The sequence below is a fragment of the Mercenaria mercenaria genome, chromosome 10 (assembly GCF_021730395.1).
Source record: "Mercenaria mercenaria strain notata chromosome 10, MADL_Memer_1, whole genome shotgun sequence".
NCBI classification, from domain to species: Eukaryota; Metazoa; Mollusca; class Bivalvia; order Venerida; family Veneridae; genus Mercenaria; species Mercenaria mercenaria.
Genome location: NC_069370.1, coordinates 22,106,770 through 22,234,139, shown reverse-complemented (window position 1 = coordinate 22,234,139; position 127,370 = coordinate 22,106,770). Strand labels below are relative to the sequence as shown.

Genomic DNA, 127,370 nt, shown 5'->3' with positions numbered 1-127,370 from the left:
GATAAATTACCAAAGGTTGTTGGGTTTTGCATTTTACCTTTTTCATGAAGGTAATTCTTGCAAATAATGTAGAAATAACCGAACGTGAGAGTATTTTTAATATTGTTAAAAGAATTTTAAAGAAATTGAGCATGTTCAAACAGAGTGTACCAGGTATATTTTCATGAGGAATCTAAAGCCAAAACTAAGACTTAAAGAGTCAACACTTTAAATTTAATATTAACTTTACTATTGCATGAATATCACGGATTTGACATCTCAACGTTACATTTATGTCTTTTCACAAAATTATACCAGTTAAAAGCTTTTTTGAAAAAATGTTTTATATAACAGAATTTTGAGTTCTCAAATTCGAACATAGATTGATTGATTTTACGTTCAGTCTTAAAAATTGACCAGTCAAAAGGTTGCTTTCATAACCTAGGACCTGCATGAGATAATGATGAACGGAACATCAACTTAAATTTTTTTCCACCCAAACAACATATCACAATAATGTTTAAAACAAACAAAATTACCCCTTGTGGAATTAAGAAGTGTCCATTTTCCATTCAGGTAATATATTCACTGTATGAAAGGGGAGAAAAACATCAAAGCAATAGATGCAACATATTCCAGAGCTTGTCGTAAATGGATTAGATCAAACGAAAACAGCTGAGATGTGTAAGACTTAATAAACATAACCAATCGGTTGTTTGCTTACAAAAACAGAATAGAATAATCTTACTTGAAACTTGTTATACCATAATGTGCTAAATGTTATTTTTTAGTGTAATCATTTACAAGTGCACGTGTACAGTTGATTGATTGTCTTGTTTTCTGAAGAGTAGACCTTTACCCTGCCCAATTTCTAGACAAGAATGGTCCATCATTCTTTTTGGGCAGCACGACTTATTATTCAAAGGGGTGTTCACGGGAAAGCATGCCAGGGCCGACGTGCAGTCTGGTCTTGGTCTGCACTGGTCGCAACGACAATCATTTGCCGCCTGTAGTCTAAAGGTTAATGTGATTCTATTTTGTTGTCTTTCACCCAATACAAAGACTAGCTTTCATCCACTACATAGAAACAGGCATTGAGCAGAAACGCTAATCCGATCTATGCTAATCCCCGTTAAAAGAAACATGACAAGATAAACCCTGAAGTAAAATTTCGGGGTCAACCTGCAAAAAAAAACTTAAAGATATTGGTGAAAAGAATGAAGCATTTGCAAGTTACAAGTAAAAACAAACAAAGGGAAAAAAACATGTAGAAACAAAGGTTTAAATGCAGAAAGAAATTTGTAATCATTATATGATTTTTATTCATACGTATATATCGATTGTTTAAATGATGATATTGAGAATAACTTGTATTATCAATTATACCGGTAATACATTAATTCTGAGCAACTTGCTAGTTCTTTACGTAAGATTAAATTACCAAGTTGAGATTTGGCTGTTTGATTCAGAAACGTTTATTACAACATGTATGTACCGATCATTAATGCCGCGATCATGTTCGTCTTTAAAATATGTAGTAAGTTGCGTGTTTAAGAAAGTATTGCAATAACTAAAGGAAACGTCAGTCTCATCAGTACTTGTTCAAAAAACACGCCTTCGAATTCAATTTGTTATGTTTTCACGTGTTTTGTAAAGGTTGCTGAAATGTCAAAAAATTCGTGTGTGGGAATGCTGCATCATGTATTAACTGAAGCCATTGCAAAGTGCCTTAAGCAATGTGAGCCTTTGTTCACCTTTACTATTAATGATAAGTTTAAATCTAGTCATGATAGTACTGTATCTATTTTTATTTACTGACAATACTGTGTCAATGCCGTATCCTACAGATGGGCTTAACCAAAAAATTGTATACATGATTAAATTCACTTAATAGTAATATATCTGTAGTTTACACTAGGTACCTTGACAATTGTTATAGGAGTTACTGGTATACAGCAAAACGTAGCATTTTATGACATTTCATGGTTGGATAGACTGGCATCAGTCGTTAGAGTCATTAAATGGAAATCACTTGGCCATATATCAATCCTCTCTGATAGCACTTTCTGAAAAAAATACAATATCTCTTGCCCCTGTCTAAGATAAGCCACAGCAAAGGAGGTAGGGGACAGCAAGAGAACTGGCCCGTTGACATTTAAAAAAATGTAGAATGTGAAATGTTTAATCTCAACAGACTGTGTAAGTCTACTGGTAGGATGAACACTACCTTTGCGATGGTGTCCCTATCTGCCATACGTCTGGAACAGGGTGTAACATTTAATTTTTGACTCCGCTGAAAATTGATCCATTGATCAAAATTTAATGTTGAAATGTTGGTCGGGGTTAATTCAACTTTGAAAAGGATTTTTAACGAGGTCGGTCAGTATTTTAAAGTTACACCCGGGCCCCGTGTGATATGTTCGCGACCTCGACCAAACATTCCGCGAGCTTCTGCAGACGTTAATACACACTGAAAACGTATATAACCCCTATATTATTTCTTAAATAAACGCGTTTACCTCTCCATATAAAATGTATAGTGAATGTAAATATAAATGCATGGTCAATACAATACAATACAGTACAATACAATACAAATTTAAAGTCGGTGCATAATATATAAACAGGAAAACATTATGTATAGCTATTTACCGACATATATAACAAAACAAATCACATGCAAATCAACATATTTTTTTTTTATTTAACGTCGCACCGACACATGATAGGTCATATGGCGACTTTCCAGCTTTAATGGTGGATGGTGGAGGGTGGAGGAAGACCACAGATGCCCCTCCGTGCATTATTTCTCCACGTGCGGGCACCTGGGTAGAACGACCGACCTTCCGTAAGCCAGCTGGATGGCTTCCTCACATGAAGAATTCAACACCCCGAGTGAGGCTCGAACCCCCATCGATGAGGGGAAAGTGATTGAAGTCAGCGACCTTAACCCACGGCCACGGAAAGGGCCCCTTCGAATCAACATATAAGTTATTACAAATATATATGTATTAATCATAAAATGGGCATATACCTTAAATAAATAGATACATATTAAGATCTGTGAGAATTGCGCTGATCTTGACCAAGGACCAGGGCCTAAATACTTCTCTAAAGAGTAACAACATAAAACCTGCTAGGAGAAAAAGACACAAACTGTGTGTATTTAAGATTTAAAAAAAATCAACTATTACCTCAAATCAGATTTGAGATAAACTGATTAGCACTACTCTCCCAGCTAGGGATCCATAAATCTGGCTACTCGGTTATTCGTAGAGACCGTAACAGACAAAACAGGCGGTGTGTGTGTGCTTAATACAAGAGAACTTTGCTTTCAACACCAGAGCTGATTTACACATAGATGATGCAGAATTTTTGTTTATTGAACTTTTATTACCAAGGAATAAACCAATCTACATTGGGACAATTTATAGACCACCAAATCAAACTGATTTTATTGATAAACTGTTAGGATCAGATTTGCTAACAATCATCTTAGGTAACACAAATATATACTTCTCAGAAAAGAACTCTCTTTTTAAAAAGATAATAGGTAAGGGTAGATTTCTCGGAAGCACAGAGCACCAAAAACACAGCCCCAGAGCCACGCATTTGCCAACAACAAAAAGAAGCTGTGATGGAAAAATATTTCAGACGGGTTGCTGCAAACATCCAACAAGTACATATTAATTCATGCTAAATATTGATGGAGGGGAAGGAAATAGTAAAGGGCGAAATTGGGTCGTGGGGGAACCCAAAGGGGAAAGTTGAACAAGGGCGAATATACAAGGGAATGCCATGTTCTTTAGAAACAGTCGCACTACAACATAAACCACAATAGCGCAGACACTCATGTACCAAAGATAAACATACAACTATGATCAACTGAATAACATAGAAAAACGAACAAGCAACACATAAGAAAACAGTAGAGCACCGTTATAGACTCACAAGCATACAAACGCACCCACACATGTAGGAAAAAAACAATCAAGTAACGTCTAAGGATTCGGCTGCCCAAACAAAGGGGAGCCACGGAAACTTACTAAAAGTAAAGGGGAAGGGGATGCAAAAAGTAGCGTAAATGCAAGGGAAAGGAGCGGGCAATAAGGGGAGTGAGGCGGAGGAAAAACGCTTACAACAAACAAGAAAACATACGTAACAGGCAATACAAGACAGACAAAACAACCTGTTGAAAATAGGGGCACCGCCTTGGAACGGTCAGTAACCTATATAAAGGAAACTGGGGGTTTAAACGCGTTTAGGGCATGCCAACCTCGCACTTACCCTATTTTCAACATGTTAAACAACACAATGTAAATAAATTCCCCGCTGAGAAAGGCTCTAACATTAGTGCAAAAATAACAGAAAAATAAAGCAAAACATAAAATTAAGATAAATTTAAGGTATATTTACACCAATTTACTCAACAACTTGTCTGAAGTCAGAGCAACAAGAGCCTAACTTTTAAGGGCACGACTAAGAAAACTGTAAGACAAAAACCAACTCCCTCCGTCCGTTGTATGTAGAATTTAGGAGAAAAGCATCATGGAGTCTTGCACTTTATTAGTCATCGCACCATCAAATAGGAAAGCGTAGCAATTAACTGTAGAGGGGTCAATCACTAAACATGCACTGTGCTTCACGATTTTCGCATCGTATCCTCTTTTGATAAACTTTTTAACCAATTTTACAAATACAATGTATTTGATTAAAATAAGGGGTATGTTTAATTTTCCGAATTTTATAAACTACATCTCCATAGTATTCCGGGTGTGTAAGTCCAAGTTTTAAAAGTGTTTTAAGGGGCGTATTGTATTTTTTCTAACAGTTCCGACGGTCTGTAGTAAAATTTACTAAAAGCTTTCTGTAGCTTATGATAACGATAAACCTATTGTAACAATTTCTTGGTGATATGAAGATTTCTGTCATTAAAATCATCTATCTTTGAGCAAGCTCTTGCAAAACGAATAAGCTTTGAAATATAGACACCGTATGATATTGCTCGAGGGACATTTCCATCAAGATGGGGAAAGTTCACAATTTCAAAATTAAAATCGTCCCTTTAATAATATATTTTCGTTTCTATATTATTATTCACAGTTCTTAAATTTAAATCCAGAAATGACGCTTCTAAATCTGAAGTATTAGCCTTGTTAAGCTGTAACTCTTTAGGGTAAAGATATTTCACCATTTCTGAAAAATATTGGTAGTCCATATTTAAAATATAATCAAGATACCTTGAGGTTTCATTAAAAGCTTCAATAATTTCAATTGTGTCTCAGTAGATAAACTAAGCATGAAATCTCGTTCATAACAGTATTAAAGAATAAATCAGCAATGAGGGGGGCGCAGTTGGTTCCCATCGGGATACCAATTACTTGCCTGTAAGTTTTATTGCCAAATTTGATAAATACAAAAAACAATGTATATTAAATGTGGTAAATTAGTAAAAAGAGTAGAAAAATCATAAGTACTTATCTTCGTACATTTAAAGTGTTTGTTTTTTAGCTTTTTTTATAAAATCTCCAGAGTTCTTGATGGACCAAAACAGATTAACACCAGATTTCTCATAAATCTTGGAGCAGTAATTCTGTACGTGGTCTTTAATTGTAGTAAGACAAGAATTTAAAAGTACAGAAATGTTTTTTGTAGTGCATAAGGTTGAATTTGCAATGAATCGAGCTTTATATGGAGTTTTGTGAAGTTTAGGGATCCAATAAATATATAAAATAAAGACAAGAATGGTATATTGAAACTGTTTGACCTTGATCAGATAATCACTGAACCAACCAGAACCGGTCTCACATGTTTTAGTATCATTGACCATGCATAGATTATGTAACAATAAATAAAAGATTCCTCAGTCTGGTGTAATACCTGTTAGTCTTACCGATCACTCACTTATTTTTATTGTACTAGAAAAATGGCAAAAGTTAGACATTTTTCTCATACATATAATACTTTAAAAATAAGGTCTTTGAAAAACTACAGTAAAGATCTCCTATTACAGAAGTTACTTCTAACAGACTTTAATTCTTGTTTCTCATCAGACAATATAAATTCCGCATGGAAATCTTTCATGAATGCATTTTTAAATATTTTAGATATTGTAGCACTTGTTAAAGAAGTTCGTTTAAAATCTAAGTCTGAACCCAGGCTAAATACAAAAATTCTAGAAATATATATCAAGGTACGGGATAGTTTCCTGCATAGTTTTAGAAAACATGGTAATAGGGATGACTATACGCATTTTTTAAAACACAGAAATATTGTGCAACGAAGTATAAAGGCAGCCAAATATGAATAGTTTTCTGATAAAATAGAAGAGAACAAATTAAATCCTAAAAAAAACTATGGCAGAGCCTGAAAACTCTTGGTTATAAGTAAGAAAGACTGTCAAAATGTTGTTCTTTCAATAGACAGTGAAATTTGTCATGATTCTTTTAAAGTTTGCAGTCATTTTAATATTTGTTACTAGTATTGCTTCAGATTTAGTTAAAAAAACTACCGAACGCAAAGCATAAATTCAATGTTGAATCAGAAAATTCTATATAGAAAAGCACTCTGAGAACAGGAAACTTCAGTTGAAACATCTTTCAGAAGATTTTGTTCTTAAGCAGTTGCGTTCTTTGAATGCAAGTAAAAATACAGGATTAGATGGCATACCTGCTAGGTTTTTAAGAGATGGCGCTGATGTTTTGAAATTCTCATTCACTTTTACTGTAAACAGGTCTATCTCTGAAGGAGTTGTTCCTTCTGATTAAACAAGCTAGAGTCAAACCTTTACACAAGACAGTACATTGGACGTAGGTAATTATAGACCAGTCAGCATCTTAAGTATTTTCTCAGAAGTGTTAGAAAGGGCTGTCTACACTCAGTTTGAGTCTTTTTTTTCGACAAAGCACAATATTATTTATAATTACCAGTCTAGATTTAGAAAGTCTTATTCTACAGATCTATAGTTGTTTGATTCATCTGTTCGATACTATTAAGTGGAATATTTCAATCATTATACAGATATGATAATGTTAGACCTTCAGAAAGCTTTCTATACAGTTAATCATGATATCTTGTTTAAAAAATTAGAGCTGATTGGGGGGTAAGGTCAATTCCATGGTTAAAGGCCTATCTATCAGGTAGAAGTCAGGTCGTTAGTCTAGGTAAGTCTCTGTTAAATGCTAACCAGGTTACTTGTGGCGTGCCTCAGGGCAGCATATCAGGGCCTCTCCTGTTTCTCTGCTATGACAATGATTACTAGCATAGATGAAGACTGTAGACTTATATGCTGATGACAGCACAACCTTGTTTAGACATAAAGATTCAGATTTTGTATCCGTCAAACTTGCTCAAGTACTGGAAAGTTGCTCAGACTGGTTAGTAGACAGTAAGTTATCCCTGCACCTAGGTAAAACAGAATACATTCTCTTTGGTCCAAAACGCAAGCTAAGCAAGATTGGATCGGCGTCTGAAAACTGCAATGGCCATAACTAGTATGAATAGTTACAGACAGGTTAAATACCTAGGTTTATCTATAGATAAGTTTTTTTATCAGGTGACTCGATCATTTGTTCACAATATTATGTCAAATGTCAATGAAAAACTTAAATTCTTATACAGACATAATAGATATCTGGATTTTAACACAAGGAAACTTTTATGTTCTGCACTTTTACAATGTCATTTTGATTATTCTTGTTCGTCCTGGTATGAAGGTCTAAATGAAGGTTTAAAACACAAATTACAGGTGATGCAAAACAAAATAATTAGATTTATCAAGGGTTTAACTCTCCTAGGGATTCTGTTACTTGGCAAGATTATGTGCACCTTAATATGTTTAATGTAGATTATAGTGTGAGTCAACTATATATATAGGACGTAATCATATGCAAAGAGTGTTTTATGGCGCTTGTCCTTCATACTTGGGTGATAATTTTGTTAAAAGTACTAGATCTACTCAGAAGAATTTTATGTTACCTAGTATTAATAATAACACTAGTAAACAGACATTTTGTTTTACCAGATCTAAACAATGGAATTTTCTTCCTGAAAACATAAAAAAATGTTAAGAATATTAAACCTTTCAAAAGGTTAGTAAAGAAATTTCTTTTGGATAAACAAACTACAGAAAGTAGAAGTGATTTTGTATACTAATATTAACCTCCTGATCTGTAAGTGATATATGTGTTAACAAGATAGTGTATTTAATAAATTTTATGTAGTGTGTTATGCATATACAGTCGAAACTCGGTATCTCAAACTCGCTTACCTCGAAAGTCCGCTTAAAGGGAATTCCTATAGTTTTTTATGCGCATCTTTCTGCGCAGCCGACACTTTCTATGGAAAACAGAAGTGAAGTCAACGTTTGTTGAAACATGTGACAGACAATCTTAAATATGAGGAATCTTGAATGAAATAACATTTTTGATAAGTTTTATCAGTAATCAAATGTTGATACTGGTTTATGTTGTATTGACAAGTATCATGCATGACAGGTATCTTGCCATTGTGTGTGGTTGTGTTTCCACGTCGCATTTTAGTACAAAGACAGTGTTTGTCATATAATGTAAGACAATTGACTTAGTATTGATAAGACAATATCACCTTTCAGATTATTTAGTATTCAGTTATAGAAAGAATTAAGAATTTTTAAAACCATTTTTGACTTCTAGCAGATATACATGTAGTCAATTCGGCCAGGTTCGCGCCATTTTTCGTCTGAACAGGTATTGTATTCAAGCGGTCTTAACATAAAATTTAGCCTGGTGACCCATATATTTTAAGCCATTTTTATGCTCACAATACAATTATTTATACACAGGAAAAACAGGAAAAAATTTCATGAAAGAGTTTTTTTCAAAATTTAAAAATAGATTCTTCTTTCTGTGTATTTTTCATTGAAAAAAGTTCACAAAAGTGAATATGAAACAATATTATTTTTTCATTTGTACCCATTATTGTGAGGATACAGTATTACAAATATGACTATGATATCAAATAAGTATATAATAAAATCTGTAATAAGAATAAACCTTATCGTGCTGTCCTGATGTATATTTTGGTCGGTATTTATAAAAAAGCAGAAAATTATGAAAATGTTGAAAAATCGCTGGCAGTTTCAGCAATAGTTGGTGTGTTCAAAACAATTTTTCACAAAAACAAACCTGGTGACCCATTGTTTTTATTTGTTCATTGTTTTCAGCACAAACTTTCCTATCATATATGTGAATTCGAAAAAAATCTATGAAAGGAAAAAAATTATAGGAATTCTCTTTAAGTCGAAGAAATTTACCAGTCCCGTCAAATTCCCTTCTTTATTATATATGTAATTCAACTCCGGTTACGTCAAAATTTGACTAACCGAGACTCCGGGTGTCTCGAAAGGGATTTTTAGTCCCGTCAATAAAATTCAAGTGCATTGTAAACTCGGTAAGTCGAAGTGAGAAAAATATGCGATAAAATTTCACACATCTCATTGTGAATGTGGTAGGTTTTTAATACATGTCCATGTTTATCGCCTAACCAAAAAGACGTGATGCCGAAATATCAAAGATGCGTCGATTATCAAAGTGAGATGTTATACTTATTTGCACGTGTCAAATTGATAATTGTTTGAAGTAAACAAATCTTTAATTAGCGGTCATTTGGTTTTGAGACGTTATGAAAGTTGCATTTAATCATTTAATTTAAACTAATGAATTAATTAGTTTGAACAGTTGGGATCTTTAATAAAGATTAATTAGATGTAATCGCGATGAGACTGTATAAAAACTTAACTTCTTGGGGGAAAGCAACATTTGTTCAAAATGTCAGATCGAAATGCTATTAATCCTCAGGGAGTACAAAAAGGAAACTTGACCAATTTGAGGTTTGTATCATTTTGTTCTTCGAAAAACTGAAAACTTTGATACACATAAACTTTACGGAATCGTGTGCGCGTAAAGAACCGACAGCGTATACACGGCATCGAGGACACAGTTTGTATGTTTTATTAAATCTTTTCGTATCTTAACCAATTTCTTTTCATCATTTTGTCCATGTATGTTTCTCCTCACAACTCGAATTTCGGTTGTCTCGAAAAAAAAAGCACGGTCCCTTGAAATTCGAGATACTGAGTTTCGACTGTACTTATAGTAATCCCGTGTTGTACCAAAATCTTGGTAATTCTTATATTACAGTTTCCTTTCTTAAACTGCATCTTTTAGTAGATTAGCATGGACCCCATTGTGTTGTGTTTTATGCTATTGATCTTAAATTTCAATAAATAAATAAATAAATAAATAAATAGGGGTACAAGAAAAACTGTTCCAATACAATAATTGTAATATTAGAAACTACAGATTGCTAGCTATACATAAATAAAAAGTGCATGTATACATGGTAAGGCATGTATACATGGTAAGGCTAACACAGAGCAAAGCTGGGAATAATGATACGAATCAGTAATGTATGAAAATATTGAGAACGAAACTGTAAGAGAACTCCCATTTCAACCAATCAGAAAATATCACGTCACCTAACTTCGGAAAACACCGCATCGCACACGGAATCTGTCGATAAATTGTGACGTTTACTTGTTATCTAACCATATTAAAGCCACGTAAACGTGGTATAAATTATCGCATATGGTTGTTGACCCAAAAAACGATATCAGTAGTTTAGATACTGGATTGGACGCCGACGTTGTACGAGAAAAACAAGGGGATTCCGTAAGCATGTTAGCCGGCCAGGGACGAAACAAATTCCTTTTATGTGCAGCTGGGGTGTTTGTCTCTTATTTCTATTATGGAATTCTTCAGGAGTCGATGTAAGAAACCAGAATCTTTAAATTTATGATTACGTACATTTATTAATTACCAAATACAACAAAAATCTCTTTTTGTTTATTGGAAGTTTTGGTTGTTTCGGATGAGTATGGAAATCGGATAAACATATGTTTGCACGATACAGTCATGCCAGTATGGAGTTTGTACAAATAACTTAGCAACTAATAAGTACTTTGTTGAATGAGAAGTATAATACAAGTGCTCCCAAATGAGACTTCTCTTTCAATGAGGGATATTCTCTCTATCTAATGTTTGAACTTAACATTGTCTCCTTACCTTAGCATGAACCACTTTAAATGACACAGAGAATCATAAAAAATTAGGAACACTTGCACTTTAGCAGTCCCAACAATAGTAGTAGCTTAAAAATGTCTTAAAATTAAAAATTATATAAGCTGTAGCTTTATTTTAGATGAATATGTTTGGGGGCTGCTGCCCCCACACCCCCACTTTTCCCGCACATCCTAACTTGCTGCGCATGCACTTTATAAACTTCTGGGACCGCTCAAGTGCATACTACCCAAAAATTAATTAAAACAGTGACCAATGATCTCATTGTCTGCTTTAAACGAGACACAAATTAAACCAGTGATCTCATTAATTAATCAATAATAATATGAAGATATCATCTTCTATATACATGTAGTAGATCAGTTCTGTCTTTTGTAGCAATGACCATCTCTTGCTGAAGTGTTTTCATTTATAGAGCTTTACCAAGAGCAATTTTATATATTTTATGTCATTTCATCCAAAATTTGGTTTTCATATCACCTACTACTAAATATTTTGTATATATCTGTAGTACTTGAGACCAAAGAACTATAAAATAAATAGATTGTTAACTGTAAAGGCATATAGAGCAAATCTCGCCAACGTCACATGGGCACTGAATGAGAAGAAGGATAAAAATATGTTTCGTGAAAAAACTTTCTATCAAGTCAATTCTTTTTAAATTTATTAGTATTTTCTACACCGGGAAGGAATGAATTTTTGAATGGAAGTCTGAGAAATCAACAGTTGTCATTTGAAAATTAGACTCGATTCACTTTATTACTTGCCAGCTGTATCGCCAGTGTAATGCGTCTGGTGATTTGATGACAAGTGATCAAGTCTGCAAACGCTTCAACAAGTTAATGCACTGACACAAGCTTAAATGCGAGATTATCTCGTGTTGCAATTCTGTGTATTTTATAGTTCTTTGGTGAGACAGATGACGGGAGAGGCGATTCTTGTTTAAAGATAATATTATAATTTTTAATATTAAAAAAGTTTAGATGAATTTACAAGTTTGTAAGGTAAAACTTTAGAAAACAGCTGCAATAGCAGTTAACATGTCAAGATCCAGAAATATTTGATGCGTGTGAGCACCTGGTTAAAATGAAGGCGTCATGGACAAGGCTCATAGTGCAAAGTGGTGGTAGGTACGGGAGAGGGAATCCCGCTGGAACTTTTTGAAATAGGTATGAAATTGTGGCCTCTGGTTATTTTTGGATCAAAATTTTGAGTGCAATTTTGATGAGTATTGCTCACTTCTCATTCAACTTGGGGAGGGCATGGACCCTCATGGATCTGGTCGCATAAATTGCCATTAATAATAATATGGGGGCCCGGGGTAGGGGGGCACTTAGAGTTGCCAATCTTTCCCAATTTGTGTTGTTCATATTTCAAAAAGTATTCAACCAGAAGAGTCACAAAACCACATTCAGCACAGGAATTTTTACACCAGGGTTTTTATTTTGGATCTCCTACTGCCAGACCAGAGCTATGGCCCTTGTCATTGTCAAAAATATGCATTAAGCGGGCCTAAGTTTGTGGTATATCTCAAAATGTATTTGACCAAGTATTATGAAATAGTACAGGAATATTATTCAGCATGATTGTGATTTTGTGCATGTGGAGTTTCGTTAGAGATATCACTCAGCCAGACCAGAGTTATGGCCGTTGGCTCTGTCAAAATTTGCATACAAAGCCTTGAAAGAAGTGTTGCACATATTTCAAGAAGAAGAATTATTTGACCCAGGGTCATGAAACATAATAGGAATGTTATACAGCATGTGAAGTTATGCACCTGGTTATTTTGTTCCGGATTTCTCTCAGTTAGACCAGTGTTATGGCCATTGACTTAGTGAAAAAATAAAAGTTTGTGCCACAGTGTACCTCAAAATGTACTTGACCTAGAGTCATAAAACGAAGGGTTGTTTTATTCATGTAGCATGTGAAATTATGCACCTTGTGAGCTCTTTGAGATTTCACTCAGCAAGGCCAGAGTGGTCCTTCACTTTGGTGTGCTAGAATTTTTTGGTTAAAATTTTTGTTCAGGTCCTTTTTCCTTGAATACTGGGAGAGTAATAGATTTGTATCTTTGTTAACATGTATATCATCATTTTAATAGCTGAGTATGTTGACAAAGAATTGTTGCTGTAACTTGCCTTTTATAAGAATTATGGACCTCTAATACTATGAATATTGATATTTCTTGGTTTATAGTTATGTTAAGGTACAGTTTATATGACAAATATTAAAAAAAATTACCACATTAGCTTAGTATGTTAATCAAGTACCATAACTCTTTTTACAATTTGTCGGAATCAGGGTTGGTGACTACCCGCCCAGGTTTTGCGCGGGTTGGGCAATACTCCTAAAAATGAATGAAGTGGGCAATACTGGGCAATAAGAAGTTTTTCTAATTTTTTTACCAAACAATCAAGTTTCTATGTTATAAAACGAAACTTTGAAAAATTGGTGAAGTGATTACTAAGTAAGGTAGCTGTCAGAACAGCTTCATTAACAAAATTATAGTTTATCTACACAACAAAATAATTTTTATGGGAAAGTAAACACCTTTCAACATTTATAGTTAGATCTCTCTAGGTCACAACTATATTTTGCTTAATATATGATTGTCTACCAGTCTAGTTCTTCTTTATCACGAAGCATTCTGTAACTGAACACAAGTTTTGCAGTTTTTTCGATCCCTGGCAGTATGTTTCTGAGTTTCTTCTGAATAATACCAAAATTTGAAACACCCTTTCAATTGACTAACAGTTATACACAGTGTAACATTTCAGACTATGATCTTTCAGACTCTCAATTTTGGCACTACCCACAGTGCCACAGTCTTTACATTTTGCAGTCTTTTTAATCATCCACAGTAACATTAAAACAATTCCACATGGGGTCCTTAGGTTTTATGGTTATATGCTAGAAATGACAATGTGATCTACTAAACTAATTTTCATGAGTAAAATGGCCAGATTTAAGGTGTTCACACTTCAGACTTTAATCCCCCAATCTTGCTCAATAATTGTTCAAACATCATCATAATAATGTCTATTCAATAGATTTTTAGCTTGACTATTCGAAGAATAGTCTAGCTATTCTACTCAACCTGGCGTTGGCGTCACACCTTGGTTAAAGTTTTGCATGCAAGTACATACAGCTATCATTTAAAGGCATATAGCTTTGAAACTTTTTTCTTTTTCTACGTCAATTACCAACCTCAATGGGTCAAGTTCCTTAACACTGACTTGTATTTTGAGCAAATTATGCCTCCTTTTGGACTTAGAAAATCCTGGTTAAGTTTTACATGCAAGTTACTATCTCCAGAACTAATGCAGATATTGAAATGAAACTTAACATGAGTCTTCGGCTTATAAAACTAGTTGATAGCATCAAGTCCCATAACTCTTACATGCATTTTGGTCAAATTATGCCCCCTTTTGGACTTAGAAAATCTTGGTTAAAGTTTTGCGTGCAAGTACATACAGCTATTACTAAAAGGCATATAGATTTGAATAAAAAATGATCTTGGGTAATATTTTCCTGCTTTTGGGACAATATTTCGAATAGTCGAGCATTGGCTGTCTTACGAACAGCTCTTGTTATAGATATTATAGCACTAGGCATGCAGGTGTCACTGCTATCACTATATGGGTTGTTAGTCAACTTAAGTGTTGAAATATGTATTGAAAATTGAATTGAAATATTATATTGCCAGGTAATTGACCACTATTGCCCAGTAAAACCTGGGTTTTCTCAGTATTACCCACTGGACTGGGCAGTATGCTTAAAACCCGGGTTTTTGTCAACCCTGGTCAGAATGCTGGCCCTTTTTGTATTAAGAACTTTGGAATTTCTCAGTTAAGTATTTGCTAAGGTGCACAAAGTGACTTGATAAGTATAAGTATAGTTTTGAAATTTTTGTACACTTATTTATCATCATTAGACAAATATCATGTAGACCAAGAACATTAGCTTGAAGTTGGTATCCCTTCAACACCATTACACCCCCACTCCAAACAACCACCCACAGCCGCAATACCCCCCCCCCCCCCCCCCCCCCCCCCCCACACACACTCCACACACACACATACACACTTCGTCTTCTGATCTGAAACTTAAAACTTTGTATATTGCTCTTGCAAAAAGTACAGAGAAAATCGAATTTAGATCATCAAAAATGAGAAACTGGTTTTAACTAGTTAGTGTAATTGTGCTGGAGTCATGAATATTAGGGGTAGCATCTTTAATATGTGGTGGATAACTGTAAATTTTCTTAGTGTGGACAAAAATGGTGCTAAAGTTCCAAAGCCGAGGATTTAATTCATCATCACATGATACTCGGAAAAATAATTGTCCCTAGCTGACACATCAAGCTAGTAGTGTCTGTTTAATCCAGAGTTCTTTCCACTGATTTTGGACTATGCAGCTAAGAAAAATGCGTGTAAGACATCCAATTCAAGACTTTTTAACTTTGGCAATTTCTTCTTTAAAAATGGGAAAAAATACAACATTGGGGTTCGGGCTGGATGTTTTCAGACAGCTCATAAATGTACATAAATTAGTAATTTCTGTTGTGTCTCTATCAAATATGTTAAAATTAGGTCCTGTGGTTAAATTAATTTATTCAAAAGTTTAAACATGCGCATCCGTGCAGTCTGGTCAGGATCCATGCTGTTCGCTTTCAAAGCCTATTGCAGTTAGAGAAACTGTTAGCGAACAGCATGGATCCATGCTGGTCGCAAAGCCACTATGTTGGTTTTCCCATGGCACGGCTCAATTATCTTTATGGGTAGCAATATGTTGTGATTTTCTCCTACTTTGAAGAACTTTTTAAGAAATTCTCATGATAGATATTTACCAGTCATGGTCAGAAATATCGTCCTTACAATGTACATTGGATGTTACTCAAGCTTGTCAAATCCGGTGAGAGACTCACTCACTTAGAGCCGTAAACTTCTTGATTTTTTAGCTCGACAATTGGAAGAATAAGTAGAGCTATCCTACTTGCCACGGAAATTGTTACAGTTTTCATACAGGTCCATGTTTTGTTAAAACTACCCGGTTTTTAGCTCGACTATTCGAAGAATAGTCTAGCTATTCTACTCACCCTGGCGTCGGCGTCGGCGTCGGCGTCACACCTTGGTTAAGTTTTTGCATGCAAGTACATACAGCCATCAATTAAAGGCATATAGCTTTGAAACTTATTTTTTCTTTTTCTAGGTCAATTACCAACCTCTCTGGGTCAAGTCCCATAACTCTGACATGTATTTTGAGCAAATTATGCCCCCTTTTGGACTTAGAAAATTTTGGTTAAAGTTTTACATGCAAGTTACTATCTCTAAAACTAATGCAGATATTGATTTGAAACTTCACGTGTCTTCGGGGTTATAAAACTAGTTGATAGCAGCAAGTCCCATAACTCTGACTTTCATTTTTGCTAAATTATGCCCCCTTTTGGACTTAGCAAATTCTGGTTAAAGTTTTGCGTGGAAGTACATATAGCTATTACTAAAAGGCATATAGATTTGAAACTTATTTTTTCTTTTTCTAGAACAATTACTAACCTCAATGGATCAAGTCCCATAACTCTTACATGTATTTTGAGCAAATTATTCCCCTTTTTGGACTTAGAAAATCCTGGTTAAAGTTTTGCGTGCAAGTACATACAGCAATTACTAAAAGGCATATAGATTTGAAACTTATTTTTTCTTTTTCTAGATCAATTACCAACCTCACTGGGTCAAGTCCCATAACTCTGGCATGTATTTTGGGCAAATTATGCCCCCTTTTGGACTTTGAAAATTCTGGTTAAAGTTTTACATGCGAGTTTCTATCTCTAAAACTAATGCAGATATTGAATTGAAGCTTCACATGTGCCTTCGGGGTTATAAAATAGTTGATAGCAGCAAGTCCCATAACTGATATGCATTTTGGTCAAATTATGCCCCCTTTTGAACTTAAAACTCTTTTGATATTTAACCTTTTTGGGTAATATTTTCCTGCTTCTGGGACAATATTTCGAATAGTCGAGCTTGGCTGTCTTACGGACAGCTCTTGTTGATATACATGTGGCTTTGAAACTTTGAACACTTGTTTATCATCCTGATTATCATCTGTAGGCAAGAGTACATAACTCTGTGCTGTCAACTATTTTGGCTGAATTCTGGCTTTATTTTTTTACTTTGGAATTGGTTCAGTTTTCATACAAGTTCATGTTTTGTCAGAACTATTTATTAGATAGATAGATTTGGCTGAATTATGGCTCTTTTTGGACTTGGAAATTTGCTTTGAAACTTTGAACACTTGCTTATCTTCATGATTTCCATCTGTAGGCAAGAGTACATAACTCTGTCAACTGTTTTGGCTGAATTTTGGTCCTTTTTAGACTTGGAATTCAGTTTTTTTCATACCAGTCCATATTTTGCCTAAACATGTTTGTCATATAGCTTTGAAACTTTGACCACTTCTTTACCATCATAGTCTACATAATAGTCTACATATGTAGGCAAGACTGCATAACTAGGACAGGACTTTACATTTTGTAGCTCAGTGATGGCCTTTTTTGACATAGAAATTAGTTAATTTTCACATACCATTTCATATTTGTCTAAACTGTTTGAAACTCTGAACACTTGCTTACCATCGTGGTCATACTTTGCCATATACTGATATAATGCAAGACATATCCAAATCCACAAATACAGGTACATTGTCTTATCTATTTTGTTTTTTTGTCTGAAAATCTCCGGTAATATTTTGACCCCATACTTCCACCTCTTCGAATAGTCGAGCGTGCTGTCAACAAACAGCTCTTGTTTTAATTCAAATACTGGTATACAAAGCATTTTAAATTCAATCCTCACCATTCTGTTGTTAACAAAGCTGTTCTTGTTAGGGAAAATTACACCTTATACTTTAGTCTAAATGTTTAACAATGGATTACCTCCCTTGGACAAACCCATTTCTCTATTGAATATATTCCCTATACAAGTCTTGTTTTTACATTGTGTATTATTTACAACTGTATTATAGTAGAAAGCCGGTAACCATATGGTGTCTTCTTTGAGAAGTGCAAAATGTTTTCTGAATTATATTGCTGATGTGGAAGTTTACTTGAGTGTTTTTGTTTGGGAAAAATCAGTGTTTTGTTTGGAAAAAAAATTATTCCTAATATTGTGTTGTGTGGAGTTACAGCTTGTTCAAATAAGAGTACAATTTTTTTTAACTAAATTGTTAATGTGAAATATGTTACTCAATTACTTTGATTATGTTTGATTGTTTTGGCTATGTAAGTCTATAATATGTAATACATTTTTGATGTATTATACCTAGTTAAATGTTCTTTAACAAAGTATGTATATAAACAGAATATCAAATCTGTAACGAATAGGTATAAATTCTGCTTTTCATTCTCAAGTTTTCTTGGTTTATGCTTTGTATCATGGTACGTGACTTGTGATCTGCTTTTCGTTGGCTTTTCTCCCCACTGAAACCAACTAAGGGAGTTTCTAGTGGCATTAAATTTTATTCAACTTTTTACAGTGAATTTTGAGTTGTTTGATATATATATTCAAGTTAACATGATCTTTCAACTGAATTTCATTCACGTAATTGGCAGTCAGTGACACTTACAAGTTTTCATGGACTGATGTACTATATGTTCATGTAACTTAGTCAAATTTCCCTACGTCCTACATGTACATTTGATATTGAAAATTTATTGACTGAATGCGAACAAAGCAGACCATGATCAGCCTACATGGATGTGCAGGCAGATCTTGGTCTGTACTCAGTACAGTCTGTACTTGTAGCAAAGGCTGAATCACTTGCCGCCAGCAGGCTTAAGGTTGAACTTGCATGCTTTAAGCTGACATAAACAGAAAATTTAAGTAACTGTCTTTATTTACTGTGATTTACACATATAATGATACAGGCACATGAAGTGAGCACTTGAAAAAAGCTCTTACAGCAGAATAATTGGTACATGTATTTATTTAAGGAAAAACATTCTGCATGAAAAATGTACCTTTATTTTATAAAATATTATTCATATTTTTTTTAAACATTTGGAAACAGTTGATCATTAGACTGGTCACTTTGGTTAGGACTGATATTAATTACAGAAAACTCCGTGATTAAATATACTACTGTAAAATCATTTAATTTCGTGAGCATGACATTTCGTGGTTTTGGTTAAAACAGCAATTTCATGGGGATATGAATTCGTGGATTTCAACCTTTGAACATAAGATGAATGGGAATTTTGCTTGTTTGTTGGGATTTAATTTCGTGGATTGACTAAACCACGAAATCCACGAAAATTAATCCCCAACGAAAATTAATGATTTCACAGTATTTTAAAATAATGAATGTATTAGTCACTAGGATAATTTGTCAGCTGATCAAGTCGATAGAAAAACATTTTCTATATGCTTGAATATATTTCTTTTACTGAAGAATATTTGTGTCCAAACAGTAGCTGTTTACATCCATTGTAGACATAATAAGATAAAATGTGTCATTAGCTCAGCTGACACATTATCCCAAATTACTAGTAGATTAGGTATTTTTTTTGCATCACTTAGATTTTATTGAAAGGGTGTATAGCCATCTTCATGTTGTTGAGAGTTTATAGTGGTTCCTAGCTTTCTATTCTGTTAAATAATGTTGCTTGTTATTGACAAGCACTGTTAAATAGTGTTGCTTGTTATTGGCAAGCACTGTTAAACAGTGTTGCTTGTTATTGACAGGCACTGTTAAATAGTGTTGCCTGTTATTGACAAGCACCTTTAAATAGTGCTGCTTGTTATTGGCAAACATTGTTAAATACAAATGTAATGTTTCTTGTTATTGACAAGCACTGTTATATAGTGTTCTTTTTACTGACAGGCACTGTTAAATAATTTTGCTCGTTATTGACAAGCATTGTTATTATGTTAAATAATGTTGCTTGTTATTGACAAGCATTGTTAAATTAATAAAGTTGCTTGTTTTTGACAAGCATTTGCTCTGTTTGTGAACATTATTCAGTGAAAATAAAATCCCGGTGATATCAAATCAGTTTACACTACTGTAAAGAGTTTGTTGAACGCTTCAGTTGCATAGACCTATTCTGTAAGGATCAGTCATTGTAACATAAGGTGTAAAACACCAATACCTTGATCAAAAGCCATTGTCTTTAGCAATTGTGGATAATCAATACATCTCTACCAGATGTTGAAACAGTCAGTTGAGGATCATCAGTGAACATTTTCCTTTTTGATCAGGTCAATGTTATAATAAATTCTATTATAGTATTTTTAGCTTGTCTGATTTTTAAATAAAAAATGTATGAGGTATTGCCATCACATGATCGTCGGCATCTGCATTGGTTAGAATTTTTTGTTTAGGTCCACTTTTTCTCAAAAACTGTAAGAGCTACAGCTTTGAAACTTTGCACACATGTTTATCATCATTAGGGAACTATGTAGTTCAAAACCATATCTCTAACCTGCATTTTGTCAGCACTATGGCCCTTTTTGTACTTTTCAAATCAAAGAGCCCCCTGTGTTTGCATCATAAAAGTTTTGCATGTGATAGGCAGTGGAATTGAAAATACAATAAAACCTGTCTTAAGCAGCCAGCCAAGGGAGTGGAAAAAAGTAGCTGCTTACAGCAGGTGACTGCTTAATGCAGGTAATTTATAGAACGAATGACCATATGGGGGAATGAGACACTGGCTGCTTAATACAGGTTGGCTGCTCAACAGATTTGATCGCTAAAGCAGGTTTTACTGTACAATCTTTAAGTAGGCACAGCATATTTTTATGCCCCCGAAGGGAGGCATATAGTTTTTGAACCGTCTGTCAGTCTGTCCGCAATTTTCGTGTCCGGTCCATATCTTTGTCATCGATGGATGGATTTTCAAATAACTTGGCATGAATGTGTACCACAGTAAGACGACGTGTCGCGCGTAAGACCCAGGTCAGTAGCTCAAAGGTCAAGGTCACACTTAGACGTTAAAGGTCATTTTTCATGATAGTGCATTCGTGTCCGGTCCATATCTTTGTCATCCATGGATGGATTTTCAAATAACTTGGCATGAATGTGAACCACAGTAAGATGACGTGTCTCGCGCAAGACCCAGGTCAGTAGCTCAAAGGTCAAGGTCACACTTAGACGTTAAAGGTCATTTTTCATGATAGAGCATTCGTGTCCGGTCCATATCTTTGTCATCCATGGATGGATTTTCAAATAACTTGGCATGATTGTGTACCACAGTAAGACAACATGTCACGCGCAAGACCCAGGTCCGTAGCTCAAAGGTCAAGGTCACACTTAGACGTTAAAGGTCATATTTCATGATAGTGCATTGATGGGCGTGTCCGGTCCATATCTTTGTCATTCATGCATGGATTTTAAAATTATTGGGCATGAATGTGTACCACAGTAAGACGACGTGTCGCGCGCAAGACCCAGGTCCGTAGGTCAAAGGTCCTAAACTCTAACATCGGCCATAACTATTCATTCAAAGTGCCATCGGGGGCATGTGTCATCCTATGGAGACAGCTCTTGTTAGATATATTTTTAGCTTAGACTGCATCAAAGTGCACTGGCTGAAAAAACAATCAGAATTAATCATTTTCTGAATAAGAGTTATTTGAGCTGATAAAAAATGATCTTGGGTAAAATATTTGGAAAAAATGGAGACAATTCATGCTTAGGTGACTATTAACCTTGTGCAAACCACTCACTTATTACCTCTAGGCATAACAAAGGGATGCATAATTACTTCAGCCACTCAGTAAATCTGATAGGAGAACTGTGTAAAGATCAAATCAGTAAATGCCCTGATGAAATTGTGACATTTTTTGTTGTGAAGTTTATAAACGAAGAGACGATTTATTAATTTTTGATATCTCTGACTTCCAGTGTACAGTGTACAAAAGTATGCTTATTCTCAAAATTAGAAAAAAAGAAGGTGTAATTTAGCTTTGTATGTAAGCATCCCCTTCCAAAAAATGCAATAAAATTAACCTATTTTGTTCATGCTTTCACTTATGACTTTTCACACCCAGTTTCTGGTCAGATCTGTCTATTCAGACACATTATCGACTGGCATTGTACCACTGTCACAATGTTATTGGAGACAGATGTTCACAGCTGCACGTTGACACAAAATCATCAGTGATCAGTTTCAAATCACCAGTGATTCCTCCTGTTACATAATAACCTTTTCATCATCAACTTGTCAACATTATATATTATGTATGATCAAAATTTAACTAAATGCACTGATTAGTGCATATTGCTACATAACTTCAATAACCTGTGAAGACATTAAACACATAGTCTTGGCCTAATACATGTTACTGTCAGTTTGTACCTAAATACTTGTATGTCTCAATTTTTTCATGCAAATCATGTATGAGTACCACCATGGAAATACAAAATAATACAGTTATTCTGTGGGCGTCTTTAAATAGATTATACATGTACATATATTTATCAATAAAGCTCATAAAGCTCAATACTTGACGCATTCTTATAGATGTTTTTAAATTATTACATTATGTGACACGTGTCCTGTCTGCAGTCAGAAGTTCTAGTAGTTTGGGTCATTACATAAGTGGTTTAAGAAGTTACTGGAGAGCGACTTGGAATTTTCAGCTGTTACATGTAGTTCAATGAAAGTTTTCAAAATTATGTATTTAGGAATTGTTTGTATTATGCGGTGTAGGGGCGTATAACCTTTAGCCTGCTGGCGGCAAGTGATTCTGCCTTCGAAACCAACGCAGACCAAAATCAGCCTGCACATGCATGCAGGGTGGTCATAGTATGCTACTGTTTGCTATTGACAGTCAGTAAATTTTCAATCAACATCCCTTCGAATATTAAATGGTACTGCCCCAATTGAATGATGGGCAAGTCCATTTTAGAAATTTAGCAGGGTAATGGTTTATATAAAATTTTATTGAAATATTCAACTTTGCAGTTAGTGTCAAAACCTGTCAAATTAATTATTTCCCAGGAGAGGATGATATATAATTAGTGTTCCATAATTTATAGATCTGAAGTTCATGTATACATATAGATCACTTTCCTATGATGTGGTCTTAAACTTAATAAGATGCAATTTCATGCGTGCAGAAACTTGGAATGTTTTTTTTAATTAGCTGAAATAGTAAGCTGAATTGAACTTCAAAACTGCATATTTATTACACAGGAATACTGTTCATAGGAAAGAAGTCATATAAAGAACACAAACTAGGTATTGTTTTGTAATAAGTACTACATGAACGTTCGATGGCTGATGTGAAAATTAGTGTAGATGAAGACGGTCTTGTGTCACAAGTTACAGAAAGTGTTGAAAAAGAACAAGAAAAAAAGGATTTTAGGAAATTTGTAGTTTGTGCACTTGGAATATTTGTTTGCCATTTTATACTTGGAATTTTACAGGAAACAATGTAAGTTTATAAGATATTTATTACATAACTAATATTTCAAAAGTGTCTTAATTGTCAGACTTTAATGAAATACAATACCCTACAGGGGTGTTTAATGATTAAAAAAGTAGAAAGTGGAAGTTGCAAAGTATAGAGGTGGTTCAGGGGTTCTCACATTTAGAAATCTATTAGCTGCTAAAAAGTAGCAAGGGGCTTCAGACTACTTTATCAGGGGGAATTCTCTGATCTCCACCCGCTGGCCCTTAATTAAACTCCTGCTCTGGTTAATGATTTTGAAACAAAGTATAAAATTGAATAGATGGCTATTGAAGTTGTATTGACTAACTCTTCATTTGAAAATGAGATGATAGTTCATGTGTCTACATATGAGCCGCACCATGAGAAAACCAACATAGTGCGTTTGCGACCAGCATGGATCCAGACCAGCCGTCGCATCCGCGTAGTCTGGTCAGGATCCATGCTGTTTGTTTTCAAAGCTTATTGAAATTAGAGAAACCGTTTAAGTGAACAGCATGGATCTGAACAGACTGCGCAAATGTGCAGGCTGGTCTTGGTCCATGCTGGTTGCAAATGCACTATGTTGGTTTTCTAGTGGCGCGGCTCAGGCACTGACCTCCAGATCCTACAACAACAAAGAAAATGTTAAGATGTCATCAGTTCTTTAATTCTTAAGAAGGTTTTGGAACCTTAAGTTACTGACATTATATGTCATCGAAACACATGAGAATTAGTTGTTTTTTACTAATTTTCCATCGCTTGTAATGCAGTACTGAAGGTATAAACTGCCTTAAATTAAAGCTTTATATTACCCTGTATTATTTAAGTGCTAGCAATTATGAGTTAAAATTTGTTAAAAGATAAATTAACATAGTTACATATATATAAACTCAGATATTTCAGTTTGAGTATTTAGATAGAAATTTATGTGGCTATGTAACATGAAACCAAGCACATAAAACCAAGCCTCTGTTTACAAGCATTTGATACTTGATAAATAATTGAGGTTACGGCAGTCATAAATATGCAACCAACATTTTATGTAAAGACATGAAATATTCACTACCCAGCTGTAAAACACAAAACATTCAATCAGTTGAATAGCAAACAAAGTAGAAATTTGTGTTTTACCTGGCTAGTGATTTTGTGATAAAAAAAAAACAAAACTAAATGTAACTGAGAGTGATTTTATCACTTAATAATTTTCTTATGATTTAGAATGCACCTATGTTGCTAAATACTGCAATTTTCTATCAGTATTTTGGGTCAAAAGATTCTGTTTTGAAAAGCTTTTACCAATTTTGGCCAAAAAAAGCATTATTAATTTTGCTTTTCTAAAGTTTGATAGAAAATACCTTTTTAACATTCCTGTTTCAATGGTAGAAGCAAAAGGAAAAGAAAGCCATATGAACTCACTGCTAAATTTTGGGGACCAATTTTTGGTTCTTTTCAATGCAAAAACATAAAGGAACAATTTAACCTTTAGCCTGCTGACGGCAAGTGATTCTGCCTTTGCAACCAGTACAGACCAAGATCAGCCTGCGAATCCATGCAGGCTGATCATGGTCTGCATTGTTTTCAGTGAACACCCCTTTGAATAACAAGACGTGCTGCCTATTTTGAATGATGGACCATGTCCATCGTGGTCCATCCTAGAAATTTAACAGGCTAAAGGTCAAAAGAAAAGGAGTCCAACAAACAGCATGCCCACATAGATCAATAGGGAGAATATAGATATACATGTATTGTCCATGAGTTTGATCCTCTACAAGGTATATGTTCTCCATGATGATTTGATAGAAGACGATTTTGTCTGAAATCATTTGTCCTTCACCTCTGATTCATGTGGAGATATTGACACTTAATTGTGGAGAACAGTTAAGTACTGGTACAGAATCCAGAAACAGTACTTAATTATGTCTCCCCCAGGAGACTTATTGTTTTTGCCCTGTCTGTCCGTCCATCCGTACGTCACACTTCATTTCCGAGCAATAACTGGAGAACCATTTGACCTAGAACCTTCAAACTTCATAGGGTTGTAGGGCTGCTGGAGTAGACGACCCCTATTGTTTTTAGGGTCACTCCGTCAAAGGTCAAGGTCACAGGGGCCTGAACATTGAAAACCATTTCCGATCAATAACTAGAGAACCACTTGACCTGGAATGTTGAAACTTCATAGGATGATTGGTCATGAAGAGTAGATGACCTCTATTGATTTTGGGGTCACTCCGTCAAAAGTCAAGGTCACAGGGGCCTGAACATTGAAAACCATTTCCGATCAATAACTAGAGAACCACTTGACCCAGAATGTTGAAACTTCATAGGATGATTAGTCATAAAGAGTAGATGACCCCTATTGATTTTGGGGTCACTCCATCAAAGGTCAAGGTCACAGGGGCTTGAACATGGAAAACCATTTCCGATCAATAACTAGAGAACCACTTGACCCAGAATGTTGAAACTTCATAGGATGATTGTACATGCAAAGTAGATGACCCCTATCTATTTTGGGGTCACTCCATTAAAGGTCAAGGTCACAGGGGCCTGAACTTTGAAAACCATTTCCGGTCAGTAACTTGAGAACCACTTGACCCAGAATGTTGAAACTTAATAGGATGATTGGTCATGCAGAGTAGATGACCCCTAACGATTTTGGGGTCACTCTGTGAAAGGTCAAGGTCACAGGGGCCTGAACATTGAAAACCATTTCCGGTCAGTAACTTGAGAACCACTTGACCCAGAATGATGAAACTTCATAGGATGATTGGTCATGCAGAGTAGATGACCCCTAACGATTTTAGGGTCACTCTGTTAAAGGTCAAGGCCACAGGGGCCTGAACATGGAAAACCATTTCCAATCAATAACTTGAGAACCTCTCGACCCAGAATGTTGAAACTTCATAGGATGATTGTTCATGCAGAGTAAATGACGCCTATTGTTTTTGGGGTCACTCCGTTAAAGGTCAAGGTTACAGGGGCCTGAACATTGATTACCAGTTCCGATCAATAGCTTGAGAACCACTTGACCCAGAATGTTGAAACTTCATAGGATGATTGAACATGCAGGGTAGATGACCCCTATTGATTTTGGGGTCAGTCTATTAAAGGTCAAGGTCACAGTGGCCTGTTCATGTAAAATCATTTTTTTGGAAATAACTTGAGAACCACTTGACCTACAATGTTGAAACTTAATAGGATGATTGGACATGCAGAGTAGATGACCCCTATTTATTTTGAGGTCACTTGATCCAAGGTCAAGGTCACAGGAGCCTGAACAGTGACTTGAGAACCACTAGACCAAGAGTGTTGAAATTTAGCGGGATGACTGGACATGCCAAGTAGATGATCCCTATTGCAGCCAACCATCAGTGTCTCTATGACTTTCGCTCCTGACCCCTATTGACTTCTTGCCTATAGGACTTTGCATTGGGGGAGACATGCGCTTTTTTACAAAAGCATTTTCTAGTTAGGTTACCTGCCTGTCATTAATAAAATTACATTTATATTGAAATATTCTTAACCAAAAACAAAAGAAGTCCTTACACTAGTAACCACAAAGTAGCTAGCCATTTTGGTTGACACTGAAATTTCTTGCGGATATTGTTATAAATCAAGTAATTTACAACCTGTTAGTTCTATATTTTTCTTCAAAAGATTTATTTTCAGTGACCTTTTCATTTTTTTTTCAGAACTAAGGGTAAATATGGCTCAGGAGAAAAACAAGAGAAATTTACATACACCTTGGCCCTGGTGTTTGTACAGTGCATTATCAATGCTTTATGCGCTAAAGCAGGTAAGAATTGAGATATAGAAGAAATTTACATGCACCCTGGTAATAGTAGTGTATTATCAATGCTAAAATTTAATGCACTAAATCAGGTAAGAATTGAGTTACATTCTGGTACGGGTCTTTGCACAGTGTATTATCAATGCTAGATGTACTAAATCAGGTAAGAATTGAGTTACATTCTGGAACGGGTCTTGTAAAGTGTACTATCAATGCGAGATATACTAAATCAGGTAAGAATTGAGTTACATTCTGGAATGGATCTTTGTTGAGTGTATTATCTGTGCTATATGCACTTAAATCAGGTAAGAATTGAGTAACATTCTGGAATAGGTCTTTGTACAGTGTATTACCAATGCTAGATGTACTAAATCAGGTAAGAATTGGGTTACATTCTGGTACGGTCTTTGTACAGTGTATTATCAATGCTATATGCACTAAATCGGGTAAGAATTGAGTTACATTCTAGTACGGTCTTTGTACAGTGTATTATCAATACTATTTGCACTAAATCAGGTAAGAATTGAGTTACATTCTTGAAAGGGTCTTTGTACAGTGTATTATCATGGCACTGATCTTAGAACAGCATCTCATAAATGCTGCATGCATATGATACAATGTTAAAGCAGGTAAGAATTCACTTACATCCTGGCATGGGTCTTTGTGCAAGGTATCTAAATAATCTTCAGTTCTATATGTCCTTTAGCAGGTTGAATTTAAAGAAATTAAATGAATGGCACTATAGTTTTACGTCATTCTTGGAATACACATTTTTGTCTCGAAATGTGAAAATGAATTATTGTGCAAATTAAAAAGTGTAAAATAAAACTGATAACAAGTAATTAAAAAATCTCCGCTTGACTTTTACTTCAAAAATGGTGTGAACAAGAGTTCATTTTCAACTCTTTCATTGTGGCAAATAACATACATATAGAAACAATTTCTATTTTGTAGTAAATGCAACTTGAACAAGGCAGTGGTATAGTGTTTGATATAAGATTTTATATTTCAGCAATGACAGTGTTTTCAAGGGATGCTGATACTACACCAATGAAGATGTTTGCAGCATGTTCCTTGACTTACCTTGGAGCTATGTTGGCCAGTAACCAGTCGTTACAATACATTTCCTACCCCACACAGGTATATACGTACCACTTTTCCTTTAACAGTACAGTCCAACCTAGCTCACAGGAACTTAAGATTGCTTGAATTCATTGCTCAAATTCTACATCTGGTCCCAGCAAAATCCCTATATGATACTTATAGCTCTACCTTGGATTGTTCGAAGATGTCTGGCTGGAATATCAGACTGTAACTCTCTGGTTCTGGCAATTATTTTATAGTGTAGATAACACCTTAGTTTTGCTGTATCTCCAGTAGGTATCAACTATCTGATTCCATACTTCCTATGAGCCCCACCATGAGAAATACCAACATTGTGGCTTTGCGACCAGCATGGATCCAGACCAGCCTACAGGTCAGGATCCATGCTTTTCACTTTCAAAGCCTGTTGTAATTTGAGAAACTGTTAGCGAACAGCATGGATCCTGACCAGACTGCGCGGATGCGCAGGCTGGTTTGGAACCATGTTGGTCGCAAAGCCACTATGTTAGTTTTCTCATGGCGTGGCTCATATTTCTATTTCGATGTAAATTAAATGTGAAACCCAAAATTTTTAGTCCATTTCTGTACCATATAACCTGTAATGTGTTGGTGCATTGTAAAATCAAAATTGCATCAAATGTTTTATATTGAAACAGAACATTTTCTAATGTCATTTCAGGTTCTCGGAAAATCAGTGAAGCCTATTCCGGTTATGGTCCTTGGCATATTGTTTGCTGGAAAACGGTACCCACATGCAAAGTTCCTGTTTATATTGATGATATGTATCGGTGTAGCCATGTTTATGTACAAAGATAGGAAGCCTACTGAAACTGAGGCCAGTCATACATTTGGTTTTGGTGAAGTTTTGTTGGTAAGGAATTTTTTTTTGTCTTTTCTGCTTTTTACTGATAATTAAATAATATTTTTAGATGCTTTGACTTCCTGGTAAGTGTCTCTTGGAGTTGTCATCATTAGAAATGATAATTGTGTTTGATATTTTGCTTAACACAATGACTGACTATGTAGCAAATATAAATCTGGTGTTAGAACAGTGTATATGTACCTTATATAACATGTAGATTGACTGGGGTTAATGCCATTTTCAACAGTATTTCAGTAAACAATGCTACACCAGTTTACCTAACCAGTCTTCCTGGGTTTTGTACTAGTACTTGACCTATTGTCTGCAAGTAACTTTTGTGTTTCTCTACATGACTGAGAGGTGGAAGATAAAGGATTTCACATACGCACTGTATTATATCAAATTATAGTGGAGAACATACACCAAAAACAGGGATCAAACTCTCCACCTGTGTTATAGCCTCGCTCTCAAACTTTTAGTATAGTTTTCTAGATGGGCTAAAAATTTAACTTATTCCATAAACTAAATTTGCTGGTATTTGCAATGGTTGATCTAGGCATAGTTAGCCACAGATGTAGCAGGCAGAAGCCAGGGTATAGCATTGTTCCTGTGATACATTAACATGTTTGTCTTTCAGATTGTGTCCTTGACCTTTGATGGATTGACAGGGGCCACTCAGGATAGAATGAGATCTAATCATAAAACAGGAGCATATCACATGATGTTGTTTGTCAACTTGTGGTCCATACTTTGGCTAGCTATAGGTAAGTTTGAAATGTAAAATTATTTTGTCTTATCTGTTCTTTTGTTTTCAATTTGTATTTACAGAAACACCTTTGCAACTGAGGTCAAGCTATTAAGGTTGTTTAAATGGAATCATTTGCCACTTACTTGGATTGGTTCAAAATCTTGTTTTGAATATAGAATTTTATCTTGCTAGAAAGCTAACCAGCTTGTTTACAGAAAGTTGTAGGTTCTACTCAGGTGCCACTGTAGGTCTTAAATAACATCTGGAGGGGCACTTGCCATTTGACCTAAATTGTGTTGATGTGTCAAAAACCACGACAATCCAAAGTCAAATTTGATGATGACTTCAGTTATCAGTCCTCTAGATGTTTATGTTTAATAGTCATTTGTCAGAGTTTTACAGAAAGCAGGTGCCAGCCCTTTGGATCAAACTAATAAGCACTGTTTTGGCTGTCTTGTTATCTTTCTGCTAAGGTTTAACAGTGGGCAGCAGAAAATCAGTCTTACATAGGAACATGTTGATAAATTATATTTACTTTAGCATTTACCTCCCTTGAATCAAGTGTTATTCTGTAAATCTCCTTCACAAAAAGCTTAAAATGTGTAAGCTTTGCTAGCCACAGGTTTACAGTCATCTGGGCTTATCTGATTTTGCATTTAAGATTTAAATGAATTTCATTATATAGACAGCAGTCATTCAATATTAAAGAACATGAATAGCATACCTCTGAAATATTTGAAAAAAAAAAGGTATTTTAGGTCTGTCTTTATTTGGCAATCGAATGTTCTTCACAGAAAAAAAGCAGTTTTTATTTGCTCAGGATTTTTTTTTCTCTAAATAACTGTTTGTAGATAAACTGGAAAAGAATATACATTATACAATATGGAATAGTTCTTTCCTCTCTGTGGTGGAAAATGCACTAGTGATAAACACCAGAAAAGTATTAAAATGTTGTTATACAGGTTTAAGGTTTATCATATTATTATTTTTTTTCAGGTTTGGTATTATCAGGAGAAGGCATAGCATTCCTAGGTTTTGTACAAAGATTTCCTTCTGTATTGCCAAAAATGGTAACGTTTGGTATAGCCAGTGCCATAGGACAGGTCAGTTTCTTGTTGTTGTTTTTTTTTCTTATATAAATCAGCCTGTTTTTTTAGCTCACCTGAACTTTGTTTCAGTAGGTGGATGGTCCGGCATAAGTCATGCTGTCCCGGGTTCATCATCATGGACTTCTTGTCAAATACCAGGTGATGGGTCTTCACCAAACTTGGTCTGTAGCGTCTTCGTATGGTCTTCTTTCAAATTTTTGCAAATAGTTCCAGTAAAAATAGGAAAGCATTTAAATGACTTCTTCTCATGAATCACTTGAATTGATCTTCAAAAAATTTGGTCTGTAGATCCTTGTACGGAATTTTCACCAAACTTAGTAAGAAGCAAGGTAAAAATGTCAAGTTCTTCTTAGGGCCATATAGGCCTCTTGTACAAATTTAAGATGTATTAATAAGTTGGTCAATACGACAAAAACCTTATGCAACAGGTTTCCTATTCTAAACCATTTTGACTAACTTTTTGCCTTTAGTAGGTGTAGCATGCTATTAAAGTACAAGGGAGATCATCCTTGTCAGAATAATGAAATTTGCCTTTTAATGCTCCTACTACAGTGAAGCACTTCTCACTCTAGTGTTGATGGCGTAAACGATTCATATGAGTCGTTATCCTCATCTATCTTCTGATCGCTCAGAACTCCGGACAACTTGAGAGTTCTGCTCATCTCATTAAGACTTTGAGTGAGCAGCCTGTGTTTTATTGTAGTTTGTTTTCAAAACTTAAAGATAAAATGGATATATATTTGTTTTGAGTATGAATCTCCTTTGCATCACTGATGCAGATGCTTCTCTGAGTTTATTTACTGAAAAGAAACCTTTAGCACTTGTTTAATTAAGTGAATTACCTTTTAGTATATAACTCAGCAGATAAGATATTTTTGCTTTGAGCAAAATGTCACTGTTGTGAACTGGTGAAGTAGTACACCACAGAATAGAGTTATAAAGGTGTAATTATTTTGATTTTTAGAACTATGCATGAATTGAAGCAATTTACTGGCCTGTACTTGTAGGAAGATAGCTGGATCTTATTTAGAACAAATTCAATATTTTGACCAGCTGTTTAGAGGAAATTTTCACTTGATTTAGAAACTCAGTGCAAAACAGTTGGGTTCATATTTGATTGGAATACGATATTTTTCTATTTCCAGGTTTTTATTTTCATCACTGTGACATCATTTGGACCACTGCCTTGTTCGATCATCACCACCACTAGAAAATTTTTCACCATCTTAGGATCTGTTATTCTATTCTCAAACCCCATGAATTCTCGGCAGTGGTTAGGCACTGTACTAGTATTCATGGGTCTTGGGCTTGACAGTGCTTATGGCAAAGAGAAAAAGGATGCCAAGACAGAAAGATAATGATAATTGTTTTTTTAGGTTTAACTTTATTTGATTTTATATTTATTGGGGAAAAGATTGAGCTGAGATTCGGCAGGAGTTACGATAACAAAGATGGCTGAACTAAAGAAATGTTCTCGTGTCTTGTGTTGTCTTAGTGAGTATTCTGTTGTGTAACAGATATGTTATAATAGGATTATGATAACAGTACCTGGATCTGTAGTGTTGTATTTGGCTTGAAATTATTTTGCTAAGCCTGGATCCAATGAGGGGGTCGCACCAAGTGTTATCCAGTCTGGCAAAATCCATGAGTCAGAGTCAGATACATCCTTACAGGTCAAGGTGCTGCTTTAATGGCCCTTTTATTATATACATGTACCTATTTGTACTGTAAATCAGCCAAAATGAGGCTGAAAATTCCTTTGAACCAGTGAACTTTCTGATGCATAGATCATTGCACATAAAACAATTATTAGTTCCCTACCCACCACACCCCACATTCAAAAATTTCCATATACGATGGGAATTAACCTTTAGCCTGCTGTCCGCAAGTGATTCTGCCTTTGCGACCAGCACAGACCAAAACCAGCCTGCACATCCATATACGTTAATCATGGTCTGCACTGTTTGCTATGCAGTCAGTAAATTTTCAGTGAACATCCCTTAAAATAATAAATGGTACTGAGGAAATTGAATGATGGACAAGTCTATTTTAGAAATTTAGGGTAAATGTAAGATACAGGGATTTGAATTAATTAGTGAATTTCAGATTTTCTGACACAAAATTTGTACGTATATGTTAAAAATTGATATTAGATAATATAATTATGAAAAACTGTATATGTCGAAAGTGATTCATATAGAAATAATGAACTGTTGTTAAACAGTGACGGCTTATAAAAAGGGGTGCATTTATCTGTTTTGAATATTTCAGTCATGAATTTTATCAGTACAGTTTCTGCTACTTGTACACGATTTTGTCATAAAGACTGTATCTCTTACATTGATGACTGATTAACAGTATTAACATTTTATGGAGGGGCCTCTGTGGTCGAGTTGAGGTCGCAGACTTTGAATCATATGCAGGTTTTGAGTTTTTAGGGTTGCCATGTGAGGAAGCAATCCAGTTGGAGTGTGAAATGTCAGTTCTGCTCATATGTTCGTCTGGGTCTGAAATTATGATGGAAGGGAGTGCAAATACATATGGGCAGATCCATGAGAAAACCTGTTTTAGTGATACGATGTCTTTATTGCACAGTAAATAGATTAAAATACTGAAAAATCACTGTTTTCCTTATGGTCATGTAGAAACTAGTGTATTGTGCTTGGGTTATATATTGGAAAACAAATTCTACCATATTTTACAAATAAATGTTATTTGTGTTGTCTTGGCAACCGAAATTCCAAACCATCCATGTACCATAAGAATTCGGAAGTGTATATATAATAGGCCTGTGATGAAACCAAAAATACATTTAGTTATTTTTAAGTAAAATCATTTAAACTGTTTCTCAGTGTATTATGTTGCATAATTTGTTGCATAAATGACATGAAAAATACACGCCAAGCACAATGACATCATACTGAAATAGTGAAGATTTTGTTATCTCAGTTTTGACTTTTTTGTCACTAATACAGGTTTTGTCATGGAGCGGCCCACATTATTATTAATGAAATGCTTTTATCTGGGTAGCGGGTGGGGGGAGGGGGGTCAGGTATGATACAGTTCCAGAATATGACACAACAAGCAAACAGTAGCCTTGTATATTCATATGGGACTCAAAATATCCCATTTTCAAATATAATTTATTTTATTTTGCTGGGTTTAAAGTCGCACCGACACAATTATAGGTCATTGGCGACTTTCCAGCTTTGATGGTGGAGGAAGACCCCAGATACCCTTCTGTGCATTATTTCATCATGATCGGGCACCTGGGTAGAACCACCAATCTTACATAAGCCAGCTGGATGGCTTCCTCACATGAAAAATTGAACGCCCTGAGTGAGGCTCGAACCCACATCGATGAGGGGCAATTGATTTGAAGTCGGCGACCTGAACCACTTGGCCATGGAGGCCCCTATTTTCAAATATAAAGGTGACCTTTATGTAGTATGAAATGTATGAAATGTAAAACTGATACATGTTTAACAAAGTGTTGTATGATATTATACCTCACCTAAATCTTGGTAAGGGTGAGCTATTAGTATAGTGGGATGGTCTGGTTTCCATTTTCCTGCATCAACATTTTAACATCTTTTGTGAAACCACTGGTCAGATTTACACTTAACTTGGTCTATGAAATGGTGGCGTGGACCTGTCTCAGATTTATTCCAATGGTTTTGCTTGAAGGGACAGCAAGAGCTAAAAAAAAGAAGAAAAAAAAACAACTTCTTTTCAGTTTACTAGATCTGTAGCATTCTTGTTTGTTCCCCTCTCAGGTTTGTTCATTGGTTTTGCTTGGTCCTTTTTGTAGGTCACCAAAGCTAAAAATAGAATTTTTTTTTTTTTAAACTTCTTCTTATTAACTGGTTATTAGATCTTAACCAAACTTGGTCTGTAGCATCATTGTATGAACATCTCCTATTTTGTTTTTCAGTTATTTCAGTTTGGCCTGAATAGAAAGACCTGTAAACAATTCCTTTGATTGAAAAATGTCTCATTAACTTGTTGCTGGCTCTGCATCAGACTCGGTCTGTAACATCCATGTATGAACCCATCTCAGGTTTAATTGAATGATCGGGCTTGGCTCCTTTTATTGGCCTGGCCACAGAAGCTAAAAATAGAAAGAAAAAAAAACAACATGTCTAATCCTCGTTAAACAAAATTTTTGCATTTACTGTAAGACGTGACATGTAGTTAAGATCAAAAGGTCAAGGTCAAGTGGGCGTCTTTGGGGTCATAATGACCTTTTACCCGTAATGCTGTTGGAAACTTTCTGTCTCAGACAGTGTGATTATGAAAAATAATTTCACTGGAATGGAACTATGCTCTATCATGACAGACTAGGAATTATGAACAATAAAATGATAAAACTAAAAAATTTATTGCTTTTAGGCATTTTCTGCCATAAAGAAGCCTAACCGTTTGTTTTGTCAATGATGTTCTAATTTTCTAAAGAAGCCTAACCTTTTGTTTTGTCAATGATGTTCTAATTTTCTAAAGAAGCCTAACCTTTTGTTTTGTCAATGATGTTCTAATTTTCTAACAACTATATTTGTATATTAGTAGATATAATTTTGTCATTATTTGGGCAACCCTGCAGGGTACTAAAATCACTTGCAGATAAATATATATAAATCATTAATATGTAGGAAATTTATGTTGTTTTTAGTGAAAGATTACTTCTGAATACTTATGTTTTCCCCCTGTGCCATTATGAAAATATTTCATTTGATGACAACCATCATATGTATCTTGAAGCATATGCACAAATGAATCTCACAAGTGACATCTTCCTGATAAACTAAACAGGAAGTTTTAAGTTATTGTGAGCTCGTATATTTTCACTGTTTGAAAACTGAAAAATACATGATAGAACAATTGTTTATGTTGCAGTTGGTATTTCTGCTGCTAAATGTTTGACATGAATGAAATATAGAACTAACTAGATATAAGTAGTACATGTATTTAGTTGATTTAAAAGATTTACACTACTGGTAGTATGTAAAAATGTGAAATGTAAGAATATTGTAAAACTTGGAAAAAGGTTAAAAAGTATTGTAAAATGCAAGGAAAAGTGCAGAAAAATTGCAAAAATATTGTAAAGTTAAAGTGCAGAAAAATGTAAAGGTGCAGCAAAAAGTGCAAGAATGTTATTGAAGTGCTAGAAAGAAGTGTGAAGGTATTGTAAAAAGCAAGAAAATTATATTGATGAAAGAACAGCTCTTAATTTATGTCACATCATCATATAACTGCTGAAGTTAAACATTTATCAAATAATCAAGGCCTTCAAGTGGTTTGTCATCTAATTTATCATAAATCAAGAGTTTCGATTAGCAGGAACTGATCAACAAGTGCGTTAGTCCGAGTGGTTTAATATCTGAGCATCTAAATGATGAACTTAAAGTAATGTTAAAATTAGAAGATAAACCTCAAGAAGACTTGACTTTTCATTCTTACATGTTCATTTAAATATTTTGATAAATATTATGCTGGACTTTAATTATGCCCGAAATGTCACATGACAATTTTAACTCTTAATATGCTCTGTCATACAACCATGTGTCAGCCTTTGTTTATCACAGAAAATACAGATCTTGGCATTCTTCTTTGTGTAACAAACAGTCAAATCAAGCCACGATAGTGAGTGGATTTGAGCACCATTACGGCATTGACTGCATGCCTGTTCATATAACACCAGGTTCTAAGTTTATAAATTTGAGATTGGAGACCAATCTCAGAATCGTGCTTTGTCATTGGTCACATTCAAGAGCCCAGCTCAAAATCAACCAGTCAGATGCTAAAGATTCTGGGCTGGTTTCCGTTCTCAGTATAACCTTGGATCATGCTCTGGACAGAGTTGAGAGTGGCTTAAAGAAGCTGAAAGATTTTGTCTCAGTCAAGTTCGGTGTAAGCTTAAATGAACCAAAAGAATTTACAAACTTGTTTTGCTGGAATGTAGATGAAAGCACACTTTAATGTGGTAATTAATTGATTAATATCTTAAGCCCAGCAGCATGTTGATCCTTTATATTGATTAGTGTGTTACAAACAGATGTCATTAATGTAAACCTATATAAAACTGCTAGCTTTAGAAAAAGTTTTATTTATGAATCAGTTTTTATTGGCCATTATCTGGCCATATTGCATAAAAGTTATAAAACTGTGTAACAGCCTTTACGCAAAAATAACTGGCATTGTTTTGTTTTGTTGAGGAACAACATTTACTTATATTGATCTTGAATCATACTTTTACAAAATTTGCCATAAAATGTTGCATTAAAGTATTTGTATTGCATTGTATATGAAATATGTTATTTGAATTTTATTTGTGTGATTATTGTCTAGTGGGGGCCAAGGAGTATTTTAGAATTTTATTGTTGTTATTTGAGATCAAATCTGTTTATTTGCATTGAATGTTTTTGATGATTGCAAAATGTTGTTAACCTTTAGCCTGCTGGCTTCATGTGAATCTGCCTTTGCGGCCAGTGCAAACCAAGATCAGCCTGTACATCCATGCAGGCTAAACTTGGTCTGCACTGTGGGCTACTCAGTCAGTAATTTTTTAGTGAATACCCCTTTAAATGATTAATGGTACTGCCAAATAGAATGATGAACCAGTCCAATTTTTAGAAATTTTAGAAAGGGTAAAGGTTAAAAAGTTTAGTCAGACCACTCATAAACAGCGAGCACCTGGCTGAAATTACCTCTCGTTTTTAAATAAAAAACCAACTGCTTTTCCCAAATGTGGTCATTATAATTTCTTATCAGGTTATATTGGTAATGCAGACAAAACTTTATTAAAATATTACCATAGGTTCTTCCCTTACATTTTGTTGTTAAAAAAACACATTTTATTTCATTATTGAAGGCAGTGTACAAATTTTTGTGAACAATAAAAATCTATTTTATGGTAACCACCTTGTTTATTATTGTTCTTGTAGCAAATAGTGTTACCTCTGTGTAAGTAGCGTGTGTGTGTGTTAACTTTTTAATCCCCCAGTCACGAGTGGTGGGGAGTAATAGGAATGGTCTCTGTCTGTCCGTCTGTTCGTAACAATTGAGTCCACTCCATATAATTTAAACCCCTTGAAAGATATTCATGAAACTTGGGTCACCTCAAGACAAAGTGCAGAGCTCATAAGTCAGCCATGTTGGCTGAAGGTCATGGTCACAGCTCAAGGTCAAAGGTATGAGCCTTCCATTTTGTGTCTGCTCTGTATCTCCTAAACCCCTTGAAGGATTTTCATGAAACTTAGGTCAAATGATCACCTCATCAAAATAATTTGCAGAATTCAAGTGTCAGCCATGTTCGATGGGTCCAGGTCACAATTCAAGGTCAAAGGTTTGAGCCTTCCATTTTGTGTGCGCTTTGTATCTCCTAAACCCCTTGAAGGATTTTGATACGACTTGGCTGTAATATTACCCTTATCAAGACAATGTGCAGACCTCAAAATTCATAAGTTTTTAATATTCAATAACCAATCTTAGTAACCTGCCAGAGTTTCGTTGTTGAAGTGTATTCGTAATTTTTAGCTCATCTGATTTTTTGAAAAAAAAAAGATGAGTTATTGTCATCACTTGATCGGCGTCGGCGTCGCCTGGTTAAGTTTTATGTTTAGGTCAGCTTTTCTCCTAAACTATCAAAGCTATTTCTTTGAAACTTGCAACACTTGTTCATCACCAATAGCTGACCCTGTACAGCAAGAAACATAACTCCATCCTGCTTTTTGCAAGAATTATGGCCCCTTTCGGACTTAAAAAATATCAGATTTCTTGGTTAAGTTTTATGTTCAGGTAAACTTTTCTCCTAAACTGTCAAAGCTTTTGCTTTGAAACTTGCAACACTTGTTCACCATCATAAGCTGACCCTGTACAGCAAGAAACATAACTCCATCCTGCTTTTTGCAAGAATTATGGCCCCTTTTGGACTTAGAAAATCAGATTTCTTGGTTAAAACTTGTGATTAGGTCAGCTTTTCTCCTAAACTGTCAAAGCTATTGCTTTAAAACTTGCAACACTTGTTCATCATCACCAGCTGACCCCATACAGCAAGAAACATTACTCCATCCTACTTTTTGTAAGAATTATGGCCCGTTTTGGACTTAAAAAATATCAGATTTCTTGGTTAAGTTTTATGTTTAGGTAAACTTTTCTTCTAAACTATCAAAGCTATTGCTTTGAAACTTGCATCAGTTGTTTACCATCATAAGCTGACTTTGTATATCAAGAAACATAACTCCATCCTGTTTTTTGTAAGAATTATGACCCTTTTTATGCCCCCAAAGGGAGGCATATTAGTTTTCAACTGTCCGTCTGTTTGTTCGTTAGTTAATTAGTTCGTTAGTCATAACGTTAACTTTTTGCATGAAGGCACTTTACTCGCGAACCACTGCACCCAGGACCTTCAAACTTCACATTCTGATAGTACTTATTGAGTATACCACCCCTACTGACTTTGGGGTCACCAGGTCAAAGGTCAAGGTCACAGGGACCAACGTTAACTTTTTGCATGAAGGCCTTTTACTCGCGAACCACTGCACCCAGGACCTTCAAACTTCACATGCTGATAGTACTTATTGAGTACACCACCCCTACTGACTTTGGGGTCACCGGGTCAAAGGTCATGGTCACAGGGGCCAACGTTAACTTTTTGCATGAAGGCACTTTACTGGTGAACCACTGCAGCCAGGACCTTCAAACTTCACCTGCTGATAGTACTTATTGAGTATACCACCCCTACTGACTTTGGGGTCACCAGGTCAAAGGTCAAGGTCACAGGGGCCAACGTTAACTTTTTGCATGAAGGCCTTTTACTTGTGAACCACTGCAACCAGGACCTTCAAAACTTCACCTGCTGATATTACTTATTGAGTACACCATCCCTACTGACTTTGGGGTCACCAGGTCAAAGGTCATGGTCACAGGGGCCAGCGTTAACTTTTTGCATGAAGGCACTTTACTGGCGAACCACTTCACCCAGGACCTTCAAACTTTACATGCTGATAGTACTTTATGAGTACACCACCCCTACTGACTTTGGGGTCACAAGGTCAAAGGTCAAGGTCACCAGGTCAAAGGTCAAGGTGCTGCGAGGGGCATTTGTCACCATTAGTGACAGCTCTTGTTGGACTTAGAATACCATGGGTAGGACAATATTTCTATTATACAGAGACAAAAAAATCTGATGAGCGTCTGCACCCGCAAGGCGGTGCTCTTGTTTTTATTAGCTCACCTGAGCACAAAGTGCTCAAGGTGAGGTATTGTGATCGCTCACCGTCCGGCGTCCGTTCGTCCGTCTGTCCACACTTTCCTTTAAACAACATCTCCTCCTAAACCAACAGGCCAATTTTGATGAAACTTCACAGGGATGTTCCTTGGATGGCCCCCTTTCAAAATTGTTCAAAGAATTGAATTCCATGCAGAACACTGGTTGCCATGGCAACCGAAAGGAAAAACTTTAAAAATCTTCTCAAAAACCAGAAGCCCTAGAGCTTAGATATTTGGTGTGAAGCATTGCCTAGTGGACCTCTACCAAGTTTGTTCAAATCATGACCCCGGGGTCAAAATTGACCCCGCCCCAGGGGTCACTTGATTTTACATAAGAAAATCTTAAAAAATCTTCTTCTCAAAAACCAGAAACCTTAGAGCTTAGATATTTGACATGTAGCATTGCCTAATGGACCTCTACTAAAATTGTTCAAATCATGACCCTGGGGTCAAAATTGACCCCGCCCCAGGGGTCACTTGATTTTACATAGGAAAATCTTCAAAAAATTTCTAAAAATAAACCAGAAGGCCTAGAGCTTAGATATTTCACATGTAGCATTGCCTAGTGGACCTCTACAAAATTTATTCAAATCATTGCCCCCGGGGTCAAAATTGACCCCGCCCCAGGGGTCACTTGAATTTACATAGGAAAATAATTAAAAAATCTTCTTCTCAAAAACCAGAAGCCCTAGAGCTTAGATATTTGACATGTAGCATTGCCTAGTGGACCTCTACTAAAGTTGTTCAAATTATAACCCGGGGTTCAAAATTGACCCCGCCCCAGGGGTCACTTGATTTTACATAGGAAAATATTAAAAAAATCTTCTTCACAAAAACCAGAAGCCCTAGAGCTTAGATATTTGACATGTAGCATGGCCTAGTGGACCTCTACTAAAGTTGTTCAAATTATGACCCGGGGTTCAAAATTGACCCCGCCTTAGGGGTCACTTGACTTTACATAGGAAAATCTTCAAAAATTTTCTAAAAATAAACTAGAAGGCCTAGAGACTAGATATTTGACATGTAGCATTGCCTAGTAGACCTCTACAAAATTTGTTCAAACCTTGTCCCCCGGGGTCAAAACTGACTCCGCCCGAGGGGTCACTTGATTTTACGTAGGAAAATCTTTAAAAAAAATTCTAAAAATAAACCAGAAGGCCTAGATCTTAGATATTTGACATGTAGCATTGCCTAGTAGACTTTTACAAAATTTATTCAAATCATGACCCCTGGGGTCAAATTGACCCTGCACCATGGGGTTACTTGATTGTACATAGAAAAATCTTCAAAATTTTCTAAAAATAAACCAGAAGAGCTTAGATATTTGACATGTAGCATTGCCTAGTGGACCTCTACAAAAAGTTTTCAAATCTTGTTTTTAAAGTTACTTAAAGAAAATTTCAACTATATTTTCTCATAATTCTTTTGATTGATTTCTGTTATGATCTTTTGACCTTGAAGACTTGTCTTAAGGGCAACGATAACAGGTGAGCGATATAGGGCCATCATGGCCCTCTTGTTAAACTTATTCCTGCAATCTCTCAGCATATCGCTTGATGTCCTCATACATGGACATTTTTTTACATTATACTTAACAATGTTAATGCTTCCACCCAGTACTATCAACCCTTTCACTATCCATAACAGCGGCAGGGGATATAGCTGTCTTTCAGACTGCCTTGCAGTTCAGTCTTCGACTTTCTGTTCAAGTGCCGTTATTCATAGGACAGGCATTCTGTGCCGTTACGTTGCTTAGCATGGTCAAGGCTGCCGGCAATGCATCACATTTTTTGGGAGTGCAAGTAAAATCACTATTGTGCATAAAGGTGAAGACGTCCACTAGTGTCGAGTGTAGAAAGCTGAAATACAGCTCAAAATGAATACTGCATTTTGTGAAGTAACAGTTCAATTATTTTAAAAGTATTTATTGATACATTATGTACATAAATCAAGTTTACAATCAAAATAATGCGGATCTGAAAACAAGCTTTCATAAAAAATCTTGCTACCTAAATTCCTTTGTAGTATTTTGTTTTCCCGCGACAGTAAAGTACATGTTATTTTTCGTCCATAAAACCTCAATTGACATTTGATGGGGGCCACGTAGAGTTGCCCTTATCCTTCCGTCCGTCCGAATTTGTGTATTTCATATCACAAAAATGTTTTACCTAGAGTCATCAAACCTGTTCAAACCTCATCAAAAGTGTTATTCAGCATGGGAAACAGTGCAACAGATTTTTAATTTGGATCTAAGACATATTTTGTTGTTGCTTTTTATCACTCAGACCAGAGTTATGGTCCTTTGTTGTCAAAAATATGCATAAATGGCATACAAATTTGTGTTACATGTATCTCGAAAATTATTTAACTTAAGTGTCCTAAAACATTAAGGGATTCTTATATAGCATGTGAAGTTGAGCACCTTGTGTTCTGCTTGGGATTTCACTCAGCCAGATTGGAGTTATGGTCCTTCACTTAGTGAAAGATACACAAAGGGCTTGTGTTGCATATATATTAAAATAATTCACCTTGAATCATGACATTCTGTAGCAATATTATCCATTATGTGAATTTGTCTACCTTAGGTTTTTTTCTTCTACTGATGCGGGAGGCATATAGTGATTGTCCTGTCTGTCCATTCGGTCGTCCGTCCGTCCGTCCATCCGTACGAGGTTAACCTAATGGGACCGTTTCGTCTAGCATCAATACCCCTTACTAGAATGACTTGATACTAATGCAGATGTAACCTGTGACCATTCCTCATCTTCACACATCACCTGACCTCAGTTTGACCTTGACCTTGACCTCATTTTGGACTTAGGCTGCTTTATATGGGCCATCTCTTGGTTAACCAAATGGGACCGTTTCGTCTAGCATCAATACCCCTTACTAGAATGACTTGATACTAATGCAGATGTAACCTGTGACCATTCCTCATCCTCACACATCACCTGACCTCAGTTTGACCTTGAACTTGATCTCGTTTTGGACTTAGGTTGCTTTGTATCGACAAGGATGCCTCCGGGGGCATCAAGCATTTATTGAACGCAGCTTCTTGTTTCACTTTGCATGACCAGAGTCGTGGCCCTTGACTTAGTCAAAAACTAGAAGTTTGTGCTGCATGTATGTGACTTTGTCAAAGTGCACTTGACCTAGAGTTATAAAACATGAGGATTGTATTACAGCCTATGAAAATTACAACAGGTGTTCTCTTCGGGATTTTACTCAGCAAGGCCAGAGTTATAGTCCTTCACTAAGTGAAAAATACACATTAAAGTACTTAAAAGTTTGTGTTGCTATCATCTTAAAAATGTTTAACTTTGAGTCATAAAACCATGCACAGTGAAAGGAGAGGGGGGAACCTATGTCCTTTGGACACACATCTAGTATTATATAAAATAATAGGATAAACCATGCAGTTTGAAAGCATTACTCCATCTACCAATATTTATGTTTTTTCTCACAAAAAATGGGGGAGGGGGTGGGTATTGATCCTTTCTGTAGGTCATTTTGCCCGTTCCTATGCCATTAAAGAACATACATTCAAATCATTTACAAGAGAACTTTCTGGCATACAGTGGTCACACTTCAAAGCATCGCTGTTTTCTGTAAATTACCTTTATCGTGTTGGGGTTTAGTAGGTCAAAAATCAAGACTACAGTGGCATAGAGACTGAAATTGTTTCTGATAAAAAAAGACTGGAGAACGATGAAACTTCCAATTGACAAACTTCATTGGATTGTTTTCCGGTTTTCAGTTCGGAGGTCTAAGTAGCATTGAGACTTAACATGATTTTCGGTCATTAACTAGATAATGTTTTGGCCTATGACCATCAGTTATTATCTTTACATTACCAGTAACTAGTAGATTACCCCAAATGATCGAAAAAATAATCATGTCAGAGGTCTAGGTCACAGCTTATTTGAGAGTGAAAATTACACACACAGTTTTCTCAGACAGGTCGTCATTAAAATACAGCTCTAAAGAAAATTCAAGTATGAACAAATATGAAGAAAAAAAAGCGTTTTATTTATAGAACGGTATTCACATAGAGTAATTTATAGGAAATATATAATGTTCATACGTTCATCAGCAGATCTTTACACGTGTTTAAGCAATACACTGCCTTTTGAAAACAATTCTGTAACATGTAAGCAGAAACGATTCTGTGCTGTTCAGAGTATGTGGTGTCCATTTGCAAGATATGCCACACAAATTAACACTCGCACAGTCTGTTCGTCCGACATTCACACTATACTTATCCAGTGTTTCTAGATTATGTTTTAGTTCTTATCTGCAAATAACTGAAAACTTCCCACGTACATGATTCATAAGTAGAGGAAAAAATTCAGACGTACCGTATGTCTTCTAACAAATTCCTACAGATAGCTTAATGCTAGGCTTAGAATTGAAATCGTTGCAAGGATCGAAGCAGACAGGTTAACGTGTACATGGCTAATAATGACTTTAGAAGTCTTTTAAATCGACGAAATAATATTCAAACATTCATACAACTTCTGAAAACAGTGTAATATAAGTAAACTATCAGCCAAATACTCGAACAGAAAAAAATAGCCACAATTCCTTTCACGTATACTGCTCAGTATGAGTGAGTTGTAGATGACAACTGCTTCTTGTGCATATAAGTTTTAGCAATCGTGCACACATAATTATATTATCGCCTGCACAAAAGTTTCATCGGTTGTCTTTGATTAATTTTCAAACGATTGACGTTCATTTTACTGATTAGCATAAATATTATCCGCTTCCGCTGGTTCCTTTTCCTTTGCCTGTTCAGCTGCTGTCTTGACAAAGTCAATGGCAACGTACTCTGTAGGAGAGTTTCGACGCTTGGCGGCGGCTCCCTTCAAAGGTGCATCATTAGGATCAAAGTCAAGGTCGGCATACAGCAGCTGTCCATCTTGCTGAATGACAATATTACCATGATTAAATGTATAATTTTATATATCAGTATCTTATTGCATGCAATCCTTATATTCCCAAATTATGTTGGATTTAAATGTGTTTGGTTAATGTAAAAAGAGGAAAATATTAAAAGTACAACAATATTTTGCAGCTTTATAATGAGGTACAATACATTACACTTATGAAGTCTTGAGGTTCTTTCATTTTCACATAAAACAGGTTTTGATGTTACCGCAGCCAGTGCCCCTGAATTCTGTACCAGTGTTGACCTGTTCGCCGTATGTTAGTGCCGATATCTCCACATAAAATAGTGGCGAAGGACGAATAATGTATTCTGTTAACACGTCCCAGAGAATTATCACCTAGCCCGGGGATTGAACTCAGGATAGCAAGAATCACAGATATGCACTCTACCAATTGAGCTAAGTGGACTTGCGTGAGAGAGAACGCGACATTTGAAGAAAAAAAAAACGGCTCTAGTAAAAAAATAAATGAAATTCGAACAATACCTGGGTCTTTGTAGAGCAACTGGCTGAAGAATTTGACTTTCCAGTTTTATTTACTTCTGAATACGTTGCATCGGCATTAGACGATGGCTTGTTTTTGACTGGTTGAGAATATGTTACTTCCGAATCGTCAGCCCCGTGCGCACCATCGTTCAAATTTCCATGCGGATCATCTTCCAGTTTGTCTTCTTTACTTCTGCAGGAATTCGAGCATGAACAATTACTCTGATATTAGACTAAAACAATTTACGATAGATTAATAAATTGGTCAAATTAAATAATTAAGCATCTGACATCATTCAGTGGCAAAAATAAGTAAAGTTCAGTTATGTTTATCTTTTATCAATTTTCAAGAAATGTTCTAAACTGGCACAAATTAATGAAATATCTTTAGGATGGTCGGCACTTTTTTTATTCAATCTCGCAAGGCCAATACGTATGTTTTTGACAACATGGAAAATGACGGAGCAAAGGTATATTGAGATTTTTGGAGGTTCGTCAAATCGTTCAAGGTCCTTTTTATGTACTTTTAAAGTGTCAGTATATGCCTCGGATGTGAGGACAAGTATTTCGTATTTGATAGCTGCAGACCTACTACACACATCAGAATTTTTTTCAAAATGAATTTCGTGTAATAAATGTTGATTCTACGGAAGTGTAAACTCGTACAAACATTCATTTTACGTAAATTCCATTTTTCTGATCTATCTTACGAAAACAGTCGACGGAGATATCATGTACCCCCTCAGTTCCATTTTCCGTGAGAAAGATTTTAGTCGATGGTGAAACCTGCTGATCAATTTGATTTAATTTGGGTTTTACTGCACACCGACACAGCACAGGTTATATGGCACCAAATAGTACTTTAATTTGGCTTAACATCTCATTATCATCAAAACAAAAATATGAGGATAGGAATCAAAACTTTTAAATCTGCTGAAATCCAAAGTGTTACAACAAAACCAAGTCTTCAGACCCTATTAGTAACCTCTATCTATCAGTCATAAAAGTTCCATTTCTTTTAATACACAAAATGCCATCCCAGAACCACGTACGTTTTATGAGATACACAATTCAAACAAGGAATACTTTGCTTAACATTAAAACCTTAAATAAACGTTTGAATCAGACTGAAAAAAAAATCTTCGAACTTATTATGTACATTACATTTTGCTTTTACCCTCCTGAATACATTTGTAAAGAAGTCTGTCACAATGTTATTCAAACTGATAATAGACAGAAACGACATAAGTAACAAACCTAACTCCATCGGGGTTTGCACTGGGTCTCGCTTGATTTGCTTCCAGTTTAGCTGAAATAATGTAGCAAAGCAAACTATTTGTTAACAGTATTGCAACACATTCTTAAGGTAGTGGACACGTAACGACAATCGGTGTAGTTCTCCGAAATGCAAATTCGGCATTCTCCGGTTTTTATGGAAAACTATGTGCACGTTGAGCTACACTACCTCCGAAGAATGCCGAATGACCTAATGAGAGTATGTAGTAATGCGAAGATTGCCAAGTGTCATTACGGGTCCATAGCTTCGAGGTTCTTGATAACAGGAAAATGAATCACACGTATAATTATGTTCTAAAAGCTACTGGTCCACAGTTTGGGTGAATTTTTTCAACCACGTTCAGCGAATGTGTATATGACACAGAAATGATCAAGTGGATGAAAATAGATGTAAGATATTGGTATAGAAGCTAGAAGAATATATATTTTCTGCATTATTTCAAAAGCGTTGCAATGGTTTATTACCTTCTTCTCAGTATGTTTGGATATAATAATATATCCTTGCAGGAATCTTATGTCAAGATTAAACCACTAGTCACTTTGAGAGTATTCACTTTTCTTGGATTTTTGAGAGAAATTAATTTTCGCCTAAAATGTGTTGGTTAGTCCCTTTAAAGTGGTAGCGAAAATCTGGCAAAAACAACATTTCCACAAACAAAACGCACATTATTTACATACAATGTAGTATTGTAAAACAGAAAACAAAAATTACCTTTAGTGTCCCTCAATTTTTTTCTTGTAATAAGGCATACGGTGACCACAAGAAAGAGGACAGCTAAACAAGACCCAAGAATAATCCAAATAAATGAGTATTCACCAGAGGCAGAGTTGTCCAAGTCTTTGTAACGTTTCTCATCTTTCTCTGAATTAGAAAACACAATGTAAGAGATAGTGTACCATTGATGTAAACTAACTTATAAAGAGTATATATATGAACAAAATACATTATTTTAGAATTCATACAAAGACAATAATTCATGTTTAGTAGAAAAAGAAAGAAACATACACTCGCGTAGAAGTGTCAGTAGTTTAACTAAAATGTAAAATAATGATAGTTTCGTCATTGGATATCAGAGCTAATGACCAAGTTAAAAGGTTAAAGTTATGCAGTGCTTTACCTTTGAATTATGCATAAACGCTTTAAAGGTATAATTTTTTCAGTAGATATTTTTCTCACGCATTTACAATATCGATTGATGGATCAAAAGGCACTACTAGGATCAGATATATAACTGCCTGTCTCCATCGTCGGCCATTTTATCTAACATAACAGAACGACTTAAAACAAAATAATTTGAGATCATTTTTATATTAATTATTATTGCAATGCTTAATATGTCATTGCTACGCTTCATGAATATACATATAACATTTTAACCATACACATTTTTGCTTTCTATTTGTTGGCTCAAGGAAACAACAATGTGTAAAACGAAGACTAGTTTTACTTAAGAAATGTGGTTAGCTGGGGCTTTTAAACACGTTTGATAAGGAAATTTATAACTGAAAACAATGAATTTATTACATACATACATACATACATACATACATACACGCACGCACGCACGCACGCACGCACGCACACAGTTTAAATACAAAGACAAGAACACTCATTTGTTAAGTTTTGCAAGATTATGATAGTCAATATTATTTCAACAAGGTTAGGATAGTCATTCTTTAGATTAACAAGACTAGGTTAGTACTTTTAAATGTGACAAGACTGGGATAGTCATAATTCAATTAACAAAACTAGGATAGTCATTTTAATTTAACGGTATAAATGTACTGGTTTTGTTATTTTCAATTCAACTAGACTAGGCCAGTCGTTTTTAATATAACAAGACTAGGGTAGGTTTGTTTTTTTTGGCCATTTTCTTATACTTCTATATTAAGTTTATGGGTAAGGATTGTTCTGAAGGGGTTTAGAAAGCTACTTTTTTAACAACAGATCAAGATATGTTAAAAAAGTCATAAAAAGAAGTTACCAAGAATGTTTACAGTCAGTCTCTTTTGGTCACTTGTTTGTAAATAATGAGTCTGGCAAATAAATTGTCGTTGTTGTGTCAGATTTGCTTCAATAGCAATGACACAGTCTGTTTTCAATTGACATTGTTTTGTAGTTATGTTTTCATCATCTGTTTGCTCTACCCATGTAATGTTGGAGGCAGGAATGCTTTGTGCTGAGCATTTTACGTGTGCCTGTTCTCCTTGTAAAATTGCAAGTTTTGAACCAGATATGTTGAATTCGATGGTAGGTGCATCTACAATTATGAAAAAGAAATGACAATTAATAATAATATGTGCGATGTATTTACATTTGAAACGCGATATCTCGAAGTCGCTTTTGTCAAAATTCCGGCTTTCTCGAAGACTTTTTCAAGTACCGTCCCGAAAACACATGCACAAAGTATCACTTTTTAAGTCGAATTTCGGTTATCTCGAAGTAAAACGCTCGTACCGTTTACGATACCGAGTTTCACCTGTATTTTGGTCTTGCATCAGTTTAAATGAAATGAATAAATAAATAAAACAAAGGTGCAATGCATGTCTATGGATCTTTTTAGCAGTTAATAGAGTAAGTAAATTCTTTGAATAGTGTTATTATGTTTTCTGGTCCTTTGGGATCTTGGAGTATATTCAATTTTACTGTAATAGAAATTCGTTTAAACCGGTGATACGGGGGCATGAAGATGTTGAAAATTTCATTACCTTTTATGAACAGACTCGATCAAACCGAGTTTGCTATCAGATTGCTTTATTGCGTTCTATGCTTCCAAAGGATCTTCTTATAGAGTTTTAATTTGTAACTTCAGTTTTTGTAAATTGTATTTAAGGACGGAAACTTAACATTCGTGTTTACTCGGGGCAAGAAGTCAACTGCCGACATCGTCTCTAGATAATACTTTTTAAAACAATGAGGGCTTATAAGTGGTAGGTAGAAGTGTGGACTGGATGGTAGGTGGAGATGGTGCGGGGGTGGGCTGGGTGGTAGATTGTGGGGGCTGAGCTCGAGGGATGCAACCTGCAAAACATGAACAAATTTTCCCCGAAAAGTTTCGAATAATCCACAAAAATACTATTATTCCTACAATAGGGATCTTGAACAGTTGTTATTTACAGTTGTCTTTAAAAACACATCATTGGGACGAACAATAGGGGGGACTAAACTGATAGGTAACTGATGTACCTCGATGATTTTACAGATTTGTTCATATCATTGTAAACACCATAGTGAAGTATAATCGATTGTCAAAGTAACAATGGTAACCCTGCATATTCTAAATATTTTTCTTTCAGTAAATACGAAAGGCTTTACAGATATTTCATAAGTGAAATGACATACTTATATTAAGCTGTATCAATAAAACTTATACTTCTCGGATGTACAAAAAATAAACAAGCATCCCACTCACAAGGCGATCGGGCGTGCGTCCTTCAAGTCGACAGCAAAATTTTGACAGTCAGCTGCGCATTCTATCTTTTCACCATTGTCGTCTTTATCGACAATCAAATTTACCGCATGTTCCGAATTCCAGGCGCCATGAGGTAAGCTAACGTTTCTGGTGTAACGTTCTGAAACAATGATTCCGTTTGGTGCACTAATGTTTACGCCACATGCTGGGTTTGAATTGTAGATAGTACAAACAGCGTATATTTCAAGTGGACGTTTTTGCTCAGCTTTGACCTCCAGTTTGATGTCTACAGGTGGAACTAAAAAAGAAAGTAATTTGACTGACTGAAATCCAACATTTTAATGTATATGAACTATTTTTACTAGCGATATGGAATTGTTTATCATTGTTTTAACAAACATGTGAAAAGATGACTCATATTTCAAAATGTGCGTTTGATTTTGAATAATTAGTAGTATGCTAAAACATCGCTTTTAACTTTTTCATTTTCGTTTTCCTTATCACTTGCAAAAATAGACATGGGGGGATTATTTTTCACAAATACTAAATACATTAGCATACATTGATTAACAAGACCTGAATAATCTTCCTAGTAAACATAGAAGACTGAAAATTGTGTTCTTTTATGCAAAAAAAATATCACTGTTTGAACAATTATTTTGACATAGGGTCAATGGTCGTAGCAGTGTGCTGGAAATAAACAACAACACGAAATGGCCAAATATCTGGGATGTATATAATAATCTTTCATTATGTGTTAAAATGGAAATTATGTATATCTCAAACAGTGATTTGCTCTTGAACCAAACCGATGTTTGTCGTTTAGAAGTGTATTATATGGTTTTGCTGAAATAGAAAAAAATATTTAAAAAGAAATCAACATAAAATAAATGGAAATTGTGAACAAAATCATAAGAAATAATGTAAGGCCATCTTAAGCCACAACATTTCACAGAAACACTGAAAAGTCGAGAATGAATTGAAATTATTTTATTGATACTTACACATAAAATTAATCCGTTGCGGTGGGGAACACGTGATTTTGTTCTTGTACCATTCATTGAAACGACAACATGAGACGTTTTCACTATTCCAGATTCGTTCAAATGTTGTAAGGGAAACAACACTCGTGTATAAAGAGGTGAAACTCTCTGTTTTTTGTGCAGACGTCACACCAATACCGGAAATGTTTAAAGTTACATTCGGAGCAGGTCTTCCACCATCCACTATGCATGTAATATTTCTGGTATTTCCTTCCTTGAGAATCTTCGGTACAAATAAATGTAACGCTGGTGATTCTGAGAGGACAGTGTGAGAGAATATTTAAATAAAGCATATTTGTATGGTCATTATCAATGAATCTGATGAAAAGTACATTACTTACGTATAAAGTGACTTATAAGTACAATACCTGATTAATTCAGGTCAATTCTTCAATATGACCGATGTCTTTACAGTAATTACGAGTTCGGTAAAATTTGAAACGTGATTTGTTGCCCTTTTCTGTATCTAATGCACAGTTTCATTTATTTGAAGGACGTAAGTAATATAACATAATGACACGCTTTATTTAAAACCTAAGTACTCTATACGGAAATGCAATTAATTATGGAAGCCCTGGAGGGACAATTGATTTTCGTACTTCCCACTTCTGACTTCTAACTTTTGCACTTCTGACTTCCAACTTTCCCTCTTTGGAAGTCGGAAGTAAGAAGTGTTGAAGTTGGAAGTCGGAAGTAAGAAGTCAGGAAGTTGGAAGTCAGAAGCGCGGAAGTTAGAAGTCAAAAATGCGAAAGTTAGAAGAAGGAAGTAAGAAGTCAAGAAGTCGGAAGTAAGAAGTGTGGAAGTTGGAAATCAGAAGTCGAAAGTCAGGAAGTTGGAAGTCAGAATAGCGGAAATTAGAAGTCAGAAGTGTGGAAGTTAGAAGTAGGAAGTAGGAAGTAGGAAGTCAAGAAGTTGGAAGTGAGAAATACAAAAGTAAAAGTCAGAAGTGGGAAGTACGGAAATCAATTGTCCCTCCAGGGCTTCCATGATTAATACATTAATCATAGTAACGCCGTCTCTATATGAATTTTGATTCAGAGTTTACTTGAATTTTTAGAATGATATAAACACGAACGTTTCACTTACTGATAACATATACACGTGCCGTAATGGTTAGAGGTGAGGTTAATGCATCGTTCATAACTGTGCATTTCATCATTGCCATATGATGTCTGTCGCGAAGAGTAAAGTATGTTATGTAATCCGCTGTGTCATTATATCGTCCTGAGCTAAGTGATTCATTCCCTATTGACATGGTGACTATAACTGGTTCAGTTCCTCCACTTGTCTTGCAGAGAACGCTGAACTGATCACCATCCTCACCAACAATACACCCCTTGCAGTCGTCTATGTCCTTTAAACCTTCAAATGCTGGTGCGCTTGGTGCAACTACAATATATGTTCAAATTATAATTCAGTGGCAAAGATTATAATTTGTGAATGTATTTGAAAAAAACAAAACAAACGGATAATTTTGACTCTGAATACTAATATTTGCAAATACCATTTAAAAAGAAAATTAATTTTAGGTAGTGGACCCGTAACAACAGTCGGCTTTTTCCGTGCGGTTACATATTCTCCGTTTGAATTTTCGGCATTCTTCTGTTGTTTATGAAAAATAATTTACATTTAGGACCAAAGAATGCCAAAATTTCATTCGAAGAAATAGGCGATTTTCATTACGGGTCCATCACTTTAAGTTTAAACTTCTATTTCGGATAATAATTGAAACGTCTTCAGAATCTTGACTGTAAATACATGTACCTGGTAATTTCACTTCGACCATATTTGAATATTTCGCAACTTCGCCGCAGTAAACTCCATATCGGCCATTCATTCGTCCATTGAACATGATTATAGTCAACACATATTTATTATTCGGTTCGTTTTCTTCCTCATACAGACCTTTCGTCAGAGTTATTGGGACAGTTTGATTTGTAGAACGCTTCCATTGTCGTACAATGTGTTCTGGATATTTCATAACATATTTCGATGGATAATATTCTAGTTCTACGTTCTCGCCTTCTATCACCTTTTGTGTCCTTTGGTAGACAAATCCACATTGATCTAATATTTCTAAGTGAAAAAAGGGAAAGAAACAACAAAGAACATGTACAATTTATTTAATATGTGACTACACTAGAACTGGAAACCACAATAACAATATGACTAATTTTCATTTGTTTTTATCTTTTGCCGAGAGAACTTGTTATCTGGCTGGCATCTACCTATACGGATAGAAGATACATGTCTAAATAGTAAAAGGTATTTTTCAAATGTTTGACTTATTAGCCTGTTAACACCTGCTGCATGTAAACCAGTCATAGTGCACACACTATGGACCAGTCATTTGGTATTCACAAAACCGGTTCATAGATATCATGATTATACACATGAAGCATAATAAAATTCACACAAATCAAAGACCTTGACCTTAAAATAGCTTTGGGTTTCTTGTTTCAACATATATATGTCATTATAATATAAATATGAATGTATATATTATGTCACTCATTGATTGCCTAAATGGAAATTGTTTAAATGGATACCTAAAGGTAATATCTATTTTAAGGGGTATTTATCCAAAGCTGAATATGATATATATTAAGTTATGTGATAGTATAAATTGTATTCGGTTGTTGTTGTTGTTATTCAGAAGGCCACATTTGAAATTAAGACGTATTATTTGTACTTTGTACTGATCTATATCTTCATGTGCTACCTTCTATAGATAAAGTTATTAGTATTATTATTTTTAAGAATCCGCAGAAATCTGCCCGGTCTTTAAACTTACATCAATCTTTTATACTTTGCATGAACCTACGGAATCCTGTTGGGGCCATTTATAATGTCGCCGTCGCGTTTGCGGGGTCGACACACGACAACGCGAAGTGACATAGCGACATTACGAAGTGACACCCGACAATCGCAAACGACGGCGACAATCCCAAACGACAATGTCGCGGTATCCACTTTGAAATGTCGTCTTTCAAAAGCACGATATATCGCGATGTCACTTCGCGTTGTCGAGCGTCGTTTCGCATTGTCGCTATGTCACTTCGTATTGTCGCGATGTCAATTCGCGTTGTCGTGTGTCGACCCTGCAAACGCGACGGCGACATTTTCAAACGACATGCGATAATCACAAACGACGCTCGACAACGCGAAGTGACATTTTCCGGATGTCGTATCGTATGTCGCGTGTCGCGGGTTTGGGTGAGGGTCGACGCGCGACAATTCCAAACGATACACGACACGCGAAGTGACACTCGACAATACGAAGCGACATTTTCATAATGTCGTACCGCATGTCGCCCGTCTACCGGTGAAAGGGTAAGATTAAAAGCTGTATTTCCGTACTTTTCCGTACGGAAAATGTCCGTGTTTTTCATTAACTTCAAATAATTGTGTTGTTCCAAACACAAGATAATAACTTTTATAAATTAAATTCAAACATTATCTAAACGGATATGTAACTTGTATAATTTTACCGCCGACGGTTTCGTCGGAGGACCGTCTCAAAATGTATCAGTTTTCGTGAAAATATGCATACTTCTTCATATATTAAATAGAGGGGTGGTCCTTGTCTGAGGAGACATATCTTCATAATCTGATGTCCGATTTTAATAAATGGTACTTTGTTGCAAAGGGCAAGCCAGTACCAAAAGAAAAGAGGCCACGTCAGGTTCGAATACGGTCGGCTAGGGGTCAAGGCCATAGGTCAAATTCCGGTAATATTCTCAAAATATGAACTTGTCAGAGCAGTCAAGACGGTCCTGAAAATGCAAGCACTACCTTCACTGAGTCCAATGACACCATTGGAGCAATTCTCACGGCTCCCCGGGTCGGGTCAGCTTAGTCTTGGCCAGCACCTTACCGTATGTAACAATTTTAATCATTTTATGATACCTGTCCAGAGCCCTGATGGCCTCATATGGACTTGTAAGCAGCTTAAATGTAAAGCCAAGTCATCTACGAACATATTCATATATATATATATATGGTATAGGTAGGTACCTGGGATGTAGAGACTCGAACAAGGGTCAAAATCTAACATAGTGTCATTATCAACTGAAATTCAGTATAAATTACAATAATAATAATTAATAAAAAGTAGGACAGGTATCAGACAATGATCAAACTTTTGTTATATGTGGTAGGGTGCTGGCCAAGACTAAGCTGACTCGACCCGGGGAACCATGAAAATTGCTCCAATGGTGTCATTGGACTCAGTGAAGGTAGTGCTTGGGTTTTCAGGACCGTCTTGACTGCTCTGACAAGTTCATATTTTGAGAATATTACCGGATTTTGACCATGACCCCTAGCCGACCGGATTCGAACCTGACGTGGCCGTTTTTCTTTTGGTACTGGCTTGCCCTTTGAAACAAGGTATCATTTATTAAAATCGGACATCAGGTTATGAAGATATGGCTCCTCAGACAAGGACCACCTCTCTTTTTAATATATGAAAAAGTATGCATATTTTCACGAAAACTGATATATTTTGAGACGGTCCTCCGACGAAACCGTCGGCGGTAAAATTATACAAGTTACATATCCGTTTAGACAATGTTTGAATTTAATTTATAAAAGTTATTTCATTAAAATATCTTGTGTTTGGAACATTCTACAATTATTTGAAGTTAATGAAAACATGAACATTTTACGTACGGAAAAGTACGGAAATACAGCTTTTTATTTTACCCTTTCACCGGTAGACGGGCGACATGCGATACGACATTATGAAAATGTCGCTTCGTATTGTCGAGTGTCACTTCGCGTGTCGTGTATCGTTTGGAATTGTCGCGCGTCGACCCTCACCCAAACCCGCGACACGCGACATACGATACGACATCTGGAAAATGTCACTTCGCGTTGTCGAGCGTCGTTTGTGATTATCGCATGTCGTTTGAAAATGTCGCCGTCGCGTTTGCAGGGTCGACACACGACAACGCGAATTGACATCGCGACAATACGAAGTGACATAGCGACAATGCGATACGACGCTCGACAACGCGAAGTGACATCGCGATATATCGTGCTTTTGAAAGGCGACATTTCAAAGTGGATACCGCGACATTGTCGTTTGGGATTGTCGCCGTCGTTTGCGATTGTCGGGTGTCACTTCGTAATGTCGCTATGTCACTTCGCGTTGTCGTGTGTCGACCCCGCAAACGCGACGGCGACATTATAAATGGCCCCAACAGGATTCCGTATGAACCTCCGTAAATAAGCGACTGATCAGTACGTAAAAACACATTTTATTCTACATAAAAATTGATGTGGCTTATAAGTTTGATGATTACATTATATCAAGGAAGGATGTATATATTATATATACCTTGAAGCTGAAGTTTCGGAGTCTCCATTGAACAGCTTACGCTATTGTTCTTATAATCAACACGGTAAACTACTTCGTCATTGCCTTTGGCTGTGTCAGTTAAAATCAAGTAATATGACCCATCTTGGAAATACTGTGTAAACTTGTAATTATTTTGAAGCGAAGACCATAGATTTCTTTTATTTGTTCGCTGCCATTCCAGATCTGCGTCTGAAGTTGTTTCCGGGGTAAAAGTAAAAGTAACATTTCTTCCCAATATAGTCGGCTGTTCTATCTTCAGACTTCCGCATTGGTTCACGTCGAGTCTAACTTTAAAAAAATATATAAAATTTAGGTATAACTATATATTTCCACGCAAGAACAGCAAAAGACAATGCAGTTGATGGTTTCAATAAATGTTGAGTTGTTTAGAATCAGATATGATTTCTATTATGCATTTAAATTCCTAAATTCACACATGCTTGCATACACTTATTGTTTAAAAATTGCTGCAATTAAAACAGTGCCTTAGACACAGAATGCATAATTTACAACCATTTCATCCTTTGTTGTATTTGAGCGTTGCCACAATAGTGTCTGACATTCAAATTGTTTGAGGAACTGAATATAGACTGAATAGACTGGTAGCTTTAATTGAGAAAACATTTGCAAGAGAAAACGTTAATTATCTGGTTTGCAATGAAACTAGAGCATTCTTTTCTAACGTATATTTAAAAGATACAACCTATGGAGTTGTGATCAGGCTTGTGAAGCTCTAAGGTTTCTACTAGATAACATATCTATCAAATTTGGCAATACAGCTTACAGACAAGTAATTGGTATCCCGATGGGAACCAACTGCGCGCCAATCATTGCTGACTTATTCTTATACTGTTATGAACAAGATTTCATGCTTAGTTTATCCACTGAGACACAATTTGAAATTATTGAAGCTTTTAATGGAACCACAAGGTATCTTGATAATATTTTAAATATGGACAACCTTTATTTTTCAGAAATGGTGAAGCACATTTACCCAAAAGAGTTAAAGCTTAACAAGGCTAATACTTCAGACTTAGAAGCGTCATTTTTGGACTTAAATATAACAATTGTGAATAATAATCTAGAAACAAAAATATATGATAAAAGGAACGATTTTAATTTTGAAATTGTCAACTTCCCCCACCTTGATGGAGTTGTCCCTCGAGCAACATCATACGGTGTCTATGTTTCACAACTTATTCGTTTTGCAAGAGCTTGCTCAAAGATAGATGATTTTAATGAGAGAAATCTTCATTTCACCAGGAAATTATTAAAACAGGGTTACCGTTATCATAAGCTACGGAAAGCTTTCAGTAAATTTTACTACAAATCGTCCGAACTGTTAGAAAAATACAATACTAACCTAAAAACACTTTTAAAACTTGGACATCCACACTCGAAATACTATGGAGATGTAGTTTATAAATTCAGAATTTTTTAACATAGTCCTTAATTTAATCAGATATTTGTAAAATGTGTAAAAAAGTTTATCAAAAGAGGAGACGATGCGAATATCGTGAAGCACAGAGCATGTTTAGTAACTGATCCCCCTGCAGTTAATCGCTACGCTTTCCTATTTGATGCTGCGATGCCTAATAAAGTGTAGGACTCCATGATGCTTTTCTCCTAAATCCTACATAAAATGGACGGAGGGAGCTGAATTTTGTCTTACAGCTTTCTTAGTCGTGCCCTTAAAAGTTAGGCGTAGTATTAATCTGCAATAAATACGAGTGAACATTTCTCGATGCAAAGCTCATCATCATTTTGTTGCATATTCAGCTTTACTTATAAACTAATACACATTTTGCTCGTTTTGGCTTAGTACATTTCAAAAATATCGTCGTAAATATACTTTTTGACGCCACATAATCCATTTTGTGGTGTCATTAGCGACGTCACAAACCGGATACTCAATTGCAAATATTGATGTATTATCAACTTTAACTTAGTAAAGTTTAAAAATAAGTAAGTATTTACTTGACTTCCATGAATTCGATACGATCAAAATGCACTGTTGTAATTTTGGATTTACTTATTATGGTGTACCATTAGGGTCAAAGGTCTGCTTTGTTTGTGCGGGTGCATTTCAAAATATACGTCCATGTATGAAATATGCGTGCACGCGAATGTATATACGTCCACGTGCAAGCTAACTATATTCACAAGCATATGCATAAATTTACATGTGCACGCATATTTGTACGTGCTATAAGATTATTTCACTGGTTGTAGATGCAGATGGGAATAACTGGCTCGAAGGCAACTGTTTAGGTGGTAACGAGGCTCCTGCCGATTTTTTTTTTCAATCGTGTTCTTGCATAACCATATTCAAGAAATTCTTGTAAAAATAAAATCAATCGGACGACTGTCTTTTTAAAACCATTTCTTATAGTAGCGTATTTAAACAAAGCACGGAAAACCAACGTCCATAAACAGGAAAGACGTACGTCATGACGTTTCAAATACAAATGACAAAGCTTAGTTCCGGGTTTGTTGCAGAGTAACAAGTTATGATTCTTTCATAAAATAACTTTTTTTGAATAGATAAATATACGATCAGGAACGAAGAGGAACTGTCAAGGTATTAGATTTTTATTCCGTTTTATGAATTAAAATATAAATTGCTACACAAATCTTCTACATATATGTAATTTGTAGTACGTCATTTACAGCACGAGAGGCATCTTATACCCAAGGGTGCAAGACGGATTTTTAAGCACCGGTAAAAATACCGGGAATCCCCGTCTGGTATGCAAGAAACGCGTATCTTTACGAGCACCCAGAATTATACTTTCACGTAAAAAAACTATATATTTACGCGTACATTTGTAAATATATATGAGCGTGCGTATATTTAAGTGCGGCTATAATGTACGTGCACGCGTAAATATATACGTCCAGGGTGTATATTTTAATAAGTGAACTGTTAAATATCTATGTGCATGCATATACGTGCACGCGTAAATTTTTACGAGCACGCGTAAATTACAATTACACGTTTATTTACACGCGCACGTCAAAAGAAGCATATTTACGCGTGTACCTTAAAAATATACGCGTTGACATATATGTTTACGCGTTTACGCATATAACATGTATTATACTTGCATGTATATTCTTCCCAAATGGTACAGCATAATTTCTCATGTGACTTTTGAATACAAATGCATTTTTGATAAATAATGTAGCAATTTTTCAAAGCTCATGTTGATCAACAATGTATATAACAAAAAGTACAAGCCATATCTCACCTCTCAATGTGTCTCATTTTGCTAAAAATATGGCAAGAAACTGCGGTAAAAAATAAGAAAATACTGCCAAAATCTTCATTAAAAATCATTGTCTGTAAAAGCTGAAAAACTATCATCAACATTAAATGAAAGACTAATATATTTTTTGTACTTGTAAGAATGGAACGGTCTGTTATTAAGGTAATCTTTAACAATACGATATATTTGGGATAATGTTTCATTTCAACAACAAAAAATGTACTGCCTTAAGGTTGTCCTGCACGTTTGCACGGAAGTGATGGCGTAACGTCATTTTTCCGGAAAACGTAGAATAAAGACTGGATTCGGCGTACGGAAATGAAAATCATTTTATGTATTAATCGCAACCTGTGAGTAAATTTATTACAGTGTCACTGTTGCTATATTTCTGAAGTCAAAATATGGTATTAAAACATATCACACGTTCCATAATTCAAAGTAATGTCTTAAAATTAGCGTGAAATGTCCGGTTTACTTTAATTATGGTCAAATATCTCAACAAGAGGGCCAAAATGGCCCTATATCGCTCACCTGTTATCATTGCACTTAAGGACAAGAAGGTCAAAGAATCATAATCAAGATCAATCAAAAGAATTATGAGAAAAATATAGTTGAAATTTTCTTAAAGTTACTTCAAATAAAATTATTTTCAAATCAGGCCAGTAGTTTCATGCCCGAAGGATTACATCGAGCAAAATTTTGACTGATGAAGCCCAAAGGACAGGAACAACAAAGGGAAGAAATTAAAAATAAATCTAAGTCCTCAGAAAAAATATCTAAGTCCAAAGGACAGGAACAACAAAGGGCGAAATTTAACCAAAAAGAAATAAAAAATTCTTACAAGGTACAGATATGTCAAAATACACCTAACAATTGGAGGTACCATCCATGTTGTACCACAGAAAAGTGGTCTCGGTTTTTCCCTATGGCCAATAATAATAAAGTTACTTAAGAAGCTATTTACAGTAAGATAAAAGGGAAGTAACTGAAAAAAATTATTGTAGGTCAACAAAAGAAGGATCTGCCAAATAAAAACAAGAGCACTGCAATCGACGCAAATGTAGAGCAATATACACACAAAACAAAGTCATATGACCTTTTACCCCTAAGTGTGTCCTTGACCTTAAAGTGAGCCATCCAAATGCGCTCTGCACATTGTTTCGATGAGGTGAACATTTGTGTCAGGTTTCTTTGAAATCCTTCAAGGGGTTCAACAGTTACAGAGCAGAAGGGAAATTGCTAACCAACAGACATACAGACTGACAGACACCGAGGCGATAACATAGTATGTCCCTTCGGGCGTATAAAAAGGAATCAAGATCTTATGGTGATACAAGTTGTGTGCAAGTTTGGTTAAAATCAAATATTAAATGAAGCTGCTAATAGCTAATTTTGGCCCTTTCAGGGGCTGTAACTCTGGAACCCATAATGGGATCTGGCCGGTTCAAGAAAGGAACCAAGACCTTATGGTGACAAAAGTTTTGTGCAAGTTTGATTAAATTCAAATCATAAAGGAAGCTGCTATTGTGCAGACAAGGTCAAAATAGCTAATTCTGGCCCTATCAGGGGCTGTAACTCTGGAACCCATAACGGGATCTGGCCGGTTCAAGAAAGGAACCAAGACCTTATGGTGACAATAGTTTTGTGCAAGTTTGATTAAATTCAAATCATAAATGAAGCTGCTATTGTGCAGACAAGGTCAAAATAGCTAATTCTGGCCCTATCAGGGGCCATAACTCTGGAACCCATAATGGAATCTAACCATTTCAAGAAAAGAACCAACATCTTGGTTCGATACAAGTTGTGTGCAAGATTGGTTTAAATCAAATCATAAATGAAGCTGCTATTGTGCAGACAAGGTCAAAAAAGCTAGTTTTGGCCCTTTCAGGGGCCATAATTCTGGAACCCGTTATGGGATCTGGTCTTTTCAATAAAGGAACCGAGATCTTATGGTAACACAAGTTTTGTGCAAGTTTGATTAAAATCAAATCATAAATAAAGCTGCTATGGTGCAGACAAGGTCAGAAAAGCTAATTTTGGCCCTTTCAGGGCCCATAACTCTGGAACACATAATGGGATCTGGTCGGTTCAAGAAAGGAACTGAGATCTTGTGGTGACACAAGTTTTCTGCAAGTTTAATTAAATTCAAATCATAAATGACGCTGCTATTGTGCAGACAAGGTCAAAATAGCTAATTTTGGCCCTTTCAGGGGCCATAACTCTGGAACCCATAATGGAATCTGGCCAGTTGAAGAAAGGAATCAAGATCTTATGGTGACACAAGTTGTGTGCAAGTTTGGTAAAATTCAAATCATAAATGAAGCTGCTATGGTGCAGACAAGGTCTAAAAAGCTAATTTTGGCCCTTTCAGGGGCCATAACTCTTGAACACATAATGGGATCTGGCCGGTTCAAGAAAGGAACTGAGATCTTATGGTGACACAAGTTTTCTGCAAGTTTAATTAAATTCAAATCATAAATGACGCTGCTATTGTGCATACAAGGTCAAAATAGCTAATTTTGACCCTTTCAGGGGCCATAACTCTGGAAGCCATAAAGGAATATGGCCAGTTGAAGAAAGGAACCAAGACCTTATGGTGACACAAGTTGTATGCAAGTTTGGTTAAATTCAAATCATAAATGAAGCTGCTATTGTGCAGACAAGGTCAAAAAAGCTAATTCTGGCCCTTTAAGGGGCCATAACTCTGGAACCCATGAAGGAATCTGGCCAGTTCAAGAAAGGAACCAAGATCTCACGGTGATACAAGTTGTGTGCAAGTTTGGTAAAAATCAAATCATAAATGAAGCTGTCATTGTGCAGACAAGGTCAAAATAGCTAATTTTGGCCCTTCAGGGGCCATAACTCTGGAACCCATAATTGGATCTGGCCGGTTCAAGAAAGGAACCAAGATCTTATGGTGATACAAGTTGTGTGCAAGTTTGGTTAAAATAAAATCATAAATGAAACCACTATCGTGCAGACAAGAAATTGTTGACGCTCAAAAATAGCAAATTCTGACCCTTTAAGGGACAATAACTCTAGAACCCATCATGGGATCCGGCCAGTTTTCGAAAGGAACTGAGATATCATGCCAATACAAGTTTTGTAGAAGTTTGATCAATATTGCTTACAAAATGTGGTCTCTATCTTGTTCACAAGTAATTGTGGACGGACGGACGGACGACGGACGACGGTCGAAGGGTGATCACAAAAGCTCACTCTGTCACTACGTGACAGGTGAGCTAAAAATAAGTACATGGACCTATACATTTTATTTCATCAAATTATAGGTCATGTCTTTATTTACAACTGTGAGAAGTTTCATCAAAATCTACATGGTAGAAAAATATCTTTTCACGAAAATGTAATGAAAGTTATGATTTCCCCATAGACTCCCATTATGAAATATTGCGTGAGGTACTTATTTTTCAAATCAGTCTAGCACAAAATCAAGCACACGACCATATCTTTTTCATTTGCTGAATTTTCTAGGTATATTCTGAAGTTCTGAAAAATCGGCGTTTAATCAAATTCTACATTGTAGAAATAATTTCGATCCAAACGTGCAGAACTATCTTAATAGCAGTGACAGTACAGGTACGTATATATGCACTGTAATGTTTTTATTTTGTTATTTTTTAAATGTGGGTTCGATATTTGCCTGAGTCACAATTATTTTTCAGTATTTTATTCTCTTTCAACACAGTGTAGTATAAATTCATATATCTTCAAGAGAGATGCTGATAGAGTATAGTAATATGGAAGTCTGTTGCGTGTTGTGATATTTTTTTCTAATAAGTTTATAATATTCTATAGAATGCACAATCAATGCGTTGGGTACATGTGCAAATAAAATGTTATAATTATATCTGATACATGGCTAGAAAAAACAACAACCGCGGAGTCTGTCTTCAGGAATCCATTTACACTGCTGGCGAAGTTACAGATACCGATTACAAAGCATGATTTTGCATTAAATTGAAGCCAATAATGATGAAAAATTATATGATTGCAATATACGAGACATTAAAATAATGAAATTAGCATAATTACACCTCAAAAATATTCATTGAAACACAAAGCGACTCATCGGAATATTGAACCCCAGTCGTATATGTGACAGGCAACCAAGTAACTACTATGCCATTCTGAGTAGTAATACCACTCTAAATAAAGCAAAGCAAATCATGATGATATCAGCAGACAAGTCTATAAATAGAACTCCCAAACCTCAAAATCAAATTATACATACCTTGTCCAAACACAATCGATATTGATAAAATAATGAGAAAAGTTCCGAAAAAGACACATATATTCTGAGCCATTCCAATATTCAAATCATTAAAAGTTTATGAGTAAATTGACTAAACATTTATGACCAGGATGTGATTTTGTGCACTTCTCATCTAACGTTAAATGACAAATTTAATTGTGTCTTAAGTGTATTGTTGGTGAGACTTCCGAATTCGTTGACGACCTTTAACATTTAACATATCTATATCATATAATTACTAATATTTAAAACTTCCTTGACTACTGTTGAAAATACTGTCTTTCCTGATACATTGATTAAACATTAGCTAGAGGTCAGACTTTTAAGGTTATAATAAATGATACATAATGGGACATGATTGACTCATGTAAACTTGTGAAGTTTGAACAAAATCGGTTACTCTTGTGGTAGTTAGCACACCAAATGCCCCAGTAAGGTACTCCAAGACAAAATTCCGCACATAGGTTAGAGGGAATCATTTAAAATATTGCAGTGTTAAAGTCTTACAGAGAAAAGAAGAGCGAAATTTTTTATCTTATACACGATGTAACCCAGTAAACATCTGACGTCGGCTAGACGTTGTATAGACGTCGGATTAACGTTGGATTTTGGTTGGATTTACAAACCGTTTAGACGGCGGATCCCGACGTTGGCTAGACGTCGTGATCCGACAATTTTCCAACGTAAACCCAACCATTATCCGACCATTTTTCAATGTAATATATGTGATAAAACAAGTAATCAACACGTGTATTTTCTCATCTTTAATTATTTCATATTATGGCGACCTAAGTCTAATATAATAAGTCCAAAAGGTATTTCAATGATCGAAACTTTCAAGTTTGGTCATTTTTGGCATGATTCTTCAACTCCGCTAAAATTTCCAGCTGAAATGTATAAAATTCGAGAGTTTCGTCCGTTTCATCATTCAATTAAAATCGAAAATTTAGACATGAATGCTAGTGCTATTACTAAAGAACATAATTATTGCATGCAAAACAAGCATGTAATATTTTAAATTCTGTAGAAAATCTTCCATAACTTCGTAAAATGCAATGAAGTTTAATATAAAACTTTTTTTTTCAGTTACAAACATAATGCAACTAAAAATAAAAACTAAGCAAAGAAGGTGTAACATGCACATGTATAACTATTAAAATGTTTGTGTATATATACATGAATTTACTCCATCTTACCTCCAACAAATACCGAATTACTGGAGACTGTGTAAACCGGTTCAGCGGCTTATCTCGCGAACACATGTATGACTAATAGACAACATGTGTAGAAGAAGACCAAGAATAATTTACACGTGTATATAGAATGGATTTTTTTCCTGAACAGTTTAAAATTAATGAAAAAAAACCTGGTTCTGAAAATAGACAATCTCATGCAATTTGGTAACATAATAAATATTTTTTTGATAATGTACATGAAATATTATTTATAAGCTCATGTTCAGACCTGAAAACAAGTAAATATCTTTAAACTATACTAGTTTTGCTACATTTCAGTAAGTGTTATAACAAAATACAAAACAGACTATCTATCCAACCTAATTCCAACGTTTCCTAGACGTCTATTAGACGTCATGGATATGACGTTTGTTAGATGTTGGATTTAGGTCGCCAACGTCGCGACCAAAATTCAACGTCTAACCAACGTCGGTACGACGTCAGGTCCCTTACCAAAATGAAAAGTTTGCGGTAAATTTGCCGCAAACATTTTGATTCACCAAAACAGAGTAATAAATGTTTGCAGGAGTTTGCTCGTAGCGGCGATCTTCCGGTAAACATTTCGGTGACTTTGCTGCAAATTCACCAAAGATTTTACTGAATAAAGAGTTTGCAATAACATCGTCGGAAACTTTATCACATGATTTTGTTCACCAAAACGTCACCGGGATCTTTTATCTATATTTTCGTCTTCAAAACATTCGTCATAATCTTTTAATTATCTGACCAGATGTGATCAAGTTTACCAGAAGATTGTCAGAACAGTATCACATGACTTGTTCTTTGTTTTTATTGGCTGCGTAGAGTTTGGCCCCATTTTCAAACTGCCAAACAGTAGTTGAACATCGATGTATTAACATGAATTATTTTTGTTTCCATACTAAACAAAAAACTTTACAAAAAGATGGATAAATCACGGTGTTTAATTCCGTGGATAAATGTTGCGATGTAAGGTTAGTTTTCACATTATAACGAATGAAAAAAAAAAAATAAATGAATGATTCTTAACGGTTATCTTTTATTTTAGACTTTTGCTACCTGAAGACCATTAGATACAATAGATTGCAATAAATAATTTAGCGAATTAGCAAATTAATTAAGACATTTGCACACAGAGAATTTTTTTGCAAATCAGTTATGAGCTTTCAGATGTACCGTAAATTGAAAAATGTGATGAGAGTTATCATCTGAACTCCGTAACATTTGAAAAATCGGCCATAAAATTGTTAGCTCATAGTGGTTTATGTTTGCAACTTTGCTCTAAAATTAGGCTATTGCGTGTGGTGAGGATGAAGAACGTGTTCACGAGTAGATTAATGTGTATAGATAAGCAAACGATTTCGATATTTTACTCAAAATGTCTTGATTTCAAAGAAGTGGTGCTGATTATTAGACTAAACAGTTTTTTTCTGACGCATAGCACAAAATATTAGGCAACCTCGATCATCAAACTTTAGTTTTACATCCCAATCTCTCTTTTTTAAAGATAAATAATTACCAACCGATTCCTTGTTTTGTCATACAGATATCAGAAGAACTCTGTAACATTTTTCAAGAACTCCGTAACAGTTATCAGAAGAAAACACGACAGGTTATCAGAAGAACTCCGTCCTTCGTGTAACACTTCCTACCCCGTGGTTATGAGTACATTGTGCAGAGAGCTGTTTCACGAAACTTGTTTTAATCAAACTTAAGACAAGTCCTAACTTATGATAAAATCTGGCATGGCTTAGGATAAAACTATATATGGTGACCGCTTATGTGTCTGTAAAGCGGTGTGATTTCATACTTGTATATGTGCCCGTATGTGTAGACAAAGTCTGTTGATAATGATAATAACAATAAAAACGGCTTTGCTAAATATATTAGACATATTTAGTCGAGTTCTACTTTTAAACCATATACTTTTAAGTAGAATGCATTGAACATATTAACCCTCACCATGCAAAACACGATTGATTCTGCCTTTGCGACAAGTGTAGATCATGATCAGCCTGCACACCCGTGCAGTCTGATCATGATCTTCACTTTTCGCCATTCAGTCAGTATTTTTGATAAGCTTCCCTTTAAAAAGTTAAAGGTATATAAATTCCAAATTTCATGTTTGCAAACATGATCATTTACTTCGTATAGTTAATGTAAACAATAAAATTAACACGGCCATGTGTATAAATGCAGAATGCATAGACAATGTCTCCACAACGGGTATTCAGGGATGACACCATGACTGATAATGAATTTTTATCAATGTTAAGAAAGCCTCGTCATGTCACTAGAAATTTGGCCTTGTCATTAACTTTTACATCATTTTGTTTAGCTTAAGAGGATAAGTTTGCAAAAAGAAATCTTGATGCTATGTTTGTGTTCTCAATAGTACATCACTAAAACGTTAACGGTACTAGTACTTAGTCATTCTTGTTTGGATTTAAATAAAATCATTCACACATATGTTGTATTGATGTTGTATTTTATGATGACATTTCCTAATTTATATAAAAGCTAATAATTGAAATGAGATTAATCTGGCTATGTATGGATCAAGAAAATTGCTCCCGACCTTTTAGCTCAGGGGGTGGAGCAAATGACTATGGATCGAGACAAAGCGGGTTCGGGTTTGATATTGTATGAAGTTATTTGTTTACCACAACTTATCGGGTAGTTGAGGATAACAACTGTGCAAAGAGCAGTACCACCTTAATAAAACTACTCAGTCTTTAACTGAAACAAGAGTTGTTTGTAAAACACGTATGTCCCCCATGATGGGTTATCCAATTTTCAGTCCCGTGGTCACTATGACTTTTAAGTTTGACATATATGCTAAACGCCAAAAGATAATGGGTTATCTATTTCATAAGTCCAATTGTGCTATCAAATTTGACAGCAAGACTTGATTTCTGATCCTTAGTTTATTGAGCGTGTTCAGGTCCCTGTGATCGTTACTTTTGACTTACTGATCTCAATACAAGTGGTCAAGCATGCTACCAAGTTTAAAGTTCTAGGTGAAGTGGTTCTTAAGTGATTAAGCAGAAATAGCTTTCAATGTTCAGGTCCCTGTGACCATGGCCTTTGACCTATTGACCAGAAAAACAACAAAACAATAGAGGTCATCTGTTTAAAAAAGCCTAGTCATTCTATCAAGTTTAAATGTTCTGGGTCGAGTGGTTCTCAAGTTACCGTGCAGAAATAGTTTTCAATGTTCACGTCCCTTTGACTTTGACCTATCGACTCCCAAAGCAATATCAACTACTTCATAAGCCCAATCATGCTATCTAGTTTGATTGTTCTGTGTCAAGTTGTTCAGAAACCGTTTTCTAGGTTCAGGCTTCTGTGACCTTGAATTTTGACCCATTGCTTCCAAAAACGATAGGAGTCATCTACATTATAAGCCAATCATGCTAACAAGTTTTAATGTTCCTAGTAAGTGGTTCTCAAGTTATTGGGAGGAAACTGTTCGCTCTACGGACAGACAGGCGGACGGACGGACACGTACAAAGTATTACACCCGCGCTTCTTCGAAGTGGCAGGGAAGGGGCATAATAAAGAGCGTGTGTGGAAAGGTAGTCTTGCTATTTTTTATTTTGTTTAATCATTTCTCTTATATTTTCTAGGCAAGAGAAGGGGCATAATTATACAAAATTTGAGTACTAGTAGCCTCAGGCTATATCTCCTGTAAAAATACAGACGAAGAGGGAGGTTATTATCTACCTAAAATTTATATACTTTTCCATTCACAAATATCAAAAACCGCACCTAGATATTTTTTTGTAATTTTCTGTTGTCAAGGCTCATGATGCTTTTTTTATAATATGCGCTGCACATATTAAATGTACATGTAAAGAAAACGTCTTAAACTCATGTGAATATCTTATATCAAGTAATAGTTTCCCTTACAATTGATGAAAAAAATTGAATCAAGGAAGTAAGAAAGTTTTATAAAATTTCGTACTCGAAGTTATTACAGAAGACCTGTTTCGACATGTTAACTTCAATATTTCACGATTTCTACTTCAGGAATTCACGATTTCACGATTTCTCAATTTCACTGACAATGAGAACTTAATAAATTTTGAAGATATATCCTACAGTCTGAGGAAAGTATAAAATTATTTTGAAGTGGACACTTTAGTCCTTTTGAGCTACAAAAGTAATAAAATCATGAAAATCTGACTTTGTTCCCGGATTCTTAAAACCATTTAGCATATCTTAGTCTGCATAAAAGCAATCTATTCCTGTTAAAAATGTGTAAATGTTTGAAAAACAAATACCACTTTTGGCGGATATTTCCTCAGACAAAAAATATTTTGACAATATCATTAAAACACCATTAATGTTCGAAAAGTTACTGTACCTACAGAAAAAAATAAAGGTCACTTTTGGGATTAACATAATTTAAATTGAAGAAATTCGCCAAATTATCACTGCTATCGTTTTATCGAATGGTACAGTATAGAAAAATGGTTATAACTTATTATAAACTGCTCTTCGAAACAATGACATTGTTTTCTTCGTGGTTAATCAAGTGTTATAATGGTAGAGTATATCACAACTTGTTTGAAAATAAATATTAAATAGCTTTAAAGATGTTTTTAAGATGTCGCACGTGCATATGTAGTCATTCAACGCTGTAAAATATAGATTATTGCCTAAAACCTTATCATGCTGGACACGATTGATTCTGCCTTTGCGAGAAGTGTAGATCATGATCAGGCTGCACATCCGTGCAGTCTGATCATGATCTGAACTGTTCCCCATTCAGTCAGTATCTTTTTAGTAAGCATCCGTTTAACAGATATTGCTACAGTCTAAATTAAAAGATGGACAAGTATTTATAAAAATTTAGCAGGGTAAGGGTTAAGTATTAATCTGTAAAACGTAGGTTATCGATTAAGTATTATACTACAGATGTTGTGACAAGTCCTAAGGAAGATATATCTTAAATAACAACTATTTATGACATGCATAAGTAACATTTGTGAAACGGTTTAGGATATAACTTATGGTACTCCTAAGTTGGGTCTTAAATTCACACTTAGGAGTGAACTTAAGACATTATCACATAACTTACGAATTTCGTGAAACGGACCCAAGGTCCTTTGGAAACTACAGAATAAAGAAGGCAAACTATTTGTATTTATGCGGCTTAACTATACATTCATATTACCGTTCTGTGGAACATTTGTTGTTATTGCAGTATGATTGTGTTGTTTTAGAGATTGATAACTTAAAAGGTAAATAAGAATAGCATGCATGAAGAAAGAAAATACTCGTAAACATAAAAGATTAATTGCATTCTGAGTGATTTTCATTTTACTACGAATACTATTAGTTGTATTCAAAGTACGCGTGAAAGCCATGCATTTCATGTACCTAGCTTAAAACTACAAAACCGAGATGTAGATAATTCTGAGAAATGTAACATGCCCCATCTCATGCATGACAAAATTGTACTGCTTAAAGTATTAACACAGAAAGGAAACCGATATATCGTTTTCAACAGAACTTCATCATCATCATTACACTGTATCATAATCATCATCATCATCATCATCATCATCACCATTATCATTATTCATAATAAGAGAAAAGACCTGCCCACAATTTTCTAGGAAATCAGGAAAACCCAGGTTGAAAAAGTGATTTTAAAGGTTCTGAAGAATAAATATAACATTCGTGCCATTTAAAATGAAATCATTACATTTTTATTCCAGGAAGTCTGCTACTATTTAGTAAATATAATAATTCTAAATAAACAGGGGATGATAAAAGAAGTAAAGTCGTTTCGGCTATTCTGCGCATCGAGTAATTCTGCGCATCTTATTTGCATATTCATATACACAAAATGCACGTCGGGTAATTTTGAATCAAACAATTTACAGTCACTGTTGAGTATGTTAACCATTCCATTCAGAGCCGTGAGCATATTTTCTCGACAGTAATTCATATTTGTGTGTTAAGATCCCTCCATTTTATGTAACATCTTACCTTCAAGGTATTGCATATCCCTATCTGGTAATGTTGAATTACCATAAAATAAGAAATTAGTTAAGTGAATGCTATGCATATGATCTTAAGATAAACAAGAAATTAAATACATTAATGCCTAATTCAGCAACGGCATATTTCATCGTTTATCGGGAATATTTCCCCTTAATTAAGGTTGATAGTGATGATTTAGATCATTTTTTGTCATAGATCTTTAAATGTAAGTTAGATAAGTCGGGAGGTAGGTAATAACTTTTACAGATTTTATTAACTATCACAGCAGCAATCCAATCTTTATGTGCAGTGTGGCGGCTGTAATAGGTCTCCCCGTACTTATATTCAGTGTTATTATATTTTCTGGTCCTTTGGGATCATGGAGTCTATTAAATAGATGTGTATTAGAGTTCCGCTTAAGCCGGTGTAATGAAGTATTTCGACCCCCATAGAATAACGACCCCCGGTCATTATTCTATAGAAAATGTGACTCCTTTCCTGTAAAATATTGACTCCCCTTATAAAAAACTGACTCCCTTTGAAAACTCTATAGAATAACGACCCTCGGTCATTATTCTATAGAAAAACTGGCCCCTCCAAGTAAAATACTGACTCCCTAAAGATGACTCCCTTCGAATCTCATAGAATAACGACCCCGGTTATTATTCTATAGAAAAAGTGACTCCTTCCATGTAAAATACTCACTGCCGAAATTACTACATTCGAACTCTCATACAATATCGATTCCCGGACATTATTCTATTTAAAAAAGTTACTCTTTCCGTGTAAAACACCGGCTCCTAAAAGACTTTCGACGATAATATCTATTAAAAAGTGATCCCCACCAAACCTAACGGACAATTTTACTAGATCTACAACTCTAATACCCTCCATTGCCAATAGTTAACATTTTGATTGTACTACTACTACTGGTGCCGCTACTTCTATTGCTATTACTACATGTACTTCTTCTTCTTCTTCTACTACTCCTCCTACTACTTCTACTACTACTACTACAACTGCTACTACTGATATACTACTATACCTGCTTCCACTAATACGTCTTGTACATCTACCTCTTCTTCTCCTGCTGCTGTTGTTGCTGTCACTTATTCCTTTGCTGCTGCTGCTGCTGCTGCTGCTGCTACTGCAACTGCCACTACCACTGCCACTACTACTACTACTACTTTCTATTGTTGCCGCTACCGTACTTTACTGCCACTGCTAAGTATTGCAACTTCTATTAATACTAAGTTCTATGCTAGCAGTTTCTTGTGCAGTTTTCTTCTGAAGAATTACTTCATACCGAAGTTTGCAGGGATTATTGACACTGGTGTGTTTTGTGAACGTATTGTGAATTGTTATTTTCCTGAAAAAAATGTATACACCAAGATACAGCGTCTAGAAATATAATCCCTTTTCCCGTTGCGGAATGCTCTGATTTCTGTGTCAAGTGATGGTATCTGGGGCTAATGGTCAAACGGAAGGACGGACGGACGGACGGACGGACGGACAAGGGCAAATCTATATGCCCCCCTCCCCCGAGTGGGGGCATAAAATGCAGCAATTAGGCCTTAGATACATGAGTTATCACTAAATTTGACCTAATGACCGGGGATCGTTTTTTTTATGGGAGTCAATATTCTTCGTTAGGTTCAGTTTACTTCACGTGGGGGAGTCATAGTACTATGATCTGGAGGTCATAATACTATGACCGGGGGGTCACTTTTTCTATAGAATAATGACCGGGGGTCATTATTCTATGGGGGTCGAAATACTTCATTACACCGGCGCTAGGGGCGTGAGAGGTGTTGCATTTTACAGATTCTATTATTGATGTTATTTCTAGAAAGGCAAATACTGTCACTGCTTCAGTTTCAGAATTCTATGATTAATTTAGAATCGACCTCTCGATGCACAGACATGACATCAGGATTCACAGTAGACTTACAAAATCTGCTGAGATCAAGTTATCTATAATAAAGTTTATTTTTCTTCATACTGACGCTACTATTTTCCAAGAAAACCATTCTCTCTCTAGGCTCATCTCAACGTTAGAGTCAGAGGTTAGAGATGTTGTAATTTTCTTCAGAAAGTGCTATCAAAGAGGATTGATTTTATGGCCAAGTGCTTTACATTTAATGACTCTAACGACTGATGCCTGTCTAGATTCACAGGAATTCACTTATTGTCTTGCAATTACAATACAAGGAAGTTTACTCGTGTACGAAGGAAAATATGAATCAGCAAAACTGTATGTCTTTTTCATATCTATTATTGTACGAAATTATGAAAAGCAAAAATATTTATCATAAGGTGCGCAGAATTGGCCGACAGCCTTGTATTCGATCATTCATTTAAATACATTCATTGTATTCACTGTATCACAAGTGTGAAGTAGTTGTGATTTCCGAATTCGCAAAATCCCTCATCATCTTATGTCGAAATATAACAACTCCAACTTCCTGATCCACTTTGGACATAATTTGCGCAAGAAAGAGGCAAAAATTAGAGGGATGAAATACAAAACAAGTGTCTACATGGCTAGATAAATTAAGTGGAGATAGGTTTGCTTAATGCATTCAAACTGGAGGACACGAATATGCGCTCCTGGATAACGTTTATACTGTTGTAAATGCTGTTGACGGACATTTTGGATGAGCGTCTTTTCTTTAAAGGTGGCAAAAGTTGACTCTATCAATGATCGAAATGAAACTTTTATGTCGAAAGTCCAATATTTTGTTAGATATGTTAGAGAAATACTTCTTACAAATGATAAAAGGTCGGCCAAATTTCGGTTTGATTTTTTATTTCTACGATTAAACTAATAAGCAATCTGGCAAGACAGCCTATAGATGCAGCCAGGCGGAACTCTCCAAACTATGCTATGTACAGAGAGAATTTAGAGCTAGGTCGTACAAAACATTGGAAAATGAGCAATGCTGCAAATGTTTGGATTTTTTTCTCAAATAACCTTTGAGTTACTTGATTTAATAATAAAACAATTGTTGCCTTCCAGGTTTGGTCGATATCTGTTTATATGGACCTGGGCCAGAGGTTGATATCACTTTTCCCAGATCGTTAAATCTTCATATCGACCGAACCCGAAAGAAAATAATAGTATTATGTTTTAAAATTCCCCAGTTATCAACAATTTTAATGCTCCAACGTTTTTCAACATCAAATTTACGTAACGTAGAACACATTTAGTTTATTATATCCAGGAAGATATAAGGCCCATAGTTGCCCTGAAACGGTTATACCGTATACTACCATTTCTACGGACTAAATAATAATGAGCCGCGCCATGAGAAAACCAACATAGTGGCTTTGCGACCAGCATGGATCAAGACCAGCCTGCGTATCCGCGCAGACTGGTCAGGATCCATGCTGTTCGCTAACAGTATCTCTAATTCCAATAGGCTTTGAAAGCGAACAGCATGGATCCTACTATGTTGGTTTTCTCATGGCACGGCTCATATGGTTACTGTATATTCCAGAAATGCTCTGAACATTCTAGATGCATATAAACTATAAGGAACATTTTAGATGCATATAAAATCTCTGGAACATTTAAGATGCATATAACTCATTGGGTCGTTATAGACGCATATAAATTCAATGGAACATTAAAGATGCATCTGAACTAACTAGAACATTTCAGATGCATATAACCTCACTCAAACATTTGCCTAGAAACTCACTACAACATTTTAGGCGAATATAAACTAAATTTGACATTTTAGATTAATATAAACTAAATTGACCGTTTTAAACATTCTGAACATTTATGAAGTTTAAGTAAATATGTATTTACATAAAATATTTATCAAATGTGATAAGTCATGCTTCAAATTTCATTCAGAATATTTTTATGTTCTGAAGACACTGCGTGTGTCTTTGAAATGCATTTCTATATGTTTTGATAAACATTGTAGCCATTGTAAAAACTCATGTTGATCAACGACGTACATAACATACAGTACAAGCCATATTTCCCCTCTCAACACTTTTCTCTTAGAATACGGTAAGAAACCAAGGTATAAGCACTATGATCAAGAAAAGAAAGTACCCACGAACCCTTTATTACATATCATAATCTATTAATGAAAACCTGCCCTTAAAACTAAGGATAATTTCTATTTACATTTTCTTCTTAATACTTAATTTAAGATAGGATAATGTCGCTGTACCACATGTAAAACTCGTCACTGAAATGGTACTGCTTTTTCATTTTTGCATATAACTTACATTAGATTCTACTCTTACAACTTTTGACTTTACACCTAGGATAAGTTATAGTAGTAGTAATATGTAAACATAACATGCGTAATATTAACATACCTTTTCCGAACAAAACCAATACTGATAAAATGATGAAAAAGAAACAAATGGTCTGAGCCATTCCAATATTCTCATCAGCATGAATTATTTAGTAAATCTACTTAAAAGTAAAATATTTTAAAATCTGACAAGGATTATTATTTTCTGTACTTCCCAATTTAAGATAAATGACAGATTTAATTGTTTCTTATTAATTAAGTGTACAGTTGGTGAAACTTTCAAATCCGTTGACGACCTCTTAACATTAAATGTCGTTACTTAGATTTAAAACTTCCTGGATTATTGTTAAAAAAATTATTTCCTGATTAAGCATTAGTTTGAGGTTGACTTTTAAGTTGATGAAACACAATGGCAAATGATTGACTCATGTAACCTTGCGAAGTCTGAATAAAATCGGTTTACGCATGCGGCAGATAGAAAACCAAAGGTCACGACCCAGGGAGTACTCCAAGACAAAATTCTGCTCATATGTTAGAGTAAATAATCAAAAATATTCCATTTTGTTTATGTGTTACAGAGAAAAGTAGAGCGAAAGTGTTCATGTTATAAACGATGTAACTTGACATATCCATAACAGAAGACCATAGCGAGATAATGCCATCAATCAACTTCTGTCGTCTCTCTCGATTACAGAACCATTCCAAAGATATTCCTCCAGCCGATAATCGATAGCGGTCAGATTTTCTATATAGAAATAAGAAGGGCTTGCACACATTTTTCTTAATAACAAAATACGATTCCTTATGTACAAAAAGTTATATTCAACTTTTGATTAATCACATGCTTGTTTTAGAAAAAAAAAATATCTTTAATTTTTATTGAACCAAGTCACGATTAATAATGCTATTATTTCGTCTTTTCTCCCACCTTTTTCTTTATAAAATGTGTAAAAGTTCATATATTTGTTTATTTCAAGCAACTATTTTTATATATAGACCATTAATTTGAAACCTTAGGTGCAAGCGTTTTCTTTCTCTCAATGAATAAATTTTTGGAATTGATATACATGTACATTTCATTTTTGTAAAATAAGAATTTGATGAACACAAATCGTTTATTTTTACTAATATTAAGGTAATGATCTTGAGCGTTAAGTTGTTGCTGTAGCGTCATATGCAGACGTGAATACATATGTATATGGCTTCCCGCCTAATCTGGCAATATGATATTTTTATCTACAGCCGTATATAACTCTTTTTTGTAAAATATACCTACGAATCGACTTTGAAAAAAAAACGACCAAATATATATATGAGTCAAAACTGATTTTCCTCACTAACCTTATTGAACAGACTTCGATTAAATACGTTAAAACGACGAAACTGGTATTTTCGTCGAATGTAAAGAAACCTCACTGTACAGATATCACCGCCCCTCTTTATTTTTTTAGTTTGTTAATTGATTTGATTTGATTTTATGTTATGTCCTCTAGTGATGTTTTCCGACCAGCGATTGTAATATGGTTTTAGATGTTATAGGGTATGGGTTCCTTTAAGGACGATAACAAAAATTTAGTTGCAGACTTTAATAATGTCATCATAATCATGTATCAAAAGCATCCTCGCAATGGCATCATAATGACATCATAGTTGCATCATCCTACAAATAAAGTTATGACAAATTATAACAAGAGCACCGCCTTGCGGGTGCTGACGCTCATCTGATTTTTTTTGTGTAATAGAAATATTGTCCTACCCATGATTTTCTAAGTCTAAAAAGGGCCATCATTCTTGCAAAAAGCAGGATAGAGTTATGTTTCTTGATGTACAGTGTCCAATTATGATGGTGAAAAACTGTTGCAAGTTTTAAAGCAATAGCTTTGATAGTTTATGAGAAAAGTTGACTTAAACATAATACTCAACCAAGAAAATGATTTTCCAAGAAAATGATTTTCTGAGTCCAAAAGGGGCAATAATTATTGCAAAAAGCAGGATGGAGTTATGTTGCTTGCTATACAGGGTCAGCTTATGATGGTGAACAAGTGTTGCAAGTTTCAAAGCAACAGCTTTCATAGTTTAAGAGAAAAAAGTTGACCAAAACATAAAACTTAACCAAGAAATCTGATATTTTCTAAGTCCAAAAGGGGCCATAAATCTTGCAAAAAGAAGGCCGGGGATATCAGAAGTTACAATCATAGGAAAATCAAAAACAAAAGTATTTTCATGATTGTACTATATCATTTATTTGTGCTCTACGACACAGAGGTAATCTAGAAACTTGTACGTAATTCAGTTAATGTAAGGTGGAATAGGCTGTTTCATAGAAGATAGTCTAAATAACAGAAAACACTACATACCGGTGTTCGAAGCGGTGAAAATTCGATGTAAACGTTTTCCATGCAGCAGGTGCACGTGACGTATATACCTACCCTTGTATATACCCTCATGTTATAACAGTAAATTGAAAAATGTAACATATCTCACTCAAATATGCGCAATGGCGACTTGTTTGAGTTAACTTCATTAATTGACTGTTTGGTCATTTTAGGATCCGTTGTTCTATAGATCTAAAAAACTGGTGCCGCTTTTGCAGGTTCTATACACACTACCAATATTTTCCTTTGATATTGTTAAGCACCTCCAATGTTTTCCAAGGATCAAAAGATATACACAGTTTCGTACAGGGGCCCGTTCCACGAAAACTACTCATGACAAAGTTTGTATTTATGACGTAAGCTAGGAGTACACTGGGCAGAAAGCTGTTTCACGAAACCTGTTTTAACTAGGTTCAAATTAGATGAAATCTTGCTATGGCTTAGGATAAAACTAAATATGGCGACCGCATATGTGTCTGTAGAAAGGGTTTGATTTCATACATGTACATGTGCCCCCATTTGCAGAAAGTTCTCTAAACGTAATACATCTGATAATATTAAAACACTGCCAATGCGTCACTCCTTTGTACTCGCAGTTTTAATATTGGACTGCTTTCAATGGGACTCAGTTCTGTATTTTCCACGTGGAGTCCAATATTTGTTTGATGTTACCAAATACTTTTAGGTTATTTAACATTGTTCTGTACAATACGGAGTTATATTTTGACGAGTACCCAGCTGAGAAAACCATAGCGGCTCGTCCAATATGGTTTTTCCAGCTGGGTACGACTCCAAATATATCTCGTATTGTACAGTACAATGTTAAATAACCTTTTGATTCTATATCCATTTTATTTTAGAATCCTGATTTCAAGATGCATAATCAAACTCTGTACATAGAGCACCTACTTCACCCGATTTACATTCGGAGCATTTTTACGCGTTTCGGGCTTTGTCGTATGTTTAACATGGGACTGTTGAACCGTCCAATTACGGAAAAGTACATGTATTTTTTGTACGCACGAGCGTCCAATACGGTAATGTATTGTACGGTCACGTGTTGCAAACAAACGTTCATGATTGGATAGATAAAATAGATATAAAATAAATTACTGTTACCCACTGAAAACAGTCCAATATTACAACATAGTACTGAAAGTAAACATGAAAATTAATATCAAAACAAAGTTTTATGTATAGCTGCCTAATCAATACGGAAGCAACCGCAAAATGTTTAGAATAACATTATGCAATGTTTTGCATGCGTCGAAGTAGTCTTACTTACTTCGACACCTTCCTAGAGCAAAAAAATCCCTTGAAAATATTGTTTAAGTTTCCATTTTTATAAGACCAATGATGATAGTTCTGAGAGCCTGTATCATAGTAAATTCTTGGATTTTGCGACGAAGGAGGGCCAACTGGTCATACCCTCCCGAGTCCCCTATATTTGAACAAAGCGATAATCTCTTTGAAAGTGAAATAGTAACTACAGTACTACAGTTAACTGAAAACAATTCAACCATAATAATTCGGTAGCGTTTGTTTTACTTTTAACTACCTTTTTAACAGTATTTCAGTCACAAAAATAATAGTGATAATTTACGAAAGTTGAGTGGATAATTTCATCATCATACATAGTCCATTTTTGTTATGTCACAGTCCACATTTCCGAATTTATCCGTACATGGTAGAAAAACTATACTAATGCTTCCGTGGCATTAATACACGTTTCTGGATGTTCATGTAAACCATAAGATTTATATACCGTTATGTTCAGATTTCGTGTTCATTTGAGTATAACATTCAATGTACCTTCAAACAAAATATTATGGAAGTGGTGAAACACATAGGTGGGTTTTCCATAGAATATCATGCAAATTTCTAACTACACCATTCAAAACGATAAAAGTTTAATAATATAAATGACTATTCTAGGTACTCCTAACAAATTTTATCCACACAAGTTGTTGTAATACCTTAACTTTCCCGTCGAAAACCTTGGCGATATCCGTTTTGAAAAACCACGTTTTTCTTTTGTAAGCGCATTAAAATTGATACTGGACCTGCATGCCCTAGCAAACATATTTTAAGCTTTTTATGTCTGGAACAGAAACCTATTAAATTATGCATTTATGAAACGCATATGACATTCTGTAAAATGGGAACTTCCGTGTTCTTTTCAAAATATAATCGTTTATAGCACCCTACATATAACAGACTGCCTTCAATTTTTGTGTCTTAAGCATTTGCTCACATTTGTTCAGACTGCCTATTTGGAAAAAAACATACGGTGAAGTTTCGTCGAAATCCAGCCAGCAGTTTGACCTATGAAAGCCGGACAAGATTTTTTTTCTATTTTTAGCTCTTGTGGCCATTTTGTGCAGCGAAGCAGAACGTGGCAGCGATATTCACAACTAGAGTTGATACTGCTCACTCCTGTGAAGTTTCGTCGAAATCCATCCAGCCGTTTGACCTGTGAAAGCCGGACAAGGTTTTTCTATTTTTAGCTCTTGGGGCCATTTTGTGCAACAAAGCGGAGAATGCCGGCGATTTGCACAACTAGGCTCGGTACTGATCACTCCTGTGATGTTTCTTCGAAATCCAGCCAGCAGTTTGACCTGTGTAAGCTGGAGAAGATTTTTCTATTTTTAGCTCTGGCGGCCATTTTGTGCAGCGAAGCGGTACATGTCGAAAATATATACAACTAGGCTTGGTACTGATCACTCCTGTGAAGTTTTGTCAAAATCCAGCCAGCAGCTTGACCTGTGAAAGCCGGACAATATTTTTCTATTTTTAGCTCTGGTGGCCATTTTGTGCAGCGAAGCGGAACATGCCGGTGATATGCACAACTAGGCTTGGTACTGATCACTCCTGTGAGGTTTTGTCGAAAACCGGCTAGCAGTTTAACCTGTGAAAGCCGGACAAGCTTAATGCGGATGAACAGACAGACGGACGGACGGACTGACGAACGGACGGACTGTGAACTTTAAGGCAAAAACAATATGGGGGAGACATAAATATTGCTCAAAAGTGAAAAAAAAAATCTAAATAGGCCCATTTCCCAGCAACTGATCGGACAGACAAAATATGACCTATGTTGCACCTCAAAATGGTAGCAACGCATTTTGGTAGTCACTACCAAAATTCGACCGAGTTTTGGTAGTCATTATCAAAATGCGTTACACTCAACGCAATTTGGTAGTTAAAATGCGTTGGATATGTACACATCCAACGCAAAACGGTATCAATAATAATCTCATGATTTACAAAAAGAATATTTTGTGACGAATGGACAATATTATTTCAAAGAGAGTCATGATGAAACTTATTCGCACATCCGACCTTGACCTTTGGATCTTGAAAATTTAACGGCCCTAGATTCAGTCAAGCAGGACCATTGGAACACACGTAAGAGAGGTCAATGCAACTCTAACTTTGACATATATCGAGAGATATTGAAGGAACTTGGCACAACTGTTCACCACAATCGTTCGCATGACCCTAGGACAGGTTTCACAAACGCCCATAAGTAATTATAGACTGTTTGAGATTAAAATTCAGGAGATTCACGAGAAAAGGTCACATAAGACGGGTTGTATAATACCTTTAAAAGTATATGCAAGGTAGACATGCAACCTTTATCCACCCATTTTTTTTTAATATTTCAATGTTGTTTAATATAGTGAATACAATTAAATAATCCAACCCGGTAGTGAATTTATTTCCAAGGGTTACCGATTAATTTATTCACCGAGAGTTACCGAGTTTGGTCGAGTAAATATCAGGCACTCGTGTGTTTGTATACCGGGCATAACTTTCTCGTATTTTCACCTGGTGCTGGAAAAACTTTTCTTACACCCCGGGGTGTAGGATTGTCGTTGGGCTGAATGCACAAATGTACGCTCCTAAATTGTTACATCTGTTTTAAAGTTAAGGTTCAGTGGCATATTTTGTTAAGAGTCTGTCCATTACTCGACTAAAAATTCTAAATAGGCCCTTTTCCCAGCAATTGATCAGACAGACAAAATATGACGTATGTTGCACCTCAAAATGGTAGCAACGCATTTTGGTAGTCACTACCAAAATTCGGCCGAGTTTTGGTAGTCATTTCCAAAATGCGTTACACTCAACGCAATTTGGTAGTTTACAAAAATGTAGTATCAAAATGCGTTGGATATGTACACATCCAACGCAAAACGGTATTAATAATAATCTCATGATTTACAAAAAGATTTTTTTGTGACGAATGGACAATATTATTTCAAAGAGAGTCATGATGAAACTTATCGCTCATCCGACCTTGACCTTTTGACCTCTCTACAATGGGTATTCAGGGATGACACCATGACTGATAATAAACCTTTATCAATATCAAAAAAGCCTCTTCGTGTCACTACAAATTTGGCCCTGTCAGTAACTTACATCATTTTGTTAAGCTTACGAAGACAAGTTTGCAACAAAAAGTCTTGATAATATGTTTATGTTTTTAATAGTGCATCAATTCAAAAACATAAGGGGTCATCTATTTCATTAGTCCAATTGTGCTATCAAATTTGATATCATGATTTGAATTCTGGTTCAAGTGGTTCTCTGTTTATTGAGCGGAAATCGTCTTCAAGGTTCATATCCCTTTGATCTTTACCTTTGACCTACTGTCCCCAATATAATAGTTGTCAAATCATGCTACCAAGTTTGAAAGTTCAAGGTCAAGTGGTTCTCAAGTGATTAAGCAGATATAGCTTTCAATGTTCAGGTCCATGTGACCATGGCCTTTGACCTCTTGACCCAAAAAGCAATACAGGTCATCTGCTTAAAAAGCCCAATCATTCTTTCAAGTTTGAATGTTCTGGTTCAAGTTGTTAAATTACCGTTCAGAAATACTTTTCAATGTTCGGGTATCTGTGACTTTGACCTATTGACAACTAAAAACAAAATTGAAGTTACTACAAAAGACCCTGGTGACATTTAACTTCAACATTTCACGATTTCCACTTCATGAATTCACGATTTTACGATATCAACTTCATGATTTCTCAATTTCGCTGATAATGAGAACTTCTTAAGGAAAATATCATGAAAATCTGACTTTGTTTCCGGATTCTTAAAACCATTCAGGATATCTTAGTCTGCATAAAATCAATATGTTCATGTAAAAATATTATTAAAGTCCCATTGTTTAAAAAGTAATTGTACCCACAGAAAAAATAAATGTCACTTTTGGGTTAAACATAATTTGAATTGAAGAAATTCTCCAAAAACGCTGCTATGTATTTATTGAATTGAACAGTAGGCCAAAGTGTAATAACTTATAATAAGCTGCACTTCGAAACAGTGATATTGTTCTTCTTTGTGGTTAATCAAGTGTTATAAACAACTTGTTTGAAAATGAATATTAAATAGCTTTAAACATATTTTTAAGATGTCGCACACCATAGACGTGCATATTTAATAATTTAAACTGAAAAGATGTTTTTGCGTTAAGCTTTATCTTACAGTTGTTGTGATAATTCTTAAGAACGTTACGTCTTAAATAACCGGTATTTAGAACATGCATAAGTTACCTTAGTGAAATGGTTTAGGTTATAACTTATGGCACTGCTAAGTTTTGTCTGAAATTCAAACTTAGGAGTGAACTAAAGAGATATCTTCTTGTGAAACGGGCCCAAGGTATCCTGGAAACTACAGAATAATAAAGGCAACCCATTTGGTGTATTTATGCGGCCAAAATATATATTCATTTTACCGTTCTGCAGAAAATTTGTTGTTATTGAAGTATAATTGTGTTGGTAAAAGAGATTGATAACTTCAAAGGGAAATAAGAATATCAAGCATGGAGGAGGAAACAAACTTGTAAACATAAAATATTAATTGCATTCTGAGTGATTTTCATTTTACTAGGAATACCATTAATGGTGTTTGAAATACGCGTGAATGTCATGCATTTCATGTACTACCGTCACTGTTGAGTATGTTAACCATTCCATTCAGAGCATATTTACTCAGCAGTAATTCATATTTGTGTGTTAATTAGGATCCCTCCATTCTGTGTAACATCTTACCTTCAAGATATTGAATATCCGGATCTGGCAATATTAAATTACCATAAAATAAGAAATTAGTCATGTGGGAGATATGCATATGATCCTAAGATAAACAAGAAATAGAATATATTAATGCCTGATTCAGCAACGGTAAATTTCATCGTTTATCGGGAATATATTCTTTAATTAAGGTCGATAGTGACGTTTTAGATCATATTTTTGTCATAGATCTTTAATTGTAAGTTGGATAGGTCGGGAGTTAACACATTTTGACAGATTTTATTAACTATCACAGCAGCAATCCAAACTTTAAGTGCCGTGTGGCGGCTGTGAAATGTCTCCCTGTACTTGGTTTCACTGTTGTTATATTTTCTGGTCCTTTGGGATCATGGAGTCTATTAAATAGATGCGTCTTAAAGTTCCGCTTAAGCCGGTGCTAGTGGGCGTAAGAGGTGTTGCACATTGCATTACCTCTCATGAACAGACCCAATCAAACCGAGTTTGCTATCATTCTTCTGTTGTGCATTCTATGCTTCCAAAGGATCTTTTTACAGATTTTATTATTGATATTATTTTTAGAAAGGCAAGTACCGTCACTGCTTCAGTTTCAGAATGCTATGATTCATTTAGAATTGATCTCAGCAGCTCGCCCCTTTCATACTCTACTCTTTGCACAGACATGGCATCAGGATTCACAGGATTCGCTTATTTTCTTGCAGTTGCAGTACTAGAAAGTTTATAAATCTGAGCAAAACTGCATGTATTTTGTATATTTATTATTGTACGAAATTATAAAAATAAAAAGATTTATCATTAGGTGCGCAGAGTAGGCCGACAGCATTGTATTCGAAGATTCACTTAAGTACTTTCATTGTATTCATTGTATCACAAGTGTGAAGTAGTTGTGATTTCCGAATTCGCAAAGTCTCCCATCATCTTATGTAGAAATATAACAACTGTAACTTTCTGATCCACTTTGGACACGGAAAGAGGTCAAAATTAGGGAAATGAAACACAAATCAAGTGTCAATAAAGTGGAGATAAGTTTGCTTAATGCTTTCAAACTAAAGGACACGAATATGCGCTCCTGGATAACGTTTATACTGTCATAGATGCTGTTGACGGACATTTGTAAGAGCGTCTTTTTTTTAGAAAGTGGCATTAGTTGACTCTGTCAATGCACCGAAACGAAACTTTCCTGCCGAAAGTTTGATATTTTGGAAAGTTTGATATTTTGTTAGATATGTTAGAGAAATACAAATAATAAAAGGTTGGCCAGATTTTGGATTGATTTTTATTTCCACGAATAAACTAGTTAGCAATAACAGTGGCACATACTGGCAAGACATGCATACAATTTGTAGCATTGAAAACCTTAATATACGCAACGTTAGTAAATCGCCAACGTTTCTTAAGTGTACACCAAGTGGTTCATGAGAAGAATTACTGAATGTTTTTATTTCTATTTTAAGCTCCTAAATGCAGCCAGGAGGAACTATTGGAACGTGCTTGATAAAGATGTTACAAACAAATTTTGATGAACATTAAATCAAACATTTAAAAAATGTCCTTTATAATGTGTTTTCTTTCCTTTCTAATTTTAGATCTATCGGCTTTAGCATGTAGTCAAGCGGAACTGTTTGAATAAACTTCATAAACGTGCGTCCCTGTCAGGACGCTACAGTACAAATTGCGCTTAATTCTGACCTTTAGATTCAGAGGAGATATTTAAATAAACAGTTGATGCAGAACGGTGGACGACAAACTATCCCCCTAAATAGCCTAGCCTGAAACAAATGTTCTGATAAAAATAACGTTGTCATTTGGGAAAGACCACTTATGACAACCCAAAGGTTGAGAAACTACATAAAAACAAAAATCCTTGGTTTACGAGGAGAATGGGAGCTGACATATCATAGTGTATTAAAAACTTTGGCTTTATTCTTATACAGTTTATATTAATTAGTATAAAAGCAACATTTGCTGCGAAAAAAAACAACAACAAAAAACAACAACAAACAAACATTTTCGGACATAAAATTGGCATTATTAAGATATCTTTAAAATAAGAAAAAGGTCTCTACTACCATTTCTTGTGGCCTTTGGAATAATGTACAACTTCCATTTGGATCTTTCAAAATAAAGTCAAAATGTAAGAAAAGTATTGTTACGGATTTAATTGATCAAACCGTAGGCATCGGCTTTATATAAAATAGACCCGATAAAATTTAAGTCATATTTGGGTTGTTCGCTAACAAATGAAACCATTAGTATTAAAAAATACCTTAATACTTTGTTTCTTTTATCATAAGGTAAGTAAATACGATCCTTCGACCACCTTGTTATAGAAACGGCGGGATGCAACCAGGTAGTTTTCTTTTGTAGAACATATAATGAAATAGACAAATTGGCAAGTATTTTAGGACTATGTTGGTATATAACATTTTAAAGTGTTGGCCAAGTCGTCTGATACTAATTTTAACTTTTTTAAGAGTTGTAAGTTGTTCTTATCGATGATAAGCTTTAAAGAAATGATATCTCTATCTACTTCTCGTACCATAGGACACACGTTGTGCGGATTACAAACCACTTTCGACCAGATGATAACGAGACATGTGTGGCTGCTTTGACCCCAAAGAGGACTATTGCTATGGCATTAAAAATTACAAACGTTTGTTTTATACATTCACACACCTTTTATACTAGACAAATAAAAGTAATATTACAAACAAATTCAGATTCGTCGGTATCCTTTGTTAAGTAACAGAACATTTAAGTTATCTAATTGGATTCTGTAGTATCAAAATCAAGCGAAATTGAATTTGACATTTTAAATGCACATAAACATTAATAATTCGTTGCTTAAAGAAAACATTTTGTGAAAATTAACATGTAGCATATGTCTAAACTCTAAACATAATTAAATGCTTAATAAATGATAATTTACAACAAGACGGAAAGTTGGAAGAGACGGATTGTTAGAAATTATTGCAAAATATCTGATCCAATGGTATTGTATTTATAAAACAAGTAAAAAAACGTACATCTTGTATCATATTCAAGATACCTATAACATACATGACATTGTAATTAACAGCTACGGTTTCAGGAATTGTTATATGTCATCATACAGCTTCATTTTTGCATTCACTAAAGGTCACCTTCAAATTGCTTAAATACTGATAAACTCTTCAGAAATGCATGTACCAAGATGTTCCATATTTAGTAGCAAATTGTGTTATATGACTCCATATACAAATCGCCAGTCCGTAGTTTGTGCTATTGACTGGTCTATAGTTTATCACATGTATGCCAGGCTAAAGTTAAAAAATATAAAAAATTCTGATCTTATGTTTTATAGAAAAAACACTTATCAAAAGGCTTGCTTGCCAATTGTCAAATTATGAGCATTCGGGCATTCTGACATTGGGCCAACAATTTTGTTTATTGACAAGCAGGCAATTTAGTATGTGTATAATAGTTCGGCTTCAAAGGATTTGTATTTACCGTAAATTCATTGGGAAAGTATATGTCGAAATTTTACACTTCAATCAAGATTTTATTTATAACACTCAGTTTGTACATTGATAGGAATACAGTAGCAATATGACGATGCATGACATACAATAATCAGATAACAACAACATATTTAATGTACTTATCTAAATGAAAAAATAAAAAATAAAAATTTAATCTTCCTAAATAACAATATATAAAAATATTAGACGAAATTTCGCACTTAAAATGATGCGTCATTTATATGTAAATGAGACAGATTTGATTGACAGCACCGAGATATTTTGTTCGTACATGTTGCTGATTTGTTTGATTTTCTGCCGTGTGTTTTCAGGTTTCAGTCATATGGAACATGTGTTCATTTTTTGTCATTTCTGTATCTAAAGTGAGCGTGGTGTATCTGTAATTCGTTTCGAACCAAATAATCCATATAGTGACATTGTAAATTGTTTTATAATATTCGCGACATGCAAAAAATTGCGACAAGCAAACAATAGACAGTACTGTTCCCCAATGATAACGTGATTCCCGCGCAAACGCGTCCATTTCATAATAACTGATAAAATAACAATTCATATTGATTGTGCAATACTTGTCAAGTTAATATCAGTATTGTTTCATATCAATTGTTCTATATGTACATAGAAAAATAGCTCAATCGAGTAAAATACAAATATTTTTTGTATAAGTTGAATGCTCAACAGGATTTTGTTTTGGCTGATTTTGTTTTTGTTTATTTTTTCTATCAGATTTTCAATTATGTTCCAGTATTTTTCGTTTCTTTCTTTGGTGTTTTGCATTTGGATAATATGTGTTCATTATGCACTTCCCAATTGTATGTTTAGTACATGCATTTAGCTAATATCATCTTGGATGTGATACAAAACATTTTCTTATCTGACATAATGTCTGTCGTTGTGTCATAGAGAAAAATGAATGCATAAATGAAAAGAAAATTAACTGCCGCGCCTGAGTTTCGAACCCACTTGGAGAAAAAAAAGAGATGATGAAAATAATTTGTAATCGGTATGAAGACTAGAAGTATTTACATTTGGACTATTTACAACAATGCTGAACGCCTTATGCCTTACTTAAATATTAAAAAACCGTTTAATTTTGACGTTTGAGAGTTCAATTTATAGACTCGTCTGCCGAATAGGGAAACAGCATGTTTTACCTTACCTTATTCAGGATAGAACCACTATCGTACTGAATAGCACTACCTTAATAACGGACCGTTCCATTTAAATATTAAAAGTACAAAAACATCGCTGACCTTAAAACCGAACTAAACATATAGTTATGTTTGTAAACATCAGGTTGGGGTATAGTACTAACCTGAAACATAAACTCATAATTTTAACATTACCTTAACAATACGATGCATCAAGAGTAAGAAACGTTAGACCACGTAAAATATGAAGTATTTACCCATTACTAAATCATTAATTACAAAATCAAAGGAGTACAAATGTACAGAATTCATATGAAAATACATCATACGATCTTGTATATTAAATTGGACAGTTTATTCTAAGTACTGCAAATACAGTATAAATTTTGAATTAGCTAGAAAAAACAAAAGCGCATTCATGTCGGAGTGAGCAAACGACAACAACAAAAATATATTCCATGTTGTGCTCAATATGCTAACAAAATGGCTGACAATTGGGGAAGTTATATTATTATGACTTAAATTATGTACATACATTGATTTGATTATGTGCACTCAAACACTTTATAAATACCTTAACAATTCGAAGTAATATAAAAATAAACCTATTAGGTACAATTTCTGGCGTTTAGTTTTTAAAAACACTCATGCAAGAAATCAGAGTAAACAATTTAGGGCTTATATCAATGCGATGTATGGGGTCAATATTCTCTAATAACTGTAAGTCCAAATTATTTTTTTTTCTTAAGATGCAGACATGGAAAATGTCGGCTTTTTTCATGTTAATGCACAAAGGGGTGATTTTATGGCATAATCATAAATTTCCGAGTACCACATTCTACAGGGTTTAACACGAAACAACATGCTATTTTGGTAAAATATTTCAAAGTATTCGAAATTCTAGGCTCATTTCCGAAGCTGATAACGGAACAGCCTTAAGGAGAGTTCTTTGGTTTACACCTGAAACGCAGTTTTAAAAAGCAAGAACATAAACTGTTTTGATTTAGGCAATGAAGAACACACTGAAATCAACTTGATGAAAAATATTCGCTGATATAATTAACATGAAACTAAATAGTTGATAAGTTTCTAGTTTGCAGATTTACGGGAATATTCGAGTTTTTCGCAGTTTTGACGGTAGCATGCATTTCCACTACCGTCCATGAACAGGCTCAATCAAATCGAGCCTGCAGCATTTTCATTTTTGTCGTGTTGAACGACCTGTGAAGTTTTCACTTTTCTCTATTTTCTCACGCATTTTTAAAAACCGTTACAATGCTTTATTTTGTAAAAATTGGCTTTATTTTGTAAACATTAATATAAATATAGAATGAGACGCGACAGTATTTATGACACTTACATCACGTGGGCAGCAAACCATACACTGTGCACGCGTTTATTTTGCTTCTAATAATAGAGCGAATAAGTATCTATAGGTATCGCACAGAACTGTGTCGTTTTTGATTAAAAAACAAACAAACAAGTAGCACTCTCGTTTAAAGTGAAGATATACGTCGGATATCGGCATTGTAGATGAAATTTGAAAAACAAAAAAGGTCAGATGCAGTTTTCGAACTATCAACACCGAGATTGGCAGGTAAACGATTTGTTCGCGCAGCTACTTGCACATGCGACATATGTTAAATTATAATATAATTTATCATGCAACTACTATGCTAATTGCAAAGTGCCAGCCTGATATAACTTGCCTGATATTTTACTTTGATATCAGGTTATTAAACATTAAGCACCGCCCATATTGATGGACTAATTCTTACATCAGCTTCCTTCATCATTGAATTTTACTACAGATCCAGTTTTGACGTTGCATGACTTTTTAAAAAAAATCCGTAATCTCAACTCATTTCCTTAAAAATGTTTGTCTCCACATTTACCACACAGACAATATCACTTAATGACGTCACTGTGGAGCGTTCATCATGACATCACAATGTTTACATGCCATTAGATCAATTCTTGGAAAGGTTTACAATACTTTTGACAATTTACTTATTCTTGATATATGCGTAACTTAAGGCATCCATTAACATTAGTAGCAAAAGTGTTTGTGTTATTATTATTTCTTTCAGTGTAAATTTTGTGTGTGTGTGTGTGTGTGTGTTCGGGTTTAACGTCTTTTTAACAATTTTTCAGTCATATAAACGACGGTGTCTACTTGTAGCAGTGAGCACAATGCCCAACTTTATAGTGCTGCCTCACTGGAATATCACGCCGTAGACACGTGGCATGATACCCCACCCAGTCACATTATACTGACACCGGGCTGACCAGTCCTAGCACTATCCCATTAATGCTGAGCGCCAAGCGAGGAAGCTGCTAGTACCATTTTTTACGTCTTTGGTATGACGCGGCCGGGGATCGAACCCACGACCTCCCGCACTCGAAGCGGACATTTTGTGATTACATTTTTAAGTATCTTCGAGTCCGGAAATGGAAGTGAAATTTTCAGGGCTTTGGACATGTAGTTGTCTGAGTCAGATGTTTAATAATGTGGAAATAAAGCATGTTTTGATTTATTCAAGAGGATGATTTTTACGCATTATTATTATATTTTTATAACTACATCAGAAAGTCAATAATCATTGTCGAAGTACTGTATGGCTGCCGTATTGTTTCGTTCAAGTGTTTCAGGCACGGGTGAATGTTCAAATCCGTAAAATATTAATTTATTAATTTTCGCTTCAGATGTCAACCTTTATGAAATAAAATAGGGAGACATATGTTCTTTTAGGTAGGTTGTATGGGTTTCATGATAAATAGAATAACATACAACTGTCTTTACTTTAGATATCAATGTTATCAGGCACGGCAGATATGGGAGGAAAGGATTCGGTTCCCTCACCACTTCCAGGTTAATACTAAGCATGCGCGGATCCAAGGGGGAACCCCTGGAAAACTCCCCCCCCCCCCCAAAAAAAAAACAACAAAAAAACAAAAACAGAAAAGAATAGAAGTAAAGAAAATGGTTTCTCGAAAAGGCATCAACAGGTCCACATTCAAGGTGTATGTTGCTGCTGCTACATACGACCTTGACGTAATTCATATTTATGCTAATTACCTCAAAGAAGAAAGAATTTTACCTTTGAGAAAACTTAATCTTATCATTTTTTCCCAAACTTAACTGGTGAGTTCATAAAAACGTGAAAATAAGGGGTATATTGTTTATAAAATTGCAGTGGAAAATGTTTACTTAAATGCTCCTTAAATGCCTCAGAATGCAGGAATTAAAGCGCTGAATTTCAAAATTTTCCAGGGGGGAGGGGGGTGGGGGGCATGTCCCCGGACCCTCTAGCTGTTCGGCTATTTTTCTATTTATGCCTGTTCAACAAAAACTGATTGGCAATCCTGTACTTGTAAACGGCTAGCATCCGCACAAGTCCCATCAAATTATTTAGTGTATTAAGACACATGTTTGTCATAGTGAGAGTTCTGTCGGAACCCCTCTGAGAAAATTGGTTAGACCCGCGCATGCCAGGGACAATACTGTGCTGACTTCGTTTTATATTATTGTTTTATTTAGTTAAATTCTGAAAAAGCCATTACACTACGCGATATCTATACTGGTAGGCTCTATTGATTATTATGTTCTCACTGTCACCTGATGTTTGCAAGGTGGTCGCTGAAGGCCGGGGATTCCGTTTTATTATAAACCGGAAAACCCTTATCAGAAATGGTAGACGAATGTTTTTATTTTTGATTTATTAGGAAAACAACGATTTTGGACAGAATTCGATGAAAAATACATTGTCAGAACATTAAATATGCCACTTAAAGGTAAATATAGGTAAACGTTTGATTTTATAAATTCTTAAACCACGATGTGTGGGTTAGTCGCTTTAAAGCGCTTCAGTGAAATACAAATGTATAAAGCAATAACAAATTTTTGAAACAAAGTCAATGGAAGCAAAGGCATGAACAATTTTTCATAACTTTCTGGTGAATACAAAGTCATTTGATCAGTTAAAATAAATATACATTATGTACATATACGTGTGTAAATCAGTTTATATGATAAATTGGTATGACACCGCGAGATTAGCACGAAAAAGAATTTACAACTCAATCGTCTTTATTAAACCTGTTTGGATCCGGGTGTATATATTGTCAATTGCAGCGATTACTTATTTCACATGAAGATTTCTCTTTTTTAATGTTTAAAAAAATCATTTATTGATATATTTCTAGATATTTTCTTTAGAGATTCTGCTAGACATGTACGTTTTTTCTTTACAAAAACTAAAGTAACGCGAGAGACATGAAATGATATGCTTTGAATTGCTCATTAGAAAATTTTGCCTTTTTTTTCGAGGTAAAAAGGCATGACCTTAACCCGCAAGCGGTCCTGCATATTCAAGACATATTCCTTTACTCATTTACTGAACAATTTAAATACAAAAAAAACTTTATGGGACAGTACACACACAAAAAAGTAATCATAATCACATTTACATAAAATGTATAATCGTGTGCAATTAATCTAATAATTTAGAATATATTACCATTATAGGTGACTTTATTTCCAGTGTACCTCAATCTAGGTAAAGCCACTCAATGGACACGAGTTTTGTTTTTGTAATATAGGTTAGTTATATTATGAGAAAAGTTTAGCAAAAGTATAAATTCACAAATGTTGTATTTACAATGTTTTATAGATGAATAGGATATTTTGATCTTCAAAATACATGTTAACCTGACATTTTTGAATCGATTAAGAAATGGTAATCTTTCGTCATGTTTATATGTTTTAAATATAACTATTTCTGTGCCTTTTAATTTCATACCCATTTCCACAGTTAGGACATTATTTCTTTTGAGGACAATTTCCCCGAACTGCATCAATATCTGAAGACGTGAAACAGGGGATGACCTGTCTGTTGCTATCACTAGATCATTTCTTGGTAAGTCTATGGAGATAGTTGAGAATATAATGTTTCCGACTGCCAACTTGCATCCCTGACATAATTCAATTCTACATACGCACGATCTTCCAGTTCTACATCGTTCCTGCTTGATTTTAAACAAAAGTTAATTACTGAGAAATTAAGCTGAAAACAACAATATGCTATCAAATTACAATGTATGCGAATGTGGTTCATTTGTGGAATCTAGTTTATTGAATATTGTATTGTTTAACCTGAATAGTACTGTTTTCTTTCTGCACCTTCAAGAAGATTCATATTTTAGTTTGAAATTAGCAATCTTTGTATCGTCCGTTTAAATTGATATACTGTTGGCGCTAAATTAGACTAAACGTTTTGGTTTCAAATTCCATTTACAGCGAAATAGAAATGGGTATGGAAACAAAACTTTTATACCTGCTGAAAGCAAAACAAATACAGCAAAACCGGGTAAGACAGTGGTTCCATTTCTTTTCATACACAAGTTGCCATCTGAATGCGATACAAATCCAAACACAGAACACTGCTTTACCGTAGAAAACTAGCATGGGCGTTTGTATCTGACTGAAAATTGGCTACATGTACACACATTTCCTTTTCATCCTGCTTACAACATTTGTAAAATTAATTTCCCAAAATGTGTAAAGTTATCAAAACTGATAATAGAGAGAAAAGAAATAACTAACATACCTAGGTCCGTCTGGGTTTGCACTGATTCTCACTTGATTTGCTTCCAGTTTGGCTGAAATAATGTAGAAATGTAAAGTTATTCCATGTGTCAACAGTGTTGCAACACATTCTAAAGTTAGTGGACCCGTAACGAGAATTGTCAAATTACGTGTTCTCCACTAGCTTATTCGGCATTCACCGGTTTTTATGGAAAGTTATGTGCGCGTTGATCTACTAAACTTCCGAAGAATGCCGAATTTCATAACAAATGTACGTTATTACACGGAAATAGCCGGCTGTCATTATGTATCCACTACTTCGAAGTCCCTGATAGTAAAAGGAAAGTAAAATAAATGTATTCTTAAAGCTGCTTGTCCAGTTTTTGGTGAAATTGTTCATATATAACACTGAAAAGTGATACAGTGGCTGAAAGTAAAAGTAAGATATTGGTCAGGAAGCAAGAAGAATTCTAATTTTCTGCATTATTTCAAAAGCACTGTAATGGTTTACCACCTCCTACACAACATTTGTTTTGTTATTTATAAGAACATCTTGCAAAAAGTTTATGTCAGTAAGTTTGAGAGTATTTACGTTTTTTTGATTTTTGAGAAAAATTATTTTCGCCTAAAATGTGTGGGTTAGTCCCTTTATAATTGGCAAAGCAACACTTTTACAAACAAAACGCACATTATTTACATAGCATTGTAAATACAAAACAACAATTACCTTTAGTGTTCCTCAATTTTTTTCTTGCAATAAGGCATACGATGACTACAACAAAGAGGACAGCTAAACAAGAGCCAAGAATAATCCAAATAAACACGTTATCATCAGAGGCAGAGTTGTCCATGTCTTTGTAACGTTTCTCATCTTTCTCTGAATTAGAAAACACAATGTGAGAAATAGTGTACCATTTATGTTAAAACCATCTACCGGATTAACTTGTCTGTCTAAAAAGAGTATATATAAAAAGAATGCAACATTATTTTAGAATTCATACAAAGACAATAATTCATGTTTAGTAGAGAAAGAAAGCAACATACACTCACGTAAAAGTGTCTGTAGATGTACCAGAAGGTAAAATAATAATAGTTTCATCATTGGATATCAGAGCTAATAACCAAGTTAAAAGGATAAAAGCTATTCAGTGCTTTACCTTGGATATGTAATCTTGGGGCTATGTATAAACGTAAATTGTAAGGGTATAGTTTTTCATCTTTTTGTCACGAATTTAAGATACCGTATTATGAAATAAAATAACATGATGTGTTTTATTTCTGTCTAAAGTGCGACTGATCGATCAAAAGCCACTACTGGAATCAAATATATAACTGGCTGTCCCCATTGCTAACCTTTTTTTTCTAACATAGCCTCTGTCAACAGAATGATTTAAAATGAAACAAATATCTTAGATCATTTTTATATTAATTATCATTGCAATACGTAATATGTCATTGCTACGGTTCATGAATATACATATAACACTTTAACCATACACATGTTTGCGTTTGAGGAAACAACAATGTTTAAAACTAGATCTAGTTGAGATTGTATTTTTTCTTTAAATATCAAGCTTGAGGCTTTACACATGTTTGATAAAGGAAATTGAAACAACTGAAACCAATGCAAATCATTTGTATACAGATTTACAAGGAAATAAAAAAGACAAGGACAGTCATTTGTTTAGTCATGTTTTAATTTAACAAGGTTTGGATAGTCATGTTTTAATTTATCAAGGCTAGGCTAGTCTTTTCTTTTAATTTAACAAGACTATGTTGGTACTTTTTAATCTAACTAGACTAGTATTGTCATAATTCACTTAACAGGACTGGGAAAGACAGAATTTAACAATACTAAGTCATTTTAAATTCAACTAAATTAGGCCAGTCTTTTTCAATTTAACAAGACTAGGATAGTTTATTTTATTTTAACTAGATTCTTATTCTAATAAATTCAATTTATCGTTAAGGACTGTTATGACTGAATATAGAAAGCTATTTATTTTACGACTTCTCAAACAATAACTAACAACAGCATATAAGCAATAGCATTTTATTCCAGGTCAACACTTCAACATACAAATAAGCTATGCCAAAGGTAGCAAACAAAATTGTATATCAATAGTATAAATTAGTGGCAGAAAAGGCCGCATGATATCAGGCTCACTGACTGACGAGCAAGCAAGCGCATGTTTTCATCAATAAATTGACTAAAATAGCAACTGCTGGCTGCGGACTTGTGAAACTAGGAATTACGCTACGTAGTAATGGGCAAAACCTAGTTCACACTGTAAACGGACCTATCTGTTAACCGACATAGCGGTAACACGCTGAAAACTGTCCTAGCTGTTAACAGACGACCTAGCGGTTAACAGACTTTAAATTGACATAGCGGTTAACACACTTTAACCGACCTAGCTGTTAACACACTTTAAACTGACATAGCGGTTAACACACTTTAACCGACCTAGCGGTTAACACAATATAACTGACCTAGCGGTTAACACACTAACGTGTTAACAGAGCTATCGGTTAGCATCACTTTAACAACAGACAAGCAACCAATGGTTCGATAAACTGTCAACCAACCTAGCGGAATACATCACTATAACTACAACCATAAAAGAGTGGTTACACTTTCAACTGCCCAAGTAGCTTACATCACTACTGCTACAGGAAACCAACCTGTGTGTTGTAACATTATCCCCGTTTAGTTATATTATGAGAATAACACATTAACTAAAATGTTTACTGGATATAGGCAAAAGCAGTTAGGATTGAAGATGACAACCCAACTACCTAAGAAGTATTGTGACCTTAGTCACCCATAGAATAGCAAGTTAAAATCTACAAGATCTCAACTATCACTGCAAAAACTGCCTTATCCACTCAAATAATAAACTGATTTAGGCAAATGTAACTCAGGCAAATTTAGCATGTAGATGGAAATCTTAAACTACCTGGGAGCATTGTGACCACAGCCACCCATGTTACCAAGGACAAGCAGCATTGTGACCATAGTCACCCATAGTATAGCAAGTTAAAATCTACAAGATTTCAATTATCACTGCAAAAGCTGCCTTATTCACTCAAATGTTAAACTGATTTATGCAAATTGAAAGTAATTCAGGCAAATTTAGCATGTAGGCGAAAAATCTAAACTACCTAAGGAGATTGTGACCACAGCCACCCAAGTTACCAAGGACAAGGAGCATTGCAACCATAGTCACCCATAGTATAGAAAGCTTAAATCTACAAGATTTCACATATCACTGAAACAAATTTAGACTTAAATTGGATATGTGATGGTTGATACACATGCTTACTCGATGTCAGTTTGAGACCTTCATCAACGCAACAGAATACTATAAATTAAATATATAATAGGTTATTTAATCTTAAAGAGTTAAGTCATTGCATTTATATCTCTTCATTTTCTGCTCAATACGTTCAGAGGCGACAACAGAATCCTAAGAAATAATGTTTCCAATCGTATATCTAGAACTGAAACTTCATAACATATTTCCCACAAAAAGGACAAATATCATAACATAGACGGTGAATTGAAAGACATGAATCAGAATAACGTATCATAAACAATTTCGTTCTTTGTGGCATAACAGTTTATAGTGCAATGAACAGAGATTAAACACGGTAAAATTATGTGCCAGTGTTATTTGTAATCCGCGCACCAAAACCCTAAAAACTCTTGAGAGAAAAGTACGGGAAAGCGTTGGATTACGTGACCTGGATGACTATACAATTTATACAACATAAAAAGTACATCAATTATATTTACAAAACAATGACTGTTCAAAATTCATATCGATCAAAGTTCATTGCACTATTTATGCAAGTTTCAACATGTAAAAACAACAATGGCTAATTTACACAATAGAAAAAGTATCTTTGCAACTGAACATCTCCGAAATGAATCATGGAATATTACTTTCACTCTGCTGAAAAAGTACTTTGTGTTCATGCTAAGACTATTGTTGAGACGTCGATTATTATTCTTCGATGTTAAGGAGCTGACCACTTCTTAGTTTCCATTTGCCCAAGTCTGATGATAGAACTACATTTGAACAAACGTCTTTCCAGGCTTAATCGTTTCTGTTACGTATATTAATGTTTCCTGTTCTGTTTATTAGTGTTGCAAGTTATTTAAACGCTTTTGCAAACTTAATTGTCTTTAAGTAATATATAACTACAAGCGAGTATATTTATATTCATCCATGTGACCTGCTATTGTAACATGGTTCATCTTATTCACTGTTCTGTCGTGACATACTAAGCTAATGGTCTGCCAAGTGCCACCGCAGCTGATTTTCTTCAAATGATTCCCGGTTTGTATGTCTCCTAGTTTTGTTACAGGAAATTACTGTTTGCCTGTGACAGAGTGAGTCTGATTTGTATGTCAGTTTAAAGATTCCAGAGTTTGTGAATGTTCCTGCTTTGTAACTGATAAAATGACTCATCAGATAAGGTACTTAAATGTTCATGTTAAAGCAATTATTGTGACACTAATTTTTTAGCTGTTTATAGTTAGTCATTCTCTTTTCTAAACTTCCATTACATTCAAGTTTCTATTCCACGAAAGTTTTGGATAAATTTGATTTATACAATCCACTTGACTGGCTTAGTTAATCTGGCTTGTATGTATATACATGTTAAACTGATGTCACATTATGATTTCCAAAACTGTTCTCCTTCAATTTTTGTTTGGTATACCATTTGTGCTTGGTATATTGTTCATTTTTAATTACTGTCTGTACACACTGATCCTCCCTTTTCTGCATCAACAGCCTAAAAATATATAAAACTCCACCGGCAGAATACTTCAAATTACATAAATAATATTGTAAACAGCAAAATAGGTCACCATACATGTACCAGTTACTCCACAAAAAACAAACTTGTATAACCAGTCTCATTTCTCTGTGAAAATTAACAACTTGACTATATGCTCCATCTATACAAAAATATGTACCTGCAAAATATCAGTAATCAAGAACCCATTTAGAACAGATCCATTCTGCATCTATTTTTATTATTATTATTATTATTATATATAGGTAACTAATGATGACCTACTAGATATTCACTAACATGTATCATTAACAATATGGCACCTAAATGGCATGACACCTAAAATGGGAGTGGTGGGTGGGATTTTGAAACCATTACATTTTGTGTTGGTTGTACATGTGCCGACTATCGACTGACCAGTGGTCATAAGCTAATGATTACTAGGTAGTACAGAAAATGCCGAGTGTATCCAAATACCAAACATAGATTGGTAAACTTGGATACACATCAAGCTTGATGCGCCAAAATAAATATTACTATTTATTAACAAAATAATAAGTATTATTTTAGGACTTCTCAAGCAGTAACTAACAACAGCATATAAGCAATAGCATTTTATTCCAGGTCAACACTTCAACATACAAACAAGTTATGCCAAAGGTATCAAACAAAATTGTATATCAATAGTATAAATTATTGGCAGAAAAGGCCGCATGATATCAGGCTCACTGACTGACGAGCAAGCAAGCGCATGTTTTCATCAATAAATTGACAAAAATAGCAACTGCGGACTGCGGACTGCGGACTTGTGAAACTAGGAATTACGCTACGTAGTAATGGGCAAAACCTAGTTCACACTGTAAACGAACCTATCTGTTAACCGACATAGCGGTAACACGCTGAAAACTGACCTAGCTGTTAACAGACGACCTAGCGGTTAACAGACTTTATACTGACATAGCAGTTAACACACTTTAACCGACGTAGCTGTTAACACACTTTAAACCGACATAGCGGTTAACACACTTTAACCGACCTAGCGGTTAACACAATTTAACTGACCTTTTCGGTTAACACACTAAAGTGTTAACAGAGCTATCGGTTAGCATCACTTTTACAACAGACAGTCAACCAATGGTTCGATATACTGTCAACCAACCTAGCGGAATACATCACTATAACAACAACCCACAACCATCAGAATATTGTAACATTAAATCTGACTTATCCTACAAGAACATGCGCCTGCCTGCTTGCCCAGTCATAGAATTTTCCAAAATAAATTTAAAGAATTTATTCCCCCAAAATTCTAATGACTTCCACTACAACTACAAGCCGAATTTAAGTTGTCTTAGAAACCTGCAGTCCTTGACGATTTATCTTCCTGACTTACTAATATACCATTTATTCCATACGACGATGACTATAACATCTTTTATCGTGCACAGTCAGGTTCTTGCAGTTAGGGCAAAGTCAGTTTTGCTGCCCATTTACTTGAACCTGTGCTAACTGTATACGTACTCATTATACCTTTTTGTTAATACAATGATATTTATGGATGTACAGACTGACGTAATGACAAGATATAAATTGTCTACCGCTCAAATTTGGCCTTGTGCTCCATTTCTGTTGTAATTTTGTGTTACTGTTCTTTCTCATGCAAACAGTTAAAATTTAAGTAAAGCAATGATTCAATTATATCTGTTAATTAAAGCTCTTCAGTCGGATCCATTTTATATGTTTACCATTGATGGTGAAACAGCTCGTGTTTAAATAGTAAAACCATAATCATAAAAATTATGGCCTCATAGCATAAAAGACAAATTGATATCAAAAACCTTACAGAATTTGTCATGGAAATTCACATGACAGCCACCCTTAAACATTGGCATTTCGAGCCTTACTCTTGTTCACTTGTTAACAAATATCATTATTTGTACACTAGAATGTTTGTTATTGCTGACCATAATATGTATATTAAATGCTAAAATTGGTTTCCCGAACTACTGGTCTCATCTGTTTCGGACAATTTACCCCTGTCAAGAATACGATTTTAATCATAGTTTGAATACTTAAATTGGTACACTGACTGGGATATTCTATGTTTGCAACATTAGATTAATAAATTTTCTGGTTTTCTCCATATCCCTAATAAGGCTTAACTTTTTTAAAATTCATATACCGTTATTTAAGCTGCAAGCAGGAGACCACAGGAACGTTCTTTGCGCGATCAATCCCATTAAACGTTAATCAGATTTAAAAAGTGTGCACATCAAAGGCACTTGAAACCGACTGTGCAAGTTATAATACCCATCTTCCAAGATATAACTTGATGTTGGTACCATGTTAAATACCTTAGCAGTTGAGACTTTTGCATTGTTATACAATGTAAAATTGAACTGACTTATTCCCATATATAGGGTTTATTACTTAATGTAACTGTTTTGAAGCTAGGCATAGTTTGAAAATTTTACATACCTTTCTGAACGAAAACTTTCTTTTTTTAATATTTCAGCTGAAATATATACAACCATAATTAATGTTATCCTACTTTTCCGTCAAATGGCTATGACTTTCTTTTGCATTTATGCTAATATTGCATGATTCAGGTTGTTAAAACTGTGAATATACATGGCAAAAATTTCAAGTAATTCTATTATGACTGTTGATAGCATTTATTTGAATGTTCAAGATATGAAAAGGATCAAACCTACATGTCATTTGTTACTTTTGATACTAATAGGTAACATTACATGCATGATGATGACTCTAATTACAATTATGATAATGTTAGGAAAATAATGAGTGTGAAATGATGAAAAACAACTCTAACATGAAAAAACATATATGATACTACATTTACATAGGTAATACTTTTTTGGATCATATGGAATATCAAGTATACATATGACTGTGGATGGCAGTATAAACCTCAGTGCTGACTTGTTTTGGTAAAAATGAGTATTATTAGTATTAAATGACCATGAATTTCAGTTGTATTTATGCTTATATTGCATGATTTAGGTTGTAACAAGTGTGAATATACATGTAAAAATGTCAAGTCAGTTTTAATATGACTGATGATGTCAGTTATTTGAATGTTCAAGTTATAAATATGATAAAGTGATGCATATGTTAATACTTTTATGACAGACTTGCATTTGTGTTTCACATGTTTCCTTGGCAATATAATGTTGATATTTACTTGATGCACCTGTTAATATGTATTGAATGTAATAGGATCATATTTATATTACTGGTCACAGACATGATGATTATACCAAGTTATCTATATTATTTTACTACAAAACTTTGTTGAACTTGATGGTAGATATACTTGAATGTATTTAAATGTTCAAATTATGAATATTTAATGTAATGTCTGTGTGGAAAAATAAGTTATTGACAACTATAATTACAGCATGTCGGTTTGTGTGTGCTACAGATGCTTTCTTCGTGATCTTAAACACTGAATAGTCATGCTGGCAAATGCCAACTTCATTCTATGCACTTGAACAAAAAACATGATGATGATATAAGATGATGATGATACATGACTAAATGCCATTTGTGTATATATCTATATATATTTCTGAGAACAGTCATGATATTTTCATTTAGTTTTGAACAGATTCCTTCCAACTTACTATTTACTAAACTCATGTTCCTGTATGTTTCCATTTATATTATATATACCAAATTATCATTGTTATAAAATGATTGTATATCTGAAAAAATCGTCTGAGCACAAACATTTAAAATGTAATCAACTCATATTTCTGTATATTCCATTTTTTACTTGTCAAATCATTGTATGTAGTATATAATTTTGTGTCTTTTTATTAACTCTAAGCTTATTTAAAAACTGCAGCCTTCAAAGTAAGAAAGTAGACCAAGGTATGAGTTAAAATACTCAATTATCCCAACCCGTGATAAAAGCCCCTCACATCACTATGTAAAACCTCTTTACACAGTCCCCAATTCCATAAAATAATGGTTGTCTTAAAGTTCAAAATACACTTTAAGACACAAAACCATAATCTAAAATTTTTAATATTTGTACTATATAAAATTTGCATCACAAACATGAAACATGGATATCTATGGTACAATACCTATATGCATTTTCAAATATAGAGTTGTTAAAATTCTGTAATATTCTGCTTCTCAAAATATAATCACTGTTAATCACATGACTTTTAGTTCCCATTTAGAAACATCTCTTCTCATATTCCTTTTATTTTTATATGCTCACTCTTTCCATGGAATACATTTCAATAACTGACTGTTACAAACACGTTCTCTTCACAATCAAAATAAAATCACTGATAACCACATGACTTTTAGTTCCCATTTTAACATCTCTCCACTTATTCCTTTCATTTTATATGCTTACTCATTCCGACGAATATATTTCAATAACTGACCGTCTCAAAACACGTTCTCTTCACAATCAAAATATAATCACTGATAATCACATGACCTTTAGTTCCCATTTAGTAACATTTTTCCTCTTATTCCTTTTATTTTATATGCTCATTCAGTCCATGGAATATATTTCAATAACTGACTGTTACAAAACGTTTAGAGAACGTGTTTTGAGACGGTCAGTTATTGAAATATATTCCACGGAATGAGTAAGCATATAAAATGAAAGGAATAAGTGGAGAGATGTTAAAATGGGAACCATGGAATACATTTCAATAACTGACTGTTACAAAACACACATCAATATTTTTTTTGCTATCCATGTCTATTTAAATATAATATATTACACATCGTACGCTTCAAACGTTTCCATTCATAAATGTCACACCTGTGTAATTAAATAAGTGAGTAAAACGCGCGATGTACTAAATAATAACACAATCATTCAACACGCCTGTGTAATTAAATAAGTGAGTAAAACGCGCGATGTACTAAATAATAATACAATCACTCAACCAATGAATCGCTGATCTGTCACGGTTGTATAGATACCATAATAATCCATTGATTTAATTTCATTGATTCGATTGATAGTAATTTTTCAAAACTGATTTAGTACAAAATACTATATTTCTCTATATAGACTTCCACTTTTTTTTTCTATTTTATTTTATAAATTATCATTCATTAAATTCGTAGTCCTATTGCAATACAAATATCGAATACATAATTAAGGAGATTGTCATCTAGCTATATTGCATAGATTCCGATGTCCAGCTACCACATGTCAACATGGTAAACAGTTCTTTTATTGCAAACACTTTCAATCAAATACAAATCTGTTTAATACTCACACTATTTTTACTACGAATGTCCAAAGAAAACGTATATGAAAATGCAATCCCAACGCGTGGAGGTCGCAATTCGAAACAATATGTCGGACTCTACCAGCCTTATAACTCTTATTCTTCCTACATCTTCTACTGTTACTCCCCCTCTGTCTTCTTACGGTCACATATGCATCTGGAACAACTCACCCAAACACGAATTTTCTCCTGGTATCACCTGATGGGTACAGACTTACAATCATACAGGGTGAGGGTTGGTATTTTTGCCTCCTCTCAAATGTCATTTAAAGGTGTAGCATGTTTCACAACCTTTGAACTTATTATTTAGTTGTCAATGTTTCTTCTGAGAGCTGGTGACATTCATCAAAACCCCGGACCCAGTTCAACCACGACATCTTCCACTGACAACTCTCTTTCGGATTCTTACATTTTCGAGGATTTCCAAAACTCACTGTCATTTGTCCATTATAACGTTCAAAGCTTCTTTCATAAAAGGGATATTCTCCAGGCTGAACTACAACATTTCGACGTTCTTTCTTTTTCTGAAACTTGGCTAAGTGATCAAATTGATTCTTCTTCTCTCATATTTGAAAACTTTGCACCACCATTCCGGAAGGATCGTAATGGCGATAACCATGGAGGTGTAATCGTGTACGTCAGAAGTTCATTTCCCGCAATTAGGCGCACTGACTTAGAAGTAGACGGCATTGAGTGCATTTGGCTAGAGATTCACATTAAACACAGAAAAATTCTATTTGGTACCTTCTACCGACCACCTAACTCGTCACCTATAGTTCTTACTCAAATAGAAAATTCTATTGGTCTTGCTTATGATACTTCTGTATCTGACATTATCATCACAGGTGACTTCAATCTAGACATCCAGAAACCCTCAACATGTTCCAAAATACAAGACATAATGATACAATACAACATGAAGCAAGTAATCACAGAATCTACACACTACACAGAACACTCTAATTCTTTAATTGACCTTTTTATACTATCTCCTACCTGTCCGATCAAAATTTCTGGGGTCGGCGACCCCTTTCTTGACCAAAACATAAGATTCCACTGTCCTATCTTCTGCTGTCTGGATGTTACAAAGCCAAAACCAGCGACGTTTAAACGGAGAGTCTGGAAATTTGATCAAGGGGATTATGAAGGTCTACGTCAAGAAGCTTTAATATTTGATTGGCAGTCGCTCTTTGATCATGATATCGACACATACACAAATAATATTACAAACCAAATACTGTCTATGTCTAACAAATATATTCCAAACAAAATTGTAACAATACGACAATCAGAACCGTCATGGATACACAACGACATACGCAAATATATCAGAAAAAGAAAACGTGCATATGACAAAGCCAAAATATCACAAAACCCTCGACACTGTCAAGCATACAAACAGCTTAGAAACAAAACAACTGACATGCTCAGACAAGCCAAACACCACTTATCTCTAAAGATTTCAGATAAACTAAAACAGCCAGATCTTAAAACAACAGACTATTGGAGAATACTTAAACAATTCATTGCACCCACTAATAAATCAAGCATCGATACATTACATGATAATGGAAACATAGTCACAGACAACACAGACAAAGTCAACCTTCTGAACAATTTCTTTCAAACCCAAACACAACTCAACGATCAGAATAAAACACTTCCACCACTACATGTAAATCCAAATGAAAATGTCCTCACTAACATTCAAATCACAGAAGACGAAGTAGAGATTATACTTAAATCACTTAATACAGGCAAAGCATCAGGTCTAGACAACATAAACAGTAGAATACTCAGAGAACTCTCCCACGAAATAGCAAGTCATTTATGCTCTCTTTTCAACAGATCTCTTCATATAGGAAAGGTACCATCTCTTTGGAAATTAGCAAATGTCTGCGCTATTCATAAGAAAAACGATCCTCATATAGTCTCTAATTACAGACCTATATCACTACTAAGCACTATCAGTAAAACTCTTGAAAAAATCATTCATAAGCACACATACTACTTCTTCAGGTCGAACAATATTATCTCTTCACTTCAGTCAGGCTTTGTTCCCAACGACTCAACTTCCAATCAACTTGTTTCTATCTACAATTCTTTCTGTCAAGTCCTAGACGAGGGCAAAGAGGTCAGGGCTGTATTTTGTGACATTTCGAAAGCATTCGACCGAGTTTAGCATCGTGGTCTACTTCATAAACTGGAGTCAAAAGGAATTTCAGGTCAGCTTCTTCTGTGGTTCAAGGACTATCTATCTGGTAGAAGGCAGAGAGTCGTTCTTTGTGGTTCCTATTCTAAAACTGTACTTATATCTGCAGGTGTTCCACAAGGTTCCATCCTTGGTCCTCTTCTTTTTATTCTATATCAACGACATCGTTACGGACATCGGTTCTACTATTCGTCTCTTTGCTGATGACACAAGCCTCTACATAACTGTTGATGATCCTATACAATCAGCAATTACACTCAACGCAGATCTCAATACTATCACAAACTGGGCCGAAAATGGCTAGCTGATTTCAATCCAAACAAAACAACCTCTTTGCTTATTTCACGAAAACACAACAAACCATATCACCCTCCTCTATCAATGAATGGCACAGTTATAGCAGAAGTAAACTCTCACAAGCATCTAGGGGTCACATTTTCTTACGATGGAACTTCACATGAGCACATTGAGACAATCAAAACAAAAGCATGGTAACGTATCAATATTATGCGCACACTCAAATTTACTCTTGACAGAAAATCATTAGAAACTATCTACACATCTTTCATTCGCCCTATCCTAGAGTATTCTGACGTCGTTTGGGACAATCTTTCTCTCCATGATCATTATGAGTTAGAGAAAATACAACATGAGGCGTGTAGAATTATCTGTGGGGCAACCAAACTAGTTTCTATCGATAATCTCTATAGGGAAACCTGCTTTGAAACTCTCAAACAAAGAAGAGAACAACACAAACTCACACTCTTTTATAAAATGACAAACAACCTATCTCCTCCATATCTCAATTCTCTCGTACCTGATAATGTGGGCGTTACGACTACATACAACCTAAGGAACGCCCACAACACAAGGGATATCCACTGTCATACACAACTATACGCAAATTCATTCCTGCCATCGGTTGTAAATGCCTGGAATCAGCTTCCTATTGAACACCGAAGCTGTACTACACTCGACTCTTTCAAAAGCAAACTCAATGCCAACAAACCCATGGTTCCCTCTCATTACTACATTGGCAATCGTAAGCACCAAATTCTACACACTCGTCTCAGAACTCATTGCAGCACCTTAAGGACGTATGCTAGAATTTGGTGCGAAAATTTTCCCAATAACAGAATTTCTTTAAACTTTGGATATTAAAGGACAATCATCTAAGAAACAAAAAAATGCAATAAAAATCATAGGTCACCGGATTCGAAAAAGAGTTATCTGCCCTTGAAAACGGCATTTCCCCCCAAAATGAAGTTTTCAAGGGCAGATAACTCTTTTTCGAATCCGGTGACCTATGATTTTTATTGCATTTTTTTGTTTCTTAGATGATTGTCCTTCAATATCCAAAGTTTAAAGAAATTCTGTTATTGGGAAAATTTTCGCCCATCTCATATACAGGGAATTCTAGCGTACGCCTTTAAAGGAACATCTATTTTCAAAAAACATAATCACCAATCCTCTATGTGAATGTGGCCAAACCGAAAGTACTCACCATTACTTCTTTCATTGTCATTTCTATCGCCAACAACGCACTGTACTCTTCAATCACATTCTAAACCTCACCACACCTTCTCTGTCTACACTTCTATTTGGAGACCCAAACCTCTCGGATGATTCAAATAGTGAAATCTTCGCACATGTCCATAATTACATCAGAACAACCAAGCGTTTTGATACATAGCATTCCTCTTTATATATATTATATAATACAATAAATTATTAATTATTGGATATTATGTATCATCTTGCTCACTTTTTCCATGCTGATAATTTTAGAACCAACCGCACTTCCAGCTCGTGTACGTGACCATATCTCTATATTTCTCTACCTCTATCTCCGCCACACTCTCATTTCTACCCTTTTTACTTCCTTCATATATCTCTTAGTCATAAACCAATGTAAAGAATACTTACTGTTTCTAAGCACGTTTAAATATATGCAGTTACTACATTACCATTTTAAAACAAACAATATGAGATAAATAGTTGTCTAGCTTTAGTAATGTATTATTGGTATGCATGTTTCATTTGCATGTTTCCCATAGTTTATAAATACTTTATTTTCGAAGTTACCAGCTATCCCTGTTTTTATAAGGAAAGAATTTCTAAATAAGCTTAGCTTCCTACTCAATCCTTGATCTGTGTAAATATATGTTTGCTGTATACCTGCTTGAAAATAAATATTGTTTAAAAAAAAGTGCAACACATTTCTATCGTTTTATATGCAGTCATGAAGAGTTTATTTTCTTAGTAAGCAAATTTGTTAATACTCTATTATCCTGTTTATATGAATTGCAGTTATATTAAGCTGTTTTGTAACCTGGCAAACAATAGGAAAGCCTGTTCAAACTCCACTGTGTAAAACATTTCAGCTTCTTCCTGCTTTTATTTAATATAAAAACTGGTCTGGGCAGCTACTTCATTAAACCATGCCATCCAAGTTGGCCGTAGCTCTAAAATATCTACAAAAGAAACATTAAAACCAAATATCATGATTTTTTAGTCGGGTTTAACGTCGCACAGACACATTTTAGGTCATATAAAAGAATTGGCTTAATAACTGCTGACAAAATTACTGCCTGTAAGCAATTACAATCTCTACTTCGTAAAGACCGATTGCAATGATTTTAAGTGTATAATTACTGACCTCGAATAAAATCTATCTACGGTATTAAATTAACATACACAAAATTAAACTATATGAGCCGCGACAAGCTAAAAAGGTCCCTAATGTTAATGTTGTTTTGTGTAAATGATGTCCAAGTTATATGACGTCACAACATGACGATGCGCCTTTTTAAATTTGAGCAAATGCTATGATACTTCCTTCATTCTATGTTTTTTTTCTAATTTTATTTTCCCTCATTAATCTTTTCAAAAGCTATTAACTAGACACTCCTTCAAAATGCTTGCTTCTCCATGTTTATGTCATAGAACAAATAACGACCAAAGCGTCATTAAATTCTTTATTCCTTAAGAAATAGCATTATCTATCATAGAAATCTGCTATATTAAAGTCTCGTTCTCCACTACATGATTTATGTTGAAATCTGAAATTTCTATTTTATGTAAAGAAATTCATGTAATTATCAAGTATGCAAAAATGTAGAAATGTCATCAAAATACTATAATGTCCCTTCTCCGCTTGATGCGGCTCATGTGAAATTATATTTTTATAAGCCGCTCAGTTCTCTATCACATTGATTTTACTAAAGGCCTAGAATATGCGGGATGTTTAATAAATCAAAATGCACGACAGTAAATTAGAAACTTCAATGTTGACATTTACATCAGATTGTTATACCTTCTGACCCTGGGCAGTACTGTGATTATTACTGTCAGATGTACATGTAGTTTATCCGTACTAACATTCTTTCAGCCTCTAGAAAGAGTATACCACTAACAATTACTTAAATGAAATTTAAATCCATACATTGCCTGGCAATTACACTGGTATGTTAGTGTATTAATAATGTTTAACTGTTTAAGCTGGTAAGCGTGTGCGAGTTATCTCTCCTGTGGTTATTGTAATATAAACAACAACAATTGTTGAGCAAAAACAACTTTTAATCGATACAAGATTTACTTTAGATAGATAATTGCACCTAACATACTTATCTAATGATATAATCCATTATTATCCCACCTGCGAACAATAAGCTACATTTTCCAACAGGCATTTACCAACGAGACTCTGCGTGTTTATCTGGTTAGCAACCTTTCGGACAGACATATTCGGACAACTCGACTCGAATTCGGACAACTCGACTTAGCACATTTTCTCGGGCTACATCATTTACATTTAAGAATATATATTTTGTTTAAATTGTTGCATGTAGAATGGTTCTACTGAATGACGTGAGTCACCAATGTAATAAATTTGATTACGACCACCGAGAAAATGAGTTCCATGAAAAATACGAAACATTTTTTTAGTTACGTTCATCGTCAATTTCTAAAGTTTACCGAACAGTCAAACTGAACTCTTACATCAAATGTATGTTTCATACAACTTCGATAATCTTAACGATGTTAATTCTTGGTGCCATGCCATTTTCATAACCTCAATTGTGATTTTACGAATACGAACAAACCAAATTTAAGAGGTTGAAATTACCTTCGAAATCCTGGTTTCCGCCTCCAATATCCAGATTCCCGATAATTGAAAACATTTTGTACAAATGCCAGACCCAGTTGAACATAATACTTGAAGCAAAATTACGATGTTGACAGATATAATTTAAACCATTACATTTTGTGTTGGTTGTACATGTGCCGACTATTGAATGACCAGTGGTCACACGCTAATGATTACTAGGTAGTACGGAAAATGCCGAGTGTATCCATTTACCAAACATAGGTTGGTAAACTTGGAAACACATCAAGCTTGATGCGTCAAAATAAATATTACTATTTATTAATAAAATAATAAGTATTATTTACAAATTAAGATATATTAAACAATCATAAAAAGAAGTTACCAAGAATGTTAACAGTCAGGGTCCTTTGGTTGCTTGTTTGTAAATAATGAGTCTGGCAAATAAATTGTCGTTGTTGCGTAAGATTTGCTTCAATAGTAATGACGCAGTCTATTTGCAACTGACACTGTTTCAAAGTTATGTTTCCTACATCAGATTGCTCCACCCATGTAATGTCGGAGGCAGGAATGCTTTGTGCTGAGCATTTTACGTGTGCCTGTTCTCCTTGTAAAATTGTAAACTCTGAACCAGATATGTTGAATTCGATGATAGGTGCATCTACAATTAACAAAAAGAAATGACATAATAATAATGTGCGATGTATTTAAAGTTGAAAGTCGATATCTTAAACTCGCTTATGTCAGACATTTTTAAGTCACGTGCCGAAAACATGTACAATGTATCATCGTTTAAGTCGAATTTCGGTTATATCGAAGTAAAACGCTTGATCCCTTTGAATTCAAGATACCGAGTTTCAACTGTATTTTGGTCTTGCGGTATCAGTTTAAATAAAAGAAAAAAGGTACATTGTATGTCTATATCTATTGAGCTGTTGGTAGAGTAGGGAGAATGGTTGGAATATTGTTGTTGTATTTTCTTGTCCTTTAGGATCATGGAGTATATTCATTTACACTGATATAGGAATCCGTCTAAAGCAGTGCTACGGGGGCGTGAAGATGCTGATCATTTCATTACCTCTCATGAAAAGACTCGATCAAACCGAGTTTGCTATCATTTTGCTTTATTGCGTTCTATACGTCAAAAGGATCTTCTTATAGATTTTATTGTAATTTCAGTTTCTGTAAATTATATTTAAGGACGGAAACATAACTTCCTTGTCTACTCGTACAAGAAGTCTACTGCGGATATCGTCTCTTAAACACGTTCTCCACACGATACTTTTCAAAACAAGGAGCGCTGAAAAGTGGTTGGTGGGAATGGGGCCGGAATGGTAGATGGAGGTGGTGCGGGGGTGTTAGGTGGTGGGGGATGCAAGCTGCCAAACATGAACAAATTATACCGAAAAGTTTCGAACACACTTCAAAATACTATTGTTACACCAGTGATCTTGCACAAAAATATCCGCTTTCCCCGTTATTGACTGTTGTTTTTGAAACAAACATATCTTTGGGATAAAAATAGGAGGGACTCAACTGATAGGTTACTGAAGACACTCGACTTTACAGAGTTGTACATATCAATATAAATGCCAAATTTAAATATAAACGATTGTGACAGTAACCATGGTAACTCTGCATATTCTATGCATTTTTTCTTTTGGTTACTACGAAAGCCTTTACAGATATTTCATAAATAAAATAAATGACGTCACTCACTTTTCATAAGCTATATCAATAATACCTATACTTGTCGGATGTACAAAAAATAAACAAGCATCTTACTCACAAGGAAGAACAAACGAGCGTGCGTCCTTCAAGTCGACAGCAAAAATTTGACAATCAGCTATGCATTCTATCATTTCCCCATTGTATTCTTTACTGACATTCAAATTTACTGCATGTTCCGCATTCCAGGCGCCATGAGGTTGGCTCACGTTATTGGTGTAACGTTCTGAAACAACGACTCCGTTTGGTGCACTTATGTGTGCACCACATGCTGGGTTTGAATTGTAGATGGTACAAATAGCGTATATTTCAAGTGGAAGGGTTTGCTCAACTTTGACCTCCAGTGCCATGACTGATGGTTGAACTAAAAGCAAAGAAATTTGAATGAAATATTTTCTGGCGATCTGAAATTGTTTGTCTTTGTTTTAATAAATATTTGGAGATGTGAGTCTTAGTTCAAAAATTGCAGTGGATTTCAAATATATTGACCGTTTCAATAGTAGAATAACATTGCTTTTAACTTTTTTCAAAAAAAAAAAGAAAAAAGAAAAAAAAAACAGTCATGGCTATTTGAAATATACTTTTTCTTAAATATTCTTTACAATATAATCTGTAATTTTGTGTAAGACGTATCGTGTTGCTAAAATAGGTAAAATTATCAAAAAAGGAGTAAGAATTCAAAATAGGAAACTGTAAATAAAATGAAATAAAGTATGACATATTAAAGCCATAACATTTCACAGAAACATTAAAGAGTCGAAACTTAATCGGAATTATTCTGTTGATACTTACATAAGATATGAAATTGTTTCGGCGGGGAACACTCCTTTGTGACTCTGTACCATTCATTATAACGACAACATATGACGTTTTTACTATTCCAAATTCTTTCAAATGTTGTCAGGGAAACAACATTCGTGTATAAAGAGGTGTTAGCATTGAAACTATCTGCTTGTACTGCAGTGGACACATCCATACCGGAAATGTTTAAAGTTACATTCGGAGCAGGTCTTCCACCATCCACTATGCACGTAATATTGCCGGTACTTGCTTCCTTGAGAATCTGTGGTATCAATAACTGTAATATTGGTGATTCTGGAAAAACAGTGTGAGAAAATATTCAAATAAAGGATATGTGTAAAATTTGAAACGTGATTTGTTCCTCTTGTCTGTAAGTAATATAACATAATGAAACGTTGTGTTTAAAACCTAAGTACTTTATATACAAATGCAGTTAATACATTAATTACAGTAACACCGTCTATATTTGAATTTTGATTTTGAGTTTATTTGAATTTTTAGAATGAAATAAAACGAACGCTTTTTTCACTTACTGATAACATACACACGTGCAGTGATGATAAAAGGCGATGTTAATGCATCGTTCGTAACTGTGCATGTCATAATTGCCATATGATGTCTGTTGCGAAGAGTAAAGAATGTCATGTAACCCGCTGTTTCATTATATCGTTGTAGGCTTTGCGATTCATTCCCTATCGACATGGTAACTGTTACTGGTTTTGTACCACCACTTGTCTTGCAGAGAACGTCGAACTGATCACCATCCTCACCAACAATACAGCTCTTACAGTCGTCTATGTCCTTTAAACCTTCAAATACTGGTGCGCTTGGTGCAACTACAATATATGTTCAAATTTAGATTCGGTCGCATTTAAAGACTAAAACTTGAGAAAGTATTTGAAAACGACCAAATGGATAATTTTGACTTTGTATGATATTAGCAAATATCATTAAATACACACCATGAATTTTAGGTAGTGGACCCGTAATGACAGTCTGCTATTTCCGTGCGATTTAATATTCTCCGTTTGGAATTTGGCATCCTTCTATTGTTTACGAAGTTAGGGCCGAAAAATGCCGAAATTTCTAACGGAGAATATTCTAATCGCACGGAAATGCCCGATTGTCATTACGGGTTCACTACCTTAAGTTTAAACTTTTATTTCGGAAAATAACTGAATCAGAAACTTGACTGTAAATATATGTACCTGGTAATATCACTTCGACCATATAAGAAAAGACCGCTGTTTTGCCACAGTAAACTCTATATTGGCCATTCATTCGTTCATTGAACATGCTTATTGTCAACACATATTTATTATTCGGTTCCTTTTCTTCCTCATATTGATCTTTCGTCAGATTTATTGAAATAGTTTGATTTGTAGAACACATCCATCGTCGTACAGTGTGTTCTGGATTTTGCATAACATACTCCAAATATTGACACTAATCAAAGACCTTGACCTTACAATAACTTTCGATTTCTTGTTTCAACATATACATGCTTAAGAATCAACATAAATCTGCCCGATCCTTAAACCTTACATTAGTCTTGAATACCTTAAATTATCGACTGGTCAGTAACGCAAAAGCATGTTTGATTCTACATAAAAATTGATGTGGCCTATCGGTTAAATATTGACATTTTATTATGGAAGGATGTATATATAATATATACCTTGAAGCTGAAGTTTTGGAGTCTCCATTGAACAGCTTACGATATTGTTCTTATAATCAACCCGGTAAAATACTTCGTCTTTGCTTTTGACAGAGTCAGTTAAAATCAAGTAAAATGTCCCATCTTGGAAATACTGTGTAAACTTTTTATCATTAGGAAGAGGAGACCATGGCTTTCCTTCTTTTGCCCTCTGCCATTTCACATCTGCGTCTGAGGTGGTTTCCGGTGTAAAAGTAATAGTTACATTTCTTCCCAATATAGTCGGCTGTTCTATCTTCAAACTTCCGCATTGGTTCACGTCGACATTGACTTTGAAATTATACACATTTAAGTTATAATTACATTTTCATGTCAAAAGCAGCAAAACACACAATGCAGGTATGGGTTTCAATACATGTTGCGTTCAGAATCAGGTATGATTTCTATGTACGTACAATTGAATTTCTAAACTAATACAAGCATGTATGCGTACTGATTAAAAAAACTGCAATTACAACAGGGTCCGTTAGACACAATTTTTTTTACAACTCTTTCATCCTTTATAGGTTTTAGCGCGGATACAGCAGTGTCTGACATTCAAATTGTTGGAGAAACTGAAAACAAAGTATAGAAGTATAAATTTTGACCAAATGGCCTCCATTAAATTAAAAAAAAAATAAGTAAGGGAAATCGCGTTTAAAAGGGAAGATTTTGATTTTCATAAATTTTAAATCTTTATGATATCATGACCAAAGATTACAAAACATGATTACTTAGCTTCATTCAATGTATGACGTCATATCATAAACGGAGGGTAACTGTGGATTCCTTTCATTGAGATAATTGCCCCCCCCCCCCCCTCCCATAAGCTAACTAAACCTAAAATTTAAATTAATAACTATTTACAACTTCAGATAACAAACCCCAAGTAAAAGATTTTCTTTTTGAAAATGTTCGACCGTTTTGCCGTTTTCTTTCGAATTTCTTTTTTGACATTTAGGCCAGTCACACCACATCCTTTGCACAATGTCTTCCACATGATCACTGCAAAACAATCCCGTTCAGTTAACTGTAAACAATTTTAAAGTCAGAATATTATTTAAATGTAAAAATAGGGTAAATGTGGAAAATACATATGTTAAAAAAAATCTAGCAGGTACCTAGTGTTGTATCTCGACATACTTAGCAAATTTATGTATACGTAACGATCACGTTAGTGTAGGGACACTAAGTATTAAAAAGGACAGACGAATCATATTATGTATTTACCACATTTTTGAATGTCGCATGTATCATAGTACTTATATGACACATAGCACCAGAGAAAACCATCGCTGCCAGGATCACGACAGTAATTTTCGTCTTCAGACGTCGTAGCGTCACTGTATACATGATCAAAAGAATCCCATCTTATACACGTCAGCCATTTAGATGTCGTCTGATGTCCACCTTTATACTCATTGGTAGTAGTCCTGTAACAGTCTAAGGCCACCCCTGGATGTTACAAAAAACATTATTTTCATTTTATTTGAAAGTGATTCGGCGCTTTTTGATGGATAAAAGGTTGTCGATACATACAAAGCATTTTATGAAATGTTTACGCCCTCTGCCGATATCATTTTCCCCATGACGATGAATCTTTATATCGACCGAACCTGGATGGTAATAGTTGTATAATGTTTTAGAGTTCTGAACATTAGAATATGATTTTTTTTATTTCTAACATATTTTAAAAGTTTCAAAACAAGAATAAAAGATGACCGCGTGGGGAATCGAACCCCGGACCGCCGCGGCAATAAAGACATTTACCCGTCGTCGTAACCAATAGCGCTATAGCTGAAGTAGTGAATAATGACTTCAAAATATAGATATTTATAATGGAGACAGTTTACCTGGAGTAAAAGCGTGACAAACGCTTTTCGATTTTCATCGCAAAAAGTGGTGAAAACAGCAAAGTCTTATGTGTTTCCGTAACATTAAGTTTGTCAGTAATTAAGTTTTAAAGTCTTCTTAAGACATATAGCATTTATTTCAAGATATCTAAAAGAAATAATTTTTTGTTGTCGAAGGATCTGGAGGCATGCTGCTTTAAATTCATTGGACCAATTTATATGCATATAGACTAAATGGAAGGTTTTAAAGTTGTAATGATTATGGAGTTTAGATAATAAAAATTTACATAACATCTTTACCACTGAACGTGTCAGTATATCCACGTGAAATGCATTTCTATTAGTTTTGATCAGCGAAGACGTATTTTAAGATTATTCTAAAGACCTTTTTTGATAAAATCCTCTTTCTCACATACCATGATTCGTTCCGCGTCTATGTCGGACGTCTGTTGAATGAGAATGAAACATACTAAGACATGAAAAGAGATATGATTTAATACGATATAGAATCAATCTGTGATAATTTTCAACACAGAGTTGTATAAATCCGTATATTCTAACGAGATATATAGATGCAGTGAGATGATATGGAAGTCTATTGCGTACTGTGATGTTTTTTTTTCTAATAATATTATACACAATCAATGTGCTGTATACATATGCAAATGGAATGTTATAATTGTATCTAATACCTGGCTAGAAAAAAATCTACCGTGTGGAGTCTGTCTTCTGGAATTCACTGACACATCTAGCGAAATTACAGATACCGCTTACAAAGCATTATGTCATACAGCACTAACTAGACTAATAGATGCATTGCTTACAGATATAGATTCTGGTAAATATGTCGGAACTGTATTTTTAGATCTACGAAAAGCTTTTGATCTTGTTGATTATAACATTTTATTGCACTAATTGAAAATTGGAACTTTATCATTTTTCAGATAGTGTTGAAGTTTTCAAATATTATATATTAAACAGAGCCCAAGTGATAAAAGTGAGAAACACCGAATCTAAAAGTATGCTTGCAACCTCTGGCGTTCCTTAAGGTTCTATTTTTGGCCCATTTTTATTTTTATTATATATCAATGATATCGCTTTAGCTTCAGAGTGGCATAATAGACCTCTACTATGCATGATTTAGATAAAGTGCAAACTAAACTCCAACAGAATTTAGATGTTGTGCAACAATGGTGCAATTTAAACAATATGTCAATTTATCCAAAGAAAACAAAATGCATGGTTTTGTGTTCTAAACAAAAAAGTAACAATTGTAAAGAACTATTTTTAAGTATTTCTAAGCAAGTAATAGAAACTGTCAAAGTGCAAAAATTATTAGGTGTTTTTATAGACAGCACATTGTCGTGGAATGTTTAAATTAAAACGGTTTGCACTAAATTCTACTCAAAATAGCATTGTTGAGACGTATTTCGTACAATTTGACAAATGAAAAAGTTATTCTAAAATGCATATATAATGTCAATATTTGATAATTGTTGTACTGTATGGTATCAAGGAAATACGAGTTCTTAAAAGAAAATAATGAAATTTCAAGGTAGAGCTGTAAGAATACTTTTGAATAAAACGTTCCAAACAAGAACAAAAGAAATGCTAAACGAACTTGGATGGACGTCATTTAATGAAAGATGTAACTTTCAAAGGGCTGCTGTCTTATTTTCAAAGCTTGCAACAATTTAGTAGCTTAACATATTTCTGAAATTTTAACCTTTTCCAGCAATGAAACATACAATCTAAGATCTGCTGCTCATACTGACTTAGTTATACCTAAACATCGTACACATTTTAGTAAAAAACTTTTGTTACAATGGTGCAAAAGTTTAGAATTCAATACCAAATGAAACATGCCCCACATGTTCTCTAACATCTTTAAAAATAAGTATAAAAAGTATATCTTACAGCTGATTATAATATAATTATGCATGTCAATATTATGTCACTAATTGATTGCATAAATGGAAATTGTATAAATGGATACTTCAAGGCATTATCTATTTTGAGAGGTATTTTTTTTCCAAGAATGAATGTGATATTAATTAGGTTATGCGATAGTGTAAATTGTGCTTGGTTGTTGTTCAGAAGCACACATTTAAACTTAAGATGTATTATTTGTACTTTGTACTGATCTATATCTGCATGTGCTACTTTCTATGAATAAAGTTATTATTATCATTATTACTAGTATCTTGCATTAAAATGATGTTTAATTGTTCATGATAATAATGTTGAAAAATTATGATTGCAAAATAACACTAAAACATTGAAATGAACATAATTACAACTCAAACTTTTTCAGTGAAACCCAAAACGGCTCGTAGGAATATTGAACCTTAGTCGCATATGTGACAGGCCACCAAGTAACCACTATGTCATTCTGAATAGTAATAACGCAAAGCAAATCATGCTGATTTCCCTAATAAATTGATTTCACAAATTTCAAAATCAAACTATACATACCTTTTCCAAACAAAATCAATATTGATAAAATAATGAGAAAAGTTCCGAAAAAGAAACAAATATTCTGAGCCATTCCAACATTCAAATCATTACAATTTAACTGAGTAAATTGACTAAACAAATATGACCAGCATGTGATTCTGTGTACTTCTCATCTAACGTTAAATGACAAATTTAATTGTTTCTTAAGTGTATTGTTGGCGAGACTTCTAAATTCGTTGGCGACCTTTAGCATTTAATAAAGATATACCATACCATTACTAATATTGATAAAACTTTCTTGACTACTGTTGAACATAATTTCTTTCCTGATACATTGATTAAACGTCAGTTAGATGTCAGACTTTTAAGGTTATAATAAATGATACATAATGGCACATGATTGACCTATGTAACCTTGTAAAGTCTGAATAAAATCGGTTACAACTGCGGCAGTTGGCACACCGAAGACAATGCCCAAGTAAGGTACTCCAAGACAGATTCCGCTCATAGGTTAGAGGGATTCATTCAATGTTTAAGTGTTATAGAGAAAAGTAGAGCGAAACTATTTATCTTATAAACAATGTGACTGTCCCCGCGTAATTTAAAGTATGCATAGTAGACGACCGTGGTAATATAATGCCCTCAATCAACGTCTGTCGTCTCTCTCAACTACAGAAACATTCGAAGAATATTCCTCCAGCCGGTAATCGATAGCGGTCAGGTTTTCTATATAGAAATAAGAAGGGCATGTGCATATTATTCTTAATAACAAAAATACTAAAAATAAGATTCCTTAGGTGCAAAAAGTTCATCGATATTCAACATTTGATTAATCACATGCTTATATTAGAAATTTTTTTATCTCTAATTTTGATTGACCCACGCCAAGAATTAAAATGCCATCATTTCCCCCTTCTATTTTCTATTAAAAATGTGTAAAATTGTGATATATGAACATATCTTTTGAATGATATTTTTGGATTGTGTCACAATCGATCCAAAGTTAACAATGCAGAAATTTTCTTACTGCAAACCGAACAAAATAGTGCGGTAAGTAGTTCCATGCCATAGATGTAGTCAACCGTCAAAATATAATCAATCTGGCACGACTGTATTTTCAGCTGTCAAACGTCAAAAAAACAACAATTTTTGACGTATTTTTCAACTATTATTATATATATTTCTGTTATGTTTTTCTGACTGCAGTAACATATTAATGCGCTAAAACTAGGTCACCGACAAAATCCTACGACGCCATCTTTGTTTACAGCTGAACACGCACAGACAGATGACGTTGTTTAAAGATTACAGCTAGCCTTGAAGAGTTGTAAGTCTTTCTGTAGCGATTATGATGGTAACATCGGTAAGATTTTATTGAGCTGGAAAAAAAGTCTAAGAAAACATAACAAATAGCTGTAGTTCGATTAGTCTTAAAAAGTTACTTCCCTTTGTTTCTGTTACGTCCTTTACATGTCAGAAATACAAAAGTTTTCCTCGAACAAAAAAAGGTAAATATTTTATTCTAACTATTCAGATCATCAGGCAAATCATAACTTTACTGTACAACAGAATGCCGATTTAATCTGTAAATACTTTAGTTTATTATGAAAGAATAAATTTATCTGTTTATGCAAGTACATGAAGATGCAGGCGTAAATAGACCATTTCACGGCAAGCGTCTAAGCATTGGAAAAGTCTTTATCGGTAGACGCATTCTAAGCGAGAATTCTCGAGACGCAACGAGATTTGAAAAACTGGGGGCTCTTCAGTTATTTATCGATTTTTGCAACAAAGTTTTCTGATGCATAAATCGGTGAAAAAGGGTTTTCACTTCAGTGGTTTATTGATTCGACTGATATTGACATAGGAAAACTGAAGTCCAGTTTTGAAACTTCAAATACAAATGACTCTTAAAAATAGTCTTTGTCTCATTCATCCAGTCAAAAATTACCCCCGCCCGGAATGAATTACACACTGGTTGGATCGTTCGCCCGTCAGTCGAGCGATCACATGTTTGGTGTCTGGTACGGCCACTCTATCCGTAAGTATTATTTATCAATGGGACAAGTTTAAGTTACTGTGGAAATAGTTTAGTGCTTGCAAAAAAAAATAATAAATAAATAACATGTTGAAGAAAACGGGTGTATAACCCTAAACAAACAATAATTATTCCCTTATAAGTTGGTCGAAATATGCACAATCAAAACGACAAGAAGTTAATGTCAGACGTAAAAATTTACGGACATGAAATAAATAGATTATTGTACTTATCCATTTGATGTCCATTATTTGTGTTGGGTTTACGCCGTTTCTCAACAACCTTGTCACGGCGGTTTGCTTACACAACTACTCTCCGTAAGAATTTACATCTTTCCCACTTCATGCAGTGCTGTAGGAAGTCGGGCCCGAACTAACATCTCCGGATTTCGGAGAAAACTGCATTTAGTTATTTATGAAACAGCTGAAACGGGCTTAAACTTAATACGAAAAAATAAAAACAACAAAAAAAAAACAAAACAAAAAAACACTATCTAATAACGCTACAAGCCGTAAAATAAAGGCTGCAAATAAATTAATAAATTCCACAAACAGACAATATGAACTTGGTTGGAAAATGCGGGAAAAAGACATGTTTAATGTTTCTTTAACTTCCTAATTTTCTTAGCACTGTAGCGTGAAAATGAACCCGGTAGTCAAGGAGTTTTGTTATCTTATTCTATTCAAAAACATCTCGGGGATCATTTTCAGAAAATTTCTAAAATTCTATGGAGGAGAGAACGAGCAGTAAAATGTTTAATAAAAAGTATCATTTTTTCATTACGCGTTTTTTGTGTGTAACATGCATTCAGGCATACAAGTGTGACAATAAAAATCGGAAAGAAATCGGAGAATTGCTAACAAAATTGAAGTACGCTTAAAATGAAATTTTTGTTGTTGTTTGTATTTTTCCCTAAATCTCGCGTAAAAAGGATGGTAGGGGAAAATTGAAGACAATACAGCGAAAACAAAGTCGGAGACCCCGCATTTTATCTCTCATTTTTCAGTAAAATAAATTTGTATTACGAGTTTAGTTGTTTTTTTTTTAATTCTATGGAATGGTTTTTACACATTACTTAGTCATTCCGTTCGAAAATAATAATTTCGTAGAAAGATTTTGGCATGGTCTTTGCATGAAGTAAGAATTCCTTCGGCGAATAGTCGGAGTACATATTTGAAACTTACATTACCGTATAGGTTTCAACGGTCCTGTTATAATAAATGAAATAAATTTCTTTTTGATTGAAATGGGCGCCCGAAACTAAATTAATCGCTGTAAAAACAGCAACGTCAAAACTATTTAGGCTAAAACGTGATTTTTCGACGCCATTTGCGTAAAAAGTGTGCATTTGACCTTTTCAATAATTGTACATCGGGTGAAGATCAGCTTTTGCTATTAATTAAACAAGTTATTAAGGACGCAACTTGTGTTTGAAATTCCCGCTCATTACACCTGTCAATAATTTACAGACGCAGCGGTTTGTCAGCTATCGTAAGACATTTAAGTAAAGCGTTCAGCTATACAGACTATTTCATTGTTTAGTCCCAACGTAGTTCGATCCAAAAATGAAGAAAACTGTCTCAAACTTAACACGCTGTACATAACCTATCTATCTATCTCTTAGCCCCCAGTTTTTGTCTTATCGTTTAATCACGTTAATTCACGGATTAACGGTAATCAGTTTGCGCATGCGCATATACTTCGTGAAATGGTCTATTAGGCCTAGTCAGTTCGTCCCCAATTTTTATGGAATTTGTTAGAGTTCCGTTAATCAATATACAATAAGTAACATGTACGTATTATGTACTGTATTGCATGTGTATAAAGTAATTTCTGGTAAAATTTATGATAAGTTGTTATCACGATTTTTGTAAATGTTTTATTACAATATATTATGACTATGAGGACAATCTATGCCTTATGTACCATGCAAACGTTAATTATTTTCATCAATCAGTTCCAAGACAAATAGAATTTAAGAAAAGCTGATTATTATGGTGTAAAAAATGCTATTTTATTATTGGAATGTCTAGCCCGTGTTCTAGCCGTCCGGTAGTCAAACTAATTTGACGCTATTTTGGGAAATATTGAGATATTTTTTCATTTGGGCAATATCCCCTCTCGCGTAAAACACTTGAAAGACGTACACAGTTGAAGCAATTTCCGACGAAATTTTCATTGCTGTCGACGCTAAGAACATGATATAGGTTAAAATGCCAGTTATTTCACGGAATTGGCCATAGATTCAAATAAAACTTACATGTATCGAAAGGGAATTCAATTCCCGATTTATTTATTTAAAAATTATCAAATAATATCCCAAATTACGAATGTTCTGGTAATTTAAGGACACGTCGCGGCTGAGATAGTTTAGCATTATTGCATACACAATCGGTATTAAAATTGTGTTTTGTGCTCAAATCAAAGAAAAACCTTGTGTATGCGATAGAGGCTGTATTTTTCAATTGATCTTCATGAATATTGGTCAGAATGATTACACTGATGAAATCTAGGCCGAATTTGAAAATGGGTCATCTGGGGTAAAAAACTAAGTCAGTAGATCAAATCAAGGAAAAACCTTGTGTATGCGATAGAGGCTGTATTTTTCAATTGATATTCATGGATATTGGTCAGAATAATTACGTTGATAAAATCTAGGCCGAGTTCGAAAATGGGTTATCTGGGATCAAAAACTAAGCCACTAGGTCAAATCAAAGAAAAGCCTTGTGTATGCGATATAGGCTGTATTTTTCAATTGATTTTCATGAAATATGGCCAGAATGATTGCCTTGATGAAATCTAGGTCAAGTTTAAATAGGGGTCATCTGGGGTCAAAAACTAGGTCACTAGGTCAAATCAAGGAAAAACCTTGTGTATGCGATAGAAGCTGTATTTTTCAGTTGATCTTTATGAAATTAAGTCAGAATGATTGCCTTGGTGAAATCTAAGTCAGATTTGAATATGGGTCATCTGGCCTCAAAAACTAGGTCACTAGATCATATCAAATAAAATACTTGTTTAAACTCAAGAGACCACATTTTGGTCCAATTCTAATGGAAATTGCCCAGAATATTTGTTTCCATGAAATCTCTAGGTCAAACATGTTTAAACTGTTATGGTGTATTTCACAGGTGAGCGACCTGGGGCCATCTTGGCCTTCTTGTTTATGTACCGAAGAGGGTATACTGAACAGTTTTAAAACTAAGAACGTATGTATTGGTGGCCTACATGTACTGATGATAAACCCAGACAGATGATAAAGTCGACCATCTTGGAATTATTTGCTTGCAATCGGTTATTTATACAACTGAACACACCATCTAATAGCAACCACTAATACAACACCAACTGGTGTAAACAAAAACAAAATTGGTAATATTCTGTATAAATAAATGACTTGCATTTATCTGTATAATAAAATATTTATCCAAAACTACTGGGGAAGAGGGTGTGTTTTACGCATGCTCACTGTCAACACATTGTAAAGGCCTGACATTGGACCACTTTTCATTATTTGATCCAGAATAACTGTTGCAGCATATATAATACTATGTGGAAAATTTTGTAAATGACAAAGTGATCGAATTTATCAATGTTCGTATAGTCCCCATTTTACATACCCCTTTCAAGCCCTCACTTCGTGTGAGTTTGCTTACTAAATATAAAATTGAATTATGTAAATTTTTCAGCAAATGTTAAGTATTATTTTGATACCAACCATTGATAACAATTTGCAGATATAAAAAAGTTACAGGTAAAAAAATCCTCGTTCTCTGTCCGGGTTTATCATCAGTACCAGTATGGGTGCATTTAGGGACTAGATTCTGTGCACCCAAATATCACTATTATCTTTAACTCATGAACAGTATTTTCCATTGTCTGTCTAGTATTGACACATTTGAAGAATTGATTAGATCTACGTTCATTTAAACAAAACATTTCAAAACATGTTCCTTTGTTATTTTTATAACAGGAGCAAAACCATCAGGCTTACTGTCAAAACTGAAAGCCAAACTGAAAATATCAGAAAGAACAATTTATGCAGAAAAAAACTAGGGTTTCCCGTCAGATAGGCAGCGCCTAATTTCATATTAAATTGTCTAACAACCAATCCGCATCAACTTTCAGGCTGATGCATTGGAATGCGGAGGCTGTCTTCAACAAGAAAGCTGAACTTGAGCATATCCTCCATGAGAAAGACATCAATGTCTGTTGCATTCAGGAAACTCACCTACAGCCAGAGAAAGCCTTCAAAGTCAGAGGATACCAGTGTTTCCTCTGTGACAGAATTGGCAGACGAAAAGGAGGCATCATGACATTGGTCAGGAACAACATCAGCGCTGTCCAGACCAACACGCAAATGGATGACTCCGAGTTCCAAGTTCTCAGCCTCAGAAAGAACGAGTTCAGTTTGAAACTTGTGAACATGTACTCTCCAAGTGACAAAACTCTGTCCCTTGACAAAGTTACAACTGATGAAACCAGGTTCATCATTGTAGGAGACTTTAACAGTCACTCACAAAGCTGGGGATATGACCACCTGGATAAACGTGGAGAAGAAGTGGAGACCTGGCAAGATGATAACAAGCTAAACCTCATCAACAAGCCAGATGATCCCCCAACTTTTTACTCCAGAAGCTGGCGAACAACATCAACCCTTGATCTTGCTTTATGTACTGATGACATACATGGACATGTCAAGCGGGAAGTCAATGAACAACTAGGAGGTAGCGACTATCGCCCAGTCCAACTTACTATGGACCGTATAGCCTCTACTTCACCTAACATCCCCAGATGGAACTACAAGAAGGCCAGGTGGACCTTTAACCAAAGTCTGAGTGATGAGCTGTGTAAAGACATCAGAGTGGAAGGTAGAGACATCAACCGGGTTGTCAAAGACTTTAACGCCAGTTTACTTAAGGCTGCTTACAGCGCCATTCCAATGGGAGCAAGAAAGGACTATAAGCCATACTGGAGTGATGAGTTGGTAAATCTACAGGCAAAGTTATCAGAAGCCAGGGAGGAAGCAGAAAACAACCCTTCACAAGAAAATAACCTCTCTCTACAGCAAGCCAAGGCCAAATTCCTCAGGCACAAACGGGAAGCACAGAGGAAGAGCTGGAGAAACAAAACAGCCTCGTTCAACCTAGAGCGAGATGGCCAAAAGCTGTGGAGATTGACGAGACAGCTGAACGATGAAGAAACAGGAAGAGGCTCAGTAACTTTGGAAGAGAATGGTGAACTGTTGACGGGTAAACAAGCGGCAAACACTTTTGCCTCTAACTACAAAGATGTTTCCAACATCCCCATCAACAGGGAACGGCAAAGGGAAGCTCGAAGAGAAAAAGGGAAAGGCAGACAAGCCAAGTGACACCAGAATGCATGAAGCAGGGACTTTAACTGCATGAGCTACAGACAGCTCTTAGGCAGTTGAAGACAAAGAAGTCTCCTGGACCAGATGGAGTCACAAATGAAATGCTGACCCATCTAGGCACTGAAGCAATTTGCAAACTCCTGGAAATTTACAACTACAGCTGGACACAAGGACTGCTTCCACAGATATGGAAATAGGCAGTCATGATCCCCATCCACAAGAAAGGGAAGGATCCAAAGAAGGCTGCAAGCTACCGCCCAATCAGCCTAACCAGCTGTGTTGGAAAAACCATGGAGAGGATTGTGAATGCACGC

The 127,370-nt window shown here is 34.9% G+C and overlaps 2 protein-coding genes across 6 annotated transcripts; one reads left to right on the top strand and one right to left on the bottom strand.

The window, feature by feature from the left end:
- Positions 1–10,494: 10,494 nt before the first annotated feature.
- Positions 10,495–38,054, top strand: LOC128559825 (solute carrier family 35 member B1-like). 3 transcript variants are annotated; one of them, XM_053552497.1, is made up of 8 exons: positions 10,648–10,786; positions 23,293–23,533; positions 27,220–27,323; positions 28,330–28,457; positions 29,101–29,292; positions 29,921–30,047; positions 31,028–31,134; positions 32,286–38,054. In XM_053552497.1, the coding sequence occupies exons 2-8, from the start codon at positions 23,373–23,375 to the stop codon at positions 32,496–32,498; spliced, it is 1,032 nt and encodes a 343-aa protein (XP_053408472.1). In that variant the 5' UTR covers positions 10,648–10,786; positions 23,293–23,372; the 3' UTR covers positions 32,499–38,054. The 3 variants fall into 3 exon arrangements, with proteins under 3 accessions (XP_053408470.1, XP_053408472.1, XP_053408471.1); XM_053552496.1 differs by lacking the exon at positions 10,648–10,786 and adding an exon at positions 18,143–18,296; XM_053552495.1 differs by lacking the exon at positions 23,293–23,533 and having other exon boundaries at positions 10,495–10,786.
- A 6,774-nt stretch (positions 38,055–44,828) lies between these two features.
- On the bottom strand, positions 44,829–119,788 carry LOC128559824 (uncharacterized). 3 transcript variants are annotated; one of them, XM_053552480.1, is made up of 11 exons: positions 119,663–119,772; positions 116,565–116,789; positions 115,317–115,625; positions 114,172–114,474; positions 113,630–113,932; positions 112,899–113,201; positions 111,495–111,770; positions 95,414–95,563; positions 47,100–47,151; positions 45,843–46,035; positions 44,829–45,332 (listed from the first exon to the last, which is right to left on the bottom strand). In XM_053552480.1, the coding sequence occupies exons 1-11, from the start codon at positions 119,733–119,735 to the stop codon at positions 45,147–45,149; spliced, it is 2,373 nt and encodes a 790-aa protein (XP_053408455.1). In that variant the 5' UTR covers positions 119,736–119,772; the 3' UTR covers positions 44,829–45,146. The 3 variants fall into 3 exon arrangements, with proteins under 3 accessions (XP_053408455.1, XP_053408456.1, XP_053408457.1); XM_053552481.1 differs by lacking the exons at positions 44,829–45,332; positions 45,843–46,035; positions 47,100–47,151 and adding exons at positions 92,038–94,127; positions 94,709–94,760 and having other exon boundaries at positions 119,663–119,788; XM_053552482.1 differs by lacking the exons at positions 44,829–45,332; positions 45,843–46,035; positions 47,100–47,151 and adding exons at positions 92,040–94,124; positions 94,709–94,760 and having other exon boundaries at positions 119,663–119,788.
- Between the last annotated feature and the right edge of the window lie 7,582 nt (positions 119,789–127,370).

Bases quoted from the DNA above. Each gene is read 5' to 3' on its own strand.
- LOC128559825 (XM_053552495.1), top strand. From the start codon at position 10,605: ATGGTTGTTGACCCAAAAAACGATATCAGTAGTTTAGATACTGGATTG. The intron at 27,324-28,329 runs GTAAGAATTGAG...TTTATATTTCAG, and splicing joins TGCTTTATGCGCTAAAGCAG to CAATGACAGTGTTTTCAAGG. The intron at 28,458-29,100 runs GTATATACGTAC...ATGTCATTTCAG, and splicing joins ACATTTCCTACCCCACACAG to GTTCTCGGAAAATCAGTGAA.
- LOC128559824 (XM_053552480.1), bottom strand. From the start codon at position 119,735: ATGGCTCAGAATATTTGTTTCTTTTTCGGAACTTTTCTCATTATTTTA. The intron at 116,790-119,662 runs GTATGTATAGTT...TGTAACATCCAG, and splicing joins ATTGATTTTGTTTGGAAAAG to GGGTGGCCTTAGACTGTTAC. The intron at 114,475-115,316 runs GTATATATTATA...CATATATTGTAG, and splicing joins TCCAAAACTTCAGCTTCAAG to TTGCACCAAGCGCACCAGTA.